Genomic DNA, 144,179 nt, shown 5'->3' with positions numbered 1-144,179 from the left:
GACTTCCAGGCCTCTAGGAATTCTCTGGCATGTCTTTGCATAGCCTGTCCCAGGATAGATGTGTTGTCCCAGTCGAATTGGTGGATTTTTGCCTCCGTGTATAAGGCTATGAGGGAGAGAGGGTCGGGTCTTTATGTGGCTAGCTGGTGGTCATGTATCCTGGTGGCTAACTTTCTTCCTGTTTAACTAAATTCAACCACACAGGATCAATGTTGATTTCGCCAGTTTCCTCATTTCCCCTCCCCCCCCCCCCCCACCTTATCCCAAATCCAACCTTCCAACTCGGGACTACCCTCTTGAACTGCCTGACCTGTCCATTTCCCTTCCTACCTATCCACTCCACTCTCCTTTCCAACCTATCATCATCACCCCCCACCATCATCGACTTATCACATTCTCAGCTCCCGTCACCCCCAGCCCTACCCCCTATCATATATCTACCAGCCCGCTTTGGCCCCCATCCCCCCACCATTCCTTATGCTTTAAATGTCGACTCTCCTGTGCCTTGGATGCTGCCTGACCTGCTGTACTTTTCTTGCAACACACTTTTCCATTCTGATCTCCAGCACCTGACAGAGAAGAACTGTATCGAGTGTGACATGCGAATATGTTGAAACCTTACTATAATAGAATCAGGCAACTGGAGAAACAGGTGTTAGTTACTGCCCACAGAGTGAGGAACAAAATCCAGATGTCGTGGGGTTTGATGTGCCTCAGAACGCGTCAAATAACAAGGAAGTCATTGAAGAATGAGATAGGATAGTGAATTATCGGTCTCAGGAGCAAAGAACCAAGTTGAAAGGTTTTTTTGTCGTGTAATGAGGACATATGTAGGAATAGAATTGGAAGGAATAATACTCTTGTGCATGAGGTGGAAGTAGGGCATGCTGTTCCAATAAAACAACACCCCAATAGGCTGAATTCTGTCGAAGCCACACAGGTAGAGAAGGAAGTGAATGTGATGCTCAATGAGACTATCATCAAACCGAATCAGAATGAGTGAGTGAGATTGCCGATCATGTTAGCTTCCAAACCTGACGGGACTCAATGATTCTGTGTGGAGTATCAGAATGTCTGTAACTAAGGTAGACTCATATCCGACACCAAAGTGAAAGGACGGTATAGAGAATGTTGGATGAGCCACTTAGATCATGAAGTTGGATTTACTGTGGTTATTGGCTGCTATCTGTATCAGAGAAAGTGAAAGAAGTTTCTGCATTTGTAAACACAAATGGGCGATATCAATTCAAAATGGTACCCTTTGAAATGAAGAACGCATCAACCACATTTGAAAGACTCATGTACAGAGTTGTGGCAGGTTTAAGTAATCATGCCATTTCTCAGGACGATGAAGTGATCTTTAGCCGTTCATGAAAAGATCATGTGCTGCAGTTGGCAGAGCTCTTTAAATGATTAGAAAAAGCAAAACTAGTAATAAACTTAAAGAAAAGAGAATTTGCAAAGGCAAAGGTGACCTTCTTGTCACCTCATTATATGAAGGATATGGAAGCTTTCGAGATGGTACAATGAAGATTTACCAGGATGCTGCCTGGACTGGAAGGCATGTTTTATGAAGAAAGGTTGGGGGAGCTAGGGCTTTTCTCATTGGAGCAAAGAAGCATGAGAGGTGACTTGATCAAGGTGAACAAGACGTTGAGAGGCATGGATTGAGTGGTTCGCCAGGGACATTTTCCCAGGGGGAAAATGGCTATAAGAAGGGGGCATAAATTCAAAGTGATTTGAGGAAGTTTTGGGGAGATGTCAGAGGTCGGATCTTTGCACAGAGTGGTAGGTGTGTGGAATGCACTATCAGCAGTAGTAGGAGAGGCAGAGACATTCGGGAGATTGAAGCAACTCTTGGATAGGCCCATGGAAATTTCAGCGGACAGACCAATGTCAGTAGACATTTGAGAATTTAAAAGCTGTACAAACCACTGCACCAGTTTTAGCTAAACCAAACTTTTAAAATCTCTTGAAAGTTTCAATTGATGCTAGCGATATAAGGATTGGAGCTGTATTGATGCAGGAAGTTGGTGATGGAATTGAGCATCCAATTGGCTACTTTTCAAAGAAACACAATATCTACTAGAAAAAAATACTCCACCATCAAAAAAGGAATGATTGAGTTTGGTAATGGCCTTCCAACATTGTAATGTTTCTGGGAGGGACAATGTTTCAGAGATGGTTGCGTGCACTGATGACAACCCTCTCACATTTTGGAAAAGATTTAAAGACAAAAATATGAGACTATTTTGATGGAGTCTTATTTTATAGATTTTTGATTTACAAATTGTAATGTTGTGGGTGATAAAAGTGTTATTTCAAATGTGTTATCACAGATTTAAAAGAAAAAGTGTGGATAAAAATTGGATGGTGGTGATTCCAAAGTTTATTATGTGCGCAGAATTAATATAAGAGGCATAACTTATATTAATGATCTATGTATTTCATGATAATTGTATTCAGGTGTAGAAACAGAAATGAAGAATTTTTCATGGTGATGGTTCATTTCTTTCTTAAGGTGGGGATGGTGTTCGAAAGTTCAAAGACTGTGTGGTCACTTTAACATAGAAAGTGTTTTCTGGATTTAAAGTACAGCCAGAGCTGCCAGTATACAGAGCAGCTGGGACAGGGACTGTTCCAAAATAGTTACATGTGACAATTGGCTGTTAAATGGACCTCTGAGGTTTAGTTGCTGTTTTGACAACAATTCAAATTTAACCAATTAATTTAAATTATGCCCAGGACACCAAAACCCAATTGAGTTTGTATTTAATGTGTTGACAACATCGGACCAATGAGAAGGAATGATGTTGGGGGATATAAAATACAAGGGCATTTTGAAAATTGGTCAGAGCAACTGCAGTCGCACAATGGTCATCTGCAGAAATTAAAGCATCTTGCTCTCAGAGAAATCTCAGAAGGCACTGTCTATCAAAAGGCATGTTTTCCTGTAAAAGCAGTAAAAAGTAAGAAGATGACCCAGGGAGAAGACAGCAGAATGAGATGGACAGAAGGAAGTAACAGTTTCGGAAGATTGGAAGAAAGACAGCATGAGAGACTGTGTGGATTTGTGATTGAATTAATGCAATTTTTAGTAATTGTGTTATTGAGGTCAGATAGTAAATAGTTAAGAAATGTGGGGCTCAGATTTATTAATAGTTTCTGTGTGGTGTTCACTGTTAGAGTTTGAATAATAAATTGTCTTTTTTCTTTAAACAGTGGAAGTCAGGGGTTTACTTTCACTGACTCTGATTTTAACAGATTACGAGATGAGACAAGCTTTCCTGGGTGTTTTGGCTTGAATTAGCAGAGGGATTCGACCTCCACATTGTAATAATGTGCATTACCATTGCTCTGCCTGAGCATTTCTGCAGACAGCATGAAATAGTCAATGATCTGCCAGAATGGAATGAATCGTGGATGATCTAATTGTCTGTGGTTATGAAGAGAAACAGAAAACAAGCGAAAGCAGAACATGGGACTGAAGATAACAGAGGGAAAGTATTTCGAGATTCAGAGAGAAGAGGTGGCCAACGAACATGAAGGAAGTGCATCAATTTGTTGGATTTGTGAACTACCCTCGTTTTCAATTTGTAAACCTCTGTGTAATGAACTTCTGTAGACGCTGACTGTAAAGGACATTCAGTAGTACCTGTTCAGAACTTTTGTGCGTCATATCAGCAATGGGATTCATGGATTTTCTACACTTCTCAAACATATCATCCTTCTGAAAATAAATAAATGAATGTGTCATTTGTGATAAATATATCCCCATCTTATTTGCAACATGCACATTACATGCATTATATAAATGATCAAAAACACTTCAAATATTCCACATGTTTTTTGTTTTCCTTCATTTCCTTTCCTCAAAATGCTATGAGTAAAACATTAGTAATTTGTGAGTGAATGCTAGTGGGGAATTTGATTGCTGTAGCATCACAATCTAAAATTACACAGAAGGAAGCAAGTACTTCTCTGCAGAATTACGATGGTGTGTTGCTCTCAGATGAACCTTGGGTTGGGGACAAGGGAACTTTCTGCTGATTATCACATACCACCTTCACACTCACGTACCCTCCCACTCACACAGGTGTGAAGTTGACTCAGAGTCAATAGATTGATTGAAGATATTTTCTGATAGAGAGGAGGATGGAAGTTGATATAACAGAAGAGTAAACAATTAGCTCGCCCCTCCAGATTGTAGATAGAATTAGTTCTGAGTACTGGTAGATGTTGATATGTCTTCATCAATTGGAGAAGCTGTACCAAATTGAGACAGTTGTATCAGTTGGAAAAATTGTATAAAGCATACCTTCTTTATTGCAAGATTGTATCGATGTGAGGGTTATTACTGGTGGTGATACATTCATTTTAAAATGTAAAGATTTAAACAAGCTTATGCATACTGCATCAGGTTAAAATGTTTTATCAGTCTGTAGTATGGAAGTAATTTCACATGTTGTAATAGTTTAATGTTGCAAACATGATCTCTGGGATCCATTGTTGTCACCTAACCATCGTGAAAGACGACAGCTTCATCTGAGAATGGTGTAGAATCTTCAGGGCTGAGACATTCTCATTTAATGTTGCAGTGTTTAGAGTTGAGGGGATGACATCACTGAGAAAAACGATTGATCTGGGTATTGTGTTGATTGTGTTTGAGAGAAGCTGGATTTTTGGGGGGAACAAAAGATCACATTTTGCTTTATTTCGCAATTGTGACCTGAATTATCTAAGTGAACTGCGTTGCCAAATATATCCTATCCTATTCTGTACATCTTACATAGAGAAAATTAACTGATTCAATGATTTGTGTCTAATTTAAAATAAATACTTAGAAAGATGTTGCAACCTGAATATCCCCATGGAGTTCCCACAGTATATAAATGAAATGGCATCAAATGCATTCACACAAGGTTCAATGCAAACTGACTGCCGACCTCTCACGCTGAGAGATCATTTCATGTAGAAAATGCATTATCCAATTGACAGTATAGTGAAAATATACTACCTGATCCTTGTTGTTATTGGTGTTCCAGGTAAGTGGATATTACAATTGCTGTTGTATAAGTTTGTATCTGAACTGGTCATTGTGTTATTCTGTATTTGTTCTTGTCACGTATTAATCTGCTAAGCATCTTTCTAAAGTCACCCAGTCTGTGACATTATATTGTTGACTGAAGTGTATTGGATTATCGAGGTTATTTCATTAATTTACCTCATTTCCTAACAAACACTATGTGTGTTGATTCTATGTTCTCACAACAGTTCATTGCCTTGAGGAGAAACGCTTTCTCTTTTATACTGTTTTATAAACCTCAGCAATGCTTTGAGTGAAGTTATCGTTGGGAAAGTCTCTCACCAGAATTAACCAGCAGGCGGCATGGTGGTTCAGTGGTTAGCACTGCTGCCTCACAGCACCAGCGTCCTGGGTTTGATTCCCGCCTGCCTGTGTGGAGGTTGCACATTCTCCCTGTGTCTGTGTGGGTTTCCTCTAGGTGTGCCGGTTTCATCCCACAGTCCAAAGATGTGCAGATCAGGTGAATTGGTCGTGTTAATTTGCCCACAGTGTTAGTCAGCAAATAAATATAGGATAGGCGAATGGGTTTGGGTGGCTTTCCCTTTGGAGGGTCAGTGTGGATTTGTTCGGCCGAAGTGCCTGTTTCCACACTGTAGAGAATCTGATCTAGAGTGATGACTATTCAGCCATTTGGAGCAGCTCTGACCATAGTGATTGACCATGTATTTCTGGGTGTGTCACTGAATGGAGAGTTTAATTTAATCAGGGCTATTCACTTCAGTCTTAAAACCATAGAGATGTACAGCATGGAAACAGACCCTTCGGTCCAACTCATCCATGCCAACCAGACATCTTAACCTACTCAAGTCCCATTTGCCAGCACTTGGTCAATATGCAAACCCTTTCTATTCATGTACGCATCAAGATGACTTTTGCCCTCTAGTTCTGGACTACCCCATCAAGGGAAATGACCTTGTCTATTTACCCTATCCATGCACCTCATGATTTTATAAACTTCTATAAGGTCACTTCTCAGCCTCCGATGCTCCAGGGAAAACAGCCCCAGCCTATTCAGCCTCTCCCTGTAGTTCAAATCCTCCAACCCTGGCAACATCCTTGTAAATCTTTCTGTAATGATTTTTTTTTTGGACATTAATAATTTCTGACACAGGATATAAATATAATGATTGTGTAATTGTATTAAAGAGTTTCAACTCGCTTAATATTAATAGAGATAATCATAGTATAACAGGATTAGAGGTCGGTTTCTTGAAATTTATACAGGAGAACTTTTTATACCAACGTGTAGATGGCCCTCGAAGGGGAAAGTACAGTGCTGGACCTAATTCGAGGGAGTTAAACATGAAAGGTGTTCAGTGGGGGAACATTTTACCGATAGTAGCCACAACACCATTCATTTATGTTTGTTATGGAAAAGCAGAAAGATATTCTGCACAAATAGGAGGGGAGGTAGCATTTGGATTGGTTAAGGCAGATTTTATTAAAATATAGCACAATCTAACAAACTAGGCTGGGAAGAGCTATTTGGGGGTTAATCTACAGGAGTGCAGTGGGAGGCATACATCAAGCCAGAGATAGTGGTACAGATCCCTATTTGGGAAAAATATAAGAACAACAAGCGCAGAGAAACACTGATATCTAAGAATATTCAGGAATAGATAGAAAGGAAATAATGTGAAATAATGTGTAACGTGTACAATGAAAGCAAAGTAACACAGGTCCGAGAGGAGTATAGAAAATGCAAGAGGAACTGAAGAAAGTAATCAGGAGAGCAAAGAGGGGTTAGAGAGAACACTGGTGGGCAAGATGTTGTACAAGTAGATCAAGAAGAAAGAATAATCATGGGAAGATTAGGGTCTATTATGGACCAAGGTGGTAATCTATGCATGAAGCCAGAGGACGCTGGTCGATTGTTAAATTAATGCTTTACATCTGGCTTTATTTGGGAGACGGAGGGTGAAAATACAGAATTTGAGAAGGTGAACTGTGACCTTCTGGAGCAGACTGATTTAAGAAGCAAGGAAGGATTGGAGGTTTTGGTAGATTTAGAATCAGCAATATGGACAAGGTGTATCACAGGATGTTGGGGATGATCTGGATTGAAATTAGAAGGGGCCCTGACTCAAATGTACAAATCATCTCTGTCCACAGTGTAGATGCGAGAGGGCTGGGGGCCAGTTCAGGTCTTTCCCCTTTATCAGGAGGGTCAAAGAGATCGACAAGGGAACTAGATACCAATGAGTCGAACATTGATGGCAGCAAACCTATTGCGGAAGATAGTGAGGGTGAAAATTAATCTCCATTTGGAGAGGCAAGGTTTAATCAGGAATACTCAGCATGGCTTTTTCTGATAGAAGTCATGCCTAACAAATCTAGTGAAATGTTATAGGAGATGAGGGTAGGGTTGTTGATGTTGGTTTTATGGATTTCAGCAATATCGCTGACAAGATCCTACATGGGAACCTGGGAAAGAAGGAAAAGCTCATGGTATCGGGTGAATTGACAAGCTGGATCCAAGATTGGCTTTGTGACAGGAGACAGAGTGTGGTAGAGAACACTTTGTGTGACTGGAGTCAGTCTGCAATGGCACACACAGGGATCATTGTTGAATTCCTTCTTGTTTGTGATATTCATAAATTCTGGAAAGGTGAATTTTGGAGGATTCTAAGTAAGTTCACGATGGCACGAAAGATGACCTTGTGATTGACAGTAAGAAAGAAGGTGCTAGATTATAAGAAGATATAAAAAGAATGGTCAGATGGGGAGAACAATGGCAGATGGGATGTTCACTTGAGCAAGGATTCTGAAACCTGAAGCAATGCACTTGTGAAGAAGGGAAAATGCAAGGGAGCATTAAATGAATGTTGGGATACCAGGAAGCTCAGAGAAACAAAGGGATCTTGGGGTGCTGGTTCAGAGATCCCTGAAAGTAGCAGGACAGGTTAACGGTGTACCTGAAGAAAGCACATGGGAAACTTACCTAGATCATTAGTGGCATAAATTATAAGAGCAGGGAGACCATGCTGGAGCTGTACCGAACTTTGTTGAGGTCACAGCCTGGAGTATTATGTGCAGTTCTGGCTCCACACTATAGGAAGGATGTGGTTGCACTGGGGGGGCGGGGAGTGCAAAGGAGTGCCCCAGGGTGTTGTCTCAGTTAGAACATTTCCTGAAGAAGAAGAGATCGGTTAAGCTCAGGCAGCTTTCTCTGGAGCAGAGAAAGTTTCAGTGGGCGTAAGAGGGGGTTCCTGATAGAGGTGGATGAGATTATGAGAGGCATGGACAGGGTGAATAGATAACAAGGCAGCATCATTTTGAAGTGAAAGGCAGAAGGTTTAGAGGGGATTTGAGGAAAAGTACTTCTCACCTAAAGTGTGGTGGGAATCGGGAATCTGCCTGGGAGAATAGTTGAGATGGTAACCTCACCACTTGTAAAAAAATCTTGGATGAATGTCATAACATTCGAAGCTATGAGCCCAGTGTGGAAAAAGTACGAAAAAGCATTAGCAAGTCATAATGTCGTTTGATGGTACAAACTCGATGGGCTGAAAGGCCTCGCCTGCACTATAGGTCTATATGATTCTATAATTCTCCCATTAACCACATTTCCCATACGTGCCCCAATCCAGTCATGCTGATGTGAAGATGCACTTGTTCATTCAGATGCAAATATGAAATATTCAATTGCCCCAATCTTCTTGCGACATGATGAGTTTCAACATTCAGTCTCTCTTGCACCCCATCCAATCACTGACATTCACCTTTCCACAGATTTCAGAATAACCCATGCAAATTGGAAGTTGCCAAATGTACCACTGCTATTGAAAGATGAAGAAAATGGGAAAGCAAGGAAATTCTAGACAAGTTAACCTCATAGTTATTGTCAGGAAAATACTGTGTGTAGTTCGGTCTCTATCCATGGAAGGATACTTTTCCATTGAAGAAGGTACCACAGATTGTTCACTAATTTGGTTCTTGTGATGAGATGATCCTTAACATAAGAAGAGAAATAGATTGGATCCATAATTCCTGGAGTTTATGAGACTGAGTGATCGATACAATGTGATAACAAAGGATATCCTAATTCTAATTCTATTGAAACATGTTAGATCCAGAAGGAGCTTGATAGAATGTGAGGGGTTACAAAGGAAGCTCGATTATCCAGCATTCAATTGTCTGAATTTCAAATTATCCAAACAAGATCGCAAGGTCCTTATGCTTGGCTAAACTGTGTTATCCGGTATTTGATTATCCGAATGAAATACTCTCCACCAGTGTCCTTCTGATAATCGAGGTTCCCCTGTATTGCACTGACAGGGAATTCCAAAGCACAATAGCACAATCTTGAGATAAAGGGTTACTGGTTTAGGATTGAGATGAGGAGAAATTTCTTCATTCATAGGCATGTACATTTTGAAATGCTCTATTGCAAATGTCCCAGAATTGAACCTATTCAAAACTGAGGCTGATATTTCGGGGCCTGGTGAGAACAGAGACATTTTGGGATTCAGGAACATAGTTCATTGAAAGTTGCATCACAGAAGATATTTGGCACACGTGCATTCATTGCTCAAACCATTGAGTTTAGGAGTTGGGGCTTCATATTGCAAAATGTTGTTCAGGTCACGTTTGAGATACTGTGTGCAGTTCTAGTCACCCTGCTGTTGGAAGGATATTATTAAATTGGAGTGGGTAAAGAAAATATTTATCAGAATGCTATCAGGACTGGAGGGTTTGAGTTATCAGGAGAGGCAGGATTAACTGGGACTATTTTCACTGGAACTTAGGAGGTTGAGCAGTGACCTTGTAGAGGCTTCTAAAATCATGAAGGACATCGATAAAGTGAATAGCAAAGGTCTTTTCCGTGCGATAGGGGAGTTCAAAACTGGAGAGAACTTAAAGGTGAGAGAAGAAAGATTTAAAAGGAACCCCTGAAGGGCAGCTTTTTCACACAGTGAGTGATTTATACGTGGAATGAACTGCTGGTGGAAGTGGGTGATGCAGGTATGGTTACAACATTTAAAAGATATTTGGATTGGTACATGCATAGGAAAAACCAAATGCAGGGAAACTTTGTAGGCATAAATGAATTGGACCGCAAGGTCTGTTCCCGTACTGGATGATTACGACTCAATAACATAGCAAAATTCGTGACTGATACGAAAATAGGTAGGAAAGTAAGCTTTGATGAGGAGGTAAAGCATTTTCAGATGTAGATTGAAAGGCTAGGAGAATAGGCTAAATCTGGCCAATGGAGTTTAATGTGAGAGATTAACCGTCCTGACCAGATAATGATCGTGGCAAGTTATTATTTAAATGGGAAGCAGATTCAAAGTTTGTCAGTGCAGAGGGATCTGGGCATCTTTGTGGAAGCAACACAGCAAGTGGATACGCAGATACACCAAACAATAAGAAAGACAATAGGAATCCTGGCACTTATCACAAAAAGAGAGCATTATTTTAATTAGATTAGATTAGATTAGATTATTTACAGTGTGGAAACAGGCCCTTCGGCCCAACAAGTCCACACCGCCCTGCCAAAGCGCAACCCACCCATAACCCTACATTTACCCCTTACCTAACACTACGGGCAATTTAGCATGGCCAATTCACCTGACCTGCACATCTTTGGACTGTGGGAGGAAACCGGAGCACCCGGAGGAAACCCACGCAGACACGGAGAGAATGTGCAAACTCCACACAGTCAGTCGCCTGACTTTATAAAATTAAAGAAGTGTGGTTGCAACTTTATAAGGCATTGATGTGACCACATCTTGAATATTGTGTCCAGAATTGGTCTCCGTACCTGAGAAAGGATATGGTGGCACTGGAGGCAGTTCAGAGGAGGTTCACAATGTTGATTCCAGGGAAAAAAGGGCTGTCATATGATAAACAGTTGAATCGCTCGGGTTTATCCTCACTGGAGTTTAGAAGAATGAGGGCGATCTGATTGAAGTATATAAAATGCTAAAGGGCATTGATATGGTTAACATTAAACAGATGTTCCCCCTTGTAGGACAGTCTCAACCAAGATATTGCGTGAGAGGAGGTAGTTTCAAAATCGGTATGAGTAGTAACTAATTCTCTCAGAGGGTTGTAAATCTGTGAAGCTCACTGCCCCAGAGTGCAATGGAGGCAGAATCAACTAACACATTCAAGAAGGAAATAAACATGTTCCTGATGAAAAGTGGGATAAAAGCGCGAGAGGCAGTGTAGTTAGGACCATGATAAGATCAACCATGATCATGTTAAATGGTGGAGTTGGTTCAAAGAGCTGAATTGCGTAATCCCACTCCCAATGCTACTATGTATGCTCCCAATGTTTCAATGCTACTATGTGTGGAATCTGGATATAGGGGGAACAGATCAGGGGTGGTCCTGTGTAAAATCAGCAACATGAATGATTTCTGAGTTCTGTTGAAGACGAAGTTCCAAACCAAGGTATATTCACATCTAGGTTTGTACAAAATTGCAATCGTCTGAATATAGTCACTCCAAATACCAGGAGCATTCTGATCTGGATGGTATCTGATCTGGTATGGTCCTGGGATAGATAGATTTGGCTCTGAATTATTTCCAATCCTTTTCTAGGGTACTTCTCCATTCAGCACATGGGCTTGACCTCATTGAGGGTCTGATCCATTTGATGACTGATCCTGTGAGTAAGGAATTTTGGATGGTTTACTTCACTAACTTCACTTGTTGTAATCAGTATCATAACAGTTTTAAACAGGGATGAGAGTGGATTTGTGGTACATTGCACTTTGAACTGAATGTTTTGTTTGGTTTATTCTTTTGGAATTTACCCAATAATTTTAATTTGCATCAAATTTCCATACTTCCAGTATGAATCAGTTACAGAGTGTATTCCTAAATAATTTACAGTTTTGTTTTGTCTCCTGTCTCTTTTACAGTTAATCTACTGGCGATTATCATTTTAGCCCAGGGAAACTGTGGCCTCTGCACCTGCACCTCTCGGTACCTGATTGCCATGGCATCTGCAGACCTATTGGTCATTATCACTGAGGTCATGCTGTGGCGTATCCTTTATTATTATGTCCCAGGTTCTTTTCTGTACATTACACCGGTATGCAGAGTTATGAATATCCTGAGGTGTGCAGCGACTGACTGTTCTGTTTGGTTCACCATCACTTTCTCCTTTGATCGATTTGTGGCCATTTGTTGCCAGAAGCTGAAAACAAATTACTGCACTGATAAAGTAGCCCTGGTGGTTCTATCAATATCTTGTATTCTGTTCTGTTTAAAAAGTGTTCCCCTTTACTTTACACTTGAAGCTGGTGAGGTAATCAACAACGTCCCATGGTTTTGTTACATAAAACCAAACTTTTATACTGAGCCTGGATGGATAGGATTTGATTGGTTTGACAAAATTATAAACCCATTGCTGCCATTCACCTTAATTGTGTTACTCAACGCTCTGACAGTCAGACACATCTTAGTCGCCAGCCAAGTCCGTAAGGGACTAAGGGGTGGAAGAAACGGAGAGGATCATATTGACCAAGAGATGAAGAGCAGAAGAAAATCTATAGTTTTGCTTTTCAGCATATCAGGCAGCTTCATCCTTCTGTGGTTGGTCTATGTCTTACATTTCTTATATTATTACACTGTTGGTGCAAATACCAGAGATTACAACAACGCACAATTCACATTTCACCGAGTTGGATTTATGCTGCGGAATTTAAGTTGCTGTACAAATACATTTATTTATGTGGCTACTCAGTCGAAATTTAGAGAGCAATTCAAGAGCCTGGTGAAATACCCAATTGTATCAATGATAGAGGTCATTTATGAACAAACCATCCAGCAACAGCCTAGAGGCAGGTTCCAGTGATTTGAATTCATTGGAGGAATTTTTGTCCAAAGACTCTAAATGCAACCAAAAGCAGGAGAGATGCAATCTGGCAAACATGTGAAAAACTGGAGTCGCAGTTGTGATCCAAGCCGGAGCAGGTACAGTGCTGGCTGTATAAGGGGAAAGGAAAAGTCTACCATGAAATCTCAATCACCTCAATGGGTTCGAATCTCATGTTACTTGAATTAAAAAATGAAAATAGAATAAACCTCTCTTCATGGAAGTCAAAATGCAAATCAAATGGAAGCAGATGTTGGAAATTGATATGTGTATCCATTTATATTTCCCTTTTCTTTTAATCGACTGAGACTTGTCTCCCTTCCATTCTTGCCAAATTATCTTTCTTTTTCCTCACACATAAATGCACCCACCCACCACTATAATTCACCCTCTGTCATTTTTATTTCACTCTGTCCATCCTCTCTTTCTCACTTACTCTTAAATATGACTCATTGAACTCACTCTGATGACTCAGATACCCCCTCCCCAGAATTCACTCCGCATCATGGTCTCTGTCTTTGTGTTTGATCAGCCATCATGGTGTGTGGGTGATGTTGTAGTCTATCAGCATGGATAGACAATTCACTGTCTGCAATGACACTGGGAGTGGGCATTCATGGGTGTTATTTGGGGTAGCAAATCTGCAGGAAGAAAACCTGGGACCACAGACCTTTTACAAGGTATATATTTGGCGTGGATCAGAAGGCAGAGGCTGCTAGATTTGCTCATGAAGCAAACATATAGCGAAACATAAATTAGGAAATGGATACAGGGTTTTCCCAGGGTTGAAGAATCGAGATCGAGATAGGTAAGGTTAGAGGGGAAAGAATAAAAGGGAACCTGAGGGGCAATGTTTTACACAGAGGGTGGTACACATTGAGAAGGAGCTGCCAACTGAATTGCTTGAGGTGGGTACATTATCAACATTTAGAAGATGTTTGGGCAAGTACATAGATAGGAAAGGATTCGTGGGATATGGAGAAAGTGAGAACTGCAGAAGCTGGAGATCAGAGTCGAAGAGTGTGGCGCTGGAAAAGCACAGCAGGTCAGGCAGCATCCGAGGAGCAGGTGAATTGACGGTTTCAGCGTAAGCCCTTCATCAGGAATTCCAAGTGGATATTAATTTGCTCCTTCAGAATTTTCTCCAATTATCCTCACCACTGACATGAGATTGATCAGTCTGTAATTTCCTTGTTCATCTCTGCCATCCTTCTTAAAAAATGAACCACATTAACCATCCTCCTAGTCCTCTGGCATTGTCCTGTGGCCAGGGAAGAATTAAAACTTTGTCTCAGAGCTTCTGCAATTTCCTGCCCTCGGATGTAATTCATCCGGGCCAGCAATTTGTTTGTTTTAAGCCTGACATTGCTTCCAAAAACTCTATTTCCAATGTCAAATTGTGTAGGATCCTTTTCCTGAATTCCATTCCTTTCCCAGAGTGAAGACTGAAAATAACTATTCATTTAGCTCCCTACCAATATCCTGTAGCTTCACACATCGGTTGCCCTCTTGGGCCTTACTCTTTCCCTGGTTAAACTTTTTCCCTTGAATGGGTTTTTAAAATATCTTCTGATTCTCCCTAATCCTGTTCACAAGTCCTTTTTCATGTTGTTCTAATTGCATCCTTCAGTTCCAACTTGCACTCCCTATATTCCTCCTTGGCAGCAGCTGAGTTGCTTCCCTTGGACTCGTTAAAATCTCTACTTCTCTGCTTTATCCAGTCCTGAATTATCTTCAACATCCAGGGTTCTCTCAACTCATTTCTGCTCCATTTCCCCTTAAATGATACATGTTGGACAGCTGCCCACTTCCTGATTGAATGCACCCCCCCCCCCTCCCGACTGCTCCATTGTAGACTTATCCCCAAGGAGTTATTCCCACTCACCTTTTGCCAGATCACACTATATTTTAATAAAATCGGCCTACTCCCAGTCTGCAGGCCATTTCTTTCCTTGTCCATAACAAATTTGTGCTGTGCTGTGATCGCTGTTACTAAAATCCTCCTCTATTGATAAATTGTCTCGCCTCTTCCCCCGAACCTGTACCAGCATTGCATCATCCCGTGTTGGGCCTTCTACATATTGATACAAAAAAGTTCCCCTGGATACATTTCAAGAAATCTGTCCCCTCTAAATCCTTGAAACTGTTCCCATTCCAACTTATGATGAGAAAGTTGAAATCCTGGAGCATAGTTACCCAATTATTACTCTTAGAAATCTCATAGAGTCAGATAGTTCATGGAGATGTCCAGCATGGAAACAATCCCTTTGGTCCAACTCATCCATACTGACCCAGTATCCTAAACTAATCTGGTCCCATTTGCTAGCACTTGGCCGGTAGCCCCCTAAACCCTTCCTATTCATATACTCATCCAGATGCCTTTTAAATGTTACAATTGTACCAACTTCCACCACTTCCTCTGGTAGCTCATTCCATACATGCACCACCCATTTCTTTAAAACATTGCCCCCTTGGTACCTAGAACAAAGAACAAAGAACAAAGACATTACAGCACCAAAACAGGCTGTACGGCTTTCCAAGGCTGCGCCGATCAAGATCTTCTATCTAAATGTGACGCCCATTTTCTAAGGATGTGTATGCCTCTGCCCCTTGCACATTCATGTATCTGTCGAGATACATCTTAAATTATGCTATTCTGCCCGCCTCTACCACCTCCGCTCAGAACACACTCAAGGCACCCACCACCATCTGCGTAAAGAACATTCCATGCATAGCTCCCTCTTACCTTGACCCCATGACCCCAACTAATTGAGTCCCCCACTCTGGGAAAAAGCTTCTTGTTATCCACCCTGTCTGTACCCTTCATGATTTTGTAGGCCTCAATCAGGTCCTGACTTAACCTTTCTCTTTCTCATGAAAATAATCCTAATCTACTCAACCTCTCTTCATAGCTCGCACCCTCCATACCAGGCAACATCCTGGTGAACCTCCTCTGCACTCGCTCCAATGCATCCACATCCTTTTGGTAATGTGGTGACCAGAACTATACGCAGTATTCCAAATGTGGCCGAACCAAAGTCTTGTCCAACTGTAAATGACCTGCCAATTCTGGTACTCAATACCCTGTCCGATGAAGGAAAGCATGCCGTGTGCCTTCTTGACCACTCTATTGACCTGCGTTGCCACCTTCAGGGAGCAATGGGCCTGAACACCCAGATCTCTCTCTACATCAATTCTCTCCAGGACTTTTCCATTTACTGAGGAGTTTGTTCTTGAAATGGACCTTTCAAAATGCATCACCTCCCATTTGCCCAGATTGAAATCCATCTGCCATTTCTCGGCCCAACTCTCCAATCTCTCCAATTTCTGCTACATTCTCAGACATCCCTTCATTATCTGCTACTCCAACAATCTTAGTGTCATCTGCAAACTTGCTAATCAGACCATGTACACAAACAATAGTGGTCCCTGTGGATCCCTGTGGAACACCACTGGTCACAGGTCTCCATTTTGAGAAGCTCCCTTCCAATACTACTCTCTGTCTCCTGTTGCCCAGCCAGTTCTCTATCCATCTAGCGAGTACACTCTGGCCCCATGTGACTTCACCTCCTCCATCAGCCTACCATGGGGAATCTTATCAAATGCCTTACTGAGTGCATATATATGACATCAATTGCCCTTACCTCATCAATCAACTTTGCCACTTCCTCAAAGGATACTATTAAGTTGGAAATGCATGACCTTCTCTGCACAAAACCATGTTGCCTATCACTGATAAGCCCATTTTCTTCCAAATGTAAATAGATCCTTTCCCTCATTCTCTTCCCCTGCAGTTTCCCTTCCATTGACGTCAGGCTCACCGGTCTATAAGTACTTGGAGTATCCTTGCTACTCTTGTTGTACAAGGGGACAGCCTTCGCAATTCTCCAGTCCTCACCCATGGTCAGGGATGGTGCAATGTTATCTGTTAAAGCTCCAGCTATTTCCTCTCTTGTTTCCCTCAGTAACCGATTAAATCTTGCCCCTCTCAACCTAAATCCGTGATCTCTAGTTCTGGACTCCTCAACCCTAGACCTGATCTACTTACCTTATCCATGCCCCCCACAAATTTATAGACCTCTATAAGGTCACCCCTCAGCCTCTGACATGACAGGGAAAAGAACCCCAGCCTGTTCAACCTCTTCCTGTAGCTCAAACCCTCCAACCCTGACAGCATCCTTGTAAATCTTTTATGAACCCTTTCAAGTTTCACAACATCCTTCCTATAGCAAGGAGACCAGAATTGCACACAATATTCCAATAATAGCCTAACCAAAGTCCTGTACAGCTGCAGCATGACCTCCCAACTCCTGTACTCAATGCAGGCCAATGAAGGAGAGCATGCCAAACACCTTCTTCACTATCCTGTCTACCTGTGGTTGTTCCCCTCAATAACAGGAATACCATTTTGGGTACTGTTGCGGGGACAACCTACCAGGGGAAATGCCGTTGTTGGACTGGGGTGTACAAAGTTAAAAATGACAAAACACCAGGTGATATTCCAACAGGTTTAATTGGAAGCTTTCATCAGAGTTTGTGGAGTACTCTGCAATTACCTGATGAAGGAGCAGTGCTCCGAAAGCCAGTGCTTCCAATTAACCCTGTTGGACTATAACTTGGTGTTGTGTGATTTTTAACTTTACCAGGGGAAAGCCACTATGTCCAGGCTTCTGGCACTGACTCTGACCCTGCAGCTCAGAAGGAAAGGGGGACAGATGGAGAGAGCTTTAATGATAGGGGATTCATTGGTTAGGGGAACAGAGAAGAGATTCCGTGGATGAGAATGAGACTCCTGGATGATATGTTGCCTCCCGGGTTGCCAGGGTTAGGGATGTCTTGGATTGAGTGTACAGCATTCTTATAGGGCAGGATGACCAGCCTGAAGTCATCGTACAAGTTGGTACCAAAGACATAACCGAGGAAAAGGGATGAGGAACTGAAAATTGAATTTAGGAAGTTAGGAAGGAAACAAAAAAGAAGGACCTCAAGGGTAGTAATCTCTGGGTTGCTGCCTGTGCCACATGCTGGTGAGGGCAAGGATAGGAAGATATGGCAGATAGATGTGTGACTGAAGAGTTGGTGCAAGAGGCAGGGTTTCAGATTTGTGGATCATTGGGTCCTCCTCTGGGCAAGGTATAACCTGGACTAAAGTTATACCTGAACTTGAGGAAGACCATTATCCTTGCGCACAGGTTTATTTGAGCTGTTGGGGAAGCATTAAACTAGCTAGTCAGCAGTGTGGGAACCAGAACATCGGGTCAGAAGATGCAGCAGTTGGTGTAAAGGTTGATGTAATGAGTAGAGAGACTGTGAGAAAGGGAAGACTAAAATGGCAAGGAGATGGGAGTCCAAGCGGAAAGGCAATAGAAAATAGACAATAGACAATAAGTGCAGGAGTAGGCCATTCTGCCCTTTGAGGCTGCACCACCATTCAATATGATCAAGGCTGATGATCCTTAATCAGTATCCTGTTCCTGCCTTATCTCCATAACCCTAGATTCCACTATCCTTGAGAGTTCTATCCAACTCTTTCTTCAATGAATCCAGAGACTGGGCCTCCACTGCCCTCTGGGGCAGAGCATTCCACATTGCCACCACTCTCTGGGTGAAGAAGTTTCTCCTTATCTCTGCCCTAAATGGTCTACCCCTTATTTTTAAGCTATGTCCTCTGGTTCGACACTCACCCATCAGCGGAAACATGTTTCCTGCCTCCAGAGTGTCCAATCCTTTAATGATCTTATACGTCTCAATCAGATCCCCTCTCAGTTTTCTAAACTCAAGGGTATACAAGCCCAGTCGCTCCAGTCTTTCAACGTTAGGTAATCCTGCCATTCCAGGAATTGACCTCGTGAACCTACACTGTACTCCCTCAATAGCTAGAATGTATTTCCTCAAATTTGGAGACCAGTACTGCACACAGTACTCCAGGTAATCTGGAGACCAGTACTGCACACAATACTCCAGGTATTGGAAGAAGGCAGAAGGATGTAATGCAGAGATCAGAGCAAAAATTAGTAAAAAAGAGTCAAATTGGGTGATAGAATAATAAGCAGAAGACAGGAAGATTGCTAGACTCTAAAGGGACAGTGGTATAAGGGCACTTTATTAATGTCCATAGTATTCCAAACAAAATCGATGAACTTTGTTGGACATATCAGTACAAAAGGGGTATGATTTAGTTGCCATTAGAGAAACGTGGTTACAGGATGGTGATGACGATCCTGAATCGTGAATTAAATGTCCAAGGGTTTCAGGTAATTAGGAAGGATAGGCAGGATGGTAAGGGAGGTGGGGTCACGGTCTTAATTAAGGATGAGATGAGAGCAATAGGGAGGGATCTTATCGGATCTAAGGAGCAAAATTTTGAATCTGTCTGGGCAGAGATCAGGAATGTAAGGGGAAGACGTCACTGCTGGGAGTAGCCAATAGGCCACCCAATAATAATGCGACAGTGGCACAGGCGATCAATCAAGAAATCTCTGACACATGAGAGAATGGAACGGCAGGAGTCATGGGGGACTTTAGATGCACGTTGATTGGCTGAATCAAGGCGGCAGAGGCAGTCTTGAAGAGGATTTCACAGAAGTCATCCATGATAAATTTCTTGAACAGCAAGTTACCAAACCTACAGGGGAGTGTGCAATCTTAGGTCTGGTCCTGTGTCATGAGGCTGGTAAGATTAATAATCGTGTAGTTAAGGATCCTCTCTGAAAGTGTGATCACAGTGCAATCAAATTTCGGACACAAGTGTAGAGTGAAAAAGTTTTCTGGCTTTAGATGATAGTCTTCAAGGGAGAGTATAATGGGATGAGGAAGGAGTTGGTAAATTAGACTGGGACCACAAGTTACATGGTGGAACATTTCAGGAACAGTGGAGGAGCTTCAAAGTGAATTCTCACAGTGCTCAAGGAAAGTATATTCCTGTCAAAAACAAGGATAGCAAAGGGAGGAACAGCCAGCCTCAGAAAACCAGGGACATAAAGGAAGGAATCCAATCAAAAACACAGGGTTACAAAGTAACCAAGAGTAATGGGAAAACTTTAAAAAGCAGCAGGAAAGCCACAAAGCAAGAAATAAAGAAAAGAAAGATTATGAATACAAACTAGCACAGAATATAAAACAGATAGGAAACGTTTTTATAAATATATAAAACAGAAAAAGGTGGCAAAATGGATGTAGGTCTCTTGCAAGATGAGCAAGAGGAATCAATGTTGGGTAAAGCTGAGACAGCCGAGGCCTTGAATGCGTATTTTGTGTCAGTCTTCACAGTGGAAGATGTGTCTAACATTCCAAAGAATGATATTAAGGGGGCGAGGAGCTCAAACCAATTGATATCACTAAAAGGGTAGTGTTGAGCAAACTTGAGACTCTAACGGTAGATTAGTTCCCTGGTCCTGATGGAATGCAACCCAGCGAGTTGAAAGAAATGGCAGAAGTCATAGAAGATGTATTAGTGGTAATTTGCCAGAATTTACTGGACTCCAGGCAGATCCTGGCGGACTGGAAAGCAGAGAATGTCACAACACTGTTTATAAAAGGGTGCAGGCAAAAGGCAGGTAACGATAGTCAAGTTCGCTCAACATCTGTAGTCAGGAAAATGCTGGAGGCTATCATTAAAGAAGGAATAGTGAGACATCTGAATGCAAAGGGTTCCATCAGGCAGGCACAGCATGGATTCAGGAAGGGAAGGTCGTGTTTGACAAACTTACTGGAGTTCTTTGAGGATGTAACAAACGCAGTGGATGGAGAGAAAGAGCTGGATGTTGTATATTGGGATTTCCAGAAGGCTTTTGATAAGGTACCACATAAAAGACTCATCCCCAAGATAAGAATACATGGTAAAAGCAAATTACTACGGATATTGGAATCTGAAACCAAAAGAGAAAGTGCTGGAAAATCTCAACAGGTCTGGCAGCATCTGTAAGGAGAGAAAAGAGCTGACGTTTTATCAAAGGGTCAGTTAGATTCAAAACGTCAGCTCTTTTCTCTAAGAATACATGGAGTTATGGGGACTGTACTGGAATGGATAGAGGACTGGTTTATCAATAGAAAGCAGAGAGTTGGCATAAAAGGATGTTTCTCTGTTTGGAGGTCAGTGGTGAATGCCACAGGCTCAGTGTTGGGCTCGTAGTTGTTCATGATATATAAATAAATTATTAAGAAGAGGAGACCAAGTGTAATGTATCCAAGTTTGCTGATGACATTAAATTGAGTAGAAAAGCAAACTGTGCAGAGGATGTGGAGGGTCTGCAGAGAGAATCCAATAAGTTAAGTGAGTGGGCAAGGGTCTGGCAGATGAGGTACAATGTTGGTAAATGTGAGGTTATCCACATTGAAGTAACAATCGTGGGTCAGAGTATTATTTAAGTGGTGAAAGATTGCAGCATGCTGTTGTGCAGAGGGACTGGGGAGTGCTCGTACATGAGTCGCTAAAAATTGATTTGCAGGTGTAACAGGTGATCAGGAAGGCAAATGTAATATTGACTTTCATTGCCAGAGGGATTGGATTTAAGAGCAGGGAGGTTCTGCTGCGTCTGTACAAGGTGCTGGTGAGGCTGCTCCTGGGGTATTGTGCTCAGTTCTGGTCTCCTTACTTTAACAATGATGTGGAGATGCCAGTGCTTGACTGGGGTGGACAAAGTTAAAAAAACACACAACACCAGGTTATACTCCAACGGGTTTATTTGGAAGTATTAGAACATAGAATAATACAGCACAGAACAGGCCCTTTGGCCCACGATGTTGTGCCGAACATTTGTCCTAGCTTAAGCAGCCATCCATGTACCTATCCAATTGCCGCTTACAGGTCACCAATGATTCTGACTCTGCCACTCCCACAGGCAGCGCATTCCATGCCCCCACCACTCTCTGGGTAAAGAACCTACCACTGACATCCCCCCTACACCATCCAATCGACCGGTGTACTGAAATATTCCCCTCCAAGGAGCACATCACTCTGACTGGGAACTATACTGCCACTCTTTCAGTGTTGTGAGGTCAAGGACCTGTAGCTCCCACCTTATCTATACTGTGAGTGCAGCACGACTAAATGGACAGCAGCAACTTGATCATTCGGCTATGATCAAGTGGGATACCCGTCTGATCTGAGTTGAATCCTCTTTTACTTTATTTTGAATATACCCCCACTTCCCTGCGTCTTCAACCTAATCTTTCAAAAACATTTGAGTTCTTCTCTGACTTGTCAATGTTCCCTCCAGTTCACACCTAATCCAATACAAAAAAGGCTTGACAATCCAGAATTACCAGAAATAACCCAAACTCCAAGCCAAGGGGTTCACATCCCTGTGTTGGCAATGGTGAAGAAGACGGAAGAATTCATGCCACTGAACTGAGTCTTCTTTATTCAAATGCAATCAATTTCAATCTGCAAATATCCTCTGCCAATAGGGATTGCCCACCAGAGAAACACAATGTTCAAAAACATCTCAGGATAGTTGGAATGTCTGAAAGCCTTCTAGGACAAGGGTAATGGGACATCACTTTTAATCTTCACTGTGGAAATACTGTATTCACTGTCATTGCAATAAAACCACATTGTGACCATTCATCTGTCCAACACGATATCGCTCACGTCAATGCCGAAAGAATGCAGGTTGGCTAACATAGTGCCATTATTTAAGAAAGGTGTTCAGGAAAAGCTGGGGAACTATAGACTGGTGAGCTTGACATCAGTGGTGGGAAAGCTGTTGGAGGAAATCCTGAGGGACAGAATTTACACATATTTGGAAAGGCAAGGCATTATTAGGGATAATCAGCCAGGCTTTGTGAATGGGAAATCATGTCTCACAAAGCTGATTGAGTTTCTTGAAGAAGTAACAAAGAGAATTGATGAGGGTAAAGTGGTATATGTGATCTATATGGACTTCAGTAAGGCATCCAACAAGGTTCCTCATGGGAGACTCAGGGATGTGAAGTAATTTCACATGTTGTAATAGTTTAATGTTGCAAACATGATCTCTGGGATCCATTGTTGTCACCTAACCATCATGAAAGAGGACAGCTTCATCTGAGAATGGCGTAGAATCTTCAGGGCTGAGACATTCTCATTTAATGTTGCAGTGTTTAGAGTTGAGGGGATGACATCACTGAGAAAAATGATTGATCTGGATATTGTGTTGATTGTGTTTGAGAGAAGCTGGATTTTGGGGGGGAACGAAACATCACATTTTGTTTCATTTCACAATTGTGACCTGAATTATCCAAGTGAACTGAGTTGCCAAATATATCCTATCCTATTCTTGTACATCTTACATAGAAAAAATTAACTGCTTCAATGATTTGTGTCTAATTTAAAATAAATACATAGAAAGATGTTGCAACCTGAATATCCCCATGGAGTTCCCATAGGATATAAATGAAATGACATCAAATGCATTCACACAAGGTTCAATGCAAACTGACTGCCGACCTCTCACGCTGAGAGATCATTTCATGTAGAAAATGCATTATCCAATTGACAGTATAGTGAAAATATACTACCTGATCCTTGTTGTTATTGGTGTTCTGGGTAAGTGGATATTACAATTGCTGTTGTATAAGTTTGTATCTGAACTGGTCATTGTGTTATTCTGTACTTGTTCTTGTCACGTATTAATCTGCTAAGCACCTTTCTAAAGTCACCCAGTCTGTGACATTATATTGTTGACTGAAGTGTACTGGATTATTGAGGTTATTTCATTAAGTTACCTCATTTCCTAACAAACATTATGTGTGTTGATTCTATGTTCTCACAACAGTTCATTGCCTTGAGGAGAAACACTTTCTCTGTTGTACTGTTTTATAAACCTCAGCAATGCTTTGAGTGAAGTTATCGCTGGGAAAGCCTCTCACCAGAAATATCTAGAGTGATGACCAGTCAGCCATTTGGAGCAGCACTGACCATAGTGATTGAGTATGTATTTCTGGGAGTGTCACTGAGTGGAGAGTTTAATTTAATCAGGGCTATTCAAAGTTTGGGAGAAGATTTGTAGCTCGGGTGCTCGTTGTTGTGGTTCTGCGCCTCACAGGAGGCTCCCAAGCACTGAGGATGTCACCTAGACAGGGGACGAAACTTCTGCAACACAAATTCCCAGCTCGGCGAACAGAACCACAGCAGGTCTACTCACTTCAGTCTTTGCATCATAGAGATCTACAGCACAGAAACAGACCCTTTAGTCCAACTCATCCATGCCAACCAGACATCTTAACTTAATCCAGTCCCATTTGCCAGCACTTTGCCAATTTCCCTCCAAAGCCTTCCTATTCAGGGGCGCATCCAGATGACTTTTGCCCTCTAGTTCTGGACTACCCCACCTTCTCTATTTACCCTATCCATGCTCTTCATGATTTTATAAACTTCGATAAAGTCATCCCTCAACCTCCGATGCTGCAGGGAAAACAGCCCCAGCCTATTCAGTCTCTCTCTGTGGGTCAAATCCTCCAACCCTGTCAACATCCTTGTAAAACTTTTCTGTAATGACTCTTCTTTGGGGACATTAACAATTTCTGACACAGGATGTAAAGATAATGATTGTGTAATTATATTAAAGAGTTTCAACTCTCCTAATATTAATAGAGATAATCATAGTATAACGGGATTAGAGGTAGGTTTCTTGAAATTTATACAGGAGAACTTTTTATACTAATGTGTAGATGGCCCTCGAAGGGGAAAGTGCAGTGCTGGACCTAATTCGAGGGAGTTAAACATGAAAGGTGTTCAATGTGACAGTGGGGGAACATTTTACCGATAGCAACCACAACACCGTTCATTTTAAGTTTGTTATGGAAAAGCAGAAAGATATTCTGCACAGAAGGAGGGGAGGTGGAATTTGGATTGGTTAAGGCAGATTTTATGAAAATAATACATGATCTAACAAACTAGGCTGGGAAGAACTACTTGGGGGTAAATCTACAGGAGTGCAGTGGGAGGCATTCATCAAGTCAGAGACAGTGGTACAGATCCCTTTTTGGGTAAAATATAAGAACAACAAGCTCAGAGAAGCACTAATGTCTAAGAATATCCAGGAATAGATAGAAAGGAAATAATGTGTAACATGTACAATGGAAGAAAAATAACACAGGTCTGAGAGGAATATAGAAAATGCAAGAGGAGCTGAAGAAAGTAATCAGGAGAGCAAAGAGGGGTTAGAGAGAACACTGGTGGGCAAGATGTTGTACAAGTAGATCAAGACGAAAGAATAATCATGGGAAGATTAGGGTCTATTATGCACTAAGGTGGTAATCTATGCATGAAGCGAGAGGACGCTGGTTGATTGTTAAATTAATGCTTTCCATCTGCCTCTATTTGGGAGAAGGAGGGTGAAAATACAGAATTTGAGAAGATGAACTGTGACCTTCTGGAGCAGACTGATTTAAGAAGCAAGGAAGGATTGGAGGTTTTGGTAGATTTAGAATCAGCAATATGGACAAGGTGTATCACAGGATGTTGGGGATGATCTGGATTGAAATTAGAGGGGGCCCTGACTCAAATGTACAAATCATCTCTGTCCACAGTGTAGATGCGAGAAGGCTGGGGGCCAGTTCAGGTCTTTCCCCTTTATCAGGAGGGTCAAAGAGATCGACAAGGGAACTAGATAACAATGAGTCTAACATTGATGGCAGCAAACCTATTGCGGAAGATAGTGAGGGTGAAAATTAATCGCCATTTGGAGAGGCAAGGTTTAATCAGGAATACTCAGCATGGCCTTTTCTGATAGAAGTCATGCCTAACAAATCTCGTGAAATGTTATAGGAGATGAGGGTAGGGTTGTTGATGTTGGTTTTATGGATTTCAGCAATATCGCTGACAAGATCCTACATGGGAACCTGGGAAAGAAGGAAAAGCTCATGGTATCAGGTGAATTGACAAGCTGGATCCAAGATTGGCTTTGTGACAGGAGACAGAGTGTGGTAGAGAACACTTTGTGTGACTGGAGTCAGCCTGCAATGTCACACACAGGGATCATTGTTGAATTCCTTCTTGTTTGTGATATTCAGAAATTCTGAAAAGGTGAATGTTGGAGGATTCTAAGTAAGTTCACGATGGCACGAAAGATGACCTTGTGATTGACAGTAAGGAGGAAGGTGCTAGATTATAAGAAATTATAAAAAGAATGGTCAGATGGGGAGAACAATGGCAGATGGGATGTAAACCTGAGCAAGGATTCTGAAACCTGAAGCAATGCACTTGTGAAGAAGGGAAAATGCAAGGGAGCATTAAATGAATGTTGGGATACCAGGAAGCTCAGAGAAACAAAGGGATCTTGGGGTGCTGGTTCATAGATTCCTGAAAGTAGCAGGACACGTTAACGGGGAAGAAAGCACATGGGAAACTTGCCTTGATCATTAGCAGCATAAATTATAAGAGCAGGGAGACCATGCTGGAGCTGTACCGAACTTTGTTGAGGGCACAGCCTGGAGTATTATGTGCAGTGCGGGCTCCACACTATAGGAAGGATGTGATTGCCCTGGGGGGGGGGGGGGGGGTGGAGCGGGGAGTGCAAAGGAGTGCCCCAGGGTGTTGTCTCAGTTGGAACATTTCCTGAAGAAGAAGAGATCGGTTAAGCTCAGGCAGCTTTCTCTGGAGCAGAGAAAGTTTCGGTGGGGGGGAGAGGGGGTTCATGATAGAGGTGAATGAGATTATGAGAGGCATGGACAAGGTGAATAGATAACAAGGCAGCATCATTTTGAAGTGAAAGGCAGAAGGTTTAGAGGGGATTTGAGGAAAAGTACTTCTCACCTAAAGTGTGGCGGGAATCTGGAATGCATTGACTGGGAGAATAGTTGAGATGGTAACCTGACCACTTGTAAAAAAATCTTGGATGAATGTCATAACATTCAAAGCTATGAGCCCAATGTGGAAAAAGTACGAAAAAGCATTAGCAAGTCATAATGTCGTTTGATGGCACAAACTCGATGGGCTGAAAGGCCTCGCCTGCACTATAGGTCTATATGATTCTACAATTCTACCATTAACCACATTTCCCATATGTGCCCCATTCCAGTCATGCTGATGTGAGGATGCACTTGTTCATTCAGATGCAAATATGAAATATTCAATTGCCCCAATCTTCATGCGACATGATGAGTTTCAACATTCAGTCTCTCTTGCACCCCATCCAATCACTGACATTCACCTTTCCACAGATTCCAGAATAACCCGTGCAACTTGGAAGTTGCCAAATGTAACACTGCTATTGAAAGATGTAGAAAATGGGAAAGCAAGGAAATTCTAGACCAGTTAACCTAATAGTTATAGAACAAAGAACATAGAAAAATACAGCACAGTACAGGCTTTTTGGCCCTCGATGTTGCGCCAATCCAAGCCCACCTAACCTACACGAGCCCACCATCGTCCATATGCCTATCCAATGCCCGTTTAAATGCCCAAAAAGAGGGAGAGTCCCCCACTGCTACTGGCAGGGCATTCCATGAACTCACGACTCGCTGAGTATAAAATCTACCCCTAACATCTGTCCTGTACCTACCACCCCTTAATTTTAAGCTATGCCCCCTCGTAATAGCTGACTCCATACGTGGAAAAAGGTTCTCATGGTCAACCCTATCTAAACCCCTAATCATCTTGTACACCTCTATCAAGTCACCCCTAAACCTTCTTTTCTCCAATGAAAACAGCTCCAAGTGACTCAGCCTTTCCTCATACGATCTTCCTACCATATCAGGCAACATCCTGGTAAACCTGCTCTGCACCGGTTCCAGTGCCTCCACATCCTTCCTATAGTATCGCGACCAAAACTGCACACAATACTCCAGAAGCGGCCGCACCAGAGTCTTATACAACTGCAACATGACCTCAGGACTCCGGAACTCAATTCTCTACCAATAAAAGCCAGTACACCATATGCCTTCTTCACCGCACTATTTACCTGGGTGGCAACTTTCAGAGATCTGTGTATATGGACACCAAGATCCTTCTGCTCATCCACACTACCAAGTATCCGACCATTAGCCCAGTACCCCATCTTCTTGTTACTCTTACCAAAGTGAATCACTTCACACTTAGCTACATTGAACTCTATTTGCCACCTTTCTGCCCAGCTCTGCAGCTTACCTATATCCCGCTGTAACCTGCCACATCCTTCCTCACTGTCAACAATTCCACCGACTTTCGTATCGTCTGCAAACTTGCTCACCCAACCTTCTAGCCCCTCCTCCAGGTCATTTATAAAAATGACAAACAGCAATGGTCCCAAAACAGATCCTTGCGGAACATCACTAGTAACTGCACGCCAAGATGAACCTTTACCATCAACTACTACCCTCTGGTTTCTTCTTGCCAGCCAATTCCTAATCCAAACCTCCAACTCACCCTCAATGGCATACCTCTGTATTTTTTGCAGTAGCCTACCATGGGGGACCTTATCAAATGCCTTACTAAAATCCATATACACCACATCTACCGCTTTACCCTCATCCACCTCCTTAGTCACCTTCTCAAAGAATTCAATAAGGTTTGTGAGGCACGACCTGCCCTTCACAAAACCATGCTGACTATCCTTGATCACATTATTCCTATCCAGATGTTCATAAATCCTACCCCTTACAATTCTCTCTCAGACTTTGCCCACAACAGAAGTGAGACTCACCGGCCTATAGTTACTAGGGTTATCCCTACTCCCCTTCTTGAACAAGGGAACCACATTTGCTATCCTCCAGACTTCTGGCACTATTCCTGTAGATAACGAGGACATAAAAATCAAGGCCATTGGCTCTGCAATCTCCTATCTTGCTTCCCAGACAATCCTAGGATAAATGCCATCAGGCCCAGGGGACTTATCTATTTTCACCCCTTCCAGAATTTCCAACACCTCTTCCCTACATACCTCAAATCCGTCCATTCTAATTAATTTTGACTCAATATTCACATCGGCAACAATGTCCAGTTCCTCAGTGAATACTGTCGAAAAGTATTCATTCAGTGTCTCCCCAATCTCTTCAGCCTCCACACGCAACTTCCCACTACTTTACTTGACTGGACCTATTCCTACCCTAGTCATTCTTTTATTCCTGACATACCTATAGAAAGCCTTTGGGTTTTCCCTAATCCTACCAACCAAGGACTTTTCATGTCCCCTCCTTGCTGCTCTTAGCTCTCTCTTTAGATCCTTCCTGGCTACCTTATAACTCTCAATCGCCCTAATTGAACCTTCACGCCTCATCTTTACATAGGCCGCCCTCTTCCCTTTAACAAAGTATTCCAATTCCTTATTAAACCACGGCTCCCTCACATGATCCTTTCCTCCCTGCCTGACAGGTACATACTTATCAAGAACACTCAATCGTTGCTCCTTGAACAAGCTCCACATATCGATTGCGCCCTTCCCTTGAAGCCTACTTTTCCAAGCCACGTATCCTAAGTCATGCCTCACCGCATCATAATTTCCCTGCCCCCAGCTACAACTCTTGCCCTGCAGTGCACACTTATCCCTCTCCATCACTAGAGTAAAAGTCACCGAATTGTGGTCACAGTCCCCAAAGTGCTCACCTACCTCCAATTCTAACACCTGGCCTGGTTCGTTACCCAGAACCAAATCCAGTATGGCCTCACCTCTTGTTGACCTGTCTACATATTCTGTCAGGAAACCCTCCTGCACACATTGGACAAACACCGACCCATCTAATGTACTCGAGCTATAGCTTTCCCAGTCAATATCTGGAAAGTTAAAGTCCCCCATATCAACCCTATTACTCTCACACTTCTCCTGAATCATCCCCGCAATCCTTTCTTCTCCATCTCTCGGACGATTAGGAGGCCTGTAGAAAACTCCTAACAGGGTGACCTCACCTTTCCTATTCCTAACCTCAGCACAAACTACCTCAGATGGCGAGTCTTCATCCATCGTCCTTTCCACTGCTGTAATACTATCTTTGACAAGCAATGCCACACCTCCCCCTCTTTTACCCCCACCTCTGACCCGACTAAAACATTTAAACCCTGGAACCTGCAACAGCCAATCCTGTCCCTGTTCTACCCATGTCTCCGTAATAGCCACAACATCGAAATCCCAGGTACCAACCCACGCTCCAAGTCACCTACCTTATTTCGTATACTTCTCACATTGAAGTATACACACTTCAAGCCACCTTCCTGTTTACAGGCACCCTCCTTCGAGATTGATGCCATGTTCCTAACCTCCCTACACTCCAGGTCATGCACCCTAAAGCTCTAGGTTCCCATGCCCCTGCAGAGTTAGTTTAAACCCCCCCCAAAGAGCACTAGCAAACCTCCCCCCAAGGATACTGGTGCCCCTCAGGTTCAGGTGTAGACCATCCTGTTTATAGAGTTCCCACCTTACCCAGAAAGAACCCCAGTTATCCAGATAGTGGAATCCCTCCCTCCTGCACCATCCCTGTAGCCACGCATTTAACTGTTCTCTCTCCCTATTCCTCGACTCTCTATCACGTGGCACGGGTAACAAACCAGAGACAACAACTCTGTTTGCTCTAACTCTGAGCTTCCAACCTCGCTCCCTGAAAGCCTGCCTAACATCCTCATCCCTCTTCCTACCTATGTCGTTGGTGCCCATGTGGGCCATGACTTCGGGCTGCTCCCCCTCCCCCTTAAGGACCCGGAAAACATGATCAGAGAAATCACGTACCCTTGCCCCGGGAGGTAACAAACCAAACGTGAGTCTCTCTCGCCCCCACAAAACCGCCTATCTGTGCCCCGAACTATTGAGTCCCCAATAACTATTGCTCTGCTCTTCTCCACCCTTCCCTTCTGAGCAATGGGGACAGGCTCCGTGCCAGAGGCCTGAACCCCATTGCTTACCCCGGTAAGTCGTTCCCCCCCACAAGTATCCAAAACGGTATACTTGTTCTTGAGGGGAACGGCCGCAGGGGGTCCCTGCACTGGCTGCTTCCTCCCAGTCCCCCTCACTGTCACCCATCCGACTGCAATCTTTGGAGTTACTACTTTCCTAAAGCTCCGATCTATGATCCCCTCTGCCTCCCGAATGATCCTAAGTTCATCCAACTCCAGCTCCAGTTCCCTAACACGGTCTTGGAGGAGCTGGAGATGGGTGCACTTCCTGCAAGTGTAATCAGCAGGGACGACCATGGCATCCCTCACCTCAAACATGTTGGAAGAGGAACATTGCACTGCCTTCACTGCCATCCCTCTAAAAGTAACCTTTTAAAAAAAAAAGGTCCAAACAATAGAAGAAGCAAAATGCAGCACTTACCTGCTTACCACAACGGGTCTTATTATTAGGTTAGAGGAGGAGTTATTGTCAGGAAAATACTGTGTGTAGTTCGGTCTCTGTCCATGGAAGGATACTTTTCCATTGAAGAAGGTACCACAGATTGTTCACTAATTTGGTTCTTGTGATGAGACGATCCTTAACATAAGAGGAGAAATAGATTGGATCCATAATTCCTGGAGTTTATGAGACTGAGTGATTGATACAATGTGATAACAAAGGATATCCTAATTCTAATTCTATTGAAACATGTTAGATCCAGAAGGAGCTTGATAGAATGTGAGGGGTTACAAAGGAAGCTCGATTATCCAGCATTTGATTATCTGAATTTCAAATTATCCAAACAAGATCGCAAGGTCCTTATGCTTGGCTAAACTGTGTTATCCGGTATTTGATTATCCGAATGAAATACTCTACGCCCGTGTCCTTCTGATGATCGAGGTTCCCCTGTATTGCACTGACAGGGAATTCCAAAGCACCACAGCATAATCTTGAGATAAAGGGTTACTAGTTTAGGATTGAGATGAGGAGAAATTTCTTCATTCAAAGGCGTGTACATTTTTGAAATGCTCTATTGCAAATGTCCCAGAATTGAACCTATTCAAAACTGAGGCTGATATTTCGGGGCCTGGGGAGTGTTATAGAACAGAGACATTTTGGGATTCAGGGACATAGTTCATTGAAAGTTGCATCACAGAAGATATTTGGCACACGTGCATTCATTTCTCAAACCATTGAGTTTAGGAGTTGGGGCTTCATATTGCAAAATGTTGTTCAGGTCACGTTTGAGATACTGTGTGCAGTTCTAGTCACCCTGCTGTTGGAAGGATATTATTAAATTGGAGTGGGTAAAGAAAATATTTATCAGAACGCTATCAGGACTGGAGGGTTTGGGTTATCAGGAGAGGCAGGAGTAGCTGGGACTATTTTCACTGGAACTTAGTAGGTTGAGGGGTGACCTTGTAGAGGCTTATAAAATCATGAAGGACATCGATAAAGTGAATAGCAAAGGGGAGTTCAAAACTGGAGAGAACTTTAAGGTGAGAGATGAAAGATTTAAAAGGAACCTGAAGTACAGTCTTTTCACACAGTGAGTGATTTATACGTGGAATGAACTGCTGTAGGAAGTGGATGATGCAGGTATGGTTACAACATTTAAAAGATATTTGGATTGGTACATGCCTAGGAAAAACCAAATGCGGGGAAACATTGTAGGCATAAATGAATTGGACCGCAAGGTCTGTTCCCGTACTGGATGATTACGACTCAATAACATAGCAAAATTCGTGACTGATACGAAAATAGGTAGGAAAGTAAGCTGTGATGAGGAGGTAAAGCATTTTCAGATGTAGATTGAGAGGCTAGGAGAATAGGCTAAATCTGGCCAATGGAGTTTAATGTGAGAGATTAACCGTCCTGACCAGACAATGATCGTGGCAAGTTATTATTTAAATGGGAAGCAGATTCAAAGTTTGTCAGTGCAGAGGGATCTGGGCATCTTTGTGCAAGCAACACAGCATGTGGATATGCAGATACACCAAACAATAAGAAAGACAATTTGAATCCTGGCACTTATTGCAAAAAGAGAGCAGTATAAAACTAAAGAAGTGTGGTTGCAACTTTATAAGGCATTGATGAGACCACACCTGGAATATTGTGTCCAGAATTGGTCTCCGTACCTGAGAAAGGATATGGTGGCACTGGAGGCAGTTCAGAGGAGGTTCACAATGTTGATTCCAGGGAAAAAAGGGCTGTCAGATGAGAAACAGTTGAATCGCTCGGGTTTATCCTCACTGGAGTTTAGAAGAATGATGGAGATCTGATTGAAGTATATAAAATGCTAAAGGGCATTGATATGGTTGACATTAAATAGATGTTCCCCCTTGTGGGACAGTCTCAAACAAGATAGAGTGTGAGAGGAGGTAGGTTCAAAATCGGTATGAGTAGTAACTAATTCTCTCAGAGGATTGTAAATCTGCAGAACTCACTAAGTGCAGTCAAGGCAGATTCAAAAAGGAAATAGACATGTTTCTGGTGAAAAGTGGGATAAAGGGCTAGAGCGAATGGAGTTAGGGCCAGGATAAGATCAAACATGATGATGTTAAAAGGTAGAGTTGGTTCAAAGGACTGAATTGCATACTCCCACTCCCAATTCCTATGTTTCAATGGTACTATGTATGGAATCTGGATACAAAGGGAACAGATCAGGGATGTTCCTGTATAAAATCAGCAAGATGGATGATTTCTGGCTCTGATTGAAGAAGAATGTCCAAACCAAGGTATATTCAAATCTCAGTTTGTACCAAATTGCAATCATGTGAATACAGTCACTCCAAATACTAGGAGCATTCTGATCTGGATGGTACCTGATCTGGTATGGTCCTGGGATTGATTTGGCTCTGAATTAGTTCTAATCCTTTTCCAGGGTCATTCTCCGTTTAGCACATGGGCTTGATCTCATTCAAGGTCTGATCCATTTGATGACTGATCCTGAGTAAGGAAGTTTGGATTGTTTACTTCACTAACCTTGCTTGTTGTAATCAGTATCATAACAGTATTAAACAGAGATGATGGTGGATTATGGCACACTGCACTTTGAACTGAAGATTTTGTTTGGTTTATCCTTTTGGAACTTATCCTATACTTTTATTTTGCATCAAATTTCTATACTTCCTGTATGAATCAGTTACAGTGTGTATTCCTAAATCAGTGACAGCTTTGTTTTGTTTTCTGTCTCTTTTACAGTTAATTTACTGGCGATTATCATACTTGGCTTGGGAAAGTGTGGCCTCTGCACCTGCACCTCTCGGTACCTGGTTGCCATGGCATCTGCAGACCTATTGGTCATTATCACTGAGGTCATGCTGTGGCGTATCCTTTATTATTATGTCCCAGGTTCTTTTCTGTACATTACACCGGTATGCAGAGTTATGAATATCCTGAGGTGTGCAGCGACTGACTGTTCTGTTTGGTTCACCATCACTTTCTCCTTTGATCGATTTGTGGCTATATGTTGCCAGAAGCTGAAAACAAGTTACTGTACTGATAAAGTAGCCCTGGTGGTTCTATCAGTATCTTGTATTCTGTTCTGTTTAAAAAGTGTCCCCCTTTACTTTACACTTGAAGCTGGTGAAGTAATCAACAACGTCCCATGGCTTTGTTACATAAAACCAAACTTTTATACTGAACCTGGATGGATAGGATTTGATTGGTTTGACAAGATTATAAACCCATTGCTGCCGTTCACCTTAATTGTGTTACTCAACGCTCTGACAGTCAGATACATCTTAGTCACCAGTCAAGTCCGTAAGGGACTAAGGGGTGGAAGAAACGGAGAGGATCATATTGACCAAGAGATGAAGAGCAGAAGAAAATCTATAGTTTTGCTTTTCAGCATATCGGGCAGCTTCATCCTTCTGTGGTTGGTCTATGTCTTACATTTCTTATATTATTACATAGTTGGAGCAAATACCAGAGATTACAACAACGCACAATTCACATTTCAAAGAGTTGGATTTATGCTGCGGAATTTAAGTTGCTGCACAAATACATTTATTTATGTGGCTACTCAGTCGAAATTTAGAGAGCAATTCAAGAGCCTGGTGAAATACCCGATTGTATCAATGATTCAAGTCATTCATGAGCAAATTAACCAGCAGCAGCCGAGAGGCAGGTTCCAGTGATTTGAATTCATTGTAGAAATTTTTCGTCAAAGGTTCCAAATAGAACCAAAAGCAGGAGTGATGCAATCTAGCAACATGTGAAAAACTGGAGTAGCCATTGTGTTCCAGGCCGGAGCGAGTACAGTGCTGGCTGTATAAGGGGAAAGGAAAAGTCTACCATGAAATCTCAATCACCTCAATGGGTTCGAATCTCATCTTACTTGAATTAAAAAATGAAAATAGAATCAATCTCTCTTCACGGAAGTCAAAATGCAAATCAAATGGAAGCAGATGTTGGAAATTGATATGTGTATCCATTTATATTTTCCTTTTCTTTTAGAAACAATCGACTGAGACTTGTCTTCCTTCCATTATTGCCAAATTATCTTTCTTTTTCCTCACACATAAATCCACCCACCCACCAATATAATTCACCCTCTGTCATTGTTATTTCTCTCTGTCCATCCTCTCTTTCTCACTTACTCTTAAATATGACTCATTGAACTCACTCTGATGACTCAGGTACCCCCTCCCCAGATTTCACTCCTCATCATGGTCTCTGTTTTTGTGTTTGATCAGCCATCATGGTGTGTGGATGGTGATGCTGTAGTCTATCAGCATGGATAGACAATTCACTGTCTACAATGACACTGGGAGTGGGCATTCATGGGTGTTATTTGGGTTAGCAAATCTGCAGGAAGAAAACCTGGGACCACAGACCTTTTACAAGGTATATATTTGGCGTGGATCAGAAGGCAGAGGCTGCTAGATTTGCTCATGAAGCAAACATATAGTGAAACATAAATTAGGAAATGGATACAATGTCACCTCAAAGGGCTATGAAGAATAGTTAAGTCAGTGAAAAACATGTCAAGCTAATGAACTTCAATCTGGGAAGATGTGCAAGTGTCTATTTTGGAAGGAAGAATGAAGAGAAGCAAGTTGTGAGCGATGAGTTGAAGGGTATGGAAAGTGGCAAGGAAAGTGGAGTTGGAGCAGACACAAGGTCAGCCTTAAGAGAAAATGCTGGAAAATCTCTGCAGGTCTGGCAACATCTGTAAGGAAAGAAAGGAGCTGATGTTTCGAGTCTCACTGACCCTTTGTCTCGCTTTGACAAAGGGTCAGTCAGACTTGAAACGTCAGCTCTTTTAGCTCCTTACAGACGCTGCCAGACCTGCAGAGATTTTCCAGCATTTTCTCTTTTGGTTTCAGATTCCAGCATCTGCAGTGGTTTTCTTTTATACAGGATCAGTCTTAGTCGGAGAAAGTGGCGGATTAGGCTTGGTAGGGTTAATTAGTCTATTCCTGCTCTTAAGCCTTTATTCTCATATGGTGAATAGGGTTTAAAATATATATACCTTGCATTTTGGAAAGTCAAATCAAGGTAGGAGTTTCATCGTGAATGGTAGGGCCTTAAGGAGTGTAGTGGAACAGAGGGACCTTGGAGTTGAGGTGCACAGTTCTCTGAAAGTAGGGTCACAGGTAGACAGGGCAGTGAAGAAGGCTTTTGGCCCACTGGCCTTCATCAGTCAGGGCACTGAGTATAGACGTTGGGAAATTGTGCTGCAGTTCTACAGGACGTTAGTGGTGCCATATTTGGAGGATTGTGTTCCGGTTTGGTCACCTTGCTGTGGGAAGGATGTTATTAAACTGGAAAGATTGCAGAAGAAATTTACAAGGATGTTGCCAGGACTCAACGATCTGAGTGAAAAGGAGAGGTTGGAGAAGCTAGGAATTTTTTTCTCTCGAGCGTAGGAGACTGAGTGGGACCCTATGAGATGTATAAGATCCATGAGAGGCAATGATAGGGTGAATGCACTCAGTCTTTTTCCCAAAGTTGAAGAATTGAGATCGAGAGGGGAAAGGTTGGAGGGGAAAGAATAAAAGGGAACCTGAGGGGCAACGTTTTTACACAGAGGGTGGTACACATTAAGAAGGAGCTGCTCACCGAATTGCTTGAGTTGGGTACATTAACAACTTTTAGAAGATGTTTGGGCAAGTACATAGATAGGAAAGGTTTCGTGGGATATGGAAAAAGTGAGAACTGCAGAAGCTGGAGATCAGAGTCGAAGAGTGTGGCGCTGGAAAAGCACAGCAGGTCAGGCAGCATCCGAGGAGCAGGAGAATTGACGGTTTCAGCGTAAGCCCTTCATCAGGAATTCCAAGTGGATATTAATTTGCTCCTTCAGAATTTTCTCCAATTTTCCCCACCACTGACATGAGATTGATCGGTCTGTAATTTCCTTGTTCATCTCTGCCATCCTTCTTAAAAAATGAACCACGTTAACCATCCTCCTAGTCCTCTGGCATTCTCCTGTGGCCAGGGAAGAATTAAAACTTTGTCTCAGAGCCTCTGCAATTTCCTGCCCTCGGATGTAATTCATCCGGGCCAGCAATTTGTTTGTTTTAAGCCTGACATTGCTTCCAAAAACTCTATTTCCAATGTCAAATTGTGTAGGATCCTTTTCCTGAATTCCATTCCTTTCCCAGAGTGAAGACTGAAAATAACTATTCATTTAGCCCCCTACCAATATCCTGTAGCTTCACACAGCGGTTGCCCTCTTGGGCCTTACTCTTTCCCTGGTTAAACTTTTTCCCTTGAATGGGTTTTTAAAATATCTTCTGATTCTCCCTAATCCTGTTCACAAGTCCTTTTTCATGTTGTTCTAATTGCATCCTTCAGTTCCATCTTGCACTCCCTATATTCCTCCTCGGCTGCAGCTAAATTGCTTCCCTCGGACTCGTTAAAATCTCTACTTGTCTGCCTTATCCAGTCCTGAATTATCTTCAACATCCAGGGTTCTCTCAACTTATTTCTGCACCATTTCCCCTTAAAAGGTACATGCTGGACAGCTGCCCACTTCCTGTTTGAATGCCATTGGAGACCCATTGCCTCATTGGAGACTTACCCACAAGCAGGTGTTCCCACTTACCTTTTGCCAGATCATGCTATATTTTAATAAAATTGGCCCGCTCCCAATCTGCAGGCCATTTTTTAACTTGTCCACAACAAATTTGTGCTGTGCTGTGTTCGCTACTACTAAAATGTTTCTCTATGGCCAAATTGATAAATTGTCTCGCCTCTTCCCCCGAACCTGTACCAGCATTGCATCATCCCATGTTGGGTCTTCTACATATTGATACAAAAATATTTCTCTGGATACATTTTAAGAAATCTGTCCCCTCTAAATCCTTAAAACTGTTCCCATTCCAACTTATGATGGGGGAAAAGTTGAAATCCTGGAGCATAGTTACCCAATTATTACTCTTAGAAATCTCATAGAGTCAGACAGTTCATGGAGATGTCCAGCATGGAAACAATCCCTTTGGTCCAACTCATCCATACTGACCCAGTATCCTAAATCAATCTGGTCCCATTTGCTAGCACTTGGCCGGTAGCCCCTCTAAACCCTTCCTATTCATATACTCATCCAGATGCCTTTTAAATGTTGTAATTGTACCAACCTCCACCACTTTCTCTGGTGGCTCATTCCATACATGCACCACCCATTTCTTTAAAACATTGCCACCGAGGTACCTAGAACAAGGGACAAAGAACAAACGACATGAAAGCACAGAAACAGGCCCTTTGGCCTTCCAAGGCTGCACTGATCCAGATCCTCTATCGAAATGTGACACCCATTTCCTAAGGATCTGTATCCCCCTGCCCCTTGCCCATTCGTGTATCTGTCTAGATGTATCTCAAATGATGCTATTATGCCCACCTTGACCACTTCCGCTGGCAACGCGCTCCAGGCACCCACCACCCTCTGTGTAAAGAACTTTCCATGCATATCTCCCTTAAACATTTCCTCTCTCACCTTGAACCCATGACCCCAACTAATTGAGTCCCACACTCTGTGAAAAAGCTTCTTGCTATCCACCCTGTCTGAACCCCTCATGATTTTGTAAGCCTCAATCAGGTCCCAACTCAACCTCTGTCTTTCTCATGAAAATAGTCTAATCTACTCAACCTCCCTTCATAGCTAATGCCCTCCATACCGGGCAACATCCTGGTGAACCTCCTCTGCACCCTCTCCAAAGCATCCACATCCTTTTGTTAATGTGGTGACTAGAACTGTACGCAGTATTCCAACTATGGATGAACCAAACTCTTCTCCAACTGTAAATGACCTGCCAATTCTTGTACTCAATACCCCGTCTGATGAAGGAAAGCATGCCGTGTGCCTTCTTGACCACTCTATTGACCTGCGTTGCCACCTTCAGGGAGCAATAGGCCTGAACACACAGATCTCTCTCTACATCAATTCTCCCCAGGGCTTTTCCATTTACTGACGAGTTTGCTCTTGAATTAGGTCTTTCAAAATGCATCACCTCGCAATTGCCAAGATTGAAATCCATCTGCCATTTCTCGGCCCAACTCTCTAATCTATCCAAATTCTGCTGCATTCTCTGACAGTCCCTTCTTTATCTGCTACTCCAACAATCTTAGTATCATCTGCAAACTTGCTAATCACACCACCTACACAAACAACAGTGGTCCCTGTGGATCCCTGTGGAACACCACTGGTCACAGGTCTCCATTTTGAGAAGCTCCCTTCCATTATTACTCTCTGTCTCCTGTTGCCCAGCCAGTTATCTATCCATCTAGCTAGTAGACCCTGGCCCCATGTGACTTCACTTTCTCCATCAGCCTACCATGGGGAATCTTATCAAACGCCTTACTGAGTGCATATATATGACATCAATAGCCCTTACCTCATCAATCAACTTTGTCACTTCCTCAAAGGATTCTATTACGTTGGAAAGGCATGATCCTCTCTGCACAAAACCATGTTGCCTATCACAGATAAGCCCATTTTCTTCCAAATGTAAATGGATCCTATCCCTTATTATCTTCTCCTGCAGTGTCCCTACCATTGACGTCAGGCTCACCGGCTTACCTGGAGTATCCTTGCTAACCTTCTTCTAGCAATCTTACGAATTCTGCGGTGCTCACCCATGGTCAGGGATGGTGCAAAGGTTTCTGTTAAAGCTCCAGCTATTTCCTCTCTTGCTTCCCTCAGTAACCGATTAAATCTTTCCCCTCTCAACCGAAACCTATGATCTCTCGTTCTGGACTCCTCAACCCCAGACATGATCTACTTACATTATCCATGCCCCCACAATTTTATAGATCCCTATAAGGTCACCCCTCAGCCTCTGACATGACAGGGAAAACAGCCCCAATCTGTTCAACCTCTTCCTGTAGCTCAAACCCTCCAACCCTGACAGCATCCTTGTAAATCTTTTCTGAACCTTTAAAGTTTCACAACATCCTTCCTCTAGCAGGGAGTCTAGAATTGCCCACAATATTCCAAAAGTGGCCTAACCAAAGTCCTGTACAGCTGCAGCATGACCTCCCAACTCCTGTACTCAATGCAGACCAATGAAGGACGCAGCATGCCAAACACCTTCTTCACTATCCTGTCTACCAGTGGTTGTTCCCCTCAATAACAGGAATACCATTTTGGGTACTGCTGTGGGGGAAAACCTAGCAGGGGAAATGCCGGTGTTGGACTGGGGTGTACAAAGTTAAAAATGACACAACACCAGGTGATAGTCCAACAGCTTTAATTGGAAGCCTTCATCAGAGTTTGTGGAGTACTCTGCAACTACCTGATGAAGGAGCAGCGCTCCGAAAGCCAGTGCTTCCAATTAACCCTGTTGGACTATAACTTGGTGTTGTGTGATTTTTAACTTTACCAGGGGAAAGCCACTATGTCCAGGCTTCTGGCACTGACTCTGACCCTGCAGCTCAGAAGGGAAGGGGGACAGATGGGGAGAGCAATAATGATAGGGGATTCATTGGTTAGGGGAACAGAGAAGAGATTCTGTGGATGAGAATGAGACTCCTGGATGATATGTTGCCTCCCAGGTTGCCAGGGTTAGGGATGTCTTGGATTGAGTTTACAGCGTTCTTATAGGTTAGGATGACCAACCAGAAGTCATGGTACAAGTTGGTACCAATGACATAGCGAGGAAAAGGGATGAGGACCTGAAAATTGAATTTAGGAAGTTAGGAAGGAAACAAAAAAGAAGGACCTCAAGGGTAGTAATCTCTGGGTTGCTGCCTGTGCCACATGCTGGTGAGGGCAAGGATAGGAAGATATGGCAGATAGATGTGTGACTGAAGAGTTGGTGCGAGAGGCAGGGTTTCAGATTTGTGGATCATTGGGTCCTCCTCTGGGCAAGGTATGATCTGTACAAACGGGATGGGTTGTACCTGAACTTGAGGAAGACCAATATCCTTGCAGACAGGTTTGCTAGAGCTGTTGGGGAAGCATTAAACCAGGTTGGCAGCAGGGTGGAAACCAGACCGTCAGGTAAGAAGATGCAGCAGTTGGTGTAAATGTGTAGAGAGAATGCGAGGGAGGGAAGGCTGAAATGGCAAGAGGATGGCGTCCAGGCAGAAAGGCAGAAGGATGTAATGCAGAAATCAGAGCAAAACTTAGAAAAGAAAAAAGTCAAATTGGGTGATAGAATCATATGCAGAAGACAGGAAGATTGCTAGACTCTAAAGGGACAGTGGGTATAAGGGCACTTTATCTGAATACTCCAAAGTCGATGATTTTGTTGGACAAATCAGTACAAAAGGGGTATGGTTTAGTTGCCGTTACAGGAACGTGGTTGCAAGATGGTGATGACTATCCTGACTTGTGAATTAAATGTCCAAGGGTTTCAAGTAATTAGGAAGAATAGCCAGGAAGTTAATGGAGGTGGGGTCATGCTCTTAATTAAGGATGAGATGAGAGCAATAGGGAGAGACCTTATAGGATCTAAGGAGCAAAATGTTGAATCTGTTTGGGCGGAGATCAGGAATGTAAGGGGAAGAAGTCACTGCTGGGAGTAGTCTATAGGCCACCCAATAATAATGCACATTTGCACAGGCGATCAATCAGAAAAGATTTACAAGGATGTTGCCAGGATTGGAGGATTTGAGCTATAGGGAGAGGCTGAACAGGCTGGGGCTGTTTTCCCTGGAGCGTCGGAGGCTGAGGGGGTGACCTGATAGAGATTACAAAATTATGAGGGACATGGATATGGTTAATAGGTAAAGTCTTTTCCTTGGGGTCGGGGAGTCCAGAACTAGAGGACATAGGTTTAGGGTGAGAGGGGAAAGATATAAAAGGGGCAACTTTTTCACACAGAGGGTGGTACGTGTATGGAATGATCTGCCAGAGGCAGTGGTGGGGGCTGGAACAATTGCAACATTTAAGAGGCATTTGGATGGGTATATGAATAGGAAGGGTTTGGAGGGATATGGGCTGGGTGCTGGCAGATGGGACTGGATTGGGTTGGGATATCTGGTTGGCATGGACGGGTTGTACCGAAGGGTCTGTTTCCATGCTTCACATCTCTATGACTCTATGAATGATCAGGGAGAAGGTAGGGCTGATCAGGGATAGCGGAGGGAACTTGTTCGTGGAGTCTGAGCAGATAGGGGAAGCCCTAAATGAGTTTTTTGCTTTGATTTTCACCAAGGAAAGAGAACTTGTGAATGAAAACTTTGAGGAGCTGGGATACAGGCTTGGGCCAGATCATATTTATCCTGGGCTGCTCCGGGAAGTGAGAAAGGAGGTTGCTAAGCCGCTGGCGAGGATATTTGCCTCCTCACTCTCCACGGGAGTTCTACCGAAGGATTAGAAGGAGGTGAATGTTGTTCCTCTTTTCAAGAAGGGTAATAGGGAAATCCCTGGCAATTACAGACCAGTCAGTCTTACATCTGTGGTCAGCAAAGGTTTGGAAAGAATTTTGAGGGATGGGATTTATGACTATTTGGCAAAGCATAGCGTGATTAAAGGAAGTCAGCATGGCTTTGTGTGGGTCAGGTCATGCCTCACAAATCTTATTGAGTTCTTTGAGGAGGTGTCAAGACAGTTCGACGAAGGTCAAGCAGTGGATGTGGTGTATATGGACTTCAGCAAGGCATTTGATAAGGTTCCCCGTGGAAGGCTCATTCGTAAAGTCAGAAAGTATGGGATACAGGGAGATTTAGCTATCTGGATTCAGAATTGGTTGGCTGACAGAGGCAGAGAGTAGCTGTAGATGGAAAATATTCTGCCTGGAGGTCAGTGTTGAGTGGGGTCCCGCAGGGCTCTGTACTTGAGCCTCTGCTCTTCATAGTTTTTATAAATGATGTGGATGATGAGGTTGGGGGGAGGGTTATTTAGTTTGTAGATGACACAAAGGTTCGAGGTGTCATTGATAGTATAGAGGACTACTGCAGGCTGCAGCATGACATAGACAGGATGCAGAGCTGGGCTGAGAAATGGCAGATGGAGTTCAATCTGGATAAATGCGAAGTAATGCATTTTAGAAGGTCAAACTCGAATGCTGAATTTAGGATTAAAGACAGGATTCTTGGCAGTGTGGAGGAACAGAGGGATCTGGGTGTGCAAGTACATAGAGCCCACAAAGTTGCCACCCAAGTTGTTAAGAATGCATATGGTGTTTTGGCTTTCATTAACAGGGGGATTGAGTTTAAGAGCCGCGAAGTTTTGCTACAGCTCTACAAATCCCAGGTGAGACCACACTTGGAATATTGTGTCCAGTTCTAGTCGCCCTACTGTCGGAAAGATACAGAGGCTTTGGAGAGGGTACAAAAAAGGTTTACCGGGATGCTGCCTGGACTGGAGGGCTTGCCTTATGAAGAAAGGTTGAATAAGCTCGGACTTTTCTCTCTGGAGAGGAGGAGGAAGAGAGGAGACCTGATCGAGGTATCCAAGATAATGAGTGGAATAGATAGAGTCAATAGCCAGAGACTTTTCCCCAGGGCAGGATTGACTGGTATGAGGAGTCATAGTTTGAAGATATATTAGGAGGAAGGTATAAAGGAGACGTCAGAGGTAGGTTCTTAATGCAGAGAGTTGTGAATGCATGGAATGCGTTGCCAGCTGTAGTGGTGGAAGCGAAGTCATTGGGGACAGTTAAGCGACTGCTGGACATGCACATGGATAGCATTGAGTTGAGGGGTGTTTAGGTTAAGTTATGTTACTTTACATTAGGATTAAACCTTGGCACATCATCGTGGGCCAAAGGGCGTGTTCTGTGCTGTACTTTTCTATGTTCTATGTCTATGTTCTATTTTGGGAGATATCGGATCTCATCAGTCTCTAATACTAAGAGATGAAAGTATTTGTACTTTTTCTGACATTTTATCTGAGAGATTGGTAATTTGTGGAATAGATGGACAGAAATTTAGCATTAATCTGTGTAATATCAGGTTGGAGAGCTGAATCAAGATTGGGAAAGTAACAGTGGGAATGACTGACAGATTTTCAGGAATACAGTTTGTTCTTCAGAATGATTTTGCAGGATCCGAGGTGGGAGTGACACCCATTGTTGTGGAGAAGCCAAAGGAAGACCAAGAAACTGAGGAGTTAAAAGAAAAACACTCTGGAATTTTTCCAGACTGTGTACTAACAGGATCTCACTACCATAGGTTACAGCACGAAGCAAAAAAAAGGTGTTGACGTCCAATTTGATGTAATGGTGCAGGAAAAATCTGAACAGCATTGGGTCAGGTAGAAGTTTTTAGTCTTGAAAGGCTAATGGATTTACAACAGACAGACAAGACATAAAAGATATATATATATAGATGCATACTCAGAAAAGGAATCAGATTGTATTCCTGAGATTATTATCTTAAAGATAGAATCCTAAGACAAAAATGAAGACCATGGCAGGTTAGTGCAGAGGAGAAATGGGCACAAGTGCACCAGATTGTGTTGCCGGTAGCATACAGACAGGAAGTGTTCTGGGTAGAATATGGATTACCTGGAGGAGGTCACCTAGGTATGAGGAAGACTCAAGCTAAGCTACAACAGCCTGGACTGCAGAAGGATGTGGTTAAACTTTGCAGTAAATGTCATATGTGCCAAATGATAGGTAAGCCACAGGCGGCAATAAAACCAGCACCTTTGTTGCCAACTCCCACATTCGAAAAACCTTTCATGTGGGTAATGATTGATTGTGTAGGTCCCCTCCCCAAAGCTAAGAGTTGGAACCAGTACTTGCTAACCATAATGGATTTGTCGACCACATGTCTGGAATTAATTCCATGAGAGATTCAGTCAGAACAAGGCTCTAATTTTATTGCTAGGCTGCTTACGGAAGTCATGGATAGCTTCGGCATACAGCACTTTAAATCAAGTGCGTACCATCCTGGATCCCAGGGAGCTTTGGAAAGGTGGCATCAGAACCTGAAGAACACGTTAAGAGTGTACTGTCAGGACTATCCGACTGATTAGGATAAAGGTATCCCATTCATATTGTTTGCCATTAGAGATGCCCAAAACAAATCTACACAGTTTACTCCCTTTGAGTTATATCCGGACTTGAAGTGAGAGGGTCTCTGAAATTAATTAAAGAGAAATTGACAGGGCAGAAGTAGGAGATCTCACACTTGGATTATGTATCGGAGGTGAGGGAGAGATTAAATCGGGTAGGTGAGTTAGCTAAACAGCACCTGAAGAGGGCACTGCATAGAATGAAGCAGGTAGCAGATAAAACTATAAAATTTGGACGTTTTCCCATGGGGATGATGTATTAATATTGTTATCAGTGATGGGAGATCCCTTCAAAGCCAGGTTTAGTGGTCCCTATCAAATTAAGCAAAAGTTGAGTCAGGTAAACTATCGGGTAAAGATGCTGGATAGGAAAAAAAAATGTAACAGGTATGTCATGTGAATATGTTGAAACCTTATTATAATAGAGACTGGGAAGTGGGGAAACAGTGGTAGTTACTGCCCCACAGCATGAAGAACCAAATCCAGATGTTGTGGAGTTTGATGTGCTTCAAAATACGTTAACTAATGAGGGGATCCTTGAGGAGTGGGATAGACTAATGAATCTGTCTCAGGAGCAAAGAATCTAGTTGAAAGGTTTGTTACAGCAGTATGAGGCTATATGCAGGAATAAGATGGGGAAGACTAATACATGGTACTGGCCTTACAACATTTTAATGTTTACGTGATGAACAATGAATCAGAGGCAGTTGTGTACACTGACCACAATCCTCTTACATTCTTGGAAAGATTTAAAGGCAAAAATATAAGACTATTTTGTTGGAGTCTTAAGTTACAGACTTTCAGTTTACAAATTATACATGTTGTGGGTCATAAAAATGTAATTGCTGATGCGTTATCATGGAGTTAAAGGAAAATCTATAGATAAGATTGGACAGATTCCAATGTCTTATTCTGCAGAAGTTAATATGAAAGTACAACTGAGATTAATGACCTATGTATTTCTTTGTAACAGGATTAAGAATCAGAAAAAAAATGAAGCCATCTTTTCATTACGATGGCTTTATTTTTTTCTTAAGTGGGGGGGGGGGGATTATAATGTTGAGGGCATGTACTGTACCTTTAATAGAGAGTGAATGCTGTTCTGAACTGAGAGATTACAAGCATCTGTGATGACTAGACAGCAGTCTCAGAATGTGCTGGAAAATTTAAAATATGTAACATTTGGCTGTGAAATGGATACCTCAGTTTTGGTTGCTGTTTTGATAACAATTCAGATTTAACCAAGCAGTTTAAGTTATGCCCCAGGATACTAAAATCAAGTTGGTTGGGTCCTAAAGGATATAACTGCTAGACTGGGTCTGCAGCAGATAGTGAAGGAACCAACAAGAGGGAAAAACATACTTGACTTCATCCTTACTAATCTGCTGGGTGCAGAAGCACCTCTCCATGACTGCACTGTCCTTGTAGAGACTAAATCCCGCCTTCACATTGAGAATAACCTCGATCGTGTTGTGTGGCACTATCACTGTGCTAAATGGGACAGACTTCGAACTGATCTAGCAGCTTAAGACTGGGCATCCATGAGGTGCTGTGGGCCATCAACAGCAGCAGAACTGTACTTCAGCTCAATCTACAATGCCATGGCCCTGATAACATTCCGGCAATAGTACTGAGGATGTGTGCTCCAGAACTTGCTGCTCCCCTAGCCAAGCTCTTCCAGTACAGTAACAACACTGGCATCTACCCTACAATATGGAAAATTGCCCAGGTATGTCCTGTACACAAAAAGCAGGACAAATCCAACCCAGCCAATTACCGCTGGGTAATCAGTCTACTCTCCATCATCAGTAAAGTGATGGAAGGGGTCATCAACAGTGCTAGCAAGCAGCATCTGCTCAGCAACAACCTTATGGCTTGCTAAACTGTGAGGTGGCACAGTAGCTCAGTGGTTAGCACTGCTACCTCGCAGCGCCAGGGACTCTGATTTCAGACTCGAGCAACTGTCTGTGTAGAGTTTGCACGTTCTCCTTTGTTTGTGTGGGTTTCGCCCGGGTGGTCCGGTTTCCTCCCGCACTTCAAAGATGTGTAGGTTAGATGAACTGGTCATGCTAAATTGCCCATCGTGTTCAGGGATGTGTAGGTTAGGTGCATTAGTTGGGGTAAATTATAGGGTCGGGAGAATGGGTCTGGGTGGGTTACTCTGTGGTGGGTTGATGTTGACTTGTTGGGCCGAAGGGCCTGTTTCCACACTGTAGGGAATCTAATTCTAAAAACAACCTGCTCAGTGATGCCCAGTTTGGGTTTCGCCAGGACCACTCAGCTTCTGACCTCATTACTACCTTGGTTCAAATATGGACAAAAGAGCTGAATTCCAGAGGGGAAGTGAGAGTGACAGCCCTTGACATCAAGGCCACGTTTGACCGAGTATGACATCAAGCAGCCCTGGCAAAACTGGCATCAATGGGTATCGGGAACAAACACTCCGCTGGTTAGAACCATACTTGGCACAAAGGAAGATGGTTATGGTTGAGGAGGGTCAGTCATCTCAGCTCCCTCTGCATCTCTGCAGGAGTCCCTCAGGGTAGTGTCCTAGGCCCAACAATCTTCAGCTGCTGCATCAATGACTTTCCCTCTGTCATAAGGTCAGAAGTGGGGATGTTCACCAATGATTACAGTGTTCAGCACCATTTGCGACTCCTCAGATACTGAAACAGTCCATGCCCAAATGCAACAAGATCTGGAGAATATCCTGGCTTGGGTCGAGAAGTGGCAAGTAACATTCACTCCACACAAATGCCAGACAATGAATCATCACCAATAAGAGACACTCTAACCATCACCCCTTGACATTCAACAGTATTACCATCACTGAATTCCCCCACTGGCAATATCCTTGGGGTTACCATGGACCAGAAACTCAACTGGACTCACCACATGAACACAGTGGCGACAAGAGCAGGTCAAAGACTAGGGATACTGCAGCGAGTAACAGCGAGCAGTGATGGAACATTCCCCACTTGCCTGGATGGGTGCAGCTCCAACAACACTTAAAAAGCTTGACACCATCCAGGCAAAGCAACCCACTTGATTGGCATCACATCCACAAACAGTCCCTCTACTGGTGCTCAGTCACAGAAGTGTGTACTATCTACAAGATGCATTGCAGAATTCACCAAAGAACCTTAGACAACACCTTCCAAACCCACAACTACTTCCATCTCGAAGGACAAGGGCCGTAGGTACTTGGGAACACCGTTATCTGTAAGTTCCCCTCCAAGTCACTCACCACCCGGACTTGGAAATATGCCACCCGTTCCTTCGCAGTTGTTGGTTCAAAATCCTGGAATTCCCCCCTACCGACATTGTGGGCCAACCCACAGCAAGCGATTCAAAGTGGCAGCTCGCCATCACCTTCTCAAGGGCAAATAGAGATGGGCTTTCAATGCTGGCCAGCCAGCAATGCCCAAGTCCCACAGATGAATAAAAAATATAATAGCTCCATAAACAACACAGATTCAGTCTGAAATCTGAATATCTTCTGTGCCAAACTCTATTCACTGAAAATTTCTGAATGTGCTTTCAGAGAGAGATGTCCAGGACCCTGAAGCTTGTTCTTGGTAGATATGCACTTGGTTTCACAGACCATTAAGATCCTGGGTGTTGCACGTGCAGTTTCAAAAGTGATCAGGATTCTGCCAGCTTCCCTGTGAATCAGACGGGGAGGAGTGTGCAGCAGGCATGATCACTGTGAAGCATGTGAAGATGCACCTTGTCCTCAGGGACGCCATGTACAAAACACTGGATGTGGGGAGGAAGAATGTGTCCAAAGCTGCCATCATCCTGATGGCCACCTTTGTGTGCAGCTGCATCAAGCCGTAATTCCACCCCGGTGGACAAACACTCCGTGTTACTATGTACTGAAGCTCTACATGTCCCCGGTTATGAAGGGTAGGACTGGCCTTGTTGCAATAGAATGTTCCAAGTAATCAGACTGTTGTGATTCCCCTGTCCTTCGTGGAGAACTTTGCAAAGAAAAGCATCTTTGACCACAAGTCCAGCAAGAAGTGGTCAGCATGTAATATCCTTGAGATGGTGCTGGCATAGGATAGGGTGGATCCTGTTGGGTTGTGAGTCCTGAGCAGACTGTCAAAGTGATTTGGCAGAATGTCTCATTGCCGGAACTTTCCAACAAGCCCCAAGACATCGCTTGGCTGTTGGCGTGAAGAGAGATCCTTTATGTAAGTCCAGACTCTCTGCTTACCACACGCTGCCCTTGAAGCAGCTGTGAGGGTGATGAGACTGCCATACATCTCCTTCTGGAATACGCCTTCGCAAAGGAAGTCTGGCGAAAGATGCAATGGGTTTTGTTGAGGTTCATCCCAAGCAGCTCCGTGATGCTCTACAGTGTGTTCCCAGGATGTACACCAAGACAAGCATCGACTGCATCTGGAGGATGATCTGCTCAGTGAAAGATGCTCTTCGGTCTGCCCGAATCTTGTTGGCCTTCCAGAACAAGGAGTTAACCCTGACCGAGTGTTGCAGGCTGGTACATTCCCAGGTGCATACCACGTGATGAGAGATGCACTGAAGCTTGGGGCAGCTGGCACCAAGGTCCAGAGTGGAAAGATTAGGTTAAATGCAGTCCATTTGGTTATTGGACCCACCCAGTGCAGCAAATACCTGTGGATATACTCCTGTACAAGTCAGCAATGCCTTTGGTTTATTTGTTAGATGGAGTCAAACTCCAATGTTTGTTTGCTTTTTGATATGCTACTCCACAGAACCAAACTGCTTTAGTGACTGTGTATGTATATCAATATATTTTTATTAATAGAGTACATTTTTGAAATAAATCAGAGAATAATATTCAAAGATTGAGAACTCGAGATAATTATGACAAAAATTCAGGCGGAATTGTAAGAATTTATTTCCACACATTTCATTAGTTTTTACGACAAAATAAGGCCGACTTTATAAACGTGTTTTTTATATAACACAACCTTGTGGGTTGTCAAACCGGTTGTGTTAGATTCCAGCAAATGGGCTGTAACTAATGCAAGTGAGGAATGTTGGAGCTATAATCCCACCTAAGGGCAGTCAGGAGGCTTCATATCGAAGGTAGAGCTCAAGGAACTGAGCCAATCTCAAATTACAACTTGCTCAAACAAATCCAGCAACTTATTTTCAATTGGTTCCAATGAAATAACCTGGAAGTAACTTCCACAAGGAAGTAAAGAGGCAAAAAGAATCCTTTTTCGGGATGACGGTAAGGTTCTAAGTTTCAATTCTGATTTTGTTCGATTTCTCTCCTCATGTCTCTCCCCCATGGTTTTAGAGTCAAGGGTGCAGCTAGTTTGTGAGCGTGAACTTTCCAGTTTGCAGAGCCACTAGAGTTTCTATCTGCTGTCTATGCATCAAGCTGAAACAGATCAAGGGCCGTGCATGGGTCACAAACTCTACTTATTTCAACACCTTTGGTGTAAATATGTTTCGTCTCCATGTCGGAGTTTGCAATTTGTTTAAACAGATGGGATCATGGTTCTTTGTACCTCAGATCCAATCCTTGTTTAATAAACAGCCTGCTATACTGTAAATATCGATTATATTGGAAGGTAGAACCAGCAACTGCACTGAGAAAACACACAGGCTGGCTGAGCTGTCAGCGGACAGCACTGGCCGGTCGTCCCTGGTTTTCCCAGTAGGCGGACGTTCACCTGAAAACCCAAATCCAGTCAGAAAATCAACCTGTCTTCAGATTCAACCTCAGATCTTGATTCATTTTGCCAGCCTTTCCTGATCTTAGCTTTGCCTGTCATCGCCAGTTGGAAAGGGCTGTGCAAATGTGTGGGTGACATGAGGCAGAAACGTAACAAATTCCTGTTGGTGAGACTTTTATTTTCCAAACCGACTAGAAAGTTTAGTGTCGTGTCCCCCCTCTCCAGCCAGTAATGATCTTCTGAAAGTCTTTTAATGGCCAAATGTTCAAAACACGTCAGAGTCTCCTTCATCCCTACACAAAGTCAAAACTCAGATGTCAAAGGGCCTCACAATTATTTGCCTTCAAGTAGAAAAAGCGCCCCTTACTGATATTTTTACAAACACTACCTACGTGGATTATTTTAAGGACACTGTGAATAGAACAATAAGGCACAGTGTACGCCTTTGGCCCTTGATGTTGTGCCAACCTTTTATCCTACTCAAAGATCAAACTAACCTAATACCCTTAATTTTACTATCATCCATGTGCCTATCCAACAGTCGCTTAAATGTAGGTAAAAACAATGACTGCAGATGCTGGAAACTAGAGTCTAGATTAGAGTGGTGCTGGAAAAGCACAGCAGTTCAGGCAGCATCCGAGGAGCAGGAAAATCAATGTTTCAGGCAAAAGCCCTTCATCAGGAATAGAGGTAGAGAGCCTGAAGCGTGGAGAGATAAATGAGGTGGGGGTGGGGAGAAAGTAGCATAGAGTACAATGGGTGAGTGGGGAGGGGATGAAGGTGATAGGTCAGGGAGGAGGGTGGAGTGGATAGGTGGAAAAGAAGATAGGCAGATAGGACAAGTCATGGGGACAGTGCTGAGCTGGAAGTTTGGAATAAGGGTGAGGTGGGGGAAGGGGAAATGAGGAAACTGCTGAAGTCCACATTAGAGCCCTGGGGTTGGAGTGTTCTGAGGCGGAAGATGAGGCGTTCTTCCTCCAAGCGTCTGGTGGTGAGGGAGTGGCACTGAAGGAGGCCCAGGACCTCCATGTCCTCGGTCCCTAATGTATCTGACTCTGCTACCACTGCTGGCAGTGCATTCCATGCACTCACCACTCTCCTAATATGTTTACAATAATGTTCTGATGGGTCAGACTTCCTGTAAATTCCCCAGTTAGTTTGGAATACTGCATCCCGTCCTGCTCTCCTTGTTATAAGGAAGATGTTGTGAAACTTGGAAGGGTTCAGAAAAGGCTTTAGGTCGGCACAGTGGCTCAGTGGTTAGTGCTGCTGCCTCACAGCACCAGTGACCCAGGTTCAATTCCACCCTTGAGCAACTGTCCATGTGAAGTTTTCAGTTGTGTCTGCATGGCCTTCCTCCCCCAGTCCAAAGACGTGCTGGCTAGGTGGATTAGCCATGGGAAATACATGTTTCGGGAGGAGATGGTGGGACTGGGTGGGACGTCCTTCGGAGGATTGGTGTAGACTGAATGGCCTGCTTCCAAACTGTAGAGTTTCTAGTTATGAAAGATTTACAAGGATGTTGCCAGGGCTGGAGGATTTGAGCCACAGGGAGAGATTGGGGCTATTTTCCCTGGAGCATTGGAGGCTGAGGGGTGACTTTATAGGTGTTTATAAAGACATGAGGGACGTGCATATGGTGCATATTCAAGATATTTTCCTCAGAATTTAGAGGGATATCGGCCAAATGCTGACAAATGGGACTAGATTAATTTAGGATATGGCAAAGATAAGTTGGACTGAAGGTCTGTTTCCGTACTGTAAATCAGTGAGAGGGAAAAGGTTTAAAAGGGGCCGAAAGGGCAACTTTTTCAAAGGTGATGCGCATGTGGAAGGAGCAGCCAGATGGAGTGGTGGAGAGTGGTACAGTTACAGCATTTAAAAGGCATCTGGATGCGTATATGATTAGGAGGGGTTTAAGAAGGTTATGGGCCAAGTGCGGGCAAATGGGACTTGACTAATTTAGAATATCTGACCGGCATGGACGAGTTGGACTAAAGGGTCTGGTTCTGTGCTGCAGGTCTCTATGACTCTGGCTCTAATTAAAGAGAGAGGTGAGTCAGATTGTTCCAATTCATGCAACCAGACGGGATATACCCAAAGTTACTACAGGAAGTGAGAGAAGAGATTGCTCCATCTTTGGCGATGATCTCTGCATGCTCACTATCCACTGGAGTTGAGTCAGATGTTTGGAGGGTGGCAAATGTTATTTCCAAAGGGAACTCAGCTACCAATTCTGCAATATTAATTATAAAGTAGTGACATCTTTATGGGAATCTGCCTGCATTCCAGGGAATCTGTACAAAAGCTTCTTAGCTGGATGATCCTGTGTGTATTGAAAACCTAATATTTTAATGGAAACTCAAACAAAGTCCTTTTCATGTAGGTCGATGTAAGATTAATTCATGGAGATCGTTAGCTATGGTTTTTTTTTTAACATTCTCTTTTATCTGTTCATTGAATCACAGTGTCATACAGCACAGAAACAGACCCTTTGGTCTAACTCATCTGTGCCAATCAGGCATCCCATCTGACCTCATCCCACTTGCCAGCATTTAGCCCTTATCCTTCTAAATTCTTCCTCTTCATGTACTGATCCAGATGCATTTTAAATGTGGTAATTATCCACACCTCCATTACTTCCAGGCGCTGGTGTTGGACTGGTATGGACAAAGTTAAAAGTCACACAACACCAGGTTATAGTCCAACAGGTTTATTTGGAACCACTCGCTTTTGGAGCACTGCTCCTTCATCAGATGACAGCTGGTTCCATAAACTCAACACTCTCTACGCGAAAAAGTTGCCCTTCAGGTCTTTTTTAAATCTTTCCCCTCTCACCTTAAACCGATGCCATCTAGCTTTGGACTGGTCCACCCAGGTGAAAAAGACCTTGAACATTCATGCCGTCCCTATCACTCACACCCTCCAGTTCCCGTAACATCCTTGTAACTCTTTTCTGCACCCCCTCAAGTTTAGCAACATAGAAAGGTGACCAGAATTATACACAGTATTCTAAACGTGGTGTCACCAATGTCCTGTACAGTCACAACATGACATGCCAACTCCTAACTCAATGTTTTGACCAATGAAGGAAGCATGCTAAATGCCTTCTTCTCCACCCTGTCCACCTGCAACTCCAAGGAACTATGTACCTACACCCCTAGGTCTCGTTATTTGGTAACACTCACCAGGGCCCTAGCATTAACTGTATAAGACCTGCCCTGGTTTGCTTGAGCAAAATGCAACATCTCATATTTATCTAAATTAAACTCCACCTGCTATGCTTCAGCCTGTGTCCAGCAATTTTGGTGTCATCTGCAAACTTACTAATCATGTCTCTGAGATTCACATCCAAATCATTTATATAAATGGCAAAAAGTAGTGGACCCAGCATCAATCCTTGTGGCACACCGCCTCCAGTACAAAACACAACTCTCTGCCACTACCCTGTTGTCTCCTACCTTCAAGCCAATTATGTATCCAAATGGCTAGCTCTTCCTGGATCCTATGTGATCTAATCTTACTGACCAGTGTACAGTGCAGAACCTTGTCGAACACCTTGCTAAGTCCATAGAGACAATGTTTACCGCTCTGCCCTCATCAATCTTCGTTGTCACCTTATCAAAAAACTCAATTAAGTTAGCGAGACACAATTTCCCATGGATAAAACCAGGTTGACTCTCCCTAATCAGTCCTTGTCTTTAGAAATGAAGGTAAATCCTGTCCCGTCAAAAGGTTCTCCAGCAACTTACCCATCACTGACATCGACGCAAGTCTGTAATTCCATAGCTTTTCTTTATTGCCTTTCCTCAATAATGGCACCATACTAGCCAACCTCAAATCTTCCGGCACTTCACCCATGGCTGTCGATGCTGCAAATATCTCAATAAGGAGCCCAGCAACCTCTTCCCTAGCTTCCTACAGAGTTCAGGGAAACATCTGATCAGGTCCAGGGGATTTATCGACCTTTATGCGTTTTAAGGCATCTGCCACCTCCTCTTTGTAATGTGGACTCTTTTTAAGACATCACTATTTATTTCCTCAAGTTACCTAGCTTATACATCTTTCTCCACAGTAAATACTGATGCAAAATATTTGTTTAGTATCTCACACAAAATGTAGAGGAGCTGGTGTTGGATGGGGTTGTCAAAGTTAAAAATCACACAACTCCAGATTATAGTCCAAAAGGAAACACAATGGAAACACAAGCTTTTGGAGCACTGCTCTTTCAGCTACCTGGTGAAGAAGCAGCACTCCAAAAGCTAGTGCTTCCAAATAAACCTGTTGGACTATAACCTGGTGTTGTGTGATTTTTAACGTTGTACCACACATAGATGACCACGTTGATCTTTAAGGGGTCCTATTCTCTCTCTACTTCCTATTTTTCTTTTATGGAATCTCTTTGGATTCCTCTATTTGCCAAAGCTGTCCTCCCAATTTCCTTGGAGAAAGTGAGGACTGCAGATGCTGGAGATCAGAGCTGAAAAATGTGTTGCTGGAAAATCACAGCAGGTCAGGCAGCATCCAAGGAGCAGGAGAATCGACGTTTCGGGCATAAGTCCTTCTTCAATTTCTTTGTTAAGTATTCTCCTACTGCCCTGACATTCCTCCAGGGATTCACCCAATATCACATATCTGATACAAGTCTCCTTTTTCTTGACTAGAGCCTCAATTTCTTGTGTCATCCAGCATTCCCTACACTTGCCAACCTTACCGTTCATGCTAATAGGGACATACTGTCTCTAAGCTCTTTATATTCTCATTTTTAAATGCTTCCTATTTCCCAACTGTACCTTTACCTGCAAGGAGGCTCCCTCAATCAACCTTTGAAAGTTCCTGTCTAGTACCGTCAAAGAAAGCCTTACTCCAATTTAGAACTTTAACTTTTAAATCAGGTCTATCCTTTTTCATAAGTATTTTTAAACTAATAGAATTATGGTCACTTAGTGCTCCCAAAGTGCTCCCTCACTGACACCTCAGTCACTTGCCTTATTTCCTAACAGGTCAAACATTGCTCCTTCTCTAGTAGGTACATTCAAGTATTGAATAAAAATGTTTTCTTGTGCACCCTTAATAACTTCCTCCCTATCCAACCCCGTAATACTATGACAGTCCCAATCAACGTTTGGAAATTTAAAATCCCCTCTTGTTATAACTATAATTCTGAAAGACATCTGACACTTCTTTATATATTTGCTTCTCAATTTCCCACTGATTATTGGAGGGCCTATTAAACGATACCAACAAGATGATCATCCCTTTCTTATTTTTTAGCTCTACCTGTGTAACTTCACCGGACAATCACCCGGGAATATCCTAAGTACAGCCGTAATTTTATCCCCAATTAAAAACACCACTCCTCATTCCCTCTTTCTTCCCTTTCTGTCATTTCTACTATATCTGTACTCCAGAAGATTAAGCTGCCAGTCCTGTCCATCCCTGGGCCACACTTCTGCATTAAACAAAAAACAAAGAACAAAGAAGATTACTGCACTGGAACAGGCCCTTCCCAGATCCTCTATCTAAACCTGCTGCTGATTTTCTAAAAATCAATATCCCTCTGCTCCCTGCCCATTCATGTATCTGTCTAGTACCCACCACACTCTGCATAAAGAACTTTCCACGCATATCTCCCTTAAACGTTTCCCCCTCACTTTGAACTTGTGACCCCGAGTAATTGAGTCCCCCACTCTGGGAAAAAGCTTCTTGCTATCCACCCTGTCTACAGCTCTCATGATTTTGTAGACCCCAATCAGGTGCCCCCCTCAACCTCCATCTTTCTAATGAAAATAATCCTAATCTACTCAACCTCTCTTCATAGCTAGCGCCCTCCACACCAGGCAACATCCTGATGAACATCCTCTGCAGCCTCTCCAAAGCATCCACATCCTTTTGGTAATGTGATGACCAGAACTGTACGCAGTATTCCAAATGTGACCGAACCAAAGTCTTACACAACTGTAACATGACCTGCCAACTCTTGTACTCCATACCCTGTCCAATGAAGGAAATCATGCTGTATGCCTTTTTGACCACTCTATTGACCTGCGTTGCCACCTTCAGGGTACAATTGGACCTGAACACTCAGAACTTTCTGTGCATCAATTTACCCTAGGGCTTTTCCATTTACTGTATAGTTCAATCTTCCAAAATATATCACCTCGCATTTGTCCGGATTGAACTCCATCTGCCATTTCTCTGCCCATCTCTCCAATCTATCAATATTCTGCTGCATTCTCACACAGTCCCCTTCACTATCTGCTCCTCCACCAATCTTAGTGTCATCTGCAAACTTGCTAACCAGACCACCTATACCTTCCTCCAGATCATTTCTGTATATCACAAACAGCAGGGGTGCCAGCACGGATCCCTGTGGAACACCACTGGTCACAGGTCTCCATTTTGAGAAACTCCCTTCCACTACTACTCTCTGTCTCCTGTTGCTAGTTCTCTATCCATCTAGCTAGTACACCCCAGACCCCATGTGTCTTCACTTTCTCCATCAGCCTCCCATGGGGAACCTTATCAGATGCCTTATTAAAGTCCATATATATGACATCTCCAGCCCTTCCCCCATCAATCAACACTGTCACCTCCTCAAAGAATTCTATTCGGTTTTTAAGATGTGACCTTCCCTGTGCAAAACTATGCTGCTGATCACAGATCTTCCAAATGGGAATACATCCTATCCCTCAGTATCTTCTCTAATAGCTTCCCTACCACTGACGTCAGGCTCACCGGTCTATGGTTACCTGCAGTATCCCTGCTACCCTTCTTAAACAAGGGGACAACATTAGCCAATCTTCAGTCCTCCAGCTCCTCACCCCTGTTCAAGGGCACTGCAAAGATATCTGTTCAGGCCCCAGCTATTTCCTCTCTTACTTCCCTCAGTAACCTGGGATAGATCCCATCCGAATCTTAGAATAATCAAAAATCTATCCCTGACCTCAACATCCATCATGTCCCTCTCCTCGGTGAATACCGATGCAAAGTTCTTGTTAAGAATCTCACCCATTTTCTCTGACTCCATGCATATCTTTCCTCCTTTGTTCTTGAGTGGGCCAACCCTTTCTCTAGTTACCCTCTTGCTCCTTAACCCTATTTGCTAAAGATATTCATGACACCTTTTCACCCTCTTAATTCCTCGTTTCAGATACATTCCTGACATTCTTCCAAAGCTTTGTCTGTCTTCAGTCACCCAGACCTTATGTATGCTTCCTTTTTCCTCTCAGCTAGTCTCACAATTTCACCTGTCATCCATGGTTTCCTAACCTTGCCATTTTGATCCCTCATTTTCATAGGAACATATCTGATTCCTGATGAAAGGCTTTTGCCTGAAACATTGATGTTTCCTGCTTCTCGGATGCTGTCTGACCTACTGTGCTTCTCCAGCATCACTCTAATCTTGACTTTGATCTCCAGCATCTGCAGTACCCACTTCCATTGATATCTCTCCTGAACTCTAATCAACCTCTCTTTAAAAGCCTCCCACATATTGAATGTGGATTTACCTTCTAACAGTTGCTCCCAATCTACATTCCTCAGCTTCTGCTGAATTTTGGGATATTTGGCCTTCTCCCAGTATAGCGCTCTTCCTTTAGGACCACTCTCATCTTTGTCCATGAGTATTCCAACACTTATGGAATTGTGATCACTAATCCCAAAGTAATCCCCTACTGAAACATTAACCACCTGGCCGGACTCATTCCCCAGCATCAAGTCCAGTATGACCCCTTTCTAACTTGGACTATTCACATACTGCTCTAGAAAACACTCCTGGCTGCTCCTTACAAATTCTGTCCATCTAGACATCCAACACTAAGTGAATCCCAGTCAATGTTGGGAAAATTAAAACCTCCTATTGCCACCATCCATACAAAGTGCGTCAGGGTAACGGAACAGAGTGCAGAATGCAGTGTTACAGTCACGGAGAGAGATAAGAATTAACATTTGAGAGGTCTACTTAAAAGTCTGCCAACAGCAATTATTCAACTTTGGAAGTTAAAACTAAATAAACCAAAGCATTCCATAAACCATAAAGTGTTGTAAATTACATGCTTTTCTTCAGATTAAAGAAGGAATTTTCAATGTTGGAGAATTAACATGAAGGTATCTAAGAGCATACTGCTCCAGCAAATGAGTGTAACAAAGGGAAATAATCTGGTTTCAATTTTTATGTGTGGTCAATGAAGGAAGTATTTAGGCACAAAATTGATATTGTGTAGTGCAGCTCAAAGACAAAGCATTGCCAAAGTAAAATATAATTACTTGGGCAACCATCTTAAGTAGATAAAATGTTAATTTCACGTGTTACCATCATCTGTTTCATATCTTCACAGAAATCCACTGAACAGAAAAGAGCATGGCGGACGAGAAGCCGCCAGTCAGTGAAATCGAAACAGACACAGGTGGGTGTAAGGACAAAATAAGAGGTTCCAAGAAATTGGTCCAAATTAGCTCGGATACTCTAGATGACCCAGGAGATGATATGAAACTAAATATTTCGAGTATCACTAGTTCTAAGTTAAGTCTGAAGTATGGGAGAGTGCCAGTTCTATATTCTGCACCTGTACTCCAGGACAGCTCAATTCGAGAACTATTACCTATCTTCAACAATATTCGGTCTAACATCATTAAAGCTCAGTACAGTGCAATGTGGATTACTGGCCATAGCTGTTGGGACCATTCACAAAAATAGGAAGGAGCTGAAGACACTGATTTGTTTGAGATAATGGCTTCTTTCAGGCCAGTTGGAGCAGAAAGCTATGGGTGCCAGCATGAGGAAGAGCAAACTAGTGGGAAAGAGACTGCAGGGTATGTAACAGAAGGATGTGAACGCAGTTGTGCATGGTGATTTGTAAATTTTATGGACAGCGTTTCTGAAATTAGCATCATATTCCAGAGGAGAAAATAAATGAGTCAATTGATATAGCAAACACACACACACACAGGCACACACACTCTCCCTATCTCTCTCTCTCTCTCGCTTTCACATACACAGACGGACACATACACACTCTCTCTCTCTCTCTCTCTCTCGCACACACACACACACACACACACTCTCTGTCTCTCTGTCTCTCTCTCTCTCTTTCTCATGCTCTCTCTCCCTCACACGCTTGCAGACACACAGATATGTCTATGGGGTGAATTTGTATTTGCAGAGACATTTTATTTTGTTCAATAAGCACACAATCTATAACCAGTCATTCCATGTGATGTTTTATAAATTCTGACTTTGGAAATAGTCTGACTCAAGATTGGAATACAAATAGACTCTAGCCTCACACCTTTAATAAGTTGTCTGAGTTTCTTTTATAAAACCTTAAGTTATCTCAGGAATGTGACCTGAAAGAAGTTCTGGGATTTACATATTAATGAATTGAAACCTGAAACCCATTCAAAGTGATTAAAGACATAACAGCAATCTAGGTTTGTTCAATAAACTGCATCAGTTGTGTGACATAGAGTCACAGAGACATTGAGATGTACAGCACAGAAACAGACCCCTCGGTCCAACTCGGCCATGCCAACCAGATATCCCAACCCAATCTAGTCCCACCAGCCAGCACCTGGCCCATAACCCTCTAAACCCTTCCTATTCATACACCCATCCAGATGACTTTTAAATGTTGCAATTGCACTAGCCTCCACCACTTCCGCTGGCAGCTCATTCCATACATGCACCACCCTGCGGGCAAAAATTGCCAGTTATATCTATCCCCTCTCATCCTAAACCCTGTAGTTGTGGACTATCCCACCCCCACCCCCAAAACCCACCCACTCTACTACCACCTAACTTATTATTTTCCCCAGCACTCATGTTGTGCGTGTGTGCAGGTTTGGGACACAGTGAAAGACAACAGGTGTACAAATCTTTATTTAATTTCCACCACCAGGAAGAAAGGAATCACCCAAGTGGCCAATGTCAAACAATGCGCTTCTTATCAATAGGCAATGCTGCATGATCAAAAAAGTGAAGGGTAGGGTAGGGATTAAATCAAAATAGAGTTGGAGGGGGAAATAATGCACTCCACTCCCTGCGGTGCCCACCTCTCCCTGAATACCTCGTGCTCCTTCTCTCGGGACACCCGGGCTCCAATCAGCATCTATATTGTGTTGTGATTGGACCAAGGGCCAGGTGGATCTCATTGACTATTAGACCCTTGATTGGAGCTGTTAACCTGTATCAATCAGGGATCCCTGGATGACAAACACAAACAGGAGATTCGGAGAGCCTCCTTGCTGGAGGGGCTGGCTCTGAGCTGGCTGGTTAGAGCCCGTATACTATGCACATGTAAATAAAGGGAGACTCAATGGCCTCTGTGCTGTTATTTCAGTGGCAACTAGAGAAAACAATATGTACCTGAAGAAAATTCACTCTCAATAATCATCTTTCAGTCAGGTTAAATATTTAAGGCATCATAGAAGGAAGCTTGATTTGTTTGATCCTGCTGTCAAAGACTCAGCCCTGTATGTGGAAAGAATGCAGTATCTTTCTCGTGCAAATGGCATTGGGGTAGATGAAAAGCAACGAGCAATCCTTCTGGCTGCTTGTGGACCTGTAGCATTTTCAGTTATTAGAAGTCTAACTTCCTCAGAGGCAGTGGATACCAAAACCTTTCAAAATTTGATGGATTTAGTTAAGGAATTTTACAACACCAAGCCTCCACTAATTCCGAGATGCTATTGGTTTTACTCAGCTGTCAGAGAATTGGGGAATTCAAATCAAGCTTTTTGACGAGATTAAAATGACTGGCAGAGGCATGTAATTTTGGTTAACCCTGAGTGAGAAACTGAGAGATGGATTGGTATGTGGGATAAGTAACGTAATCGTGCAAAAGCGCTGACTTGCTGAAGTCCAGCTGGACTTTAAAAAGACGCTACAACTATCTTTATCATTGGAAAATGCAGCAAGTGGAGCACGTGAGTTATAGGGAATGTGGATGGAAATGGACCCCCTCACCAGACTGAATGAGCTTGAGAGACAATGCTCAAGTGAAGGCAATTGTGGAGCCTCACTCAGGACCATTGTGTAGCCTCACCCAGGTCAATTGTGTACCCTCACCCAGGACCATTGTGTACCCTCACCCAGGACCATTGTGTACCCTCTCCCAGAATTATTGTGTAGCCTCACCCAGGACCATTGTGTAGCTGCACCCAGGATAATTGTGTACCCTCACCCAGGATCATTGTGTACCCTCACCCAGGACCATTGTGTAGCCGCAACCAGGATCATTGTGTAGCCACACCCAGGACCATTGTGTACACTCTCCCAGAATCATTGTGTAGCCTCACCCAGGACCATTGTGTAGCCGCACCCAGGATCATTGTGTACCCTCACCCAGGACCATTGTGTAGCCGCAACCAGGATCATTATGTACACTCACCCAGGATCATTGCATAGCCTCACCCAGGACCATTGTGTAGCCTCACCCAGGATCATTGTGTAGCCTCACCCAGGATCATTGTGTACCCTCACCCAGGACCATTGTGTGTCCTCTCCCAGGACCATTGTGTACCCTCACCCAAGATCATTGTGTAGCCTCACCCAGGATCATTGCATACCCTCACCCAGGATCATTGTGTACCCTCACCCAGGACCATTGTGTCGCCTCACCCAGGATCATTGTGGAGCCTCACCCAGGGCCATTGTGTAGCCGCACCCAGGATCATTGTGTAGCCTCACACAGGACCATTTTGTAGCCTCACCCAGGTCAATTGGGTACCCTCACCCAGGATCATTGTGTACCCTCACCCAGGATCATTGTGTCGCCTCACCCAGGATCATTGTTTAGCCTCACCCAGGATCATTGTGTACCCTCACCCAGGATCATTGTGTCGCCTCACCCAGGGCCATTGTGTAGCCGCACCCAGGATCATTGTGTAGCCTCACGCAGGACCATTTTGTAGCCTCACCCAGGTCAATTGTGTACCCTCACCCAGGATCATTGTGTAGCCTCACCCAGGACCACTGTGTCGCCTCTCTCAGGTCAATTTGCGTATCCTCACTCAGGACCATTGTGTAGCTTCACTTGGGACATATTGTGAACAGAGGTGACTCTAGGTCAGCAAAACCCTAAAAACAAAGCTGGGCTTCACCCAAACGGTTTTCATTTTATCTCGGAACCAGGCTGGCAGACTATTGTAGTTGCTGCAGGTAGAAGGATACAAGGCCCTAAAGGAGACGCAGTGGGGCTGAATTGTGTAAGAGAATTCATAGACTGGTGTCCAGACAGTGCACACCCTGGGATGTCCACCTACAGCTGGTTTGGAACAGTTACATTGCTGAGCAGCACTCAAATCAGAACCAAGCAAAATAAACATCTGGTTGAACGGTCACCCAGTTCTTATGGAGATCAATACCAACGCATTTGTAGCAGTCACTCCAGGACCAGTCTTTAACATGATTTGAGCTGAAAAATGTGTTGCTGGAAAAGCACAGCAGGTGAGGCAGCATCAAAGGAGCAGGAGAATCGACGTTTCAGGCATTAGCCCTTCTTCAGGAATTTGTCTTGCAATCCAACCCTTAAGTTCGCGCAAGACCTCAGCCTGACTGAGAATGTATACTGCCGAATTATTACAGATTAAGGGGTAGGACTCAGTTTTGTTCTCCTATGAGAAACAGTTGATGCAGATACCACCAATTGTAGTAAAAAGCTTTGGGCCCATGCTTGATGAGGTGGAATAGGCTGAGAAAGATTAACCCTGATTGGCTCAACATCTTTCGATTAGAAAATGTCTGCCTGAGTGAAGTCCTAATTAAATACCCTGAGGTTTTGCAGAAAAGTCTAGGCACTCTCAAGTGAGTTAAGGCACCTTTCATGTTGACTAGGAAGCAATTCTGTGATTCTTCAAGGCCTGCCCAGTGCCATTGCCTTACAGGCAAAAATCGAGGCAGAGGTCAGGAGGCTGGAAAGCAAGAGGATCATCAAACTGGGCCAGTTTGCAGATTCGGGCAGTACCGGTCGTACTGATTGGGAAGACCAATGGCTAGGTTTGCCTTTGAGGGGATTTTAAGCAAATGGTAAATCATTTCTCGCAGCTGAATAAATACCCAGTCCCTCTCATAGACGACTCATATTATAAAACCAGAGTGGATTGTGTTATCCTTCACAAAGCTGGACATGAGCTGTGTGTATCTGCAATTGGGACGAGATAAGGGGTCCCAGAATTTTGTCAAAATTAATACCCATAAGGGTTTTTACCGGTACGCAAGATGGCTATCTGGGGTATCATCAGCCTATGCCCTTTTCCAGTGCACCAGGCAGAACATTTTACAAGCTCCATCCCAGGTTGCCATTTCTCTGGAAGACTTGCTAATAACTGATAAACAGCATTTGCAAAACATCAGGAAGACCAATAAAGAGCACTCTGAAAACTTGAACATAGTGCTTAAATGTTCCTTACATGTGGGCTTACAGCTTAGAAGGGGAAAGATCTATTTTCCAGGATTCCGAAGTGATCTACTTAGGCGTCAGAGTTGACAAAACCAGCTAACACCCTGTGTAAGACAAAGGGAGGGTGATCAAAGGCACCCTGGCTCCCACATCTGTACTGGAATGTAGGTCTTTCCTTGGGTTTGTGAATTATTACAGAAAATTCATATTCAGCTGGCATCCATATTGGCAATCTTACACTTCCTATTGAGCAAGGGTCGTGTAGCTAAGAAGTAGCCTTTTGTGAAGTGAAAAAACAGTTACTGTCATCTAAGGTGTTGGCCCATTATGATCCCAAGTGAGAGGTGGTGCTGACATGTGATGTCTCCCTGTACGGTATCGGGGTGGTGTGACTCACCAGTGGCCCAACAGAAAGGAGCGCCTGATAATGTACGCTTCCTGGGCTTTGGCTGATGCTGAACCAAAATATGTCCAGATGGAGAAAGAAGGTTTAGCCATCATCTTTAGTTTGAGAAAGTTGCACCAATATGTTACAGACATAAATTTGTAATACTAATGGACCACAAATCTTTGTTAGGGCTACTTAGAGAAGACAAGGCTGTGGCTTCAAGTTGAATTCAAGGGTAGGCCCATATTCTCATTGCGTACCATTGCAAGTTGGACCACTGTCCAGGAGGTCAAGTGGCGAATGCGGATGCCTTGAGCCACCTCTGACTGGCAGGTACACCACCGGTGGTGCCTCCCCCGGAAGAGTCCATTCTGGTTTGAAACTTTCTGGACACCCTTCTGGCCATTGCTGACAATATCCAACTGTGGACACAGAAAGATCCCATCCTGGCAAAACTTAAACAGCTGGTGGAACCCAAAGAGCCATCACAACCAGAATGGAAACCTTTCTGGACCTGGACAGACCAGATCACCGTAGAGGACGACATTTCATTATGGGGAGTAAGTGTAATAGTCCTGAGTAAAGGTCACTGCCAGATTACTGGCTGAACTCCATCAGTGCTGTTCAGAAGTTTCCAGAATAATAATGTTGGCGAGAGGTTATTTGGTGGCCAGGATTGGGTACTGACATAGCTGGATTAGTGGGGCAGTGCCCAGAGTGCCAACAAGGACAAAAACTACTGCCAGCAGCTTGCTCTGCCCCCCCACCACCACCCTGTCATGGCAATGGCTGGGTAAACTCTGGATGTAGTTACACGTCAAATGTGCTGGCCCTTTCATGGGCGTAACGTCCTTGCTCAAATTGTTTGGACATACATAGCGTTCATTTCGCAAACGCAAGGATAATGACTGAAAGGCTGCCAGCATCTTCACAATACATGAAGCATCGGTCACAGACAATGGGACGTCATTTACCAGCAGGGGTTTCAAGTGGAATCATAGAAACCCGACAGATACATAGATTCCCTACAGTGTGGAAACAGGCCATTTGGCCCAAGTCCACACCAACCCTCCAAAGAGTAACCCACCCAGACCCATTCCCCTACCCGATGTTTACCCCTGACTAATGCACCTAACCTACATAGTCTCTATACTCTGTGGGCAATTTACCATGCCCAATTCACTTAACCTGCACATCTTTGGATTGTGGGAGGAAACCAAAGCACCCGGAGGAAACCCACGCAGACACTGGGAGAATGTGCAAACTCCACACAGGCAGTCACCTGAGGCTGGAATCAAACCCAAGTCCCTGGTGCTGTGAGGCAGCAGTGCTAACCACTGAGCCACCATGCTGACATGCATTTCCTAAAGTCATAGAGCAATAGAGATGTACAGCACAGAACCAGACCCTTGAGTCCAACTCATCCATGCCAACCAGATATTCTAAATTAATCGAGTCTTATTTGCCAGCACTTGGCCCATTTCATTCTAAACCCTTCCAGTTCATATACCCATCCAGATGCCTTTTGAATGTTGTAATTGTACCAGCCTCCAGCACTTCCTCTGGCAGCACCCTCATATACACACCACCCTCTGTGTGAAAAAGTTGTGTGAAAAAGTTGCCCCTTGGATCTCTTTTATATCTTTCCCCTCTCACCCTAAACCTATGCCCTCTAGTTCTGGTCTCCCCCACCCCAGGGGAAAGGACTTTGTCTATTTATCCTATCCATGCCCCTCATTATTTTGTAAACCTCTATAAAGTCACTTCTCAGCCTCCGACCCTGGCACCATCCTTGTAAATCTTTCCTGAACCCTTTCAAGTTTCATAACATCCCTCCTATAGGAGGGAAACCAGAATTACACACAGTAACCCAAAAATGACCTATTCAATGTCCTGTACAGCCGCAACATGCCCTCCCAACCCTTATGCTCAATGTTCTCACCAATAAAGGAAAGCATACCAAACGCTTTCTCCATTATCCTATCTACCTGAGACTCCACATTCAAGGAACGATGAGCCTGCACTCCAAGGTCTGCTTGCTCAACAACACTCCCCAGGACCTTACCATTAATTGTATAATTCCTGCCCTGATTTGCCTTTCAAATGGGATTCAGCATGTTCAGACAGCTTCATAGCATCCATCGTCCAATGGTCTGGTGGAAAGAGCAGTCCAAACATTGAAGGCAAGCTCAAAGAAACAGCCTACCATAATTCGCTACCAAAATGCTCCAGTTACTGTTTGATTATAGGAGCACCCTTCACGAACTGCAGGGATCACTTCAGCGATGGGGAGAAGATTCCACATCAGATTAAACCTGATATTTCCAGATCTGATGGGGAGGGTGAAAAGGCAGCAGGAATGCCACTTGCCTCCTCTAAGTGAGAGAGACAGTTTACTTCAGGGGACAAAGTTTGGTGTCAAAACCACAGAAATGTTGGCTCAGTGGTTAGCACTGCTGCCTCACAGCACCAGGGACCCAGGTTCGATTCCAATCATGGGCAACTTTTTGGAGTTTTCACATTCTCCCAGTGTCTTTGTGGGTTTCCTTTGGGTGCTCTGGCTTCCTCCCACAATCCAAGGATGTGCAGGTTCGGTGAATTGATCATGCTAAATGGCCCAGAGTGTTCAGGGATGTGTAGGGTAGGTACATCATGGGTAAATGTAGAGGAATGGGTCTGGGTGGGTGACTCTTCGGAGGGTCAGTGTGGACTTATTGGGTCTGCTTCCACACTGCTGGGATTCAATAAAAAAAAGGCCCTGCGTAGGTAAGAGGTGAGGTTTGGACCCATGACATTCAAAGTTCAGGCAGGTGAGGCAGTCCTGAGCTAACGTGTGCACCACGATAAAGTGCTATCTCGCAAATGGGACAGGAGCAAAGCATACCTGGCCCTCAGAACAGCCAGAAAGAACTGTCAGAAACCATGGATTATTCCCCCCCTCTCTCGTGTTAAGGAAACCTTAGAGTCTGAGATGGATGTAGTTTTGATAATGTTACCCCTTAAAGAAGCGGAGGAAACTCTCCCAATATTCTCTGGATGTAAGAGGTGGGCTACGGTCTGGTACATGCCCCCACGGTGTGTGTCAGAGTTGGAGAAAAGGGAACTGAGATGAAAATATAAGAGAGTGTGAGGACTGCAGATGCTGGAGATCAGAGTCAAAAGTGTGGCACTGGAAAAACACAGCAGATCAAGCAGCATCTGAGGAGCAGGAGCGTCAACGTTTTGGGCATAAGCTGTTTATCAAGAAAAGTGAAAATATTCCAGGTAAGCGACAAGAGAAAGGGCAGGAGTTGGGTGAGGTGGGCGGAGGGATATGGTAATTGGAATGAGGGCCACATGGATCTCGTTGAGTAAGAGATCCCTGATTGTGGCTGTTAACCTGGGCCAATCAGGGAGCCCTGGCTGACAAATATAAGCAGGAGAGACAGGATACTGGTCTCTGTGGAGTTAATTCATGGAGTGGCAGAGATTTAGAGGTAAAAAGCAAAGGAAATATCGACCAAGAAAGAATGAGAAGACAAGAGTCACATTGTGAGAAACAGACATGAAAGGGCGGCACGGTGGCACATTGGTTAGTACTGCTGCCTCACAGCGCCAGAGACCTGGGTTCAATTCCCACCTCAGGCAACTGTCTGTGTGGAGTTTGCACATTCTCCCCGTGTCTGCGTGGGTTTCCTCCGGGTGCTCCGGTTTCCTCCCACAGTCCAAGGATGTGCAGGTCAGGTGAATTGGCCAATCTAAATTGCCCATAGTGTTAGGTAAGGGGTAAATGTAGGGGTATGGGTGGGTTGTGCTTCAGCGGGGCGGTGTGGACTTGTTGGGCCGAAGGGCTTGTTTCCACTCTGTAAGTAATCTAATCTAAAAGCAAGGGAATGAGAAGAGGCGAGGAGAAAATGGACGAACATGTGAAAAAGGTAAAAAAAATCAGGTGATTCAGAAAATCTCCTCATTTTCCTTTTCTTTTTCACATGTTCGTTCAGAGAATCTCCACACTCCAGGGACTGGTTCTGAGCTAGATGCTCAGAGTCCATATACAGTGCAAGTGTAGATAAGGAGTGACTCGGTGATGGGGTATCGACCTCCGAGCAGTTATTTCAATTGGTTAGAGAAACAATTCGTCTTGTTATAAGTATCCTGTCATATAGAGAGTGTGAAATATTGGACATTTCAAAGACTAGAATTTCCTGAAGTGGTTTTAGCTATTGAAGATTTGTTTGACAGAATTAGTCATCTTCGTTTTCATTTCCTCCTACCATGTGTGGCATTCTCCTTTGAATAAAAATGAAGCAAATTCATATTAGTTCGGAAGCATTTGAAGTATTCTGCCCTGTTCTGGACAGTCCGACTCAGGTGTGATATAAAGACTTTGAAGAAGGTGCAGAAAATAGTCACAAGAATAGCTTCAGGGTGGACAATTCCGTTGTTGAGGGAGAGTGGAGAATTTAGGCCTGATTTCTTTGGAAAAGGGAAGGTTGACAGGAGATCTAATTTGGCTATTCACAAACATGAGATTGCACCCTGAGAAAACTGGGTGAAATTGTTCATACTCCTGAGAGGATTGAGAATACGATTGAAATCAGAGGTAAAAACAGCCAAAAAAGTGACATCAGAAAATATTTTTTTAAAATTCTCCCATCAAAGTGGAATGCACTCTCTGAGAGTATGGGGTAAACAGATTCAGTTGGCACATTCAAAAGGGAATTAGATTCCTTACAGTGTGGAAAAAGTCCACAACAACCCTCTAAAGAGGGACCCACCCAGGCATTTACCCCTGACTAAAATATGGGAGGGAATCAGAGCACACCCACAGGGAGAGTGTGCAAACTCCACACAGACAGCTGCCCAGGTGGGAACTGGACCCAGGTCCCTCACACTGTGAGACAGCAGTGCTAACCACTGAGCCACCATGACAATTATACAGTGGTTTGTAAAGAAGACAGTCCAGCCAAGGGAGTGTGACTAATTTAATTGTGCATCTACAGAGACAGTATGGATCCTATGGGCTGAAAGTGTGATTCTGAGAGACTTGTAATGGCATCACACATAAGGGGACATTCACGTTGGTTGTAAATGGATCTTTTTGCTTATTACTAATTAAAAGCTCATCCTTCGAAAGAATGGGTAAATGAGAACATAAGCAAAACAAAAATGAGCAAATCATCCATTTGGGCATCATTGTGGATGATACCCGCTGTTGAGGAATCACGTGACATTCAGATGCATTCTCAATATCTCACATAGACTTCTCCTGTCTGTGCTGTCTAGCAGCTTTTCAAAATGTTTAACTGCTTGTGTAACATAAGGGTCTTTTTAGATGTTTCTAACTGGTATACTTACTTATTTGATTTGTTTATGTCTGTGTGAACTTTAAGTCTCTTTGAGGGCATAGAAATGATGCCACCCATACTTTCCTTGCCAACTCTGTGCCAAGATTGACCATGGCATGCATTGCGTGTCCCACAATGTTATGAAGGATTTCTGTGGTTAATGCAAGTGAATAATTAAATAAAGGTCCTTTCACCAAGAGAAGTCGCAGGAAATTCCAAAGTTTTGTTTCTTCAAAGTTGTCGTCAGTGATAACACAGTTTACAATGATCAACTCATTTTCTGAAATGAACCTTACCTTTAACTTGATGGAAGAAAAATGACTTTAACTCTACAAGACAGTGTAAAGGTGTCATACTCATTCGTGCCCATGAGACTGCTTCAACATTTTTTGTTCCATGAAAACTAAGTGAATTTGATGGGTTGGTTAAATGAAAATTATACCAATAAATTAAAGACTGTAACTTGTAGGATACATTGAAAATATTTATACACTTTATACTCACAGATCCTGTCTCCCAGTACCTTGAAAACTTCAACGATTGCGACCTTTATAAGGTGACGACATTCTACCGGGAGAGATTGGAACAGGCAATTGAAGAAGCGGTGATAGGTGTCAGCTTGGTGTTAACGTACGAGGGACATTTCAATGGCCAGGAACATCAGGCAAGTGAACAAAATCACTCTTAATCTGAATTGACTCAACATCAGAAAACTTTCAAGAGAACCTGTTATTTTGGCAACAGATCCAATCAATGTGAGAAATGTCTGTCAATGTTTTGGATTTGCAGATCATAAATGATATCTCTGTTGGAATGATGAAAACATAGAAATAATTGGAAGACAAGATGTGGTAATTTGGACCATTGACTGCTCCCAGACATCATCATGCATTTCAGCTCTTGGTTCATAAACCTGAACATTATGATACCTCACAGATCTGTTTAAAACGATGCAGGTTTCTGCTTCTGCCAGTTTTTCAGGCACTATCCTCCATATATATCAACTCCTCAGTCCCTCTCTAATTCCATAAGCACTTGTTCACCACACTGCTGAACAAAATATATCTGCTATCTCTACTTGGTGCTCTCATCTTACATACACCTTATACATCTCTAATCACCCTCATCTGTACAACTGACATGATTCAAAAAACATCCAAGCCCAATTTATTGTCCAATCCTCAACAAATTGCTGAAAAATATTCTCATGAATTCCATGGATTTCTTCCTATAGTGCAATCAATGAAATCATCTACAGAGGCTCCAACCTCAGTCTAACTGGTGTACATATGGTTCAAATATAAACTCTCATCTTCTGATCCTCTGTGTCTCAGCTCCCGAAGAAATTATTAATTTTCTTCCTGTCCACTTACCTGCCCAATTCCCTTCACCAATCTGTGCACTAATATTTCTTTGTCCTGTGCCCCTCATGCCATTTCTATGTTTTTTTTCTAGATTTAATCGTCATTCGGAGATACATTTGATCATTCATCTCAAGCTTAAATTTTGTCTGCTACATTGCAGAGCATATGTAAATTCCATTGATATAGAATAGGATTGACAACTAGCAAACACCTGGATATTTTCCATGTCAAGGTGAAGGCTTCTTAATCATCCCCCCTGAATGAAAGTCATGCATATAAGTTCAGGAACTGCATGGTACGCTCACCTCAATGCTGCATGACCCCAATAAAAATTGCCTTCCTCTCGCAAAACATTCATGAACTGTGTGAACCATTTGTCTTGCCATTGAGGCAATTTTGCATCCAACATACGTAAATGAGGAAAGTAGAAAAGTCAGAAATTGTTTGTGAAAGATTCTCTGGTGCTGTTTGATGATGTCATTGCAGAAAGATGATAATTCTGCAGGTCCGTGGCTTTCAGGAGCAATGGGTAAACTTGGCAATGGGAAAAAAAATTAAGTAAATACAAAAAGGGAGAACAGCAAATAAAAACAGCCAAATTAGATGTTAGTGATAGATTGGATGCACCAAAAGGAAATAACAGAGAAATTAAGAGGGCGTTTTGCAAACTTCCTTTTTTTAAATTCAATAATTTCAGATCACATACTCGAATACACTTTTTTAATTGGTTGTATAATACATCTTTCATATCTTTTTTTAATTTAGCTTTTGAGTTTATGCATTGCTCAAGTTGGCTTCAAGAAGGGCTTATGCCCGAAACGTCGATTCTCCTGTTCCTTGGATGCTGCCTGACCTGCTGCACTTTTCCAGCAACACATTTTCAGTTCTGCCATCATATCACCTCCAGACTCATAGTTTCACTGTCTCTTATCTATTCCTTTGATATGGCCCCATTGAACAATATGTCATTTGATCTTCCCTACCCTCTGAACAGACCTTCTGTTTTGTTAATTATTCTTATCTCAGCTACCGCTTTCATTTGATCAAAATCTATTATGTTTCCCAACTATTCTCACTTCTTACAAAACATTACAGACCTGAAATGTTAACAGATTTTTGTTTTCTCCACATAACACATAGATTTGGCCAATCTTGATTGGCATATTTAACATTATATTTTTGTTTTTGGCTTTATGCCATTGATAGCATTAAATAGTTTCGGTTGCACCAGCCCAGACACCCTCATTTGGATCCTGGGATATTTTAGTATTCTAAGCAGTCTGCATGTGATGTCTCGCAGTGGAGGCCGGGATGTTAAATGTCTTCAAGGCAGAGATTGATAAATTCTTAATCTCGCAAGGAATTAAGGGATACGGGGAGAGTGCAGGTAAGTGGCGTTAAGATACCCATCAGCCATGATTGAATGGCGGCGTGGACTTGATGGGCTGAATGGCCTTACTTCCACTCCTATGTCTTATGGTCTTGTAAATGAATTTGCCAATATCCATTTAGATTCTTGTTACCCTCATCAGCCACCATGGATACCTTCTGAAGAAAATTACAAAAGGTAGCCACACACAGTGAGGAACCACATAGTCATTTGACTTGATCAATAATACACATTTTAAACTGTTAGATGCCAGTTTCTGACCAAAAATAACACCATGTGTTTACTTTTTGGTTTGTGTTTACTCTGGTTTCTGGCTCTGCCTTCATTGCAATAATAGGACGAGATCTAAGATGGCGGCGACCCAGCAAGTCTGAGTCTGTAGTGCTCTGCCCAAGACTCAGACAAAGTGGGCTGCCCACCTCCACCACACCTGTCAAATCATTTAAAATAACTTTTATTCAATACAGTTAGCCATTTTGAACCAAACTTGAGTAGTTTGATGCTCTATTAAAATGACTAAGGGAAAGAATGCCCACAGCTCGCAACACACAGGAACCCCTCCCCCACCCTCCCCAGCTGCAGCAGAGGTGTCTGCAGCTACCCCGGGAGACTTACCGACGGTGGCGAGCCTTGCTGCAGTGATTGCCAAACTTGAAGAGAAGATCAATGCCTTTATAGAAGAGTCCAGGAGCAGGTGGGAATTGTTGTCTGTCGCGCTGCAAAAGCACGACCGAGACATAGAAAAAATCGAACATCGAGTTGGAGGGGCAGAGCTAAAGGCCACGACCTGCAAGTCTACTGCAGAATTGGCCGTGGGTCGAACAGCGAGTCCGGGCCTTAGAAGATCACATCATCAACCTCGAGAATCGAGGTCGTCGAAAAATATTCGTTTGCTGGGCCTTGCCAAACGGGAAGAGGAAGGCCAGCTTGCAGTGTTTCTGGAGCAGTGGCTTCCTCGGATGTTGAAGTTGGAGGCTGGATCAGGCCAGGTAAGGGTAGAATGGGCCCACCGGGTTGCAATATGCAGGCCCGGGTCGGACCAGCGCCCCTGCCCGGTCCTATTCCGGCTGCAGTGCTAGAGAGAGAAGCAAACACTCCTGGAAGCCTCCAGAAATCTCGGGAAAGATCCCCAAGCCATGACTTAAAAAGGATCCAAGATTATGCTGTTTCAGGATTTTTCCCCAGCTTTGGACCATAGAGGAGGGTGTTTGATGAAACGAAGAAGCATCTAAGGGATTTAAACATTCAATAATCCCTGCGCTACCCAGCAATGCTACGTTTTAGCCATGAAGGGTCCATCTATAACTTCGGATCGCTGGAGAAGGCCAAGGAATATTTGGACTCTCTCAAATAAATTGTAAGAGTTAATTCATGTAGTGAATGAAGTTGTTCTGCTCACCACCACCACCACCCCCCCCCCCCCGCCCAAACCCCCTGTTCCCCGGTATACCCTTTTTTTTCTCTTATTACCTGTATTGCTTAATATTATCTCTGGGGGGTAGGGAGGGAGCTTATTTGTTTTCCACTTTGCGATTTTCCTTTTTGTTTTATATATATAGGCCGTGTGGTCTAGTTGACTCAGGTGAGGGGGGTGCCTGACTTGTCTTACCTTATCTCTTTCTTTTAGAGCGGGTTTGTTTCCCGCTATTATTTTGTGTTACTATATTTAATTATTATCTGCTAAGACTGTAATTTTATAGTTTTATATGTTTATACGTGGTATTAACATTGCCAAATATATTGCTAGGTGTTGGTGTGGGTAGGAGTGGGTAGGGTACTCACTGTTAACTTTAGCTTTACAGCACACTTGAATTTTCTTTATTTTATTATGGGATGCCTGCGTCGAGGGTGGGGCACTGGTTGGGAGAGGATATGATGGGTTTTCGGAAAGGAAGTGATGCCCCCTGGAAACAAGGGGGCAAGTCTCCGTTTAAATATGTTTTATATTTTTTCTATTTAGAAATTGTGTTTTATTAAATTGGAGTGGATTAAAGAATCTCTATTTTTGTGAATTTTCTATGGTCTATGCTGGGAGTGTTTTGGATGGGGTTTCTCCTTCTGGGGGGTCTCGGACTTGCCTGGACGATTATGGTTAGTCATTCGATTAAATGGTGCACCTCAAATGTCAAAGGGAGTAATTCGCCAGTCAAAAGGAAGAAAATGCTCTCTAATCTCAAAAAAGAAAGGGGTGATATAGCTCTCCCACAGGAGACACATTTACTAGATAAAGAACATTTGAAATTACAACAGGGTGGATTTGATCAGGCCTTCTTTTCTTCTTTCAGCTCAAAAAGTAGGGGAGTAGTCATTCTTATAACGAAGAATCTCCCTTTCAAAATCCTAAGTCAGATAAAAGATGAATCTGGACGATATATATTGGTTAAAGCCCTTATAAATGGGGAGGGATATGGGATTTTAAATCTGTATTGTCCCCTGAACTGACGGCTCTCCGGGCTCGTCATACAATTATAGGGGAAGACTTTAATTGTATTATGGACCTGGAGATAGACAGGATACCCAAGAGTACTGTGGGTGTATCCCCCAGATCCAGACAATTGGTGGATTTGAATAAAGAATTAGGATTAGTAGGTGTGTGGAGGTGCCTTCACCCACAAGGCAGAGATTTCTCTTTTTACTCTAATCCACATAAGTGTCACACTAGAATTGATATGTTTTTTGCCCCCTTGACCTTTTTGAATTCCATATCATCCTGAAAAATAGGTGTTATGATAATTTCTGATCATGCTGCTGTGTATATGGAAATCAAGGCTAGGAACAATGAGGCATCCCCCCAACATTGGCGTATGGATTCCTTCTTAATGAAGGATAGTAAATTTGAAAAATATTTTTCTCAAGAATTTAAAACTTTTTTTGCAAATTAATTCAGGTACGGCTCGTAACCCATCAATGATGTGGGAGACCATTAAAGTTTATGTGCGAGGTCTGATCATTTCATACTTGGTGACCCAGAAAAATCTAAAGGGAGTACAACAGCGTCTACTTGAGGCTCGTTTAAAAGCAGCTGAAACAGCATACATTGACAGATTATTGCTAAATTACAAAGGATTACGGCCCTTAGGACAGCCCTGAATACCGCACTTACCCAAACGGCAAAGAGGGAAATATTATTTGCAAAGCAAAGATTATATGAATTTGGCGATGAACCTGGTAGATACTTAGCATTTCTCGCGAGGGAATAAAAAGGCCCCTCAAGCTATCACATCCGTTAGGGAAAGTACTGGTACTCTGACTCACGATCATAAAAGGATCAACACAATCTTCAGAAAGTTTTATTCTGATTTGTATAAATCACAGGATTGTGAAGATAGAGCCAGGAGGATGCAGTCCTTTTTCCGGACGTAACTCCAGAACAGGTGTCGATCCTGAATGCTCCCCTAACAACCCAGGAAATACTTGACGCAATCAGGCAACATCAGAGCGGTAAGGCACCTGGCCCAGATGGACTTCAGGTTGAAGTTTGCAAAGAGTTTCCAGGAGTATTAGCTGGTTCACGCATGGACATGTACAACTACTCATACGGTCAGGGCTGCCTTCCCGCCTTCGCTGAAAGAGGCAAATATCTCCGTTATTCTCAAAAAAGGAAAGGACCCAGAAGATTGCACATCATATAGACTGACATCCTTGCTAAAAGTAGATTTTAAAATTCTTTCTAAAACATTAGCATTGAGGCTGGAGAGGGTATTGCCACACATCATAAAGGAGGCTCAGACGGGGTTTATCAAGGGCTGTATATCATCTAATAATATTAGAAGGGTTTTGAATGTGATTCAAGTCTGTCATCAGGAAAAAGTACTGGGAATAGTAGTCTCGGATGTGGAGAAGGCATTCAACAGGGTAGAATGGTCATACCTGTTCTATACATTGGAAAGGTTTGGCGTTGGGAAGGTATTTGCTAAATGGGTCTCAACATTGTACAATGATCCCAAAGCAGTTGTGATCACTAATGGTTTAGACTCAGATAGCTTCAGTGTGGGTAGTGGCTGCTGTCAGGGATGTCCTCTCTCACTGTTGCTATTCACGCTAATAATTGAGCCACTAGCGGAAGCTATACGGGTTGACTCTAATATAACGGCCCCGAGGATTGGTACAAGTAAACATAAAATTATCCTTTATGCAGATGATGTTCTCTTTTTCGTAGTAATCCTCTGATACCGTTGCCCCGCCTGATCCAAAATATTAATATACTTAGTGCATTCTCAGGTTACAAAATTAATTTCTCAAAATCAGAGGCCATGCCGTAGGGCGGCCTCGCTAGTATGTCCCACTTATTGGACGGATCTCACTTTCCCTTTCTGTGGTCTCTGGAGGGTTTTTTATATTTAGGTATTTTTATCACCCCAGTATTTGGTCAGCTGTACAAGGTCAATTTTGGGCATCTACTGGAAAGGATAAGGCAGGACCTTCAACGCTGCGGGGAATCTTCCAATTTCCTGGCTAGGAAGAATAGCTCTAATTAAAATGAATGTCTTGCCCCGTCTCTAATACCCTATGAGAATGCTCCCAGTGATGCTGCCGAGGCCAGCACTGTGCAAATTATATGGTTGGCTTGGTTCTTTCATCTGGAATCATAGATTTTCCCTCATTAAGTTAAGGAAGCTACAGCTTCCACAGGCAAGGGGAGGGCTGGATTTTCCATACTTTAGGAAGTGTCAGCTGAGTTCCCTATTAAGCTACATAGCAATTGGTTCTCGCCTGACCCGCAATCAATCTGGCTGGACATCTGGGCTTCTCAAGTAAAGTGTCCTCTTATTAACATCTTATTTTTAGATAAGATGAAAATCATTATGGACCACTGTAAAAACCCCATAGTATTAAACACAATTAAAGCCTGGAAGAAAATGCGGCAAAACGAGGGTAATTCACATAAAACATTCCCCTGTACTCCCATTGTAGGGGTATGGTGTTTTCAACCAGGGCTCACAAATGCCACATTCAAATCCTGGAGGTCCAGGGATATTTCTTATTTAGGGGATCTGTTTGAGAAGGGGGCCCTGATGTCTTTTGAGCAGCTGCATCAGAAATTTGGATTACCTAATGGTAATCTTTCGATACTTCCAAATTTGAGATTACATACAGAAGAAGACTACGCTATTAGATAGCCTTTATAAATCAGATAGAGAACGTAGAGTGTTGTGGCCAATGGGTGTATCCTTGGTCAGCACTCTTTATCACTTATTACATAATGAAGTGTCGGAAGACATGGACCATCTGCTTAGAACATGGGATCAGGAATTGGGGCTGGAAATTTCTATAGGAATGTGGGATGACATCTGGGAAAATGCCAGAAGAATCTCCATTTGTAACAGAACCCAGGCCATTCAGTTAAAGATACTCCATAGGACTCATATAGCACCGGAACAATTGGCAAAATTTAGGGCAGGAGCAACTCCAATGTGTCCCAAATGCAAAACAGAGGTGGGCACTCTTACACACTGCTATGGACATGCCATAAGATCCACAAATACTGGACCAAAGTAACAAATGCCTTGACAGAAATCTTGGGAATGGAAATTAGAGTAGATCCAATATCTCTTCTCCTGGGCTTCTCGAGTTTACCTTCTCTGGATGTGCATGGGAGGAAACTATTTTCCATTCTCTCCTTTTGTGCAAGGAAAAATATCTTAGTCAGCTGGGTGGCCGAGGGCCCTCCAGGACTTCCGAATTGGCACAGATTAACCATGCAATGTATTCCTCTTGACTTCCTTACAAATATGGTGCACCAAAAAGCTGAATTTTTCTATAAAATATGGCAGCCCTTTTTGAATTACACAGATACAGATATTTCGGCCATATTGTCAAGGGCTTTCATCTCGTTGAGGTAGCGGTTTTGGCTGTTCCAGGGGCCCCTTGGGGGAGAAATCCCGCATGAATACGGGTTTTATTACGATTTGATGTTAACTCATTCCGAGCATGTACTTCACTACTTAATTACTATGTTATCCTTTCTTTTTCTCTTGAGTAATGTAAGATATTTGATCATACACTCTGGCTTGTTGTAGGTAAGATTAGTAGTTAGTTGAGTTTTGTCTTTCTCGTTTTTTTCTCTGTATCTCTTCTTTTTGGTTGACAGGCTTTGGCTATTATTTATTTAAGATTTAATTGTGTATTAGTGTTTGTACTTGTGTTTTTTTTATTTGTAAGTTTGTAAAAACATGTTAAATTTTCAATAAAAATGTCTATTTTTTAAAAAAGCAATAACAGGACTTTAGCAGTTCTCCAACCCTGCATCATCCAGACTGTTGGCACAGTGAATTGGAAAGTGAAAAACTGAATATAGAACCGAGCTGAATACAGCACAGTACAGGCCTTTCAGCCTTCAGTGTTGTGCCAATCTTTCATCCTCCCCTAAGATCAAATTAACTTTCACATGCTACATTTTACTATCTTTGTGCCTATCCAAGAGATAAATGTCACTTAAATGTCCCTAATGTATAAGCCTGTCCTACCACTGCTGGCAGTGCATTCTGTGCACCCACCACTCTCTGTGTAAAGAACCTACCTCTGACATCTCCCCTAAACATCTCTCCTAAACCTTATAATTACACCCCCTCTTGATAACCATTTCTGCCCTGGGAAAAAGTCTCTGACTATCCACTCTATCTTTGCCTCATCATCTTGTACATCGCGATCAAGTCACGTCTCATCCTTCTTCACTCCAATGAGAAAACCTTTGCTATTTCTTTCCCTGATTCTCTGAATCCTTTCTCAGTGATTTATTCATATTGGAATGTGCTATATATTTGGGCCACTATTGTGGAAACTGTTTATTTGTCTTATTCACCAGACATCCTGCACTGAATTCTTCAGTATAAATCATTGTACAACAAGCACGTTGTCTATTCCATAGCTTTGGTTTCTAAAACTTCTGGAATAAACTAAAATGATAACCTTCTATTTCCAGCCGATTTCCTTTCCTTCTGAACTTATTGCTACAAACTCACGTACAAGCTAATTTAAACTCACTTTGAGAGTCAGAGAGTCATGGAGCCAAAGAGCATGAAGACAGACACGTCAGTTCAACTCGTCCATGCTGACCAGGTATCCTAAATTAATCAAGTCCCATTTGCCAGCATTTGGTCCATATCCCTCTAAACCGTTCTTATTCATATATCCTTCCAGATGCCTTTTAAATGTTGTAATTGTACCAGCCTCCACCACTTTCTCTGGCAGCTGGGAACAGGGAGGTGTTCATGAAATTTCCAAGAGAATATTCATTGTGTTCAGTTGCTTTTCTACATTCTTCAAGAGGTATGATTATTTTACATGAAGGCAATGTTAGTCCTTATTCCTAAAAGCCATCAGTAATGAAGCACCGAGATTTTAGTGAACTGACTTTTATTAAAAATATAAAACATAGGCACTAAGTTATCCTAGAGAAATGTTTTTAGAGCTATTCGATTTTCTGGGTCTGTAGATTGTTAAGGTGCAGAGAGGGAGAACGCCAATGTTTCTGGTGATCATAATTGAGGAAGTGTGTTTGGTTGCAAATCCTATTGGATGACACGGATCCTTTGCAGCAGCAGTGAGAAGTACTGAGGAAGTTACAGGAGTTGGACAGGGGGTGATGGATGGCAGTTTCAGGAAGCTGGAGAAACTTCAGATACAGTCAGGTAGATAGTTGACCTCTGAGAAAGGTAGGAGAAAGTGAGGACTGCAGATGCTGGAGATCAGAGCTGAAAATGTGTTTTTGCTGCGCTTTTCCAGCAACACATTTTCAGCTCTGAGAACGGTAGTAGAGGTAGGCAGGTAGTGCAGGAGTCTCCTGTGGCTCTGCCCATCTCAAACAAGCATGTTTTTTTGGAAGATGTAGAGGGTGATGGACTCTCAGGGGAGTGTGCACTGACAGCTAAGTTTCTGGTACAAGGACAGGCTCTAATATAATGAGGGGTATGTCAGGTTCCAAGCAATCGATTGTTATAGGGCACTCTCTAGTCGGAGGCACAGACAGATGTTTCAATGGCTGGCAAAGGGTGTCTTTGAGAAGGTGCAGAATATTCTCAAAGTGGAGAATGACAAGCAGGCAGGTCTTGTACGCATTGGAGGCAACAACATAGGGTGAGAAAAGTACCAAATTCAGATGAGATAATACAGGAAATTAGGCAAGACATTAAAAAGGTAGGAATATCTGTTTTACTCCCAGTGCCATGTGCTAGTGAAGGTAGGAATATGAGGATAGAACAGATGAATGTGTGGCTGAGGAGCTATTGCAGGGGAGAAGGATTCACATTTTTGAATAATTGGAATATCTTCTGGGGTGGAAGTGACCTATTTACAAAGACAGGTTGGAAGGGAATGAATAAACTGGTGGGGAGATTTGCCCGAGCTACTTGGGAGGATTTAAACTAGTAAGGGGCCACACAGACCCAAAGAGATAGTAAGAAAAGAGATACGTCTGAGGCTGGTGCACTTGAGAAGAGGAGGAAGTCAAACAGTCAAGACAGGCAAGAGTAAGGCAGAGAACGAGGTAGGACTGGTAAATTAAATTGCATTTATTTCAATGCGAGAGGCCTAGGGGTAAGGCAGATAAACTCAGAGCATGATTGTGAATATGGAACTGGGATATCATAGCAATTAAAGAGATGTGGCTCAGGGATGGACAGGACTGGCAGCTCATTGTACCAGGGAATAGAAGCCATAGGAAGGATTGAAAAGGGGCAAGACAGGAGGAGGAGAGGCAGTTTTGCTCAGGGTTAACCTTATGGCTGTATTTGGGGAGGATATTCCTGGGAGCAAGTCCAGTGAAGTTATTTGGGTGGAACTGGGAAATAAGAAAGGGATGATCAGTTTATTGGAATTGTACTATAGAACCCCCAAGTAGTTAGTGGGAAATTGAGAAGCAAATTTGTTAGGAAATTTCAGTCATTTGTAAAAAAGAAAATAGGGTGGTAATGGTAGGAGATTTTAATTTTCCAAACATAGACTTGGACTGCCATAGTGTTAAGGGAGAGGAGTTTGTTAAGTGTGTACAAGAACATTTTCTTATTTAGTATGTGAATGTACCTACTAGAGAAGGTGCAAAACTTAACCTATTCGAGATGATTATAAATCCAATTTCTTGTGACCTTTACCAACACTTAACCCACAGCTAAAGTAAGGCTCACTGGTCTATAATTACCAGGGTTGTCTCTACTCCCCTTCTTGAACAAGGGAACAACATTTGCTATCCTCCAGTCTTCTGGCACTATTCCAGCCAACAACGATGACATAAAGATCAAAGTCAAAGACTCGGGTTCCCAGAGAATCCGAGGATAAATTCCATCCAGCCCAGGAGATTTAACTATTTTCACACTTTCCAGAATTTCTAACACCTTCTCCTTGTAAACCTCAATCCCATCTAGTCTCACAGCCTATTTCTCAGTATTCTCCTCAACAACATTGTCTTGATCCAGTGTGAATACTGATGAGAAATGTTCATTTAACGCTTCCCTATATCCTCTGACTCCACGCACAACTTCCCACTACTGTCCTTGTTTGATCCTAATCTTACTCTGGTCATTCTTTTATGCCTTATATACCTATGGAAAGCTTTACTGTTTTCCCTGATCCTATCTGTCAACAACTTCTCATGTTCCCTCCTCGCTCATCTTAGCTCTCTTTTAGGTCTTTCCCAGCTAACTTGTGACTCTCAAGCTCCCTAACTGAGTGTTTACATTCGATCCTAACATAAGCCTTCTTCTTCCTCTTGACAAGCGATTCAACTTTCTTTGTGGGAAGCAAGGGAGGTGATTGCTAGACTCCTTGCTGAGATATTTGTATCATGGATAGCCACAGTTGAGGTGCCAGAAGACTGGAGAGTGGCTAATGTGGTGCCATTATTTAAGAAAGTTGGTAAGGAAAAGCCAGGGAACTATCGACTGGTGAGCCTGACATCGGTGACTGGTAAGTTTTCGTAGGTGATTCTGAGGGACAGGATTTCCATGTATTTGGAAAGGCAAGAACTAATTAAGGACAGTCGACATGATGTTGTGTATGGGAAATTGTATCTTACTAACTTGATTGAGTTTTCTAAGGAAGTGACAAAGGAGCTTGATGAAAGTAGAGCATTGGATGTTGTCTATATGGACTTCAGCAACGCTTTTGACAAGGTTCCACATGGTAGATTGGAAGATTTGAGCTATAGGGAGAAGCTGAATGGGTTGGAAGATTTGAACTATAGGGAGAGGCTGAATAGGCTGGGGCTGTTTTCCCTGGAGTGACAGAGGCTGAGGGGTGACCTTACAGAGGTTGATGAATTCATGGGGGGCATGAACAGGGTAAATAGTCGAGTTCTTTTCCCCAGGGAAGGGGAATTCAACACTATAGGGCATCGGTTTATGGTAAGAGGGGAAAGATTTAAAAGGGACCAAAGGGGCAACTTTTTCACACAGAGGGTGGTGTGTGTTTAGAATGAGCTGCCAGAGGACTTGGTGGAAGCTGGAACAATTGCAACATTTAAAAGGCATCTGGATGAGTATTTGAGCCAAATGCTGGAAAATTGGACCGATGGTAACTGAGGATAATTGTCCGGCATGGGCAACTTGAATCAAAATGTCTGCTTCCATGCAGTACATCTCTGTAAGTCTATAACTCTGTGACTGCACTTGAAAGAATACTATTGCTCTGGGAGACACACATCACTTTGAACAGAGTGTTGGAACGTTTATCTGCTGTCAGGTGTTATTGTTAATTCATTCATGGACTGTGTATGCGTGCTATCGTCAGCATTTATTGACCATCTGTCACTGTTCTCATGTTTGGTATGTTACCTCCCAGGTGCAAGGGTACATGACATCTCTGATCGTGTTTTCCGGGTCCTTAAGGGGGAGGGGGAGCATCCCGAAGTCGTGGTCCACGTTGGCACCAACGACATAGGTAGGAGGAGGGCTGAGGATGTTAGGCAGGCTTCCAGGGAGCTAGGTTGGAAGCTCAGAGTTAGAACAAACAGAGTTGTTGTCTCTGGTTAGTTACCGCGCCACGTGATAGAGAGTCGAGGAATAGGAAGAGAGAACAGTTAAATGCATGGCTACAGGGATGGTGCAGGAGGGAGGGATTCTGGTATCTGGATAACTGGGGTTCTTTCTGGGGAAGGTGAGACCTCTATAAACAGGATGGTCTACACCTGAACCTGAGGGGCACCAGTATCCTTGTGGCGAGGTTTGCTAGTGCCCTTTGGTGGGAGGGGGGGGGTTTAAACTAACTCTGCAGGGGCATGGGAACCTAGACTGCAGCTTTAGGGTGCAGGACCTGGAGTGTAGGGAGGTTAGGAACATGGCATCAATGTCAAAGGAGGGTGCCTGTAAACAGGAAAGTGGCTTGAAGTGTGTATACTTCAATGCAAGAAGTATACAAAATAAGGTAGGTGAACTTGCAGCGTGGGTTGGTACCTGGGATTTTGATGTTGTGGCTATTACGGAGACATGGGTAGAACAGGGACAGGATTGGCTGTTGCAGGTTCCAGGGTTTAAATGTTTTAGTCGGGTCAGAGGTGGGGGTAAAAGGTGTGGCATTGCTTGTCAAAGATAGTATTACAGCTGTGGAAAGGACGATGGATGAAGACTCGCCATCTGAGGTAGTTTGGGCTGAGGTTAGAAATAGGAAAGGTGAGGTCACCCTGTTAGGAGTTTTCTACAGGCCTCCTAATCGTCCGAGAGACATAGAAGAAAGGATTGCGAGGATGATTCAGGAGAAGAGTAAAAGTAATAGGGTGGTTGTTATGGGGGCTTTAACTTTCCTGATATTGACTGGGAAAGCTATAGCTCGAGTTCGTTAGAAGAGTCGGTGTTTGTCCAATGTGTGCAGGAGGATTTCCTGACAGAATATGTAGACAGGCCAACAAGAGGTGAGGTCATACTGGATTTGGTTCTGGGTAACGAACCAGGCCAGGTGTTAGAATTGGAGGTAGGTGAGCACTTTGGGGACAGTGACCACAATTCGGTGACTTTTACTGTAGTGATAGAGAGGGATAAGTGTGCACTGCAGGGCAACAGTTATAGCTGGGGGCAGGGAAATTATGATGCGGTGAGGCACAACTTACGATGCGTTTCTTGGAAAAGTAGGGTTTAAGGCAAGGACGCAATTGATATGTGGAGCTTGTTCACGGAGCAACTATTGAATGTCCTTGATAAGTATGTACCTGTCAGGCAGGGAGGAAAGGGTCGTGTGAGGGAGCCATGGTTTAAGAAGGAATTGGAATCCTTTGTTAAAGGGAAGAGGGCGGCCTTTGTAAAGATGAGGTGTGAAGGTTCAATTGGGGCGATTGAGAGTTATAAGGTAGCCAGGAATGATCTGAAGAGAGAGCTAAGAGCAGCAAGGAGGGGACATGAAAAGCCCTTAGTTGATAGGATTAGGGAAAACCCAAAGGCTTTCTATAGGTATGTCAGGAATAAAAGAATGACTAGGGTAGGAATAGGTCCAGTCAAGGATAGTAGTGGGAAGTTGCGTGTGGATGCTGAAGAGATTGGGGAGACACTGAACGAATACTTTTCGTCAGTGTTCACTCAGGAACAGGACATTGTTGCCGATGTGAATACTGAGTCACAATTAATTAGAATGGACGGCTTTGAGGTATGTAGGGAAGAAGTGTTGGAAATTCTGGAAGGGGTGAAAATAGATAAGTCCCCTGGGCCTGATGGCATTTATCCTCGGATTCTCTGGGAAACAAGGGAGGAGATTGCAGAGCCATTGTCCTTGATATTTATGTCCTCGTTGTCTACAGGATTAGTGCCAGAAGACTGGAGGATAGCAAATGTGGTTCCCTTGTTCAAGAAGGGGAGTAGGGATAACCCGAGTAACTATAGGCCGGTGAGCCTCACTTCTGTTGTGGGCAAAGTCTTAGAGAGAATTGTAAGGGATAGGATTTATGAACATCTGGATAGGAATAATGTGATCAAGGATAGTCAGCATGGTTTTGTGAAGGGCAGATCGTGCCTCACAAACCTTATTGAATTCTTTGAGAAGGTGACTAAGGAGGTGGACGAGGGTAAAGCGGTAGATGTGGTGTATATGGATTTTAGTAAGGCGTTTGATAAGGTTCCCCATGGTAGGCTACTGCAAAAAAATACGGAGGTATGGCATTGAAGGTGAGTTGGAGGTTTGGATTAGGAATTGGCTGGCTGGAAGAAGACAGAGGGTAGTAGTTGATGGTAAAGGTCATCTTGGAGTGCAGTGACTAACGGTGTTCCACAAGAATCTGTTTTGGGACCATTGCTGTTTGTCATTTTTATAAATGACCTGGAGGAGGGGCTCCAAGTTTGGGTGAGCAAGTTTGCGGATGATACGAAAGTCAGTGGAGTTGTTGACAGTGAGGAAGGATGTGGCAGGGTACAGTGGGATATAGATAAGCTGCAGAGCTGGGCAGAAAGGTGGCACATGGAGTTCAATGTAGCTAAGTGTAAGGTGATTCACTTTGGTATGAGTAACAAAAAGATGGGGTACTGGGCTAATGGTCGGATACTTGATAGTGTGGATGAGGAGAAGGATCTTGGTGTCCATATATACAGATCTCTGAAAGTTGCCACCCAGGTAAATAGTGCTGTGAAGAAGGCATATGGTGTACTGGGCTTTATTGGTAGAGGAATTGAGTTCCGGAGTCCTGCGGTCATGTTGCAGTTGTATAAGACTCTGGTGCGGCTGCTTCTGGAGTATTGTGTGCAGTTTTGGTCGCCATACTATAGGAAGGATGTGGAGGCACTGGAACGAGTGCAGAGGAGGTTTACCAGGATGTTGCCTGGTATGGTAGGAAGATCGTATGAGGAAAGGCTGAGGCACTTGGGGCTGTTTTTATTGGAGAAAAGAAGGTTTAGGGGTGACTTGATAGAGGTGTACAAGATGATTAGGGTTTAGATAGGGTTGACCGTGAGAACCTTTTTCCACTTATGGTGTCACCAATTTGAGGGGGCATAGCTTTAAATTAAGGGGTGGTAGGTATAGGACAGATGTTAGGGGTAGATTCTATACTCAGTGAGTCGTGAGTTCATGGAATGCCCTGCCAGTAGCAGTGGTGGACTCTCCCTCTTTATGGGCATTTAAACGGGCATTGGATAGGCATATGGAGGATAGTGGGCTAGTGTAGGTTAGGTGGGCTTGGATCGGAGCAACATTGAGGGCCAAAGGGCCTGTACTGTGCTGTATTGTTCTATGTTCTATGTTCTTGCCACTGCTATCCAGAGGGTGTAATGGTCAAACACATTCCTGTGAATATGGAGACAAATGTCAACAACAACAAGTAAAACTGGCAGATTTAATTTCCATCCCGAAAGGACATTAATAAGCCACTTGTTTTTATAACGTTCAACTGTGATCACATTTTCAGAATGCTGTCAGTTAATACCGGACCTCGTTTGTGTTATTGAAATCCCTTTTCGCCATATAACAATAATACAACTTGAACACATGTCCCCAATGTCTTAACATTAGCCTCCAGTTTAGTAGCTCAATAACTTTAGCAGTATGTTACCACCTGTCCCCAGAAAATTTTAGTGTGCTAAAATCCTGAAATGGAACTTGATTGATTTTGAGCTAATGCCGATAATTGCACTGTGTAGGGTAGTTTCTTCGTCTGTTATCCATTTGATTCATTTGACAAACTGAAATAACACAGTTATTGAATATTCACGGTTTATGAAATATGGTGCTTCTTGTTACTTCCAGAAAGTTACAGAACTGGCAGACGATGGGAAAAAAGTAGAAAGCAGCGAACTTCTTCTGAACCTGGTAATGGAGAAGGAAGCTGGAGCCCGAAGGGTGATGTGGAAATCTTTTGTGAAAATGCGCCATGGTGTCCCGAAGTTGGACAAAATATTGGAAGAAATAGAGCAAAGCGGTACTGTGTAATTCCATTTGCATCCAAATTAGAATCATACATACTGCTGTGATTATTCTTGTATCTGATTTTACGGAAAAAATTGTTTCAAACAGGTGCTGCTGTGGCACATTATACAAACATCATAGAAGAGATATCAGAGATACCCAGACACTTGAAGGGTAAGTCAAAAGATTGAAACCAATCACACCTTTTGACATGCTGTATGATGAAAGGTTTGGTGCTGGCCACTTTCTTACACATTTCCAGACATGGAATTTTGTAACGGACAAAGATATCAAGTAAGGTGAAACCTGTTGCCATCTCCCTGATGCCAATTTGTTATCAGTTCCATTTGATTAAGCAAATTTGAATATAAGATGCACTGTACATTGATCTAAAATATGATTCTGTTTGATTTATTTCCAGTATCACACCCAGTTTCCACTTCACACGCAATTTAAAACTCACTCCATCGAAGTTACTCACTAATGAAATCATCAAGGTGTTATGTGACAGAATTGAGCTAATTTTATGTTTCGTGTTCATTTTCAATCGTGTGTCTTAAAAGTAGAAGTTTGTGCGAAGGTTGGTCAACTTGGTCATATTGTGATTACGCAGCCACCATTGTGATTAAGTATTTATTGCCAAAAATAGACCAGCATGTTGGGTAATCCAAGAGTTGAGAATTCTTGGTGTTCAAGGATAGACGTTCTCTCATGTAATGGGTTAGTTTGATAAATAAAAAAATGTGAAAATTGTGCAGTGATACAAGACAAAAATGCTATTCACCATTTGTTCTCTTCCTGGTTCTTCAAAATATCTGGAAAATCACTTATTCTCCTTATCCATCATCTTTCTTCTTAACTGTTCATTTTAAAAAAAACAACAGTTGCTACTTTCATTTGATTCCACAATCAGTTCAGGGAGTGAAATGCAGATTCAAAACTACTGAAGAACACAAAAAAGGTACTGAAGATTCTGACAATCTGGAATGAAGAGTCAAAGAGTGTGGTGCTGGAAAAACACAGCCAGTGAGGCTGCATCCAAGGAGCAGGAGAATTGGCATTTCGAGCATTAGTCCTTCAGCAGGAATTAGGCTTGTGGACCAAGGGGGTTGAAAGATAAATAGGAAGAGAGTTGGGCTGGAGGAAGGTAGCTGGTAATGCAATAGGTATATGGAGATGGAGGTGAAGATGATAGGTTGGAGAGGAGGGTGGAGCAGATAGGTGGAAAGGAAGATGGACAGGTAGGACAGTTCAAAAGGACAGCGCTAAGTTGGAGGGTTGGATCTGGGATAAGGTGAGGGGAGGAGAATTGAGGAAACTGGTAAAATCTACATTAATCCTGTGTGGTTGGAGCGTCCCAAGGCAGAAGATGAAGCGTTCTTCCTCCAGGTGTCGGGTGGTAATGGCGGAGGTGATGGAGGAGGCCCATGATCTGCATGTCCTTGGCGGAGCGGGTGGGGGAGTTAAAGTGTACGGCCACAGGGCGGTGGGGTTGTTTGATGTGTGTGTCCCAGAGATGTTCTCTGAAACATTCTGCAAGTTGGCGTCCTGTCTCCACAATGTAGAGGAGACCACATTGGAAACAATCGACACAGTAGATGACGTGTAAGAAAGTGCAGATAAATCTCTGTTGAATGTGGAAGGATGCTTTGGGACCTTAGACAGAGGTGAGGGAGGAGGTGTGAGCACAGGTTTTGCACTTCTGGAATTGGCAGGGGAAGTTGGACCTAACAACGGAGTTGTGCAAGGAATGGTCTCTCCGGAATGCAGAGGCAAATATATCCCTAGTGGTGGGGTCTGTTTGTAGGTGGCGGAAATGGCGGAAGATGATGTGATGTACCCAGAGGTTGGTGTGGTAGAAGATGAGGACCAGAGGGATACTTGTTGTGACTGGAGGGGTGGGGCTCAAGGGTGGAGTATAGGAAATGGAGGAGATGAGCTGGAGGGCATCGTCAACCATCTGGGAGGGGAAATTGTGGTCTTTGAAGAAGGAGGCCATCTGGGATGCTTTATAGTGAAACTGGTCCTCCTGGGAGCAGATGCGGCAGAGGCAAAGGAATTGGGAGTAAGGGATGGCATTTTTACAGAAGGCAGGGTGGGAGGATTAGATTACTTACAGTGTGGAAACAGGCCCTTCGGCCCAACAAGTCCACACCGCCCCGCCGAAGCGTAACCCACCCATACCCCTACTTCTACATCTACATTTACCCCTTACCTAACACTACGGGCAATTTAGCATGGCCAATTCACCTGACCTGCACATCTTTGGACTGTGGGAGGAATCCGGAGCAACCGGAGGAAACCCACGCAGACACGGGGAGAACGTGCAAACTCCACACAGTCAGTCGCCTGAGGCGGGAATTGAACCCGGAGGTGTAGTCCAGGTGGCTGTGGGGGTCAGTGGGTTTGTAGCAGATGTCTGTGTTGAGTTTGACGTCAGAAATGGGGATGGATTGTTCGCCGAAGTGGAGGGAGGTGTCTGAGATGATCCAGGGGAACTTGAGGTTGGAATGGAAGGTGTTAATGAACTTGATGAACTGTTCAACTGGTGGGAGCATGAGGTTGTGCCGATACAATCATCACTTTAGGGGAGAAAGAGGTAGGGGAAGATGGACTGTTCCACATACCCAACGAAGAGGCAGGCAAAGCTGGGCCCATGCGGGTGCCCATGGCTACCCCTTTGGTTTGGAGGAAGGCCGCCTCCATGCCACCCTTTGAGGACCCCTCCTCCCGCCTCCAACTGACCTGGACACCCCGTGCTGGTCTATTACCAACCCTCAATCTCTTCATTTACAACTGCTGCCATGACATTGACCACCTCAACCTGTCCAACCCCCTCACCCACTCTAACCTATCACCCTTATAACTCACAGCCCTCCACTCCCCCTGCTCCAACCCCAACCCCAACCTCACCATTAAACCTGCAGACAAGGGTGGGGGTGGGGTGCAGTGGTAGTTTGGCACACCAACCACTACACTGCTGAAGCCAAGCGCCAACGTGTGGACACCAGTTCCTACCGGCCTCTTGACCACAAACTCACCCCCCATCACCAAACCATCATCTCCCAGGCCATCCACAACCTCATCACCACTGGGGATCTCCCATCCACAGCCCCCTACCTCATTGTCCAGGAACCCGGCACCTCCAACCCAAAAATCCACAAACCTGACTACCCCGTCAACCCATTGTCTCAGCCTGCTCCTGCTCCACCGAACCTATTTCTGCATATCTCAACACCGTCCTGTCCCCCATAATCCAGGAACTCCCCACCTACGTTCAGAATACCACCCACGCATCCACCTCCTCCATGACTTTCATTTCCCTGGTCCCCAACGCCTCATCTCCACCATGGAGATCCAGTCCCTGTACACATCCATCTGCCATGACGAAGGTCTCCAAGCCCTCCATTTTTTCATCTCCTGCTGATCCAACCAGTTCCCCTCAACAGGAGGGTCTACCTCTCCTCACAGGATAAGCCCCTCATCTCCAGAATCAACCTGGTGAACCTCCTCTGCACTGTTTCTTAAGCCAGTAGATTAGATTCCTTACAGTATGGAAACATGCCCTTCAGACCAACAAGTCCACACTGACCCTCAGAAGAGTAACCCACCCAGACCCATTTCCCTACCCTATATTTACCCCTGACTAATACACCTAACGCTATGAGCGATTGAACATGGCCAATCCAACTGCCCTGCACATCTTTGGATTGTGGGAAGAAACCGGAGCACCCGGAGGAAACCCACGCCGACATTGGGAGAATGTGCAACTCCACACAGTCGCCTGAGGCGGTAATTGAACCCAGGTCTGCAGTGCTGACCAATGAGTCACTGTGCCGCTCCAGTAGATCCTTCCTCAGGTAAGGAGACCAGAACTGAGCATAATACTCCAAGTGTAGCCTCACCAACACCTTGTACAATTGCAGCAGAACCTCCCCGCTCTTAAAACCCATCCCTCTGGCAATGAAAGCCAATATTACTGTTTGCCTTCCTGATTACCTGTTGCACCTGCAAATCAACATTTAGCGATTCATGTATGAGCACTCCTAAGTCCCTCTGCACAACAGTATATTGCAATCTTTCCACATTTAAATAATACGCTGACTGACTATTTTTACTTCCAAAGTGGATAATCTCACATTTACCAGCATTGTACTCCATCTGCCAGACCCTTGGCCACTCTCTTAACCTATCAAAATCTCTCTGCAGACCCTCCACATCCTCTGCATAGTTTCCCTTTCCACTCAATTTAGTGTCATCAACAACCTTGGCTATGTTACACTTGGTCTCCTCTTCCAAATTATTTATATATATCATGAACAGCTCTGGGCTGAACACTGACCCCTGTGGCACCCCACTCACCGCTGATCTCCAACCAGAGAAACACACATTTATCCCAATTCTTTCCTGACTCTTAGTGAACCAGTCCATGCTAGTACATTCCCTGTACCTCCACACATTCTTGTCTTATGGATGAATCTTTTATGTGGCACCTTATCGAAAGCCTTCTGGAAATCTCAGTATACAACATCCACCTACTTTCTCTCCACCCACCGCGCTTGTTACATCCTCAAAGAACTTCAGTAAGTTTGTCAAACACGACCTTCCCTTCCTGAATCCATGCTGTGCCTGCCTGATGGAACCCTTTCCATCCAGATGTCTCACTATTCCTTCTTTAATGATAGCCTTCGGCATTTTCCCAACTACAGATGTTGAGCGAACTGGCCTATCATTACCTGCCTTTTGCCTGCACCCTTTAATTTACAGTGGTGTGACATTCACTGTCTTCCAGTCTGCTGTGACCTGCCTGGAGTCCAGTGAATTTTGGTAAATTACCACTAACACATCTCCTGTAACTTCCGCCATTTCTTTCAGCACCCTGGGATGCATTCCATCAAGACCAGGGAACTAATCTATCGTTAGAGTCTCAAGTTTGCTCAACACTGCCCTTTTAGTGATATCAATTGAGTTGAGGTCCTCACCTCCTTAACATCATTCTTTGGCATGTTAGACACATCTTCCAGCATGAAGACTGACACAAAATAGTCATTCAAGACCTCGGACGTTTCAGCCAATATTAATTCTCCTTTCTCATTTTGCAAGAGATCTACATCCACTTTAGCCACCCTTTTCCAACCTAAACCTTTCCTACCTGTTTTTACATTCTGTGCTATTTTGAATTCATAATTTATCTACCTTTATTTCTTGCTTCGTGGTTCTTTGTTGCTTTTTAAATCTGGAATCTAATCTAAAAGGCCCCTTTGGCCATTCCCCTCATTAATAAGTATACCAGTTTAGATACTTTTGGGGTAGATGACCTACAGTGGAAAGCCATAGTGACCAGCACTCTGGCACTGAGCCTGCCTCTGTGGCTCAAAAGAGAAGTGGGACAATATAAAAGCGCTAGTGGCAAGAGACTCAATAGTTAGAGGAACAGACAGGAGAATCTGTGATTGTGAACAGGACTCCCGGAAGGTATGTTGTCTCCCAGATGCCAGGGTCCGGGATGTCTCTGATCGAGTCTACAAGGTTCTGAAGGGGGAGGGTGAGCAGCAAGAAGTTGTGGTGCCCATTGGCACCAATGGAATGGCCAGGAAAAGGGATGAGAATCTAACAAGTGATTTCGGGCAGTTAGGTTGGAAACTAACAAGAAGGACGCGCAAAGCAGTAATCTCAGGATTATTACTGGTCGCACGTATTAGTCAGGCGAGGAACAGGGAGCGAGTGCAGCTAAGAACGTGGCTACAGGACTGGTGCAGGAGGGAGGGCTTCACTTGGACCATTGGGATACCTTCTGGGAAGGTGGGACCTATACATAGTTAACTTAAACTGGAGGGGCACCAATTTCCTGGGTGGGAGATTTGCTAGACCACTTTGGGAAGGTTTCAACTAGTTTAGCAGGGGAATGGGAATCAGAGCTACAGACCAGAGGAGAGAGTAGTTGTTGAACAGGCAGAAATAGAGTGCAGAGGAAGGATACACAGTTGATAGGAAAAAGGGGTGTTTAAAAGTGTCTGTTTCGATGCAAGGAGTCTCAAGAATAGGAGTGATAAACTTAGAGCATGGATCAGGACTTGGAACTACGATCTTGTGGCCATAACCAAGACATGAATTTCACATGGGTAGGAATGGTCGCTGGATGTTCCAGGGTTTAGATGTTTTACAAAGAACATGGAGGGGGGTAAAAGGGGAGGGGGAGTAGTATTGTTATTTAGACAGTACATCACTCCTGCAGAAAATGAGATTGTCATTGAGGAGGATTTGTCTACTGAGTCAGTATGGGTGCAGGTCAGTAACTGGAAAGGAGCAGTCAGTTTATTGGGTGTTTTCAGTGGACCCCTGCTCCCACCCCCACCAATAGCAGCAGACAGATGGAAGAACAGACTGGATAGCAGATCTTGGAAAGGTGCAGATGTAACAGAGTTGTTGTTATGGGTGACTTCAAATTCCCCAATATTGATTGGAACCTTCTTAGCACAGATGGTCCGGATGGAGCCGATTTTGTGGTGTGTCCAGAAGGGATTCCTGACTCAATATGTGGATAGGCCGACTATGGGGTCGGCCATATTGTATTTGGTGCTAGTCACCGAGCCAGGCCAGGTGTCAGATCTCTCGGTGGGAGAGCATTTCGGTGACAGTGACCAAAATGGCCTCACCAATACCATAGCCATGGAGAGGGACAGGAGCAGACAGTATGAGAAAGTATTTAATTAGGGGAGAGGAAATTATGCTGATATTAGACAGGAGCTGTGCAGTATAAATTGGGAAGTGTACAACAGAAATGTGGAGGCTGTTTAAGGAGCACTTGTTGCGAGTGTTGGATAATTTTGTCCCACTGAGACAGACAAGGAATGGTAAGGTGAAGGATCCTTGGATGACAAGAGTAGAGGAGCTTCTTGCCAACAGGAAGAAGGAAGCTTACTTAAGGTTGAGGAAGCAATGATTTGGTACAGTTTTAGAGGATTACAGGGTAGCTAGGAAAGAATGCAAAAATGGCCTGAGGAGAGCCAGGATGGGGGGAGCAAAAAAAGCCTTGGTGGGAAGGATTAGGGAAAACTCAAAGGCATTCTACACTTACGTGATTCACAACAGAATGATCAGAGAGCAGGTAGGGCTGATCGGGGATAGTGGAGGGAACTTGTGCCTGGAGTCTGAAAAGGTAGGGGAGGCCCTCAATGAGGTTTTTGCTTCAGTATTCACCGGAGAAAGGGACCTTGTTGATAGTGGGAACACCATGGACCAGGTCAATAAGCTTGAACAGATTGATATTAATGATGTGGATGTGCTAGAAATTCTGGGAAGCATCAAGATAGTTAAGACCCCAGGGCCAGACCAGACATATCCAATGTTACAACGGGAAATGAGGAATAAGACTTTGGTTCGGCCACATTTGGAATGCTGTGTACAGTTCTGGTCACCACATTACCAAAAGGATGTGGATGCTTTGGAGATGGTGCAGAGGAAGTTCATCAGGATGTTGACTAGTATGAAGGGTGCTAGCTATGAGAAGAGGTTAAGAAGGTTAGGATCATTTTCATTGGAAAGAAGGAGGTTGAGGGGGACCTGATTGAGGTCTATAAAATCATGAGAGGTGTAGACAGGGTGGATAGCAAGAAACATTTTTCCCAGAATGGAGGACTCAATTACTAGGGGTCACGAGTTCAAATTGAGAGGGGAAATGTTTTGGGGAGAGATACATGGAAAATTCTTCACACAGAAGGTGGTGGGTGCCTGGAGTAAGAAGGATCCAGACAAATTGATGAATGGGAAGGGAGCAGAGGAATGCAGATCCTTAGGGTCGTGGAATGGGACTGTGTGGGTTATTCTTTGGAGGGTCAGTGTGGACCTATTGGGCTGAAGGGTCTGTTTCCACACTGTAGGAATTCTAGTTCTAACCCCATACCTTCTCTAAATGTGGTATGCTCAAAGAGTGAATAAAAGAAAACCCCTGATTTCCACTGTTTAAAGAAAAAAATAGCAACTTATTTTCCTAATTCCAACAATGAGCACTAACCAAAAACTATTAACAAATCCACGCCCCTTTTTAAACTAATTACTGTCTGACCCTCAACGCTATTAAAATGCTGCTCCAATAACATAAATATCTAACATTAACTCAACATTAGTTAAGTGACAGAACAGTGGCTCAGTGGTTAGCACTGCTGCCTCACAGCACCAGGAACCCGGGTTTGATTCCCGCCAAAGGTGACTGTGTGGAGTTTGCACATTCTCCCCATGTCTGCGTGGGTTTCCTCTGGGTGCTCCAGTTTCCTCCCACAATCCAAAGATATGAAGGTCAGGTGAGTTGGTTATGCTAAATTGCCCAGAGTGATAGGTGCGTTAGTCCAGGGTAAGTATAGGGTAGGGGAATGGATCTGTGTGGATTACTCTTCTAAGGGTTGGTGTAGACATGTTGGGCCAAAGGGCCTGTTTCCATACTGTAGGGAATCTAATCTAATTTCTCAAAGTCCATGCAGTCACTCTATGCTGTCCTGCTTCCGATATTCTTAATCTATCGCTTCTTTCCATCCTTCTAATTCTGTTGTCTCCTCCCTGGGTCATCCTCTTACTTTTTACTGCTTTTACAGGAAAAGTTAAAAATCACACAACCCTAGGTTATAGTCCAACAGGTTTAATTGGAAGCAGAGGTATTTGGAGCACCACTCTTTTATCAGATGATTGTGGAGTATAAGATATTAAGGCACAGAATTTATAGCAAAACATTTACAGTGTGATGTACCTGAAATTATATATTGAAAAAGATCTTGTTTGTTAAATCTCTCATCTGTTGGAATGACCATGTTGGTTTCAGTTGTTTCATATGTAAATCACAAAACTTTTTTAAAAGTTATATTCTCAAGTGAACTTTAACAATTGGTGTCATGTTGGCCCAGATAAGGTATTGAAGGTGTGAGCTTTACAGGAAAAGGTACCTTTGATAAATAGTGCCTTCAGAGATTTCTTTGAGAACAAGGTGTTTATTTCTTCAGGTGGCAGTTGTTCTGACCAGTTTTCAAAATACCCTCATTTTTTAAACCCTAACATTGTCCCCTCTCATTGGTCTGATGTTGTCAATACTGTAAACTCAAACACAATTGGGTTTTGGTATCCTGAGCACAATTTCAATTAATTGGTTAAATTTGAATTGTTGTCAAAACAGCAACCAAAACTCAGGTATCCATTTAACAGCTAATCCTTACCTATATCTATTTTGGGACAGCTCATTTCCCAGCTGCTCTGCCCACTAACAGTTGTTGCTGCACCCTAAATTCAAAAAAGTTTTTCCTTTTGACTTTATGACACATTTGCACCTAGCAGCTCCCTTGCTGTTACCTCCCCACACAGATTTAGCCACGAATTTCACTGTTTATTAGTTTATTTCTTAGGCATGCTCCAATGTCCAATGAGTTCAAACAGCAGAGGCAGTAGCTGTGCAGATTCACTGCTGGGTCAGACAACAGAGTAGGATTCTTTCTCATTTTATTCACTCCCCATGTGGTCTCTGCCTTCGTCTCTCTTCCTCCTTTTTAAAGTGCCGTTGTTTTGATCTCTTTTTTTCCCCAAAGCAGTGCAATAGCTTGTAAAGCAGTAATTACCGCTCGTAGAATTCGAAGAAATCAGCTCCAACATTGAAAATGCCTCAAAAAAAGGAGCCTCTCTTACTGACACAGTTTTTTTCTGTCCTCCTCTCCTTCGATTACCCACAATCCTGATTTAAATTTGGATGTTCACCCAATAAGATGGCAGGTCAACAAAACAAAATTAGCAACATCATATTCACTTTCTGCAGTGAATCATATTTGAAATGTTGGCAAAATTAGGATGTCATTTATCATTTGTCCAAATGGTACCATAAATGCCCGTCCTTGTTGCAGATGCTCAGGAACAACACAAGGAGATGCTGAGACAGAGAAATGAAACACTTGATTTGAACACTATTCTAATCAAGGAGAAGGTTAGGATTTCTCAGTTGAACGCACGGTACACTGAACTGACAATAATTTCTCCTGTTCGTCATCGGAAACTGGTGGAGCATGAACTTATTGCACGTGGCAGGGATCATGAAGAATGGAGAGAGATGCACCTTCGGAGGGAACTGGAAAAAATCCGCATTGATCAGTTGTTCCGAAGTGGCTTTGCACAAGAAGTCTATCAGCGCCACACTGGAAAGGGACAGATTGTACAAATTCATTCAGGTTGTTCCGTCGTCGTCAGTGGAGTCCCAGGAATTGGGAAGACAACACTGTTACAAAAGATAGTTCACGACTGGGCCAGCGGGAACATTTACCCGCATTTTCAATTTCTCTTTAGTTTTAAATTCCGCGAGTTGAATGCTATTAACTGGAAAGCAACTTTAAAAGAAATGATTCTGCTGTTCTATCCTTATTTGGAGAAATTTCTGGAAGATCTGTGGAAACATCCGGCCAGTTTGCTGTTTATATTCGATGGTTTAGATGAATTCAAGGATAGCATTGAATTTCCTGACAGCCAGTCAGATGCCGCACCCCAGTCAATATGCATGGACCCAGAGGTTCCCTGCAAAGTGTCTGACATTGTCAGCAGTTTAATACAGAAGATGCTGCTTCCAGGGTGTTCAGTGTTATTGACCACCCGTCCAAGTGAACTGCAATTATTGGAAAAAGCTGACATCAGTGTGTGGGCTGAGATACTTGGATTTGTTGGGGAAGAACGGAAAGAGTATTTCCAAAAATGCTTTGAAGATCAGACGGTGGCAGCAGCTGTTTTCAAATACGTGGAAGAGAACGAGATCCTCTACACTATGTGCTACAACCCTTCGTACTGCTGGATTCTCTGTCTCTCACTGGGTCCCTTCTATACACAAGGAAGCAAGAAACAGCAGCAAGTCCCCAAGACCATCACCCAACTATATTCCTACTATATTTACAACATACTGAAAAACCACGGCCGAGAGATTGAAAACCCCCGCGATGTGTTGCTGAAGATTGGTGAGATGGCATTGAGAGGCGTCTTTGAGAAACAGATTGTCTTCAGAAATGAGGATCTGATCAAATATAATCTTCAGCCTTCGCAATTCCTGTCTGGCTTCATGTTGGAAATTTTTGAGAGGAATGATTCTGCCCAGAGTGTAGTCTACACCTTCCTCCATCTCACCATACAAGAGTTTGTCGCTGCACTCGCACAGTTCCTGACTCCCGATCTTGAGGACATCCAGAAACTGCTCAATGACGTTCACAGCAAGGAGGATGGCAGATTTGAGATATTTCTCCGTTTTATTGCTGGCTTGTCCTCCCCACAGGTAGCTTGGCCCTTGGAGGAGCTGGTGGGCCCATTTCTTCATCAAACTACCTGCCGAGTGATTGACTGGGTGCAGGAGAAGGTTGAAAGCCAGGTCGGTAACACTGGAAGCAAAAGTGGGAAAAGGAACCTTCTGAATACTTTGCACTATTTGTTTGAGTCCCAGAATAAAGTCCTGGCACAGACTACATTGGGGTCTGTGGAAAGACTTCAATTTGGGGATTCAGACTCACAGAAAGCCTTGCCACTGAGCCCAATTGACTGCGCTGTATTGTCTCATGCCATTGGACTTTGTCATACAATAAAACATCTTGATCTGCGGAACTGTTTTATTCAGTCTGAAGGACTTCAAAGGCTGGAACCTTCACTGCACAAATGCCAAGTGTTGAGGTAACTCATTACTTCCAGGAGTCAAGTTGTTAAATCAGTTTTTATTTCATTAAAGGCATCATACCAAGTTAGCAAATAAGATCAGAGGTTTTGCCAGAGCAAGTGTACAATGAACAAAGTACAATTGATTATGCAAAAAGATTTAGATAATAGAAATTGTCAAAAGGGAGAAAAAAGAAAACTATATGAGATATATTGTGGACGAGGACCTAAAATTAGAAAAAAAAAAGCCATATTGACCAGACATAAATGGTTAATGAAGCTAAAAAGTGTAGCTTCATGGCTAATATTCAGTTTGATTTGCTACATGCAACATTGAGTGAGACTTGATTTTTCCTGCCTGTGGGAAATCTTTCTTCGGTCATGAAAAAAAGTTCCATTTTGCCTAGCTGCATTTGTAAAGTATTCCCAAATCAGCACACGAAGTAATGTGGTCTGGCTGCACTGTCAGCTATCCGAGAAACGCCCTAGTCAATACAAAGAGAATATAAATGAGAAGGACCCTGTCATGTGGCCAATGCAGAATTTTTTTAAACATTAATCAAAATAATTGATTAACCAGACTGAAATCAGCGAGTTTAATTCAAAGTGAAATCGCCTCCACTCTGTGCACAGTGTTTCAGTGCTTTCAGATTAAATACAAATCATACATTATCCTTATTATGTAAATATCAAACAGATTGTGTGGCATCCACTTACTTTGTTTCAAATTATGCAGCATTTGAAAGTATTTTTCAGATTGACATGATGTACAAAATACACATGCATGAAGCTGTGATTTTATTGGCTGAGAGGGGGAGCAAGTCCACTCGCATCAGACTCCCACCTGGTGGTGCTCCTAACTTGCAGACTGTCAGTGGTTCAAACTATATCATGTACTCCTCAAACTAGAAGTAGCCCAGTTTCTTTGGCAAAGACAGCAAAACTGGTTTATCAATCTTTTATTATTTTATTGTTTTTATAACAATTGTTAGAGAGAATTGGAAACACCCAGTATGCCTGAGATATGTTTCAGCACATTTCTATCCCCTTTGTGTTTATTTGAAGGTTGGAGGGAAATGACCTTGGTGAATCAGGAATGCATTTACTGTGCTTGGTCCTGAAGCACCCAAAGTGTCAAATTGAGGCACTCGGGTGAGTATAACACTGTGCATAATCAACAGAATAATAACTGATCTCCACCATTGTAAATCATTATTATTATCAGCGATAGTTCAACTTGTACTTGTAATTATAATGATGCTCATCATTGCTTGTCTGCTACATGAATCCTGATTAACCACACTAACTGTCACTGTCACTATGTTCTCAGGTTAGCTGACAATGACCTCACGGCTTCTTCTATTGAGAATCTCAGCTCTGTTCTCAGCACAAACCGATCACTGAAGGACCTGTACCTGGGTTATAATAAACTGGGATCCTCTGGAGTGAAACACTTATCTGTGGCACTGAAGAACTTGGACTGTGAAATACAGAAACTGTCGTGAGTATCAGAGTGATTCATCACCATGAGATGTCTCTAATACAATTTGAGCTGAGTAAACTGTAAACAAAATGGGCTGACAGGCTTTGATTTCTGTATTTTGAAGAAGAGTATTGTTTGCATGAATAACCATCTTTTTATTCATTGCTGTCTGTTTTCTTTTTCCTTTCTTGCTGAGCCTAGTCTGAATGACAACGAGCTCACAGATTGTTGTGTCGAAGATCTCACCTCTGCTCTGAAAACAAACAGGTCCCTCACAGCGCTGAACCTGAACAATAATAAACTTGGAGACTCAGGAGTAGTATTGCTGTCTGAGAGTTTGAGAAAGCCAGACTGTAAAATACAGGAGTTGAGGTAATTAACAGTCTTAGTCTAATTTTATTCCTATTTTCAATTACTACTTGTCAAGCTGTTCCCTGGCATTATTATTAGCTAGAGAATTGTGAATAAACATTGATCCATGTACAGATTATTGCCATTACTTTCTGTTTCTTGATGTCTCTCTTCAGATTAGATAACAATGCACTCACAGATTTGTCTATTGAGGCGCTCAGTTCTGCTCTCAGTACAAGCCAGTCGCTGACAGTTTTGTCGCTGTGGTCAAACTCTTTAACTGACCAATCCATTCCTGCTGTCAGCCACCTCACACTGAACTGTAAGAGTCTGCAGTGTATCTGGTGAGTGCTGCTTTTTCTTTTCAATGTATTTCCATGACTTACAAAAGGAGCAGGTTATTTGATCCAACCAGTTATATCCAACATTTAAGTTCCATATGAACCTCCATCTTCATCTAACACTGTCAGGGGAGTCCTCCCTTATAAACTCCTCACAATGACTGCTCATGTTTCAATCACAATTATTTTCTGCTGGAAGAAGATTCTCCATTCTTTCTAATTGTTTATAGAATACCCACCATGTCAAAATAGGTCATTCAGCCCAACAATTCTACACCAACCCTCTGAAGAGCATCCCACCCAGACCAATCCCCCTTTCCAATGGCTAACACATCTAATCTCCACATCCCTGGACACCATGGGTGATTTAGCATGGCCAATCCACCTAACCTGCACCTCATTGGACTGTGGGAGGAAACCGGAGCACCCAGCAGAAACCTTGCAGACATGGGGAGAAGGTGGATGATCCCTGGCTCTGCCCGACCGCAGTGCTATCCACTGAGCCACCATGTCCCCATTCTGTGCATTATTTGGGAAGATACGTTTCTGCTGAATATCCAACTGTACTTACTGGCTACTCTCTTATATTCATGGCCATGAGATTTGTCAAATTAAGTATTTCCTATGTCTTTACAATATCTGTTCTTTCCACACTGCTCACTTTCTGTTTGATGACTACCAATGAATCAGTTCTGGAGATAAATTTAATGTAGATCATAAGTCGATGCTCAGACATATACTGAACCACAAAGAATGCTGAATGTCTGAAGGCCCAACACGTCATCTTCAACACATATAGTTTTCTTAAAGGCTCAGATACCCACTGAAAAGATCATCCAAGTGGAGACAACAAAAAGGAGTAGAACACACATTTGCATTCAGGAAACCATGAAGATATGAGCTTAGTGAAGATACAGACTGGAAACTTTAATGGATCTCAGCATAAACCAATCCCTGGACCAGACAAATCCCCAGTGGCCTAAAACATGATAGATGTAAAGATGGTGCATAAATTGTTTGATTTTCCAGAAAGTTTCACCTCCTTGAGAACTTTGTAAGGATTGGGAGACTTTAGACCAAATCGTCATTAACATCCATGTTGACAAAATGATTTAAATATCATAAAATGATTGAGCAGTTAGCACAATTTTGTGTTAAAAAATACAGAAATGCTGCCTGATAAAATGGAAGAATTATCTTGCAAAGTTAACGAGTAAAAACGACGAGAGAGAAGTGATGAACATCAAGTTGTCAGCATTGTCATTTCCAGATGATAGGGCTGCTTTCCCATTAAAGAGAGACAACTGGTGGTGATTTAAACTAAGAGCCAGCATATGTCGAGAGTGTGGTGCTGGAAAAGCTCAGCAGGTTCAGTTCCATGCAATTTTCCCTCCATCTTCTTTTGAGCAAATTCCCAATGCCCAATTTGCCAATTCCTAGATTCTTATATGTTTTCATAATCCATGTTTCGTTAACCAACAATACTGTACTGTCTCATGAGCTCAGTTCATGGTATAACAGAGTCAAGATTAGAGTGGTGTTGGAAAAGCACAGCAGGTCAGGCAGCACCCGAAGAGCAGGAGAATACTGCTCCTCAGATGCTGTGCTTTTCCAGCACCACTCTAATTTTGACTCTGATCTCTGGCATCTGCAGTCCTCACTTTTGCCTCATGGTATAACTTACGGAAATAAACATCCTCTTCCTGTTTCTGTATCTATTACATATGTCTCACGACATCATCAATATTTATTACAGACATTTCAGCCCTTTCTTGCCTTGACATTTTTGGAATGTTGCAAGTGCATAATTTCATCTTCAATCCCCTTCTTTGTTTAGGCATATTTAAGTGTTATTGTCAAGACTAAACTTGCTTCCTCAAGCTGGACTTTCTCCCCAGGTTCCTCATCGCTTTCTATGTGATCAGTTTAAGGCCATGACTGACCATAACCCCTTTTGTCATACTGACTGTTGTCCAATAACTGTTTATTGTGGACATTTCCTCAGCCTTACGTCTGTTCTTGAGTTGTGATTTCAGTGATATGTGAAATACAACCCTAGCTAATCACAACAAATATGAATGAAATGCTGGCATTGCGTGTGTGTTTTTTGTTTCTATTTGTCATTGAAATGTTAACTCCCTAGTATTTACATTTTATGCATTCTGTTCATTTTCTGTGCAACTAGGATTGGAGAGAATTCATTTACTGCCAGTGGAAGGGAACAGCTGCACTTACTGCAGGAATCCAGAGGTGGCGTCAGAGTGGAAATGTGATGAGTTTATTATTTGAGAAATATTGCTCATGGTTGAAGATTTAATGACAGCAGCAGAATTTTTTTTTCTGACCGTACGCAGACTGTTTGTGTCATAGAACATTGAATAGTACAGCACAGTACAGGCCCTTTGACCCTCAATGTTGTGTTGGCCATAATTCCGCAAGTTTTACAATACTCATAGACAAAGATGAGAGTGGTCTTAAGGGAAGAGTATTAAACTGGGCCAAGGCCAAGAATATCAAAATTCGGCAGGAGCTGGGAAATGTGGATTGGACACAGCTATTTGAAAGGAAGTTTACATTTGATATGTGGGGAGCTTTCAAAGATAGTGCAGGATAGGCATGTCCCCTCGAAGGCAGAGGACAGGAAAGGCAGGATTCATGAACCGTGGATGGCAGAAGAAATTGTACGACTAGCCAAGAGGAAAAGGGAAGTGTACATAAGATCTAGGCAGCTCAGAACAGAACGGGCCCTGGAGGAATATCAGGAGAATAAGACCAGTCTTAAACGAGGAATCAAATGTTCACTGAGGAGAGGAACATGATCAATGTTGAGAATAGAGATAGAAGTTTGATTAGTTTGGATCACGTTGACATAAGTAGGGAAGATGTGTTGGGTAGGCTAGAGGTTATTAAGGTGGACAAATCCCTAGGACCAGCTGGGATCTATCCCAGGTTGCTGAGGGAGGCGAGAAAGGAAATAACTGGGGCCCTGACAGATATCTTTGTAGCATACTTAAGCACAGGTGAGGTGCCAGAGAACTTGAAGGTTGCTCATGTTGTCCCCCTGTACAAGAAGGGTAGTACGGATATTCTGGGTAACTACAGACCAGTGAGCCTGACGTTGGTGGTGGGGAAGTTGCTGGAGAGGGTACTGAGGGATAGGATCTATTTATATTTAGAAAAGAATGGGCTTATCAGTGATAGGCAACATGGTTTTGTACGGGGGAGATCGTGCCTTTCCAATTTAATAGAGTTCTTTGAGTAAGTGAGGAAGTTGATAGATGAAGGAAGGGCTGTTGATGTCATGTACATGGACTTTAGTAAGGTGTTTGATAAGGTTCCCCATGATAGACTAATGGAGAAAGTGAAGTCACATGGTGTGCAGGGTGTTCAAAAAGGTGGATAAAGAACTGGTTGAGCAACAGGAGACAGAGAGTAGTAGTTGAAGGGAGTTTCTTGAAATGGAGAAAAGTGACCAGTGGTGTTCCACAGGGGTCAGTGTTGTTTGTGATTATACATAAGTGATCTAGAAGAGGGCACGATTGGTATTATCAGCAAGTTTGCAGATGACATGAAGATTGGTGGAGTAGCAGAAAGCATAAGGGACTGTCAAAGAATACAGGAGGATATAGATAGACTGGAGAGTTGGGCAGAAAAGTGGCACCTCAGACAAATGTGAGGTGATGCATTTTGGGAAGTCTAGCTCTAGAGCAAATTATACAGTGAACAAAAGAGCCTTGGGAAAAGTTGATGGGCAGAGAGATCCGGGAATGCAGGTCTATTGTGCCCTGAAGGTTGCTGCACAGGTGGATAGAGTGGTCAAGAAGGCATATAGTATGCTTGCCTTATTGGACAGGGTATTGAGTATAAGAGCTGGCAAGTCATGTTAACATTGTACAAGGCATTGGCTCAGCCGCATTTAGAATATTGTGTACAGGTCTGGTCACCACGTTACGAAAAGGATGTGGACGCTTTGGAGAGGGTGCAGAGAAGGTTTACGAGGATGTTGCCTGGTATGGAGGGCGCTAGCTATGAAGAGAGGTTGAGTTGGTTGGGATTGTTTTCATCAGATAAAAGGAGATTGAGGGGGGACCTGATTGAGGTCTACAAAATCATGAAGGGTATAGACAGGGTAGATAGAGATAAGCTTTTTCCCAGGGTGAAGGATTCAATAATGAGAGGGCATGTTTTCAAGGTGAGAGGTGGAAACTTTAAGGGGGATACATGTAGCAAGTACTTCACACAGAGGGTATTGCATGTCTGGAACACATTGCCAGCAGAGGTAGTTTAAGCAGACACGGTAGATTAATTTAAGATATGTCTGGACCGGTGCGTGAGTAGGTGGGGAGTAGAGGGATACAGATGCTTAGGAATTGGGCGACAGGTTTAGACAGTAGATTTGGATTGGCTCAAGCTTGGAGTGCCGAAGGGCCTGTTCCTGGACTGTAAATTTTCTTTGTTCTTTGTTTTTTTTTTATCCTACTCTAAGATCAGACTAACCTACTTTCTCTCATCCATGTGCCAATCCAAGAGTTGCTTAAATTTCCCTAATATACCTGACCCTGCTACCACTGCTGGCAGTGCATTCTGCATAACCACCACTCTCTATGCAAAGAACCTACCTCAGACATCTCCCCGAAACCTTCCTCTAATCACCTTAAAATTATGCCCCCTCATGAAAGCCATTTCCACCCTTGGACAAAGTCTCTGACTATCCATTCTATCTATGCCTCTCATCTTGTACACCTCTACTAAGTCGCCTCGCATCCTTCTTCACTCCAATGAGAAAAGCCCTCGATCCCTTAACCTTTCTTCTTAAGACATGCCCTCCAGTCCAGGCAGCATCCTGGTAAATCTCTGCACCCTCTCTGAAGCTTCCACATTCTTCCAATAATGCAGCGACCAGAACTGAACATAATATTCCAAGTGTGGTCTAACCAGGGCATTATAGAGCTGCAACATTACCTCACCAGTCTTAAACTCAATCACCCTGCTAATGAAAGCTAACACACCATATGCCTTCTTAACAACTCTCACATCTTGGGCAGCAGCTTTGAGGGATATATGGACATAGGACTCCAAGATCCCTCTGTTCCTCCACACTGCCAAGAATCCTGCCTTTAACCCTGTAATCTACATTCAAATTTGACCTTCCAAAGTGAATGACTTCACACTTTTCTAGTTGAACTCCACCTGCCACTTCCCAGCCCAGCTCTGCATCCTGTCAATGTCCCGTTGCAATCTGCAACAGCCCTCCACACTGTCCACAATTCCACCAACCTTCGTGTCATCAGCAAACTTACTAACCCACCCTTCCACTTCCTCATCCAAGTCATTTATTAAAATCGCAAAGAGCAGAGGTATCCCATGTCTCCTTACTTTCAGAATGAGCCTACCATGGGGAACTTATCAAATGCCTTGCTAAAATCCATATACACCATATCTACTGCTCCACCCTCATCAATGTGTTTTGTCACATCCTCAAAGAATTCAGTAAGGCTTGTGAGGCATGACCTGCCCCCCTAACAAAGCCATGCTGACTATCTTTTCCAAATAATCATAAATCATGTCTCTCAGAATCCTCTCCAATAATTTGCCCACCACCGACGTAAGACTGACTGGTCTATAATTCCTAGGACTATCCCTGTTCCCTTTCTTGAACAAAGGAATAACTTCTGCCACTGTCCAAACATTTGGTACTACTCCAGTGGACAGTGAGGATGCAAAGATCATCGCCAAAGGTGCAGCAATCTCTTCCCTCGCTTCCTGTAGTAACCAAGGGTATTTCCCAAGCTGGCACAGGGACTTATCTCTCCTCGTGTTTTTCAAAATTTCCAGCACATTCACCTCCTTAACATCAACATGTTTGAGCATGTCAGCCTGTTTCACACTGTCCTCACAAACATCAAAGCCCCTCTCACTAGTGAACACTGAAGCAAAGTATTCACTAAGGACCTTCCCTACCTCCTCCAACTCCAGACAGAAGTTCCCTCTACTGGCCCTGATTGGTCCTACCCTCACTCTAGCCATCCTCTTTTCCTCACATAAGTGTAGAAAGCCTTGGGGCTTTCCTTAATTCTACCTGCTAAACCTTTTTCATGCTCCTTTCTTGTTCCCCTGTGTCCATTCTTCAGTTCCTTCCTGGCTGCCTTGTAACCCTCTGGAACTGTGTCTGATCCTTGCCTCCTCAAACTTAAGTAAGCTTCCTTCTTCCTATTGACTAGATATTCCACATTTCTTGTCATCCAAGGTTCGTTCACCCTACCAACCCTTCCTTGCCTCATTTTGTCTGTTTTGATAATGCCATTATCCGTTGCAATGCAAGGTAACGTATAAATGTCCAAGACAACAGCATTGATATACTTGAAGGAAAAGAATTGTCTTCTATCAGTGAGCATTAGTTACACAAACATTACTGATTTAATTAATGGCCAATATTCAGCCGAATATTTGTTTCATTCTCTGAGCATTATTCATAACATATTTGATTGTGGATTGTTGTATTAATCTTAAAACATTGTAACATTGAGTCATAAAATCATAGAGATGTACAGCATGGAAACAGACCCTTCAGTCTAACCCGTCCATGCCGACCAGATATCCCAACCCAATCTAGTCCCACCTGCCAGCACCCTCCAAACCCTTCCTATTCATACACCCATCCAAATGCCTCTTAAATGTTGCAATTGTACCAGCCTCCACCACTTCTTCTGGCAGCTCATTCCATACACGTACCACCCTCTGCATAAAAAGGTTGCCCCTTAGGTCTATTTTATATCTTTCCCCTCTCACCCTAAACCTATGCCCTCTAGTTCTGGACTCCCCGACCCCAGGGAAAAGGCTTTGTCTATTTACCCTCTCCATGCCCCTCATAATTTTGTAAACCTCCATAAGGTCATCCCTCAGCCTCTGATGCTCCAGGGAAAACAGCTCCAGTCTGTTCAGCCTCTCCCTATAGCTCAAATCCTCCAACCCTGGCAACACCCTTGTAAATGTTGGCATTATCATATGTAAATAAATACATCAGATGAGTGCGCTTAACCAAGCACTTTGGAAAATGGAGGAATTTTCACAGGAAGAACACTTTTGGTTTCAATATTGGCCATTTATTTCTCTCACTATCCTAGCTCATAACTGATACTCAGTTCAATAAATGCAAAGATTGTCTCTTTATATTTTCTGCAGGACTGTACAAACTAATCATCACAAGATCTCACTGAGCATAAATGTTTGTGATCAAAAAGTGTGGCGCTGGAAAAGCACAGTCAATCAGGCAGCATTCGAGGAGCAGGAGAGTCGACATTTTAGGCATAAGCTTTTCATCAAGAATAAGCTCTTCATCACATTCCTGATGAAAGGCTTATGCTCAAAATGTCAATTCTCCTGCTCCTCGGATGCTGCCTGACCGGCTGTGCTTTTCCAGTATCACACTTTTTGACTCTGATCTCCAGCATCTGCAGTCCTCACTTTCTCTGTCATAAGTGTTTATGGAGCTGATGCTCCTGTATGGCCATGTAGCAGCTGGCCAGATACTGCCAGAGGTCAAGGACCTTTAGGTCTTCCCTCCTGAAGAAGGATAAATGGGGATAACATGAGGAAATGTCCTGCACCATGGAGTGTGGAGACAGTAAGCAACTTAGATAGGCAACTTTCTGAGTTTTCCATTAAGGAAATAGTGTCGTTCAGGTAGTTTAACTGTATATCCATGAGAGAGAGAAGAGGAAGGAATTAGTTGAAGCAGCAGCTGTATTTGTGTTAGACAAGAAGGTCATGCTAGAAGGTTACAGGTCACAGCCTAATCAATGATCAGACCGGCTCGAGATTATGAATCGTACATTGAAGGCTGACAATGACAGATTTTTAACCAGGAAGGGAATCAGGGGTTCTGAGGAAAGGCAGGAAAGCAGAGCTAGGGATCATCAAACCAGCCAGAATCTCATGGCATGGGCTGAATGACTACTTCTGCTTTGACATCTCATGGTCTTTAATCCACGTTTGAAGCTGGGTTGAAGAGAGAGACATGTGCAGGCTCCCACAGCTGAACAGCTTCCTGGATATTGAAACAAAATTCAGAGTCCGGGTTCTGGCCTGCAGTCACTGGGGGAATGTAGAGATTGGATTTGAACCCTATCCCTCCTGAGACATACTGCACAAGTATCCTTCAGGTCACTGGGGCCAGTGTGTTGGTGGTTTTCTTTTTTAAGTAGGAAGATGTTCAGGTCCATTTGTCACAGTGAATCTGTTTACGACACCCAAACCTTCAGGAAAGGGGCGGGGGGAGACAAAGGGAAATCACAAGCATATGAAGTGAAAAAAAGAGAGATACAAACTGAGAGCTGACTAAGAAACAGAGAGTGAAAGACAGTATTGGTCACAGCACAATATATCCTTACTCTGTCTAATCTCATGATGTACCTGCCCTGGGGACAGTGTAAAGAGGGAGATTTACTCAGTATAACAACATCTGCTTGACCTGGACTGATGAGTGCTTGATATGGATAGAGCAGAGGAGATTTACACTGTGTCTGACCGACAGTGGCCGTACCTTGGGAAAGCGAGTTGAAGGTAGTATGGAGGGAGATTCACTTTGTATTTAACTTCATGTTGTTCCTGCCCTGGGGAATGTTTGATGGGAACAGTGTAGAAAGTGCTTGACAATATCTAACCCTATGCTGTGCCTGCCTTGGGAGTGTTTGATGTGGGCAGTGTAGTGGAATCTTTATTCTGTATCTAACCCCATGATGTACCTGCCCTCAAATATTTGATGGGGACAATATTGAGGAAGCTTTGCTTTCAGATTTTGGAGGTGATAGTCATGTTCTTTCTGTTTTCCTAACATTACAGTCGATATTTGGGAATTGTGGAGTTTATCTCCCAGTCTTTGATATTGCATGCGAGTGAGATTCACTCTGCAATCAGGATCTCTGTTATTCTTTGTACATCTGATGGATTATGTACATATATTTAATGTTGATTTGCATATTTATGTTTGTAGTTGTACCTTTAATATTATAATGTACAAATATTTTTCTCCATGGTAGATCAATTAAAATAAACTGAATCTTTGAGAATCTGTCTTAATTATATAACTTGCGTGCCTTTTGAACATGGAGTGAATCTATATGATGTAAAATAGACAGTGCTCCAAATATTCAGCAGGTCAAACGGCATCTGTTCAAAGAAAAACAAAATGAACCTTTCCAGCAAATGACCTTTCATCAGAGTTTGAAATGACTGGTTTGGGGAGAAATGGACTTTATTTCTTTCTCTTTTGCTCTGTTTGAGTGTTAGGATTAAAAACGTCACTGGAATTCATAGAATTCTGACAGTGTGGAAACAGACCCTTCAGCCCAACAAGTCCACACCTACCCTTCAAACAGTAACCCACCCAGATTCATTCCTCGACCATATTATTCTCTGTTTAACCTGAAACAATGGGCAATTTAGCATGGCCAATTCACCTAACCTGCACATCTTTGGATTGTGGGAAGAAAGCGGAGCATCTGGAGGAAATCCATGCAGTCATGGGGAGAATGTGCAAACTCCACACAGTCAGAGTCATAAAGTCATAGTGATGTACAGCATGGAAACTGACCTCGGTCCAACCGTCCATGTCGACCAGATATCCCAACCCAATCTAGTCCCACCTGCCAGCACCCAGCCCATATCCCTCCAAACCTCTTTTATATCTTTCCCCTCTCACTCTAAACCTATGGCCTCTAGTTCTGGACTCCCCGACCCCAGGGAAAAGACTTCGTCTATTTACCCTATCCATGCCCCTCATAATTTGTAAACCACTATAAGGTCACCCCTCAGCCTCCAACACTCCAGGGAAAACAGCCCCAGCCTGTTCAGCCTCTCCCTATAGCTCTAACCTTCCAACCCTGGCAACATCCTTATAAATCTTTTCTGAACCCTTTCAAGTTTCACATCTTTCCAATAGGAAGGAGACCAGAATTGCATGCAATATCCCAATAGTGGCCTAACCAATGTCCTGTAGAGGCACAACATGACCTCCCAACTCCTGTATTCAATACTCTGACCAATAAATTAAAGCATACCAAACGCTTTCTTCACTATCCTATCTACCTGTGACTCCACTTTCAAGGAGCTATGAACCTGCACTCCAAGGTCTCTTTGTTCAGCAACACTTCCTAGGACCTTACCATTAAGTGTATACATCCTGCTAAGATTTGCTTTCCCAAAATGCAGCGCCTCACATTTATCTGAATTAAATTCCATCTCCCACTTCTCTGCCCATTGGCCCATCTGGCTGTCTGAGGCTGGATTTGAACTTGGGTCGCTGGACTTGAACTTGGTATCTTTGAGGGGTCCTATTCTCTCCTGAGTTACCCTTTTTATTGAATCTTTGCATGTTCCACCATCAGAACCACAAATGCAGACACACTGTGTGAAACTGTTCTCATTCCCTAAACACAGAGTCCAATATCTCGCTGCTTATTGGCTGCGAGCAGCCTGCTTAGTTCATAACTGAGAAAGGTGTCAATTCTCTCTGGTTGGTTTTGGTCACCGAATGCATTCCCCTGTCTCTCATCATCTCGCTGCACAAAATTCCTCCAAACTCAAACTCTGTCACTGAGCAGGTGCATGGCCACAGTGTTGATAGCTGTTCCCTGCCAAGGAATCTCTGAATTGGCACCAGTCTCTGCTTCAGTGGGCAGCACTTGCACCTCTGAGGGAGATTGTCATTGACTGAAGCTGCAGCTCCTTGAGAGGAACAAGATTGGGATTGACCCTTCCTAACACAGTACTGAGGGAGTGCTTAGAATGGGACTGAACACTGTCTCTATCTCAGACTGTTGGATTGATGATGCTTCTTGTGTTTCTGTGTCTCTTTGAGTGATAATGTACGGAAACTATGTGAGAAGGAATTGCCTGCATTCCTCTTTGTGTCTCAGGTGAAAGGTGGAGAGCAAAGTAGAAGGGAAACTCTGTGATGGGGAGAGTGTTATATACCGGGATAAAATCTCATAAAAGCTGTAGAAAGTCTGGGAAGAGCACACTTGCCTTCACTGCTCAGATCTTTGAGTATAGGAGTTGCAAAGTCATATTAAAGTTGTACAGGACATTGATGAGGCTTCTTCTGGAGTATTTAATATCTAATGCTCTCATGGTATTTGCTTTCACTTTGAGCTTTGCACTTTTGAAACCTCATAGTCCGTTTGATAAGTATCCATCTCGGCTCATTTCCCGAGTAAACCACTCTTTGAAGTAATTTTCTATATCTAATAGATCTGTTCCAGCTATCAGTTGCTTGCAAAAAACTTGAATAAGGTTCCAATCAATGTGGACTACTTTATTACGCTTGGAAGCAATAGTATGTATTCACAATGACACTGGTTGCTTTGAAGTCCCATGTGCCAGCGTCTGACTTAGGTGGTGAATCCATTAGCCGATGGTCAGGCTTGAGTTTGGATCACCCGACCAAAATGCTCTACCTGGATTCAGCAGCAAGGCGTACATCAGACTTTTTTATCGAGTCATACAGCATGGAGACAGACCCTTCAGTCCAACTCATCCTTGCTGACCAGATATCCTAAACTTATCCAGTCCCATTTGCCAACACTTGGCCCATACCCCTCCAAACCTTTTCTATTAATGCTCCCATCTAGATGCCTTTTAAATAGTCCAATTTCCTTAACCTCATTCTGCTGTGACTGTCGTATTGGAAAATACCTGTTTTATCCACCTAATTGGTTTTTAATTAATCACTGTCCTATTCAAAGCCATCTTCCAATGTGTTCAACCTCACTCACTCTTCAAAGTTATGGTTGAAGAAATACGAGCAACTTTCTTGAGTGTTCTTTCCCAGACCCTTCCCTTAATAGTCAGAGAAACAGCGGGACACCATACGCCAACACAGTTTTTATGAAACTACTTTGTGCCTATCTACCCTTGGTGAGTTCTTTGGTCAAGTGATAAATTTCTTATGTGATGGTAATCCATGTGATGGCCCCTTGTGACAAACCCAACACACAGAGCTTCAATACAACATGTTTATATTCATTAATTGAGAATAAATAACAAACACGACTGACTGCATGATCCAAAGTGATCAATGTGAAAGAAGAATAAATATTGTGTTGGATTCTAAAGTTTTTGACTGTGTGTATCAGTGTGTGTGAGTGTGTACTTGGCTTACAGAAGTTACCTTGTACTCTTTTGATAGCCTTTATCATTTCCATTGTTTAAATGTTGCTCTTAATCCGCTGATAAAATTCTGGGTTTTTTTTGTTGATTTCAACTGCAAATATTTTCCTCATCCTCCTTTGGCTTTTTCTAGTTTTTGACTTTCACTTAATCCATGTAGTTTCTCCACCAGTTTTTCTATAGTTTTAGGGTTTGTTTTACTGTTTCATGGCATCCTGTATACTTAGGGACACCTCTGAGGTTTTGGATCTGGAAATGTCATTATTTCTCTTTGTTGAATCATGACTACATTGTGTCTGTGGACTCTAAATTTTGAAATTCTTGCCCTGCTGAGTCATTAATATTTATTCAAGCATCTGCATCCAATTCAAATTCTCCAGTCATCCCACAATGGGTTGGAGTGGTTATGTATGTTAGACAAGGAGAAAGCTTCCTCTTGTCTGTCTGTTAAAATCCCTTACAGACAGTCTCCTAACATTAGCATAGATCACTATTTCATTTAACTAAGCCCAGAGAAGATCAATAGTTGTGAGGGATGCCCATGGACAAAATGGCTGATGGCTGCTCATAGCTAGAGTTGTTGGAGCTTATGGGAAAATACTTGCTTAATAAAGTAGATCAACAGCAGGTCTGTATAATCAAGGTTGTTTAGATGAGATAGAATGTACAGCTGCAATTGTTCACATAGATAAGAATATTTCACATAAATTAGTTATTTCTCTTGAATTGTTTAATCAAGATGTTACCAGGATGGAGGAAGAATGTAAATGCTTCAGAGGAGATTTACCAGGGTGCTGCCCAGATTGGAGAGCTTGTTTTATGAAGAGAGGTTGAGTGAGTTCAAGCTTTTCACGCTGGAGAGAAGAAGGAAGAAAGGTGACTTGATAGGTGACTTGATAGAGGTGTACAAGGTAGTGAGAGACATAGAGTAGATACCGGAGACTTTTCCCCAGGGCAGAAGTGGCCATCATGAGAGGTCATAATTTTAAGGTGATTGGAGGAAGGTTTAGGGGAGGTGTCAGAGGTAGGTCCTTTACGCAGAGAATGGTGCGTGTGTGGAATGCACTGCCAGTGGTGGTAGTAGAGTCAGAGACATTACGGACATTTAAGCACATGGATGGCAGTAAATTGAGGGGTGTGCAAGTTAGGTTGATCTTAGGTTAAGAAAAATACTTGGCATAACATCATGGGCTGAAGGGCTTGTTCTGTGCTGTAATGTTCTGTGTTCTATGTTCGAACACAGACCAGTATTTTCTAGGAACAGATCAGAGGGATATGGAGAATTCACACTTGTGAAAGATTGTTGACAGATTGAACATCCGTAAGTGGCGAGTCTTTCATTTCTTGTTTGTTTGACACACTGCAACAATCTTCAAAAGCAAGGAGTTACTTTGTTTGAACCATTAGGTTCTTCTTAACCTGTACAAAGTGTACTAAACTAAACGAGATGCTGAATGAGCAGACCTTTACAATAGTGTAGGGTTACACTGGATGAAGATTTGGAGATTTTCTTTGATTCACAGTTCCAAACTCTCAAAAAGAAATCTTGAAATGACTAATATTTGCAATCTCCATCTAACCATGAATTCACCTTGACCTCTTACAATGCTGAATGACATCTTTGTGATTCTAATTTTCAGAGATGCCCTGCACTGAACTCCTACACCATTGCCTATGTTTCACTGGTGCCCTTTGATATGGACCAGACCAGACCCTCTCAAAATATTTGAAGAAGGTTGCATCGACTCAAACTTTTTCTCATTTAAAGGCAAATATAAAATGTCTGTTCCTGAAGCAGCACGACTGGTCAAACTATTCGACGTTAAGCAAAACACGATTTATTTAAATACTGTAGTTAACATACAATGAAAGAAAGAGGAATTTAGAGAAATTTAATTTTATTGGAAACTTAATAATAGATACAGCTGAAGATCTGGACCCCTGCTGAGGGGTCCCTTAGTTCAAGATCGGTCAAAAGAATCACTAGGAGTACGATCTGTTTAAAGCATGATTACCAGTTTAATAAATTAAGGCAGTCTGGCGTAGATTTGTCCAGCAAAACACAAGTTAAAAGCTTCTGTGGAGAAATGGAGCAATTACATTAGAAAATTGCACATTATTTATATGCTTATTTTTAAGAGATAGTACAGCCTTAGTTACAAGAAAAGACCAATCACATGATTTACAGTAGGTTAGTCCAGTGATACTTCCTGAGAAAGGGTTCTTAATTACAAGAAGAGTCCAATCAACTGTATTATGGTGACATGATTGACAACAGGCTAATCTAATGATATTTTCTGGGAAACAGATAGTTATACGCATATAATCACCCCATATTTGCTAGTTCAAGGTTAGTTCAAATACCAAATCACTGTCTTATCATTCATATTATGAAAAGTCCATTGTATTCTCTTATCTTCTATTTCGCTTAACTCAGCAAAGCAGCAGTACAAGTTCACAGAGTCAAATCATTACTTTCAGCTATTTTGTTGTGTTATTTCAAACTGAGAAGCCATTTTGTGGTTAATAGAAATCTACATATACTTGCTGCTTCTGACAACAGCCTAAATTCAAATTTTAGGTCCTCACAGCAAATATTACTAATTAGGAGTGGTAATGGCTGAGTGGAATTATCATTAGACTGTTACTCCAGAGACCCAGGTCATGTTCTGGGGACCCAGGTTCAAATCTCACCATGGTATTTGAATTCAATGAATTAAGGATCTAATAACCACTATAAGTCCATTGCCAATTGTCAGGAAAAGCCCATCTGGCTCACTAACATGCCTAAGGGAAGGAAGCTGCCATCCTTACCTGGTCTGGCCTACATGTGACTCCAGACCATCTAACAAAGTGGTTGACTCTCAATTGCTCTCTGGGCAATTAGGGATGGGCAATAAGTGTTGTCTACCTAATGACGCCCTCATCCTGCTACAGAATAAAGAGGAAAAAAAATCCCATAAACACACCACTTGGCAAAAAGAAAACTTCAGACACAGACTCTCATATGCAGTTCTCCAATCCAGGAGGAAAAAAAATCAAGAGAAAGTTCAGAGTAGCAGCTGGAAGACATTCAATGAAGCTTCCAAATTTTTTGAGACCCCAATATCTTATGCTGAAAGCTAAACCTAAAAGCTAAAATAAAACTAGAGGGCATGGTCTGTGGGAGCTGACCACACCCAGACTGCTTCCATTGTTCCAACTTTTAAAAAAAACCTCAAGGTCTCACAAACTGTTTACTCACCTGGTCTTCTGTAGCCGGCTCACTACCTCTGCCTTACATCCTCTCTTGAAAAATACAGGGCAAAATAACCTCCTGAATGTCATAACATCGTGACAACTCCTACCTGCAATGGAATTACTTGAACTCAGACATGGATCTTAAACAGGGACAAAAAAACACAGATAGAAAGTTTATTTATTTCCTGTTTTTGCGTACAACCTTTATTCAGTGATACAGAGTCAGTGCTTTGTGACAGAACCTGCTTCTGGTGAGTGTCTTCATTCAGTGAGAAGAAGGGGTCCAGCCCCAATGGGATCTCATCATTGTATTTCAGATTTCCTGTTCAGTCTACAGCATTCCAGCCCATGGTCGCAGTGCAGTGGGAAAAACTCCTATTGTTTACTGCAATAGTCTTTTCGACACACTGCCCCACACCAGTAACAGAGCTCCAAGAATTCTAAACTATAACCAGAAAAATATATTGATTGAAATAGGAAGAATAAGAAAACAGTATAAAGCTGATGAGGTCAGCAGCGTTTCTGTGCCTAACTTTGCACCACATTTTACTTCCTGCTTCATTAACACTACAAACTGTAGCACAAGCCCTACCATCCAAACTTAAATATGTGACAGCCTCCTCAGAATTACAATGAGAATAAATTTCTAATGACTCCAGGCAGGTCAGTTTGACACCAGCGCTGTGTCCACCGTGAGTAGAGTCATAGAGATGTACAGCACAGAAACAAACCCTAAGGTCCAAGCCGTCCATGCCGACCAGATGTCCCAACCTAATCTAGTCCCACCTGCCAGCACCCGGCCCATATCCCTCCAAACCTTTCCTATTCATATATCCATCCAAATGCCTTTTGATTGTTGCAATTGTACCAGCCTCCACCACTTCCTTTGGCAGCTCATTCCATACACGTACCACCTTCTGTGTGAAAAATCTGCCCCTTAGGTCTCTTTTATGTCTTTCCCCTCTCACCCTAAAACTATGCCGTCTAGTTCTGGACTCCCCGACCCGAGGGAAAAGACTTTGCCTATTTATCCTATCCATGCCCCTCATGATTTTATAAACCTCTATAAGGTTACCCCTCAGCCTCCGACGCTCCAGGGAAAACAGCTCTAGACTATTCGAGCTCTCCCTATAGCTCAAATCCTCCAACCCGGCAACATCCTTGTCAATCTTTTCTAGACCCTTTCACGTTTCACAACATCCAAGCAACCAGGAATGGATCAACGCAAATCCTGCTGGAGAGGACTGTTCAAGGAGAGTCAGTGTGGATCTCAAATTAAACAAATATAACTTTCTGATGAAATAAAAGATGAATGAAGGTAAGGCCATCCAAAGTGCTTCACAAATTATAAGAGAGGCTGTAGAAAAACTGAAGCTGTTGTAATAAATGGCTCAAGGTCACCATGAAGGAATTATGTGTTGGGACAGAATAATGCTAAGTGATCGTAATTTGCTGCAACTTGCAAACAGCAGAATGGCAACCAAGTTATTTTTTGATGCAAGGATTTGTTTTGTTCTTGTTTTTTCTATATAAAAATGACACAGATGTTCCTATATAGAGAAAAAGCAATCAAGATTTTTTTTTAGATTACTTACAGTGTGGAAACAGGCCCTTCGGCCCAACAAGTCCACACCACCCCGCCGAAGCGCAACCCACCCATACCCCTACATCTACCCCTTACCGAACACTACGGGCAATTTAGCATGGCCAATTCACCTGACCTGCACATCTTTGGACTGTGGGAGGAAACCAGAGCATCCGGAGGAAACCCACGCAGACACGGGGAGAACGTGCAAACTCCACACAGTTAGTCGCCTGAGGCGGGAATTGAACCCAGATCTCTGGCGCTGTGAAGCAGCAGTACTAACCACTGTGCCACCGTGCCGCCCATTTTCTTGGACACCAAACTTGGAATTGGTGTAGATAGCGAGGATACCAGTCATTAGTGCACAGATAGGCTATGGATAATATCAGAGCTGAAAACGTGTTGCTGGAAAAGCGCAGCAGGTCAGGCAGCATCCAAGGAGCAGGAGAATTGACTTTTCAGGCATGAGCCCTTCTTCAGGAAGCCTTATTCGGCTCATGCCCGAAACATCGATTCAACTGCTCCTTGGATGCTCTGATCTCCAGCATCTGCAGTCCTCACTTTCTCCAATGGATAATATCACCAGTAAACAGCAGAAAGTGGTTTGGGGAATTTAACAGACTGAAGATTGCAGTGATGGAGTTTAGTATAAAAAACTAAAGAGAGAAAGCAACGACCAAACTACAGCGTTTAAATGTGAACAGGATTAGAGTTGCTTGGTGTTCATGTGCATAGATCCTGAAATGTGACAGGATCAGCTGAAGGGGGAAATGGCAAACATTAGATATTGCCAATGAAACATTGAGTAATAAAAGACAGAAAAGGCATGAAGAGAAAACAGTACTGTTCCTGGAAAACTGAAATATAACCTCAGCAGGTCTGGCAGCATCACTGATGAGAGAACTAGAGCCTATTTCTCCTACACCAGTCCCTGAGTCTCAATGTATCTCCCTAACCTTATGCCAATTAACACTTGGCATAGATATTAATCTAGACTTCTGACGTTCAGCTTCTTCATTAGACACTCAGGTCCTGATAGTGACTCAGCAGGACCTAGTTTCTTGCCTGGTATATGTTGTCAGTACCGACCTGGATCAGTAAAATGGTATCCAGTCCATTCCATTGCAAGCTTGTCTTCAGCCTTGAACCAATATCCTGAAATGCAGCATGGGAAGGAAACACAACCTCCTGGACTCACGCTCTTCACTGCTAAAACAAGGTGCCATTCCTGTTATTATATTGTCCCCTATTATCATCCCTTGGAATTTTACAGCACTGACATGGGTCTTTCAGCCCCTGCTGTTATACTGAACATAACGCCAAATTAAACTAACCCCTTCTGCCTGCCTATGGTCCATAATTCTCCATTCCTTGCATATTCATGTGAACAAAGAACAAAAGAGCAGTGCTGGAACAGACCCTTCGCTCCCCCGCCCCAAGCCTGTGCAAATCATGATGCTCTAACTAAACTACATAGCAAAGTTTCTGCCTTATTCGGTCTGTATCCCTCTATTCCTTCCCTATTCATGTAACCATCCAGATACCTCTGAGATGTCACCAACATGCCTGCCTCCACCACCTAATCTGGCAGTGCGTTCCAGGCTCTTACCACTGTCTGCGTGAAAAACCTCCCTCACACATCTCCCTTAAACTTCCCCTCTCTCACCTTGAACCTGTGCTCCCTCGTAATTGAAACTTCAACCCTGAGAAAAAGCCTCTGACTGTCCACCCTATCCATGTCTCTCATAATTTTGTAGACTTCTATCAAGTCTCCTCTCGACTGCTGTCTTTCCAGTGAAAACAATCCTAGTCTTTTTAACCCTTCCTCATAAGCAATACCCTCAAGACCAGGCAACATCCTGGTGAACCTTCTCCGCATCGTTCTGATAATGATGTGACCAAAACAGCAGATCTGGAGGAAGGTATAGGTGGTCTGATTAGCAAGTTTGCAGATGACACTAAGATTAGTGGAGTAACAGATAGTGAAGGGAACTGTTAGAGAATGCAGCAGAATATAGATAGATTGGAGAGTTGGGCAGAGAAATGGCAGATGGAGTTCAATCCGGGTAAATGTGTGGTGATGTATTTTGGAAGATCCACTTCAAGAGCGAGCTATACAGTAAATGGAAAAGCCCTGGGGAAAATTATGTACAGAGAGATGTGGGTATTGAGGTCCATCGTTCCCTGAAGGTGGCAATGCAAGTCAGTAGAGTGGTCACGGAGGCATACGGCATGCTTTCCATCATCAGTCAGTGTATTGAGTACAAGAGTTGGCAGGTCATGTTACAGTTGTATAAGACTTTGGTTGGGCCAAATTTGGAATAGTGTGTACAGTTCTGGTCGCCACATTACCAAAAGGATGTGGATGCTTTGGCGAGGGTACAAAGGAGGTTCATCAGGATGTTGCCTGGTATGGAGGGCGCTTGCTATGAAGAGACATTGAGTAGATAAGGATTATTTTCATTAGAAAGACAGAATTTGAAGGGGAACCTGATTGAGGTCTACAAAGTCATAAGAGGTATATACAGGGTGGATAGCAAGAAGCTTTTCGCCAGAGCGGGCGACTCAATTACTACGGGTCTTGAGTTCAAGATGAGAGGGAAATATTTTAAGGGGGTTGTGCATGGAAAGTTCTATACACAAAGGGTGGTGGATGCCTGGAATGTATTACCAGTGGGAGGTAGTAGAGGCGGGCACGATAGTGTCATTTAAGATGTATCTTGACAGATGCATGAATGGGTAGAGAGCAGAGGGATACAGATCCTTAGAAAATAGGTGACAAGCAGTTATGTAGTTAACTCAGCCGGATTAGGGAGATTTAAACAATCCTTGGATAAGCACATGGGTGATGATGGGATAGTGTAGGGGAACGAGCTGAGAATAGTTCACAGGTCGGTGCAACATTGAGGGCAGAAGGGCCTGTTCTGCGTTGTATTGTTCTATGTTCTATGTTCTAAGTTTAGATAGAGGATCTGGATTGGCACAACCTTGGAGGGCCGAAGGGCCTGTTCCTGTGCTGTAATGTTCTTTGTTCTCTTTTGCTCAATATTCCAAATGAGGCCTCACAAGGGTTTCATATAGCTGCAACATAGTCAACTCTTGTACTCCATTCCCCGACCGATGAAGGCAAGCATGCCATATGCCTTCGTAATCACCTTGGCAACCTACGTTGTCACTTTTGGGGAACTGTGGACATACACGCCCAGATCCATCTGTATGTCAATGTTCCTAAGGGTTTTGCCATCTATAGTATCTTCCGAGATGCATCACCTCACATTTGTCTGAATTAAGCTCCATCTGCCATTTCTGTGCCTAAGTCGCCAATCAATCCTGTTACATCCTTTGACAATCGTTGTTAACGCCACCAATCTTTGTGCCATGTGTTTATCTGAAAGTCACTAAAATGCCCTTATCGTATCTGCCTCCACCACCACCACCCCAGCAATGTGTTCCGCACTCCTACAACTCTCTGGGTAAAACGCTTGCCCCTCACATATCCTCTGATCTTTCTTACTCTTGCCTTAAATGTATGCGCCCTAGTTTTGGACATTTTAACTCTGGATCCTGACCGCCAAATCTATTTATGCATCTCATAATTTTAAAGACTTCTATAAAGTCTCTATTAAGCCTCCACCACTCAAGAGAAAACAATCTTAGATTTTCTAGCCTCTCCTTATTGTGCATACTCTCTATTCCAGGCAGCATCCTGTTAAACCTCTTCTGCACTCTCTCCAAAGCTTCCATGTCCTTCCTGTCATGGGATGAACAGAATTGAACACAATACTTTAAGTGTGGCCTAACCAAAGCCTTACAAAGCCGCATCATGACATCCTGACTCTTGTACTCAATTTCCCAACTAATAAAGGCAAGGATGCCAAATGCCTTTTTTACCACCTTAGCTACTTGTGTGGCCACTTTCAGGAAGCTATGGATTTGACCCTCAAGATCCCTCTATACATCAGTGTTGTTCAAGGTCCTGCCATTAACACTATAATTTTCCTTAATATTTGATCTCCCGAAGTGTAGCACCTCATACCTACCTGGATTAAACTCCATCTGCCATTTCTTCACCCATATCTGCAACTGACCTATATTCTGCTGTATCCTTTGACAACCTACACTGTCCACAACTCCACTGATCTGTAAACTTACTAACCCATTCATCCACATTTTCATCCAAGTCTTTTATATAGATCAGAAACAGCTGAAGTCCCAGTGTAGATCCCTGCGGAACACTATGAGTCATAGACCTCCAGACAGAAAAACACCCTTCCACCACTACTTTCTGCCTTCTGAAGCCAATTCTGAATCCACGCAGCCAAGTCACCATGGATCCCATGCATCTTAATCTTCTGGGTGAGCCGAGCATTACTAAAATCCATATAGACAACATCTACCCTTATCGATCACCTTTGTCACCGACTCAGAAAATTCAATCAAGTTGGTAAGACATGACTTGCCCTGCACAAAGGCATGCTGACTGTCCTTAATCAGGCCTTGGTTTCCCAAATGCGCACAAAATCCTGTCCCTAGGAAATCTCTCCAATAACTTGCTGACCACAGATGTGAGACTCAATGGTCTATAGTTTCCTGGATTATCTTTGTTTCCCTTCTTTTACAGAGGAAGAACATTAGCTAATCACCAGTCCTCAGGGACCTCTCCAGTGGCTAATGAGGATACAAAGAACTTGGTCAAGGTCCCAGCTATCTCCTCTCTTGCCTCTCCCAATAACCTGGGGTAGATACCATCAGGCCTTGGGACCTACCTACCTTAATGCTCTTCAAGAGACCAAGCACCACTTCTTTCTTGATCTCAAAATGTAGCTCATCTTAAATCTTACTATGTTCCATGTCTTTCTCCTGGATAAATATTGACGCAAAGTATTTATTTGGATCTCACCCACATCTTCTGCTTCCAAGGACAAGTTCCCTCCTTTATCCTTGAGTTATCCTAGCTTCTCCCAAGTTATTCTCTCGTTTTTCATGTGTCTGCAGAATGCCTTGACATTCTCTTTTGCCCTACTTCCTGAGATCACTCCATGGCCCCTTCTTTCACTCCTATTTCCCTGCTTGAGTTCTTTTTTGCTTTCTTTATATTCCTCATGGGCCCTGCCCAATTTTAGTTTCCTAAAACTTACATAGGCTTCTTTTTTCCTTTTGGCTAAATTCATAACCTCCCTAGTTATCCAAGGATCCCTTACCTTGCCATCCTCATCCTTCCTCTTTGCTGGAACATACCCATCCTGAATTCTCATCTGCAAGTCTTTAAACAGTTCACACATGTCAAATGTGGACTTGCCTAACAATAGCTTCTCTCAATTAATGCTCCTAAGCTCCTGCCTAATACTGACATAATTTACCCTCCCTCGATTTGGTGCCTAGTCACATATCCTTATTCATAGTTATCTTCAAACTGAAGGAATTGTGATCACTATTTCCAAAATGCTCCCCCAAACTCTCTGACTAGGCTCATTAGCCTGTATAATGTCCAGTATGACCCCTCAAGGTGGACTATAGGCATACTATTTCAAGAAACCCTCTTGGATATACTTAACAAATTCTGCCCCATCTAAGCTTCTTTATCGAAGGGAGTCCTAGTCAATACTGGGGAAGTCAAAGTCACCCACTATGACAACTCTGTTGTTATTGCAAAGAGCTATAGAGATGCACAGCACGAAAACAGACCTTTCAGTCTAACATCTTTGAAAAATCGGCCAACGTATTTGTTCCTCAATGTATTTGTGGCTGTTGGTAGGTCTACTGTATAATCCTATCAGAGTGATAGCACTCATCTTAATTTTGAGCTTTCCCCCTAGTGCCTTGATGGATAAGCAATCCAATCTCATCCCTCGCCTCCTGTAGTAACCTAGGGTATCTCCTGTCTGGCCTGGCGACATATCTGTGCTCATGTTTTACAAAATTTCCAGCACATCCTCCTTCTTAACATCAACCTGTTAGAAAATATCAGTCTGTTTCACACTGTCCTTACAACCAACAAGGTCCCTCTCACTAGTGCTTACTGAAGCAAAGTATTCATTAAGGACCTCTCCTACTTCCTCCGTCTCCAGCCACCAGTTCCCTCCACTATCTCTGATCGGCCTTACCCTCACTCTGGCCATCCTCTTGTTCCTCACAGAAGTGTAGAACACCTTAATCCTACCTGCTAAATCTTTTCCATGCCTCCTTCTAGCTCTCCTAAGTCCATTCTTCAGTTCCTTCCTGGCTGCCTTGTAACACTCCAGAGTCCTGTCTGATCCTTGCCTCCTCAACCTTAAGTAAGCCTCCTTCTTCCTCTTGACCAGATGTTCCACATCCCTTGTCATCAAAGGTTCCTTCATCCAACCATCCCTTCTTTATTCCAGTCGAGTAAACCTATCCAACACTCAAAGCAAGTGCTCCCTAAACAACATCCGCATTTATGCTGTGCATTTCCTTGAGAATTTCTGCTCCCAGTTTATGCTCCACAATTCCTGCCTAGTCGCCCCTCCCCTAATTAAATACTTTCCCACACCATCTGAACCTATCCCTTTCCATGACAAAAGTAAAAATCAGAGAGTTATGATCACTATCACCAAAATAGTCTTCCACCAAGAGAGCTGACATTTGACCTGCTTCGTTGCCAAGCACCAAATCCAATATGGCCTCCTCTCTATTCGGCCTATCTATATATTGATTCAGAAATCCTTCCTGGACACACATGACAAAATCTGCTCCATCCAAACTATTTGCACTAAGGAGGTTCCAATCAATGTTAGGGAAGTTGAAGTCACCCAAGAAAACCGCCCTGTTCCTTGTGCACCTTACATAACATAAGAACTAATAGGCCATGTTGCCTGCTCCACCATTCAATAAGATCATACCTGATCTTTTCGTGGACCCAGCTCCACTCACCCACCCTCTCACTGTATCCCTTAATTCCTTTATTGTTCAAAAAAATCTATCTTAGCTTTAAAAACATTCACTGAAGTAGCGTCAACTGCTTCCCTGGGCAGGGAATTCCATAGATTACCCACCCTCTGGGTGAAGAAGGTCCATCTCAATTCAGTCCTAAATCTGCTCCCTCTCATCTTGAGTCTCTGCCCTCTTGTCCTAGTTTCACCTGCCAGTGGAAACATCCACTCTACTTCTATCTTATCTATCCCCTTCATAATTCTATATGTTTCTATAAGATCCCCCCTCATTCTTCTAAATTCCAATCAATCTAATCCCAGTCTACTCAGTCTCTCCTCATAAGCCAACCTTCTCAACTCCGGAATCAACCTGGTGAACCTCCTCTGTACCCCCTCTAGTGCCAGTATATCATTTCTCAAGTAAGGAGACAAAAACTGCAAGCAATACTCCAGGTGTTGCCTCACCAGCACCTGTACAGCTGCAACATAACCTCTCTGCTTTTAAATTCCACTCCTTTAGCAACATAGGACAAAATCCCATTTGCCTTCCTAATAACTCACTGTACCTGCAGACCAACCCTCTGTGACTCATGCACAAGGACACCCAGGTCCCTCTGCATAGCAGCATGCTGCAACTTTTTACCATTCAAATAATAATCCTTTTTACTGCTACTCCGACCAAAATGAATGACTTCACATTTATTAACATTGTATTCCATCTGCCAGACCTGTGCTAGTTTTTATTTCTCATGCTCTATATTACTTTTATTTATAGCTCTTTTGGGGGCTTTATGTTCACCGTTAAAGTTTTCCCAAACTTCTAGTTTCCTACTAGAAGCTTGATAGCTTCCCTTGTTTCCTTAGAAATTCATGGCAGATTACCCCTTTTCTCACAGTCCTTCCTTTTCATTGGAATATACTTTTGCTGAGCAATTTGAAAAATTGCTTTGAATGTCCTCCATTGTTCGTCAATTGTCCCACCATAAAATTTTTGTTTCCAGTTTACTTTAGCCAAGTCCTCTCCTATTCTATTCTAGTCTCCCTTGTTTAAGCACAGGACACAGGTTTTGGATTTTATCTTCACACTCTCCATCTGTATTCTAAACGCAACCATACTGTGATTGCCTCTTCCTAGAAGATCCCTAACTATGAGGTCATTAATTATTTCTGTCTCATTACACAGGACCAGATCTAAGATAACTCACTCCCTGATCAGTTCCATTACAGATTGTTCAAGGAAACTATCACGGATACACTCAATGAACTCCTCCTCAAGGCTGCTCTGACCAACCTGGTTCGACCAATTGACATGTAGATTACAGCCGTACCATTATTACAGATATTAGTTATTTCTTTGTTTATTGTTCGCCCCAATGTGATGTCATTATTTTATGGCCTATATTATGCTTATCAGTGACTTTTTCTTCATAGAATTTCTAATTTCCACCCAAATGGATTCAACCTTATCATCCATAGAAGCCATATCATCTCTCAGCACCTCCCTGATATCGCCCTTGAATATCAGAGCTACACCACCTCCTTATGTTCCTGTCTGTCCTTCCGAATACTCTGATACACCTGGATATTTAACTCCCAATCATGACCATCCTATAACCATGTCTCCATAATGACTACTAAATCATGTGAATTTGTGATGATTTGCACTGTTAACTCATCTACCTTGTTCCAAATGCTATGAGCATTCAGGTAAAGTCCTTCTTGGTAACTTTCTTACCCTCATGATTTTCATCATCTCTAATATCTCCTGAATTATCCTTCCTTTTTGCTTCTTTCATAGACTGCCTTGGACGTAAACCCTCCTGCGTACATGCTATCCTGTTGCTTATCTTTGTGTTTGCCATCATACTTCCTGTCCCTTTCCCTCTACCTTCCCCCCTGACTCACAAGTTTAAAGTCCTAGTGACCACCCTACTTATCCTTTTCGCTCGAACACTGGTTCTGGATCAGTTCAGGTGGAGACCATCCCATTGGTACAGATCTCTCTGGTTCCAAAACTGATGTCAATGCCCCATGAAATGGAATCCCTCTTTCCACACCATTCCCTTCGCCACATGCTTCCTTCCCAAATTTTCTTATCCCTAAGCCAATTTGCATGTGGCTTGGGCAGTAATCCGGAGATTATGACCATCGAAGACCTGTTCCTTAATTTCGCTCCTGGTGCTTGATAATCCCCAAACAGGTCCTCCATCCTAGCCTAGCCTACGTTGTTAGTCCCAATGTGGGCCACATCAACTGGATCCTCCCCCTCCCCCTCCTTCTCCAATATCCATTCAAACTGGTCAGGGATGTCCTGCACCCTGGCACCGGGCAGGTAACACACCATACGGGCCTCCTAATCGGCTTGCAAAGGATACTATATATCTCCCTAATTATAGAATCCCCGATAACTAACATTTGTCTTTTGCTCTCCCACCTCTTGAATGACCTTATGCACCATGGTGCCATGGTCAGCTGGCACATCTTGCCCGCAGCCCTTTTCCTCCTCCATACAGGGAGCAAGTACCTCATACCTGTTGGATAAGGTCAAAAGCTGAGGCTCATCCATTCCTGAACTCAGGATCCCCTTGCCTGCCTCACTTGCAATCACACCCTGCTGTCCCTGATCACTAACTGAATTTGAATTGCTTAATCTCCCAGGTGTGACTGCCTCGTGAAACAAAGCGTCCAGGTAACTCTCCCTCTCCCGGATGTGCCGCAGTGTTTGAAGCTCAGAGTCCAGATCATCAACTCTGAGCCAGAGTTCCTCCAACGACCAACACTTGCTGCAGATGTGCTCACTGCTGTTCACAATGGGAACAGCCAGCTCCCACATCATGCAGCTACAGCACATCACCTGCACAGCCATCTCTATCTAGTTAACTAATTTATTAATTTATACAAATTTATGAGTTTAAAAAAATTCTAGTACTTCTCTGGTATGGTCTTGTTCAAATAACCAATTAATAGACAAATAAAAAAAGTAAATTTTAACCAAACACACAATACAGAAGAAATGGAAGAGCCTTACCTTATCAACCCACCAGAGTGTTTTTTTGGTTGGATGAGGAGGACGTATAGTGTCTTGGGTTCAGCCACTACCCAAATATATTCTTGGCAGCCACCTGGTCCTTGCTGCAGCCTCTCCCTCTGCTGCTGTTAAAAAAAAAGATTGCAACACATTTTAGAAGAAATTTTATAGTGTGGACACAGTAAAGAACAGGGCAAACAATATTCCTACAGCAAAATCCCACCATTCATCCAGCAGAATTGGCAAGATAGGGAACATCTGATCACCATAGAGAGAGTTTGTCAAAATGCCCAAGGGGGATGGTTGTCTCTTCATTGATGTTACCAGAGATCCACTGCCCAGTGAATGTAAACGCTGTCTTTCAGTTTGATGGTTCATCTAAACATGGCAAATTTGGCTGGAAAGAAGGAGTTAGATTTTGTTCTTCAAGCTAATGGGATACAAAGGTCAAAAGCAGGATACTGAGTTGATGATCAGTCATGATCAAAAAAAAAAGTGGAACGTGCTTATTCCTATATCTGTTCGGATGAGGTCCGGGGAGGTTTTGGCAAAGCCAGGTACAGTCTCAGGGTGAGTAGTAACTCTAAAATTGAGAGAATGCTCTTCACGGAATAGCTTGTGAGATTTTATGATTCTCTTCTCCAGAATTTCTGGATATTGTGGATGTTTAGTTTTAGCAAAGTCACCATTGTCCTGGAGGGTCACTCGCTTAGGACAGAGAGGTGGCTGGTGAGTTTAACCTGAGGGTTACCACAGGGTTGAGAAGGCAGGACCTTCAGGGTGACCTTAACTGGTATGGGAACTAAGGTCCTACTATCAGTATCTCTCCGCGTCACAAAGCAGCCATCCACCCAAGTGAGCTAATGAACCCCTTAAGAATGAGCATGTTCCACACTGAGATGAACAGATTTCTTTGTCTGATGTCAGATTTGATTGAATTCAATGGCTGAAAATGTACAATGCAATGTAGGATCTTCATTTGCTCACATTTCTCATTCCCAGTTTCAATGTAATTTCCAGTCCTAATCAAAATCTGTGAGCTGCTATTGAGTCCAGGAGAAAGGGTCGCAAGAGATCACGATCCAATCTCCACACATGACAAATCCTCATTACATGCATCAGATATTATTAACTGGAAGTTCTGGATATTTTCCCATTTCACTGCTTGGGTGCTAACATCAATTGTAAATTCTCTACTTCATCCTCAGCCTGATGTCCACTCATTAAATGTCATCCATTAATTTGTGTTGTTGCTGCTCAAACCATTTCAGTATAAAAAAAGCATCCACTTAGAAGACTATTGTGATTCAGTGGTAGTGTCTGTACCTCTGAGCTAGGAGATAACATCTTTAAACAGGAAACACTCACTACATTATCGACTCAATCAGGTATCCATAGATCAGTGGCTTTTACACACAGAACTGTTTTACATACAATTCCCAAACATGCCTTACCACAATAGTCAAGTGATCTCAGTTATTCTCAAAGGCCAGAAACAAATAATTTAATAAAGCAAGAAGACATTTTAGACACAGTCGACTAAGAGATTGAGTACATTGTCAGGTACTCAAACAAAAAAAAACCCTGAAGAAAAAAAACTGGCTTCTCTGCAGCAACCATAAGAGCCACAAAATTTCACCAGCAGAGAGACCACTCAGGCAGACATTTATGAAGTTGGAGTGACAAAAGCCTGACTATCAAGGTGTGTTCTGTCTTTCTAGCTACACTCAGTGAGGAGTGACTATGTTCTTTGATTATGACTTACCATGAGCTGATTCTCAGCTGGGTGTTGGTAGATGAGTGAGTGCCAGGCCCAGTCACACTGTTGTTTCAGTGTTCATATCGTAGAGTCATATGTTTTGGCTCCTGCCCAGATCTTTCACATATGAGTTCAGCCAGGAATGTCATCAGTCCATTTAATGCATGACTGGAGGGTATGAGGTTACATTGCTGCTGTAGTGATCAATCAGACACTTGGATTAATCATTAAAGGTGGGATTCTATGTTCCACCACAACAGAAGTATCTGCTCAGTGGATTAAATTAGTTTGGAATGATATTCATGAGAGCAGTGAAGTCCAAGGGATGGTTGTTTCAAATAGGTGTAGAAGCTGCCTACTGCAGAGCCACAGTAAGGTGGACAGCTAAGAAACTCTGAACTGAGTTACAGTAACATAGTTGTATCGACATCCAAAAGAAGAACTGAAAGAGAAACTAAAAATAAAATGGCAGAGCATCTGGAATTATTCTCAGCATCAGAGACAATGGGATGGGGAGAGGAGGAACCAGAACCAGGAGGTCACAGACTAAGGCTAAGGGGTCGGCCATTTTAAACAGATTTGAAGAGAAGTTTCTTCACCAAGACAGTGGTGAGCCTATGGAATTCTCTGCCACAGGATAATGTCAAAACATTGAAGTCATTCAAGAAAAATGCAGTAAAAAATTACATAACAACGGGTTATAGTCCAACAGGTTTATTTGGAAGCACTAGCTTTCGGAGCGCTGCTCCTTCATCAGGTGGTTATGGAATATGGGATCATAAGCCATAGAATTTATAGTAAAATAGTTTCAGTATCATGGAGCTGTAATGATTCAGATTAAGTCTTTCATCTGGTAGAATGGAAAATGATATTTTCAGGTATTTAATATGTAAATCCCATCGCTCCTTTTAAGTTACATTCTTAAGTTAGCTGGAGTTTCTCTAACATAGTACATAGAACATGACATCGCAGTACAAGCCCTTCGGCCCTTGATGTTGCGCTGACCTGTGGAACCAATCTGAAGCCCATCTATCCTACACTATTCCATTCTCATCCATATGTTTATCCAATGACCATTTAAATGCCTTTAAAGTTGGGGAGTCTACAACTGTTACAGGCAATGCGTTCCACACCCTGTCAACTCTCTGAGTAAAGAAACTACCTCTGACATCTGTCCTATATCTATCACCCCTAAGTTTAAAGCTATGTCCCCTTGTGCTAGCCATCACCATCTGAGGAAAAAGGCTCTCCCTGTCTACCCGATCTAACCCTCTGATTAGCTGATATGTCTCAATTGAGTCACCTCGCAACCTTCTTCTCTCTAAAGAAAACGGCCTAAAGTCCCTCAGTCTTTCCTCATAAGACCTTCCCTCCATACCAGGCAACATCCTAGTGAATGTCCTCTGAACCCTTTCCAAAGCTTCTACATCCTTCCTATAATGCAGTGACCAGAACTGTACGCAATACTCCAAGTGCGGCTGCACCAGAGTTTTGTACAGCTGCAGCTTGACCTCATGTCTCTGAAACTTGATCCCTCCAACAATAAAAGCTAACACACCAAGGTCAGTGGGCGGCACGGTGGCACAGTGGTTAGCACTGCTGCCTCACAGCGCCTGAGACCCGGGTTCAATTCCCGCCTCAGGCGACTGACTGTGTGGAGTTTGCACATTCTCCCCGTGGCTGCGTGGGTTTCCTCCGGGTGCTCCGGTTTCCTCCCACAGTCCAAAAGATGTGCAGGCCAGGTGAATTGGCCATGCTAAATTGCCCATAGTGTTAGGTAAGGGGTAAATGTAGATGTGGGTTACGCTTCGGCGGGGCGGTGTGGACTTGTTGGGCTGAAGGGCCTGTTTCCACACTGTAAGTAATCTAATCTAAAAAAAAACCATATGCCTTCTTAACAACCCTATCAACTTGGGGGACAACTTTGAGGCATCTATGTACGAGATCCCTCTGCTCATCTACACTACCAAGAATCTTACCATTAGACCAGTACTCTTTATTCCTGTTGTTCCTTCCAAAGTGAATCACCTCATACTTTTCCATATCAAACTCCATTTGTCACCTCTCAGCCCAGCTCTGCAGCTTATCTATGTCCCTCTGTAACCCACAACATCCTTCGGCACTGTCCACAACTCTACTGACCTTGGTGTCATCTGCAAGTTTACTAATCTGGCACTGGCACTGGAACGTGTCCAGCGGAGATTCACACGGATGATCCCTGGAATGGTAGGCCTAACATATGAGGAACGGCTGAGGATCTTGGGATTGTATTCATTGGAGTTTAGAAGATTAAGAGGAGACTTAATAGAGACGTACAAGATAATACATGGCTTGGAAAGGGTGGATGCTAGGAAATTGTTTCCGTTAGATGAGGAGACGAGGACCCGTGGACACAGCCTTAGAATTAGAGGGGGTAAATTCAGAACAGAAATGCGGAGACATTTCTTCAGCCAGAGAGTGGTGGGCCTATGGAATTCATTGCCACAGAGTGTAGTGGAGGCCGGGACGCTGAATGTCTTCAAGGCAGAGATTGATAAATTCCTGTTGTCTCGGGGAATTAAGGGCTATGGGGAGAATGCGGGTAAGTGGAGTTGAAGTGCCCAGCAGCCATGATCAAATGGCGGAGTGGACTCGATGGGCCGAATGGCCTTACTTCCACTCCTATGTCTTATGGTCTTAATCCATCCTTCTATACCCTCATTTAGGGTATTTATAAAAATGACAAACAGCAGTGGACCCAAAACAGATCCTTGCAATACACCACTACTAGCTGAACTCCAGGATGAACATTTCCTATCAACCACCACCTTCTGTTTTCTTTCAGCTAGCCAACATCTGATCCAAACCACTAAATCACCCTCAATCCCATGCATCTGTATTTGGTGCAATAAGCTACTGTGGGAAACCTCATCAAACGTCTTACTGAAATCCAAATGCACCACATCAACTGCTTAACCCTCATCCGCCCGTTTGGTCACCATCTCAAAGGACTCAACAGGAGCTAGAGTAACAGACTAGTTGTTATGGGGGACTTTAACTTCCCCAATATTTACTGGGAACACTACAGTTTAAGTACTTTAGTTTTTGTCAGCTTTTATCCAATGTGTGCGAGAAGGTTTTCTGACACAGCATGTAGACAGGCCAACAAGGGACAATGCCATATTGGATTTGTTACTGGAGAATGAGCCTGGCCAGGTGTTGGATTTGGAGGTAGGTAAGCACTTTGGCGATAGTGACCATTATTTGGTTATGTTAACAACAGCAATGGGCAGGGAAAGGTATATAGCACAGGGAAAGAGATATAACAGGGGGAAAAGCAATTATGATATGATTAGGCAAGATTTAGGATGCATAGGATGGGGAAGGAAGCTGCAGGGAATGGGCACAACTCAAATGTGGAGCTCATTCAAGGAACAGCGACTGTGGGACCTTGATACATATTTACTGATCAGATAGGGAGGTAGTTGTCGAGAGAGGGATCCATGGTTTACTGAAGAATTTGAAGCTCTTGTCAAGAGGAAGAAGAAGGCTTATGTGAGGATGAGGCATGAAGTCTCAGTTTGGGGTCTTGAGATTTATAATTTAGCTAGAAAAGATCTAAAGAGAGGGCTAAGAAGAACCAGAAGGGAACATGTGAAGTTGTTGGTTGATAGGATCAAGAAAAACCCTGAGGCCTTCTATAGGTATATCAGGAATAAAAGAATGACTAGAGTAAGATTAGGGCCGATCAAAGACAGTAGTGGGAAGTTGTGTGTGGAATCTGAGGCCATACGGTAAGCATTAATGAATACTTTTCGTCAGTGTTCACATGGAAAAGGGCAATGTTAGTGAGAATACGGAGATAGAGGCAACGAGATTAGATGGGATTGAGGTTGACAAAGAAGAGGTTTTAACAATTTTGGAAGATCCAGAAATAGATAAGATCCCTGGGCCGGATGGGATGAACATTTCCCATCAACCGCCACCCTCTGTCCAGCACCACTGAAGTGTTCACCAACTAGGAGGGAATACTCCTGCCTGGTGATTGTTGTGAGGAGTCCATTCTTCATTTGTTATAGCATCTGCTCTTGCCATTGTAGCATGCCTCAGAGCTTCCTTGCCTGCAGCGTATGAGATAACCAAGTCACATGAGTACTTGTTACATACATGGTGGGAGGTTTCCCACGTGTAATGGTGGTATCTGTGTCAACAATCTGACACGCTTTGCTATAAATTCTGTATCTTATGATTCTTCATAACCGCCTGATGAAGAAACAGCAATTCAAAAGCCCGTGCTTCCAAATAAACCTTTTGGACTATAACATGGTGTTGTGTGATTTTTAACTTTGTCCACCCCAGTCCATCACAGGCACCTGCACATCCAGAAAGCTGTAGACATACTTACATAGAACATCGAACATTACAGCACAGTTCAGGCCCTTTAACCCTCAATATTGTGCCGACATTTTATCCTCCTCTAAGATTAAACTAATCCACATACCCAACATATTACAAAGCAAAGAACAAAGAACAAAGATAGCACAGGAAAAGGTCATTCAGCCCTCCATATCTGCGCTGATCCAGATCCTCCTGCTAAACTTGTCACTTATTTTCTAATGGTCTGTATCCCTCTGCTCCCTGCCCATTTGTGTATCTGTCCAGACACATCTTAAGTGATGCTATCATACCTGCTACTACCACCTCCACTGGCAGTGCATTCCATGTTCTCACAACTTTCCATGCATATCTCCCCTAAACCTTTCCCTCTCACTTTGAAATCGTGACCCCTACTAATTGAGTCCCCATTCTGGGGAAAGAGGTTCTTGCTATCTACCCTGTCACTCCTTGTCATAGTTTTGTAGACATCAATTAAGTCCCCCACCTCAGCCTCCTTCTTTCTCATGAAAATAATCCTAACCTACTCAAACTCTCTTCATAACTAGCACCCTCCATACCAGGCAACATTCTGGTGAACCTCCTCTGCACCCTCTCCAAAGCATCCACATCCTTTTGGTAATGTGGTGACCAGAACTGTACACAGCATTCCAAATGTGGCTGAACCAAAAGTCTTATACACCTGTCACATGACCTGCCAACTCTTATACTCAATACCCTGTACGATGAAGGAAAGCATGCCGTATGCCTTCTTGACCACTCTATTGACCTGCGTTGCCACCTTCAGGAAACAATTGTACCTGAACATGCAGTTCTCTCTGTACATCAATTCTCCCCAGGCCTTTTCCATTTACTAGGAGAAAGTGAGGACTGCAGATGCTGGAGATCAGAGCTGAAAATGTGTTGCTGGAAAAGCACAGCAGGTCAGGCAGCATCCAAGGAACAGGAGAATCGACATTTCGGGCATAACCCTTCTTCAGGAATGAGGAAAGTGTGTCCAGCAGGCTAAGATAAAAGGGAGGGAGGAGCAACTTGGGGGAGGGGCGTTGGAAATGTGATAGGTGGAAGAAGGTCAAGGTGAGGGTGATAGGCCGGAGTGCAGGTGGGGGCGGAGAAGTCAGGAAGAAGATTGCAGGTTAGGAAGGTGGTGCTGAGTTCGAGGGATTTGACTGATACAAGGTGGGGGGGAGGGGAAATGAGGAAATGGGAGAAATCTGAGTTCATCCCTTGTGGTTGGAGGGTTCCCAAGCGGAAGATGAGGCGCTCTTCCTCCAACCGTCGTGTTTCTATGGTCTGGCGATGGAGGAGTCCAAGGACCTGCATGTCCTTGGTGGAGTGTGAGGGGGAGTTGAAGTGTTGAGCCACGGGGTGGTTGGGTTGGTTGGTCCAGGTGTCCCAGAGGTGTTTCACGTTTCAGAGAACACCTCTGGGACACCCAGACCAACCAACCCAACCACCCCATGGCTCAACACTTCAACTCCCCCTCCCACTCCACCAAGGACATACAGGTCCTTGGACTCCTCCATCGCCAGACCATAGCAACACCATGGCTGGAGGAAGAGCGCCTCATCTTCCGCTTGGGAACCCTCCAACCACAAGGGATGAACTCAGATTTCTCCAGTTTCCTCATTTGCCGTCCCTCCACCTTGTCTGAGTCAAATCCCTCGAACTCAGCACCACCTTCCTAACCTGCAATCTTCTTCCTGACCTCTCCGCCCCCACCCCCACTCCGGCCTATCACCCTCACCTTAACCTTCTTCCACCTATCGCATTCCCAACGCCCCTCCCCCAAGTCCCTCCTCCCTACCTTTTATCTTAGCCTGCTGGACACACTTTCCTCATTCCTGAAGAAGGGCTTATGCCCGAAACATCGATTCTCCTGTTTCTCGGTTGCTGCCTGACCTGCTGCGCTTTTCCAGCAACACATTTTCAGCTTTTCCATTTACTGTATAGTTCGCTTTCAAAATGCATCACCTTGCGTTTGCCCAGTTTGATGCCATTTCTCTGCCCAACTCTCCAATCTATCTGGATTCTGCTGCATTCTCTGACAGTCCCCTTCTCTACCTGCTACTCCACAAATCTTAGTGTCATCTGCAAATTTGCTAATCAGTCCACCTACACCTTCCTTCAGATCATTTATGAATATCATAAACAACAGTGGTCCCAGCACGGATCCCTGTGGAACATCACTGGTCACAGGTCTCCATTTTGAGAAACTCCCTTCGACTACTCCTCGCTATCTCCCTTTGCCCAGCCAGTTCTTTATCCATCTAGCTAGTACACCCTGGACCCCATGTGACTTTGCTTTCTTCATCAGCCTACCATAGGGAACATTATCAAACGCCGTACTAAAGACCATGTGTATGACATCTACAGCCCTTCCCTCATCAATCAACTTTGTCAATTCCTCAAAGAATTCTATTCAGTTGGTAAGGCATAACTTTCCCTGCAAAAAAAAAACATGTTGTCTATCACTGTTAAGCCTACTTTCTAACAAATGGGAATAGCTCCTATCCCTCAGTATCTTCTCCAGCAGTTTCCCTAACACTGATGTCAGGCTCAATGGTCTATAAATACCTGGATTGTCCCTGCTACCCTTCTTAAACAAGGAGACAACATTAGCAATTCTCCAGCCCTCCGTGAGCTCACCCATGTTCAAGAACATTGCAAAGGTATCTGTTAAGGTCTCAGATATTTCCTCTCCAACTTCCCTCAGGAACCTGGGATAGATCCCATCTAGACCTGGGGACTTGTCCAGCTTAATGCTTTTTAGAATACCCAATGCTTCCTCCCTCCTTCTGGTGACTTGACCTAGAGTAACCAAACACCTGTCCCTAACCTCAACATCTGTTGTGTCCCTCTCCTCTGTGAAAACTGATGTAAAGTACTCATTAAGAATCTCACCCATTTTCTCTGACTCCATGCATAACTTTCCCCTTTTGTCCTTGAGTGGGCCAACTCTTTCTCTATGAACCCTCCTGCTCCTTATACAGAGGAACCTCGATTATCTGCAGTTGATTATCCTAATATCGCAACGTCCCAATGCTTGGCTAAACTATGTTATCCGGCATATGATTATCCAGAATTCAGTTAACTGAACGAAATATCCCTCGGCCGTGTCCTCATTTCGGATTGGTCCTACATTCCCGATATTTTTCTGAAGGTTCATCTGTCTTCAGTCACCTAGACCTTATATACGCCTCCTTTCTCCTCTTAGTTAGTCTCACAATTTCACCTGTCATCCATGGTTCCTTAATCTTGCTATTTCTATCCCTCATTTCCACAGGAGCATATCTCTCCTGAACTCTAATCAACCTCTCTTTAAAAGCCTCCCATGTATCAAGTATGGATTTCTCTTCAAACACCTAATCCCAATCTAAATTCCCCAGCTCCGGCCAAATTTTGGTACAGTTGGCCTTCCCTCAGTTTAACGCTCTTCCTTCAGGACCACTCTCATCTTTGTCCATGAGTATTCTAAAACTATTGGAATTGTGATCACTATTTCCAAAGTAATTCCTTAAGCCTCAGTACTGGGACCCTTTTTGTTTTTTATATACAAAAATAGTATTGATGAAAATGTGGGGAAAGTGTTAGACAAATTGCAGACACCACAGAGTTTTGTAGAGTGTTTCATTCTATACTTATGGTATTAGGAGGCCTTTGCAATTCATGTTCTACAACAACCAGATCTATGGGTAGACCAGAGCTCTTGCACCCTCTCATCATGTAGGAAGGAAATATAAGAATATATAAGACATAAGAATATAAGAACTAGGAGCAGGAATAGATAATTCAGCCCCTCAAGACCTAATCTGCCAATTCATCTGATTATGGCTGACCTTGTGTCTGCTCAACTCCACTTTTCTTGTTACTTTCTACACCTTTCAACTCATTGCTAATAATTTGCTTCTCTTCATTCTTCACTTGCACATCTCGCCAGTTTAAGTCCGTTAACTCAATATGTGTTTTCTCTTGCTGAACTACTGTTCAGAGAGCTTATAGGTGACTTTACATCCACTTTATAATTTGTTTTTCCAAACACATTTGATTCATGAGCAAATCTAGCAACCTCCGCCTGATCATCCATGCCAAACAAATAACTTAGAGCCATAGAGATGCACAGCATGGAAATAGACTCTTCGGTCCAACCTGCCCATGCCGACCAGATATCCCAATCCAATCTAGTCCCACCTGCCAGCACCCGGCTCATATCCCTCCAAACCGTTCCTATTCATATACCCATCCAAATGCTTTTTTAAATGTTGTAATTGCACCAGCCTCCACCACTTCGTCTGGCAGCTCATTCCATACATGTACCACCCTCTGTGTGAAAACGTTGATCCTCAAGTCTCTATTATATCTTTCTCCTCTCACCCTAAACCTATGTCCTCTAGTTCTGGACTCCCACCATCCCAGGGAAAAGACTTTGTCTATTTATCATATCCATGCCCCTCATAATTCTATAAACCTCGATAAGGTCACCCCTCAGCCTCCAACGCTCCAGGGAAAACAGCCCCAGCCTGGTCAGCCTCTCCCTATAGCTCAAATCCTCCAACCCTGGCAACATCCTCGTAAACCTTTTCTGAACCCTTTCAAATTTCACAACATCTTTCCGATAGGAAGGAGACCAGAATTACACGCAGTATTCCAACAGTGGCCGAACCAATGTCCTGTACAGCCGCAACATGACCTCCCAACTCCTGTACTCAGTCCTCTGACCAATAAAGGAAAGCATACCAAACGCCTTCTTCACTATCCTATCTACGTGCAACTCCACTTTCAAGGAGCTATGATCCTGCACTCCAAGGTCTCTTTGTTCAGCAACACTCCCTTAGGACCTTACCATTAAGTGTATAAGTCCTGCTAAGATTTGCTTTCCCAAAATGCAGCACCTCGCATTTAGCTGAATTAAATTTGGAAAATGTTGAGTTCCCAAATTTTCTTCAGTAGGTTTGCTAACCCAAAGAACACCCAGGAATTCCCACTCTCAGTTTCACTTTAGACCATGAACCTTGTATCCATGCTGATATAGGACACCACCACCATCCATATGCTTTTATGGAGACTCACACGCAAAGACACAGACTATGAGGAGGGGAGAAATCTGGAAGGTACATTAGTCATCAGAAAAAGCAGGAGTGAGTTCAATTATTCATAATCAAGAATAAGAGAAAAAGAGAAGATGGTTAGAGTGGAATAAAAAGAGAGAGTGAATTATAGAGGTGGGGGTGGAATAAAGTATTCAAAAAAACAAATTGGTTATGACAATCTGGCGATAATGGAAGGAAGATATACTCAGTAGAATGTTTCTGAAAGAAAAGGGAGGAATAAATGGATACACATATATCAATTTCCAGCATCTGTAGTACATTGAGTTCAGTACGAAAAAGTTTGTTCTATTTTCATTTCTCGATTAAAAGTAAGGTGAGATTCGAACTGATTGAGATTTCAGGGTAGACTTTTCCTTTCCCCTTATGCAGCCAGCACTGTACCTGCTCTGGCCTGGACACAACTGCTACTCCAGTTATTCACATGTTGCCAGATTGCATCACTCCTGCTTTGGGTTCTATTTAGAGTCTTTGGACAAGAACTCCGCCAGTGAATTCAAATCACTGGAACCTGCCTCTCGGCTGCTGCTGGTTGGTTTGCTCATGAATGACTTGAACCATTGACGCAATTGGGTATTTCACCAGGTTCTTGAATTGCTCTCGAAATTTGGACTGAGTGGCCACATAAATAAATGTATTTGTGCAGCAACTTTAATTCCGCAGCATAAATCCAACTCTTTGAAATGTGAATTGTGAGTTGTTGTAATCTCTGGTATTTGCACCAACAGTGTAATAATACAAGAAATGTATGACAAACGCCATCCACAGAAGGATGAAGCTGCCCGATATGCTGAAAAGCAAAACTATAGATTTCCTTCTGCTCTTCATCTCGGGGTCAATATGATCCTCTACTTTCCTTCCGCCCCTGAGTCCCTTACGGACTCGACTGGTGACTAAGATGTGTCTGACTGTCAGAGGGTTCAGTAACACAATTAAGGTGAACGGCAGCAATGGGTTTATAATCTTGTCAAACCAATCAAATCCTATCCATCCAGGCTCAGTGTGAAAGTTTTCTTTTATGTAACAAAACCATGGGACATTGTTGATTACCTCACCAGCTTCAAGTGTAAAGTAGTAGGGGACACATTTTAAACAGAACAGAATGCAAGATATTGATAGAATCACCAAAGCAACTTTATCAGTACAATAACTTGTTTTCAGCTTTTGGCAACAAATGGCCACAAATCGATCAAAGGAGAAAGTGACAGTGAACCAAACAGAACAGTCAGTCACCGCGCGCCTCAGGATATTCATAACGTTGCATACCGGTGTGATGTACAGAAATGAACCTGGGACATAATAATAAAGGATGCGCCACAACATGACCTCAATGATAATGACCAATAGGTCTGCAGATGCCATGGCAACCAGGTACCGAGAGGTGCAGGTGCAGAGGCCACACTTTCCCCGGGCCAGAATGATAATCGCCAGTAAATTTACTGTAAAAGAGACAGGAGACAAAACAAAACTGTAAATTATTTAGCAATACACTTTGTGCCTTACATATAGAGGAAGGATGGGAATTTGATACATAAAATTAAATGATTGGATAGATTTCATCCCTGTTTAAAACTCTCATGACAATAATTACAACAAGCATGTTTAGTGAAATAAAACATTCAAAATTCCTTAGTCACAGGATCAATCACCAAATGGATTAAATTCTCATTGAGGACAAGCCCATGCCCTGAATAGAGAAGGAGCTGGAAGAGGAACTAACTCAGAATCAAACTTATCCCAGACCACACCTATCCTACCAACAGATCTGACACGATTCAGATCAGAATGCTTCAGGCATTTTCAGTGACCATATTTGGACCATTGCAATTTTGTACAAACTGAGATTTGACCTTGTCTTGGACTGGACCTTCAACTTGAATCAGAACTTAGAAATCATACACGTTGCTGATGTTACACAGGACAACCGCTGATGTATCCATACTCTCCCCATTTCCATACATAGGAACATAGAAACACAGGTATTCGGAGTGGGAGTATGCAACTCAGCCCTTTGAGTCACTTCACAATTTAACATGGCTGATCTAATTCTGGTTTCAACTTCACTTTCCTGACTGCTCCCCCTCGCCCTTTATCCCACTTTTCATTAGAAACATATCCATTTCTTCCTTGAATGTGTTGCTTGATTCTGCCTCCACTGCACTCTGGGCAGTGAGCTCCACAGATTCACAACTCTCTGAGAGGAATAGTTACTGCTCATCTCCATTTTGAACTTACCTCCTCTCACTCTATACCTCTGCCCTCTTGTTTAAGACTGTCCCACAAGGGGGAACATCTGTTCAACATCTGCATTTAGTCTTTTATATATTTTTAAATGCCTCAATCAGATACCCTCTCATTCTTCTCACCTCCAGCAAGTTTAACTGTAGTGATTCAACCATTGCTTGTATGACAGCCTGATGTTCCATGGAATCAGCATTGTGCACCACCTCTGAACTGCCTCAGTGCCAACACATCCTTCCTCAAGTAAGGAGACCAAAGCTGGACAACTTTCTAGATGTGGTCTTATCAATGCATTATAAAATTGCAACAACACTTCATTATTTCTATAATCTGGTCTTTTTGGAATCAATGCTAGGATTCCAATTGCCTTTTTTATTGTATGGTGCACCTGCATATCCGCTTACTGTGTTTCACGCACAAAGATGCCAGATCCCTCTGCACTGACAAACTTTTAATCTGTTTCCAATTTAAATAATAAATTGCCTGGATGTTTTTCCAACCAATATGGACAATCTCATACTTACCCACATTAAACTCCATCTGCCAGATTCTGGCCTATTCTCCTAGCCTATCATTGTCCATCTGGAACCGCTATATGTCCTCATCACAGCATGCTTTCTAATCTGTTTTAGTATCATCCACGAATGTTGCTATGCTTTTGAGTCTTGGAATCATACAGCACAGAAACATTCTCTGCAGTCCAACTTATCCATCCAACCAAGTTTAGTTCCATTTGACTGTGTTTGGCCCATTTCCTTAATACTTTCTTCTGTACCTTCAGAATTATGGTCTATCGTTTTGAACATCCCTATCCTAGGGAAAAGACCTTTGTTATTCACCTTATCCATGTAACTCTTGATTTTATAAATCTCTATAAGGTCATCCGTCAATCTCCTACACTCCAGTGAAAAAGGTTCCAGCGAATCCAGCTTTCCTGATAACCCAAAACCTTCAGTTCCAGAAACATTCTCCAGTACCCTCTCCAATTTGATAATATCCTCTATATATCAAGGTGACCAGGACTACACTCAGTACTCCAAAAGTGGCCGCATCAACATTGAGCAACCTGAAGCTCCCAACTCCTCAGGTCAATGGTTTGAGCACTGAAGGCAAGCGTGCCAAATAACCTTTTTGCCATTCATCCCACCTGTGTCATAACTTCCAATGAATTATGTGCCTGAACTGTAAGGTCTCACTGTTCCACAACACCTTCCAGGGCCCTAAATGTCAGTCTCTGTTTTGAATATATTCAATTGTGGAACATCTGCGGAAGAGAATTTCAAACATTTGCATGCCTTTGAATGAAGACATTTCTCCTCATCTCAGTCCAAAATCATCAACCCTTTGCCTTGAGACTGTCCTGCTGTGCTTGGGATTCCCCTTTCAGGGATATCACCTCTCTCACTCTGTCAAGTACATTCTGTCTCTTGCATGTTTCAATAGATCACTCATTCACCTAAACTCCAGGAACTATGGATCCAATTCACTGAGCCATTCAGTAAGGATCATCGGATCACAAGATCCAAACTAGTGAACCACCAGTGGTACCTCCTTCAATGCAAACGTATCCTTCCATGGTTAGAGATCAAACTGCACACAGTACTTTTCTGATAATGAATGTCAGGTTACCTGGTTTACAGTTTCCTTACTTTCTCATTTTCTCTTTCTTTCACCAGTGGTATTACAATTGGCAGCTTCTTAGATCGCATGTTCTTTATCCTTTTTCGAACATAGGATGCAGTCTGTTGTGCCATAGAGTCATGGTCAGAGAATCATTCAGCACAGAAACAGACCCTTTGGTCTAACTCATCCATGGTAACCAGACATGCCAATCTGATCTCATCCCATTTGCCTGCATTGGGCCCTGAAAACTCTCGACTCTTCCTGTTCAGATATGCACTCAGATCCTTTTCAATGTTGCAATTAATCCTGTTTCCAGCACTTTCTCTGGTGGCACATTCCATCCTTGCACAACACTCTGTCTCCCTTTTAAATCTTCCCTCTCTCACCTTTAAATTCTGCCCTTAGTTTTGGGTTCCCCTACCCCAGGAATAAGACCTTAGCTATTCCCATATCCATGCCCATCATGATTTTATTAACCTCCTTAAAGTCCTACCTCAGTCCCCATTGTTCCAGCTAAAAAATTACCCCAGCCTATTCAGCCTCTCCCTACAGCTCAAACCCTCCATCTCAATATATTCTTGCATATCTTTTGTTCAAGTTTTACATCTTTCCCAAGCAGGGCAACCAGAATTGTTTGTAGTGTTCTGAAAGTGACCTCATTCATGTCCTAGCGAGCTGCAAAATGACGTCCCAACTCCTATAACCAATGCACTGACCACTGAAAGCAAGCATGTTAAATGTCTTCTGCACTGCCCTGTCTACCTGTGACTCATAAAGTCTTAGAGCTACAGACATGTGCAGAACAGAAACAGAACTTTCAGTTCAACTTCTCGATGCCGACCAGATCCCCGAAATCAAGCTAGTCCCAACTGCCAGCACTTGGCCCACT

At 43.1% G+C, this 144,179-nt stretch overlaps 1 protein-coding gene across 1 annotated transcript; it reads left to right on the top strand.

Annotated features, from left to right (window-relative positions):
- Positions 1 to 50,179: 50,179 nt before the first annotated feature.
- LOC140486110 (NACHT, LRR and PYD domains-containing protein 3-like) lies at positions 50,180 to 108,526 on the top strand. Its single transcript, XM_072584764.1, has 11 exons — positions 50,180 to 50,322; positions 59,113 to 59,181; positions 70,395 to 70,552; positions 87,292 to 87,463; positions 87,559 to 87,624; positions 97,326 to 99,117; positions 100,165 to 100,251; positions 100,430 to 100,600; positions 100,784 to 100,954; positions 101,110 to 101,277; positions 103,460 to 108,526. Exons 2-11 carry the CDS (start codon positions 59,136 to 59,138, stop codon positions 103,545 to 103,547), a joined length of 2,919 nt encoding a protein of 972 aa, XP_072440865.1. The 5' UTR covers positions 50,180 to 50,322; positions 59,113 to 59,135; the 3' UTR covers positions 103,548 to 108,526.
- Positions 108,527 to 144,179: the final 35,653 nt, after the last annotated feature.

This window comes from Chiloscyllium punctatum, chromosome 15 (genome assembly GCF_047496795.1).
Source record: "Chiloscyllium punctatum isolate Juve2018m chromosome 15, sChiPun1.3, whole genome shotgun sequence".
NCBI lineage: Eukaryota > Metazoa > Chordata > Chondrichthyes > Orectolobiformes > Hemiscylliidae > Chiloscyllium > Chiloscyllium punctatum.
Note: the sequence above shows the minus strand (reverse complement) of the source record. Positions and strands in the feature narration are given on the sequence as shown.

Coding starts and splice junctions, on each gene's coding strand:
- LOC140486110 (XM_072584764.1), top strand. CDS start 59,136: ATGGCGGACGAGAAGCCGCCAGTCAGTGAAATCGAAACAGACACAG. Junction 87,464..87,558: donor GGAAGAAATAGAGCAAAGCG/GTACTGTGTAAT, acceptor TGTTTCAAACAG/GTGCTGCTGTGGCACATTAT. Junction 101,278..103,459: donor AAGAGTCTGCAGTGTATCTG/GTGAGTGCTGCT, acceptor CTGTGCAACTAG/GATTGGAGAGAATTCATTTA.